Consider the following 142,731-nt stretch of genomic DNA (forward strand, 5'->3'; position numbering starts at 1 on the left):
GACTTCAGGGCTAAAACTCCAATAAGTCATTGGAAGACATGAGAGAAGGTTGCCAGATTAGGGCAAGGAAAGAGTATTAACGGTGAGTTGCACCAGTAACCGAATTGGTTTCCCCTCCAGTTGTTCCCCCAAATCCTGGTACTGTGAACTCCTTGGGCTGAGGATGTCACCCCCTTCCAGCACCACAGTGACCACCACAGAGCTGACCTCTGAGGGATTCCTGACCAGGCTGTGCAGTGACAGAGAAAGAAGCAGCTAGTGGCTGCATTGGAGACAGTGCCTCCCCTCCACCTCTGTCAGTACTGGTCCCGCAGAGGGGGCACCAGTAAGGGGGGAGGGCAAATGAGGAGGGGCTGTCTAGCGCTGTGTGAACTGAGGTAGAGGGAGGTGTTGTAGAGGAGGAGGCCAAGCAATTACAAAAAAGCCAAAGACAGGAACTTCATGTCAGCCACAGGGAGACAGCCAAGGGCCACTTTCTTCCCAAAAACTGTTGCTTGAATGATTTCCAGAGTCTATGTCCATTTTGAGAAATTGTGAACTTTTGTCACAACTCTGAGTTAGGATTTGATCTTATCATGAGTAAAATTTCCTCCACTACCGTTCCCATTCAAGGATGGTATAGAGAGTCAGTAAGCAGACAAGTTCACTTAGGTAACTCATGTAACTCAGCTTCGGCCAGCTGAACACATAGTGCAGCCATATTTTCCTGCTTCTGCAAATCTGAGACTTTCTTTACTCAGTACCTCTGTTACTCGCTAAGCCAGGAGTCGATTGCCACATGTAGTAGTTAAAGCTAATCTTTCAGGCCAGGTGACAAGTGATAAGTGGGACAGGGAAGCATGTGGGCTCAGAGCTAAGGTACTTAGATTCTATCCCAGCTCTGCCACTTACTTCAAATGAACTTGCTCTGTGCCTCTGTTTCCTCATCTGCAAAATGGGGATCATGATGAGGAGTATAGCCTCATGGGAGTTTTACTAATCTCTGAATGTTGCCTGGCACAGATAAATATCAGAGTTACAATCTAATTTATAAAACTTGAAGGTCATAATAATGCTCATGAAGGACAAACATGTTTGTAGGTTAGCAAACTTGCTGCAGTAACTAGGGCTGAAATCGGTCAGAATTATGAAAGAGGAGCACTTCTTTCACAGTGTACGAAATCCAGGACCCAACAGTCCTACTTGACCTCAGGTCGTCCCTTCTGCCTCAGGCAGACCTCAGGCCAGCACAGCCCACAGCCTCTGAAGATGGAGTGCCTGTGCTGCCCACTGTCTCTCCTGGTTTCTCACTGGGACATTTTTGGTGGCCCCACTTCCAGAAGGAACCAGGTGGGAGCAGCTATAATGGAGCATTGCCTGCATGAGTGGCCACAGCCTGAATAAAGTCCAGTGGACACCGGGTATTTGCCTACAGGGTTACCATGGGCACACTTGTCTACCAGAGTCTACCAGAGTCTCACCGGGCCCTGACCAGCCCCGTTCAGGCAGAGATGGAAGTCCCAAGAGGTTCTGGAGGGCCGTCAGATCAGTGGGGGTCAGGGTGAAAGAGGTGAAAGAGGAAGAGCCAAGCAGAGCACCGTTTAGCTCCATCAGGACCCCAGAGGAACTATTGACACTCCCCAGGAGCAGGAGTTTCTGGAAGCTTGAAGAGTAAGCAATCAGAAAGAATGCAGGCAACTGCTGAAACAGGATACTCTGGAGGCCTCTGCTAAACAGGCTTGAGGGGATCCTGGAGAATGAGGTAACATAACTTTGACATAAGAGGCTCTCACTAGGGGCACCTGCGTGGCTTAGTGGTTGAGAGTCTACCTTTGGCTCAGGTCGTGATCCCCGGGTCCTGGGATTCAGGCCCGCATCAGGCTGCCTGTAGGGACTGTCTCTCTCTGCCTGTGTCTCTGCCTCTCTCTCTGTTTGCTCAGGAATAAATAAATGACTCTTCATATATGGGCTCCCACTAGGGAGTCCCTGCACTGCATCCAAGGAGAAGGGTGGTCCCAGTGATGGAAATGACCTGGGAGCACAGAGTAGCCTCCTCAAGTGACTGGAGAACACTACTCAGTGTATGGACCAAGGATGTCTCCCACCTCCGCTCCCACTAGAACATAAGTTCTATGAATCTGGATCCCGATCAGAGCTAGCTCATCAGACTGTTCCAAACTCCTAACTGCTGCCAATATCCAGAACTCTCTCCATGGGGCCATCCTGTCCTCCACCACCACTCCCAGCTGTGGACCTAATGAGGAAGCAAGGTTGTATTGAGTTGTATTTCTTTGGTACAGTTCCAAACGGGTCTGGAGCTGCAAGAGCTGAAGAAAAGGACAGAGAAATACCGTTGCGCCAGTCCTCTTTGGCTATGGGGAAGCAGAGTTAGCCTCATAGTCTATGACCCAGACTACATGAAGATGATCCCGGGGCGATCAGGTGAGAGCTAAACTTTTCCTCATTTGGAGTGGCCCTTCCCTCTTAGATGCATTCCTGGTGCACTGTGACAGTCCAGGAGGGACTGTTGCCTCAATCCATCAATATCTGACCCTCTACCTGTGATCTTTCCAGCCTAAGAGCTAGGGCAGGGCCAAATACAATTAGTCAATTGGAATGCTCAAACATCTGTGATAATTACCACTTTCTTTCTCTCTCTTGTTTCTTTCTGTTCTTTCCTTTGCTCTTTCCCCTTATTCCTTCTTACCATTTTCTCTCCTATGTGTCTATCTTTATTCACCACAGTGGTGTGATCCTAGACTGAAGCTAAATTCCTATCCATGATGCCTGGGGTAGACCCCCAGGCCCAAGCCATTGCCTCAGCTGGGATATAGGAACTGAGCCCTGATTTTAAAAAATCACCATAATACTGGCATTCTATGTGCACTGAGGACAGAAGCTAAATTTCTTACTGATTCAAATTTATGCTCTGTATGGCTTTGCTATGGGACACTTATTCTTCGATTCTGTGTCCACAATGTCTATCAGGAAGAAAAAGAGTCAAGGTTAGGCGACAAGTGGGAGGTGGCTGGACACAAACTGCCAGCTGACAAGCATCGGCAAGGGATGGGGGTCAAAGGTCTATATCACAGCTGCCTTTGGGGCTAGCATGAATTCCTTGGTTACCTCCAGTTTGCTGTCATATCCTTCTTAATTTCAGACCCAAAATCTGAGGGTGCCTACAGATTCATGGCTCCCTGGATAGGTAAGTATATCTAACTAGGACTATGGTCCACCATCTGCTTAGGTTTGCTGCCAACTATACATTTGGCCCAGACTAACAAGATGAGACCAGCACCACAGTGACTCCACTCAACTCTGAATTGAGCCCCATTCTCTCCTTCTGATAAAAACTTCACCCTCTCTGAATGGTGGTGGAGCCCTCCTGTAGCTCAGCTTCTCCCACATTGCTTCTCAGCCCTCACCAACGAACTCAGCCGATTCTGACGGAAGTCCTTGTAGGACCCATCTCCTGCTCTGTTTCAACCTCCATCTCACAGCTGTCATAACCACTTCCTGGCCACAGGCTTTGGGAAGTCCCCTTCTTGACATGCCCTGGCCTTTCCTGCTTTGCCAAGGGTGCCCTTCTTCTGACACCCTGGGTTCCTCCCAAATTGTCCCTGGATAACTCGGGCAAGGCCCTTCCCACCCACCCCCCAAACACACTGTGGTCCACGGTATGGTTTGCTCCTGCTGAATGGAGAGATATGGTTCCAGCACCGGCGGATGCTGACCCCAGCCTTCCACTATGACATCCTGAAGCCCTACGTGAGACTCATGGTTGACTCTGTCCAAGTGATGCTGGTAAGTAGAACCATACCTCACCTGCACACTCACACCCACAGCACAGTTCACAAGGTCCATTTTCAACAGCTAGGGGCTTCAGAGATCCATTAGCGTGGCCTCTGGAATCACACACTTACACCCTGCAATGAGACACAGCCCCCGGAGGGTGGATAGGACAGGAAAGCACCTGGCACCCACTTCCATCCATTCTTTGCTCCCTGCCCACAGGAGAGAGAAACACGGTGGAGGCAGGGTCCCTTCTCCTCCCACTTGCATGTCTTTGGCTTGAATAGGAAGAGTAGTCAATACCACAGGAAAATAGGACAAGCTGCCCCTGGCTAGCCTGGGAAGTAGCAGCTTCAGTGGCAGGGGGGACAATGCAGGATGTCACTCAGATGTGCTCTGGTGTGGGATTGAAAGCATCTTTTATTTTAAGATTTATATATTTATTCAGGAGAGACACAGACTGAGAGCGAGAGAGGCAGAGACATAGGAAGAGGGAGAAGCAGGCTTGTCACAGGGAGCCTGATATGGGATTGGATCCTGGATCGCAGGATAATGACTTGATTTGAAGGCTGTCCCTCAACCATTGTGTGACCCAGCTGCCCCTGGATTGAAGGCTTCGGGTTGGATTTTAGCTGCTCCGTGGAGGGAAATGGAGACCAGGTCTCAACCCCCAGGACTGGGTCCTGCCAGAATTACACCTCTGAGCATGACCTTATTGCTGACTCACTGTACTCAGCTGACATTTGCTGAACAAGAGGAATTGGCGTCCCTGATATTCCTTTCTTAGGAACTCCTGTACTAGCCCCTTAACCTTTCTCTTGCCTTGACACTTGTTCCCTAAATTGGAACTTCATTTATTTCTCTGTGTAGGTCAGTCCCAGGGCAGAAAAGATTCCCCTTTATATTCTGAGAAACAGTGTTTATCTTCTATTTTTTCTTTCAATTTTTGGTCTGCTAAAAGGTGGTTATTGCCATAATTTATACTGAAGTCAGCCTCTAGAGATCATTCTTTTTTTAAAATTACTTTTATTGGAGTTAAATTTGCCAACATGTAGCATAACACCCAGTGCTCATCCCACCAGGTTCCCCCTCAGTATCCATCACCCAGTTACCCCAACCCCCCGCCCACCTCCCCTTCCACTACCCCTTGTTCATTTCCCAGAGTTAGGTGTCTCTCATGTTTTGTCACCTTCAATGATATTTTCACTCATTTTCTCTCCTTTCCTTTTATACCCTTTCACTAATTTTTATATTCCCCAAATGAATGAGATCATAGATCATTCTCAATAAAATAAAAACAGTTTCTGAGAAAATACTCAACATATCATAAATACTCAGCTCTATGGTCCTAAATCGATGAAACACAACTGCTTTAGAAAGTGAGGACATGTCATCAGAATATGTGGAGAAGCAGAGAGAGCCTAGCCTCGTCAGCCTGGGCCTTCCAGAGCTGTAGAGAAGGATCAATGTGTCCCCTCTACACAAGACAAGTGGGAGGAGCTCCTCAGCCAGAACTCACATCTGGAGATCTTTGAACACGTCTCCTTGATGACCTTGGACACTATTATGAAGTGTGCCTTCAGGTACCAGGGCAACCACTAGGCAGACAGGTCAGTGAAATGCTTAAGGCCAGGTCCTATTTCCTACCAACTGGTGTGGAATCATCTGGAGGCAGTTCCAGTAGTTGTGATGTTTACCAACCCAAAGAGTCACATTCTGCAGAGCCCCAGTCTGACATCCAAATTCACCCCACACCAAACCTACATTAGGCACAGACCCTGATCCCTGCCTCAGGGAGAAGCGCGGCTGCCCAAATCCCTCATAAATGGCTGGGAGTTTCCAGGGCATAAGACAGAAATGTCAGATGCCTAGGTCACCTGTACCAATGACTGAGGAAACCTCCACCCACAGCCCCATCCATTCCAGTTCAGATGCCTCCCTCCAACTCGACCCTTCTGCACCATCCTCCTTCAGGAACTTCCAGTCCTACATTCAGGCCATTAAAGATCTGAACTACCTGGTGTTTTCCCGGATGAGGAATGTTTTCTACCAGAAAGACATCTTCTACTGGCTGACCTCTGAAGGCCGCAGGAACCACAAGGCCTGCCAGCTTGCTCATGAACACACAGGTTGGACTCTGCCCTCTGGGCACCTCCCTTCCTTCATTAGGCACATCCCAAAGGGATAGGCCCTCACCCTAGGACAGAGGCCTGCCCCTCACTGCCCCTCCAGAACCTGGGACAAAGCCACTCTGGATTTCCCCCCGGTGCACCTGTTAGTGTGCCCAGTTCTTGCAGGAAGCTACATGTGTCACAACCTGGGTGAAGGTTGAATGAGCCCCCCTGCCAGCCACATTCAAGCAGAGCCTCCTTGGTCTGTGCTGTTGAGGGGATCGCTGACATGCAAATACCTGGTGCTAGAGCTCTCACCCTGGCATGCACACCCATTGCCAAACTCCTCCTGATCCCCCTGGCACCGTGGCTGTGGCACAGGGGGCAGGTGGGCTATGTGGCTGGCTATGTCTGGGCACTCAGAGCTCTCAACTCCACCTGGGAACACTGTTTGGGCAGACTGAGTGATCAAGCTGAGGAAGGCTCAGCTACAGGAGGAGGAAGAGCCTGAGAAGGTCAGGAACAAGAGGCACTTGGACTTCCTGGACATCCTCCTCTTAGCCAAAGTGAGTGTGGCAGGGGAGGCCTGAGTGTTTGCCCACAGGTGGGGAGTAAGGGTGAAGACTCAAAGTCTGCCCTCTCTCTGGGTCTTCCCAGATGGAGAATGGGAGAGGCTTGTCTGACAAGGACCTCCGTGCAGAAGTGGACACGTTCAAGTTTGAGGGGCATGACACCACAGCAAGCGGCATCTCCTGGATTCTCTATATTCTGGCCACACACCCCGAGCATCAGCAGAGGTGCCGGGAGGAGATCCAGAGCCTTCTGGGGGATGGTGCCTCCATCACCTGATGAGTGTTCATGAGATGGGAGGGCCCTGATAGGGTCCTGCCTCCTCAATTAGGGAATACACTGATTGCCAGGGCCTTGCTTGCCCTTCAAGATAGCTTTGTTTTAGGGAGCACCTGGACCAGATGCCCTACACCACCATGTGCATCAAGGAGGCATTGCGACTCTATCTACCAGTTCCAACTGTTGGCAGAGAGCTCAGCAAGCCCATCACCTTCCCTGATGGACGCTCCTTGCCCAGAGGTATGGCCTTCACAACTCTCACTCCGTAAGCAGTCCTGTGGGATGCATGGGAGGTCTGAATCCACATGTCCTGGGGCAGTTCTAATGTTTGATGACCCATTTTATCTGCAGTAAGTGGGGACAAGGTTGTAGTTTGGATGAGGTTATGGAATGCTTGTCACAGAGTCTGGCCACATTCAATGTATATAATAAATAGTCAAAGGGATTATAGAGGAATGGAAGGAAAACAAGAGTGAAGAATTAGAGAGGGAGACAAAACATAAGAGAGTCCTAACTCTGGGAAAGAAACAAGGGGTAGTAGAAGGGGAGGTGGGCACAGGGATGGGGTGACTGGGTGACGGGCACTGCAAGGGAACTTGATAGGAGGAGCAGAGAGTGTCATACTATATGTTGGCAAATGGAACTTCAATTAAAAGAGTAATTAAAAAATAAAATAAATGGGAGTTCCCCATCGTACCGAGAGAGAATATTCTCCACCTGCTCATTCTCCACATAACATGAAAATTGTGTCTAGATTTTTAGATGATGAAGGAATAGACTCCTAAGTCTCTTTTTTCTGGCTTTTTAAAAAAATAATAAATTTATTTTTTATTGGTGTTCAATTTGCCAACATACAGAACAACACCCAGTGCTCATCCCGTCAAGTGCCCCCTCAGTGCCCGTCACCCAGCCACTCCACCCCCAGCCCACCTCCCTTTCCACCACCCAAGTTCGATTCCAGAGTTAGGAGTCTCTCCTGTTCTGTCTCCCTTTCTGATATTTCCCACTCATGTTTTTCTTTCCCCTTTATTTTTTTTAAAAATATATTTTTTTTGGTGTTCAATTTGTAAACATATAGAGTAACACCCAGTGCTCATCTCATCAAGTGCCCACCTCAGTGCCCGTCACCCAGTCACCCCCACCCCCCTCCCACCTCCCCTTCTAGAACCCCTAGTTCGTATCCCAGAGTTAGGAGTCTTTAATGTTCTGTCTCCCTTTCTGATATTTCCCACTTATTTTTTCTCCTTTCCCCTTCATTCCCTTTCACTATTTTTTATATTCCCCAAATGAATGATACCATATAATGTTTGTCTTTCTCCGATTGACTGATTTCACTCAGCATAATACCCTCCAGTTCCATCCACGTCGAAGCATATGGTGGGTATTTGTCGTTTCTAATGGCTGAGGAATATTCCATTGTATACATAGACCACATCTTCTTTATCCATTCATCGTTCGATGGACACCAAGGCTCCCTCCACAGTTTGGCTATTGTGGACATTGCTGCTAGAAACATCGCAGTGCAGGTGTCCCAGCGTTTCATTGCATCTGTATCTTTGGGGTAAATCCCCAGCAGTGTAATTGCTGGATCGTAGGGTAGATCTATTTTTAACTCTTTGAGGAACCTCCACACAATTTTCCAGAGTGGCTGCACCAGTTCACATTCCCAACAGTGCAAGAGGGTTCCCCTTTCTCTGCATCCTCACCAACATTTGTGGTTTCCTGCCTTATTAATTTTCCACATTCTCACTGGTGTGAGGTGGGATCTCATTGTGGTTTTGATTTGTATTTCCCTGATGGCAAGTGATGCAGAGCATTTTCTCATGTGCTTGTTGGCCATGTCTATGTCTTCCTCTGTGAGATTTCTCTTCATGTCTTTTGCCCATTTCATGATTGGATTGTTTGTTTCTTTGCTGTTGAGTTTAACAAATTCTTTATAGATCTTGGATACTAGCCCTTTATCTGATACGTCATTTGCAAATATCTTCTCCCATTCTGTAGCTTGTCCCTTAATTTTGTTGACTGTTTCTTTTGCTGTGCAAAAGCTTCTTACCTTGTTGAAGTCCCAAAAGTTCATTTTTGCTTTTGTTTCTCTTCCTTTCATGGATGTATCTTGCAAGAAGTTACTTGGCCGAGTTCAAAAAGGGTGTTGCCTGTGTTCTCCTCTAGGATTTTGATGGAATCTTGTCTCACATTTAGATCTTTCATACATTTTGAGTTTAGTTTTGTGTCTGGTGTAAGAGAATGGTCTAGTTTCATTCTTCTGCATGTGGCTGTCCAATGTTCCCAGCACCGCACCATTTATTTATTTTTTTATACAATAAATTTATTTTTTATTGGTGTTCAATTTGCCAACATACAGAATAACACTCAGTGCTCATCCCGTCAAGTGCCTCCCTCAGTGCCTGTCACCAGTCACCCCGACCCTCCCGCCCTCCTCCCCTTCCACCACCCCTAGTTCGTTTCCCAGAGTTAGGAGTCTGTCTCCCTTTCTGATATTTCCCACACATTTCTTCTCCTTTCCCTTATATTCCCTTTCACTATTATTTATATTCCCCAAATGAATGAGAACATATAATGTTTGTCCTTCTCCGATTGACTTATTTCACTCAGCATAATACCCTCCAATTCGATCCACGTTGAAGCAAATGGTGGGTATTTATCATTTCTAATGCCAGCACCATTTATTGAAGAGACTGTCTTTTTTCCAGTGGAGAGTCTTTCCTCCTTTGTTGAATATTAGTTAATCATAAAGTTAAGGGTCCACTTCTGGATTCTCTATTCTGTTCCATTGATCTATGTGTCTGTTTTTGTGCCAGTGCCACACTGTCTTGATGACCACAACTTTGTAGTACAACCTGACATCTGGCATTGTGATGCCCCCAGCTCTGGTTTTCCTTTTCAATATTGCCCTGGCTATTCGGGATCTTCTCTGATTCCACACAAAACTTAAGATAATTTATTCCAACTCTCTGAAGAATGTCCATGGTATTTTGATAGGGATTGCATTAAATGTATAAATTGCCCAGGTAGCATTGACATTTTCACAATATTAATTCTTCCAATCCATGAGCATGGAATATTTCCATCTCTTTGTGTCTTCCTCAATTTCTTTCAGAAGTGTTCTGTAGTTCTGAGGGTATAGATCCTTTATCTCTTTGGTTAGGTTTATTCCTAGGTATCTTATGCTTTTGGGTGCAATTGTAAATAAGATTGACTCCTTAATTTCTCTTTCTTCAGTCTCATTGTTAGTGTATAGAAATGTGACTGACTTCTGGGCATTGATTTTGTATCCTGCCACACTGCCAAATTGCTGTATGAATTCTAGCAATCTTGAGGTGGAGTCTTTTGGGTTTTCTATGTAGATAATCATGTCATCTGTGAAGAGGGAGAGTTTGACTTCCTCTTTGCCAATTTGAATGCCTTTTATTTCTTTGTGTTGCCTGATTGCTGAGGCTAGGACTTCTAGTACTATGTTGAATAGCAGTGGTGAGAGTGGACATCCCTGTCTTGTTCCTGATCTTTGAGGAAAGGCTCCCAGTTTTCCCATTGAGAATAATATTCCTGTGGGCTTTTCGCAGATGGCTTTTAAGATGCTGAGGCATGTTCCCTCTATCCCTACACTCTGAAGAGTTTTGATCAGGAATGGATGCTATATTTTCTCAAATGCTTTCTCTGCATCTATTGAGAGGATCATACGGTTCTTGTTTTTTCTCTTGTTGATATGATCTATCACATTGATTGCTTTACGAGTGTTGAGCCAGCCTTGCATCCCAGGGATAATTCCCACTTGGTCAAGGTGAATAATCTTCTTAATGTACTGTTGGATCCTATTGGCTAGTATCTTGTTGAGAATTTTTGCATTCATGTTCATCATGGATATTGGTCTGTAATTCTCCTTTTTGGTGGGGCCTTGGTCTGGTTTTGGATTAAGGTGATGCTGGCCTCATAGAATGAGTTTGGAAGTATTCCATCTCTTTCTATCTTTCTGAACAGCTTTAGTAGAATAGGTATGGTTTCTTCTTTAAACGTTTGATAGAATTCCACAGGGAAGCCATCTGGCCCTGGACTTTTGTGTCTTGGGAGGTTTTTGAGGACTGCTTCAATTTGCACCCTGGTTATCGGTCTGTTCAGGTTTTCTATTTCTTCCTGTTCCAGTTTTGGTAGTTTGTGATTTCTCAGAAATGTGTCCATTTCTTCTGGATTGCCTAATTTATTGGCGTATAGCTGCTGATAATGTGTTTTTAAAATCGTTTGTATTTCCTTGGTGTTGGTTTTGATCTCTCCTTTCTCATTCATGATTTTATTTTATTTTATTTTATTTTAATTTTATTTATGATAGTCACAGAGAGAGAGAGAGAGAGAGAGGCAGAGACATAGGCAGAGGGAGAAGCAGGCTCCATGCACCGGGAGTCCGACGTGGGATTCGATCCCGGGTCTCCAGGATCGCGCCCTGGGCCAAAGGCAGGCGCTAAACTGCTGCGCCTTCCAGGGATCCCTCATTCATGATTTTATTAATTTGAGTCTTTCCTCTCTTCTTTTTAATAAGGTTGGCTAATGGTTTATCTACCTTATTATTTCCTTCAAAGGACCAACTCCTGGTTTTGTTGATCTGTTCCACAGTTCTTCTGGTCTCTATTTCATTGAGTTCTGCTCGAATCTTTATTAACTCTCTTCTTCTGCTGGGTGTAGGATCAATTTTCTGTTGTATCTCCAGCTCCTTTAAGCGCAAGGTTAGCTTTTGTATTTGAGTTCTTTCCAGTTTTTGGATGGATGTTTGTATTGTGATATATTTCCCCTTCAGGACTGCTTTTGCTGTATCCTAAGATTTTGAATTATTGTTTCTTCATTCTCATTAATTTCCATGAATCTTTTTAATTCTTCTCTAATTTCCTGGTTGACCCTTTCATCTTTTAGCAGGATGGTCTTTAACCTCCACGTGTTTCAAATCCTTCCAAACTTCTTCTTGTGATTTAGTTCTAATTTCAAAGCATGATGGTCTGATAATATGCAGGGGACGATCCCAATCTTTTGGTATCGGTTCAGACCTGATTTGTGACACAGTATGTGGTCTATTCTGGAGAAAGTTCCATGTGCACTTGAGAAGAATGTGTATTCAGTTGCGTGCGGATGTAAAGTTCTGTAAATATCTGTGAAATCCATCTGGTCCAGTGTATAATTTAAAGCTCTTGTTTCATTGGAGATGTTGTGCTTAAAACATCTGTCACTTGCAGAATGCGCCGTGTTGAAGTCTCCCAATACTAGTGTATTTTTATCTAAGTATGTCTTAACTTTGGTTATTAATTGATTGATATACTTGGCAGCTTCCACATTCAGGGCATAAATATTGATGATTGTTAGGTCCTCTGGTTGGATGGATCTTTTAAGTATGATATAATGTCCCTCTTCATCTCTCACTACAGTCTTCGGAGTAAATTTTAGTTTATCTGATATAAACTAGGATGGCTACCCCTGCTTTCTTTTGAGGACCATTTGAATGGTACATGATTCTCCAACCTTTTATTTTCAGGCTGTAGGTGTCCTTTTGTCTAAAATGAGTCTGTTGTAGACAGAAAATAGATGGGTCTTGCTTTTTTTTATCCAGTCTGAAACTCTGTGCCTTTTGATGGGGTCATTAAACCTGTTCACGTTCAGAGTTACTATTGAAAGATATGAATTTAGTGTCATCATGATACCTATTAAGTCCTGTTTTGTGGAATGTTCCCTTGGACTTCCTCTATTACTGAGTCCCCCTTAGCATTACTTACAGAGTTGGCTTCGTGGTCACATATTCTTTCAATTTCTGCCTATCTTGGAAGCTCTTTATCTCTCCTTCTATTCTGAATGAGATCCTTGCTGGATAAAGTATTCTTGGTTGCATGTTCTTCTCATTTAGGACCCTAAATATATCCTGCCAGACCTTTCTGTCCTTCCAGGTCTCTGTGGAGAGGTCTGCTGTTAATCTAATATTTCTCCCCATAAAAGTTAGAGATTTCTTGTCTCTTGCTGCTTTAAGGATCTTCTTTTTATCTTTGGAATTCGCAAGTTTCACTATTAAATGTCGAGGTGTTGAGCAGTTTTTATTGATTTAATGGGGTATCTCTCTATTTCCTGGATCTGAATGCCTGTTTCCCTCCCCAAATTAGGGAAGTTCTCAGCTATCATTCGTTTCATTACATATTCTGGCCCTCTGGCCCTTTCGGCGCCTTTGGGAACCCTAATTAAACGTAGATTTTTCCTTCTGAGGCTGTCATGTAGTTCCCTTAATCTATCCTCATGATCTTTTAATTGTTTTTCTCTTCTTTCCCCAGTTTCCCTCCTTGCCATCAATTTATCTTCTCTGTCACTCACTCATTCTTCTACTTCGTTAACCCTCATCGTTAGGACCTCTAGTTTGGATTGCATCTCATTTAATTATTTTTAATTTCTGCCTGATTTGATCTAAATTCTGCAGTCATGAAGTCTCTTGAATCCTTTACGCTTTTTTCTAGATCCACCAGTAGCTGTGTAGTTGTGCTTCTGAATTGGCTTTCTGATATTGAATTGTAATCCAAATTTTGAAACTCTGTGGGAGAGAGGACTGTTTCTGATTCTCTCTCTCTTTCTTTCTTTCTTTCTTTCTTTCTTTCTTTCTACTTTCTTTATTTTTATTTTTTTATTTTTTTAAATTTTTATTGGTGTTCATTTACTAACATACAGAATAACCCCCAGTGCCCGTCACCCATTCACTCCCACCCCCCGCCCTCCTCCCCTTCTACCACCCCTAGTTCGTTTCCCAGAGTTAGCAGTCTTTACGTTCTGTCTTCCTTTCTGATATTTCCCACACATTTCTTCTCCCTTCCCTTCTATTCCCTTTCACTATTATTTATATTCCCCAAATGAATGAGAACATATAATGTTTGTCCTTCTCCGACTGACTTACTTCACTCAGCATAATACCCTCCAGTTCCATCCACGTTGAAGCAAATGGTGGGTACTTGTCATTTCTAATAGTTGAGTAATATTCCATTGTATACATAAACCACATCTTCTTTATCCATTCATCTTTCGTTGGACACTGAGTCTCCTTCCACAGTTTGGCTATCGTGGCCATTGCTGCTATAAACATCGGGGTGCAGGTGTCCCAGCGTTTCATTGCATTTATATCTTTGGGGTAAATCCCCAACAGTGCAATTGCTGGGTTGTAGGGCAGGTATATTTTTAACTCTTTGAGGAACCTCCACACAGTTTTCCAGAGTGGCTGCACCAGTTCACATTCCCACCAACAGTGTAAGAGGGTTCCCTTTTCTCCGCATCCTCTCCAACATTTGTTGTTTCCTGCCTTGTTAATTTTCCCCATTCTCACTGGTGTGAGGTGGGATCTCATTGTGGTTTTGATTTGTATTTCCCTGAAGGCAAGTGATGTGGAGCATTTTCTCATATGCATGTTGGCCATGTCTATGTCTTCCTCTGTGAGATTTCTCTTTATGTCTTTTGCCCATTTCATGATTGGATTGTTTGCTTCTTTGGTGTTGAGTTTAATAAGTTCTTTATAGATCTTGGAAACTAGCCCTTTATCTGATATGTCATTTGCAAATATCTTCTCCCATTCTGTAGGTTGTCTTTGAGTTTTGTTGACTGTATCCTTTGCTGTGCAAAAGCTTCTTATCTTGATGAAGTCCCAATAGTTCATTTTTGCTTTTGTTTCTTTTGCCTTCGTGGATGTATCTTGCAAGAAGTTACTGTGGCCGAGTTCAAAAAGGGTGTTGCCTGTGTTCTCCTCTAGGATTTTGATGGAATCTTGTCTCACATTTAGATCTTTCATCCATTTTGAGTTTATCTTTGTGTATGGTGAAACAGAGTGGTCAAGTTTCATTCTTCTGCATGTGGATGTCCAATTTTCCCAGCACCATTTATTGAAGAGACTGTCTTTCTTCCAATGGATAGTCTTTCCTCCTTTATCGAATATTAGTTGACCATAAAGTTCAGGGTCCACTTCTGGGTTCTCTATTCTGTTCCACTGATCTATGTGTCTGTTTTTGTGCCAGTACCACACTGTCTTGATGACCACAGCTTTGTAGTACAACCTGAAATCTGGCATTGTGATGCCCCCGGATATGGTTTTCTTTTTTAAAATTCCCCTGGCTATTCAGGGTCTTTTCTGATTCCACAAAAATCTTAAAATAATTTGTTCTAACTCTCTGAAGAAAGTCCATGGTATTTTAATAGGGATTGCATTAAACGTGTATATTGCCCTGGGTAACATTGATATTTACACAATATTAATATTTCCAATCCATGAGCATGGAATATTTTTCCATCTCTTTGTGTCTTCCTCAATTTCTTTCAGAAGTGTTCTATAGTTCTGAGGGTATAGATCCTTTACATCTTTGGTTAGGTTTATTCCTAGGTATCTTATGCTTTTGGGTGCAATTGTAAATGGGATTGACTCCTTAATTTCTCCTTCTTCAGTCTCATTGTTAGTGTATAGAAATGCCACTGATTTCTGGGCATTGATTTTGTATCCTGCCACGCTACCGAATTGCCGTATGAGTTCTAGCAATCTTGGGGTGGAGGATTTTGGGTTTTCTATGTAGAGTATCATGTCATCTGTGAAGAGGGAGAGTTTGACTTCTTCTTTGCCAATTTGAATGCCTTTAATGTCTTTTTGTTGTCTGATTGCTGAGGCTAGGACTTCCAGTACTATGTTGAATAGCAGTGGTGAGAGTGGACATCCCTGTCTTGTTCCTGATCTTAGGGGAAAGGCTCCCAGTGCTTCCCCAATGAGAATGATATTTGCTGTGGACTTTTCATAGATGGCCTTTAAGATGTCAAGGAATGTTCCCTATATCCCTACACTCTGAAGAGTTTTGATCAGAAATGGATGCTGTATTTTATCAAATGCTTTCTCTGCATCTAATGAGAGGATCATATGTTTCTTGGTTTTTTTCTTGCTGATATGATGAATCACATTGATTGTTTTACGGGTGTTGAACCAGCCTTGTGTCCCGGGGATAAATCCTACTTGGTCATGGTAAATAATATTCTTAATGTACTGTTGGATCCTATTGGCCAGTATCTTGTTGAGAATTTTTGCATCCATGTTCATCAGGGATATTGGTCTGTAATTCTCCTTTTTGGTGGGGTCTTTGTCTGGTTTTGGAATTAAGGTGATAGAACGAATTTGGAAGTACTCCATCTCTTTCTATCTTTCCAAACAGCTTTAGGAGAATAGGTATGATTTCTTCTTTAAACGTTTGATAAAATTCCCCTGGGAAGCCATCTGGCCCTGGACTCTTGTGTCTTGGGAGGTTTTGGATGACTGTTTCAATTTCCTCCCTGGTTATTGGCCTGTTAAGTTTTTCTATTTCTTCCTGTTCCAGTTTTGGTAGTTTGTGGCTTTCCAGGAATGCGTCCATTTCTTCTAGATTGCCCTATTTATTGGCGTATAGCTGTTCATAATATGTTTTTAAAATCGTTTGTATTTCCTTGGTGTTGGTAGTGATCTCTCCTTTCTCATTCATGATTTTATTAATTTGAGTCTTCTCTCTCTTCTTTTTAATAAGGCTGGCTAATGGTTTATCTATCTTATTAATTCTTTCAAAGAACCAACTCCTGGTTCTGTTGATCTGTTCCACAGTTCTTCTGGTCTCAATTTCGTTGAGTTCTGCTCGAATCTTTATTAACTCCCTTCTTCTCTTGGGTGTAGGATCTATTTGCTGTTTTTTCTCTAGCTCCTTTATGTGTAAGGTTAGCTTTTGTACTTGAGTTCTTTCCAGTTTTTGAATGGATGCTTGTATTGCGATGTATTTCCCCCTTAGGACTGCTTTTGCTGCATCCCAAAGATTTTGAACGGTTGTATCTTCATTCTCATTAGTTTCCATGAATCTTTTTAATTCTTCCTTAATTTCCTGGTTGACCCTTTCATCTTTTAGCAGGATGGTCCTTAACCTCCACATGTTTGAGGTCCTTCCAAACTTCTTGTTGTGATTTAGTTCTAATTTCAAGGCATTATGGTCTGAGAATATGCAGGGGACGATCCCAATCTTTTGGTATCGGTTCAGACCCGATTTGTGACCCAATATGTGGTCTATTCTGGAGAAAGTTCCATGTGCACTTGAGAAGAATGTGTATTCAGTTGAGTTTGGATGTAAAGTTCTGTCGATATCTGTGAAATCCATCTGGTCCAGTGTATCATTTAAAGCTCTCATTTCTTTGGAGATGTTGTGCTTAGAAGACCTATCGAGTGTAGAAAGAGCTACATTGAAGTCACCAAGTATAAGTGTATTATTATCTAAGTATTTCTTCACTTTGGTTAATAATTGATTTATATATTTGGCAGCTCCCACATTCGGGTCATATATATTGAGGATTGTTAAGTCCTCTTGTTGAATAGATCCTTTAAGTATGATATAGTGTCCCTCTTCATCTCTCACTACAGTCTTCGGGGTAAATTTTAGTTTATCTGATATAAGGATGGCTACCCCTGCTTTCTTTTGAGGACCACTCGAATGGTAAATGGTTCTCCAACCTTTTATTTTCAGGCTGTAGGTGTCCTTCTGTCTAAAATGAGTCTCTTGTAGACAGCAAATACATGGGTCCTGCTTTTTTATCCAGTCTGAAACCCTGCGCCTTTTGATGGGGTCATTAAGCCCATTCACATTCAGAGTTACTATTGAGAGATATGAGTTTAGTGTCACCATGATATCTATTCAGGCCTTGTTTTTGTGGAATGTTCCACTGAACTTCTTCTTAAAGGGGAATTCAAGAGTCCCCCTTAAAATTTCTTGCAGAGCTGGTTTGGAGGTCACATATTCTTTCAGTTCCTGCCTGTCTTGGAAGCTCTTTATCTCTCCTTCCATTTTGAATGAGAGCCTTGCTGGATAAAGTATTCTTGGTTCATGTTCTTCTCATTTAGGACCCTGAATATATCCTGCCAGCCCTTTCTGGCCTGCCAGGTCTCTGTGGAGAGGTCTGCTGTTACCCTAATACTCCTCCCCATAAAAGTCAGGGATTTCTTGTCTCTTGCTGCTTTAAGGATCTTCTCTTTATCTTTGGAATTTGCAAGCTTCACTATTAAATGTCGAGGTGTTGAACAGTTTTTATTGATTTTAGAGGGGGATCTCTCTATTTCCTGGATCTGAATGCCTGTTTCCCTTCACAGATTAGGAAAGTTTTCAGATAGAATTTGTTCAAATACATATTCTGGCCCTCTGTCCCTTTTGGCGCCCTCGGGAACACCAATTAAACGTAAGTTTTTCTTCCTCAGGCTGTCGTTTATTTCCCTTAATCTATCTTCATGGTCTTTTAATTGTTTGTCTCTTTTTTCCTCAGTTTCCCTCTTTGCTATCAACTTGTCTTCTATGTCACTCACTCGTTCTTCCACCTCGTTAACCCTCGTCGTTAGGACTTCTAGTTTGGATTGCATCTCATTCAATTGATTTTTAATTTCTGCCTGATTAGCTCTAAATTCTGCAGTCATGAAATCTCTTGAGTCCTTTATGCTTTTTTCTAGAGCCACCGGTAGCTGTATAATAGTGCTTCTGAATTGGCTTTCTGACATTGAATTGTAATCCAGATTTTGTAACTCTGTGGGAGAGAGGACTGTTTCTGATTCTTTCTTTTGAGGTGAGGTTTTCCTTCTAGTCATTTTGCTCAGTGCAGAGTGGCCAAAAGCAAGTTGTATTGGGAAAAGGAGAAAAAGAGAGGAGAGAAAGAAGGAAAGAAAAGAGAAAGAGAAAAAAAGGAAGAAAAAAAAACGAAAAAAAAAGAAAAAGAGAAAGAAAAGGAAAGAAAGGAGAAAAAGAGGGGTGGGGGAAGGAAACAAATCAAAAAGCAAAACAAAACAAACAAACAAAAAAAAGAACCACGGGGGAGAGTATCTTCTGATTCTGTGTACTTTAAGTTTGGCTTCTCCTGGAAGTTGTCCGTCTAGCTGGTCTTCTGGGGGAGGGGCCTGTTGTGCTGATTTTCAGGTGTTAGCAGTTGGGGGAGCTGCTGTGCCCCTGCCTGGTGCAGGGCTCAGTGGGGGGTTGTTTACCCCGTGAGGCCCCAGGAGCAACAGCCCTAGTGGCGGGGCCAGCTCTGGAGCCCTGGATTCAGCTCCGGCAGGAACTCTGGAGGTCGTCTGCAGGGCCTGGAGGCTCTGGGGCGGGGCCGCTGATCTGCTCAGCTCGGGGCAGGAGCGTCCTTGCTGTCCTGGGCCCTCCCGGCCTCTGCCTGTCTCGGGGGAGGCTGGATCTTGGGTTGTGTCCCGGCGCCCTGTGCTCCGGGGCCTGCGCTGTTGGATTCGCGCTCCCCGGCCGCGCAACCCCCTCTGCGGAGCCGCCGCCTGAGCGCCCCCCGAGCTGCTCCTGGAACCACGCAGCCCCCTCCGCACGGAGCCTCTTCCTCTGCCCGAGCCCCTCCGAGCTGGTCCCGGAGCCGCGCAGCCCCCTCCGCGGAGCCGCCCCCGAGCCCCTCCGAGCTGCTCCGGGTCCCGCCGGGTCCCGCCGTGCGCGCTGCAGCCCTTAGGGAGCTCGGCGCACTCTCCTGGGGGCGCAGTTGCTCTGTTACTGTCCCAGGGAACCCGAGGCCATCCTCGCCTTTCTGGGTCCTGCTCCAAGTCCCTGCGAGCCCCTTTCCGCCCGGGAAGGTTGGTGCAGCTCCTGCGTCTCCGGGACGGGGCTCTCCTGTCCTGGGGACACTGGCCCCAGCCTCAGCCCGGCTCCTCGCGGGGCCCCTCCCCCTCGGATGCCTTTGTTTCTTTATTTCTTTTTTCCCGTCTTCCTACCTTGATAGAAGCGCAAACTCTTCTCACTGTAGCATTCCAGGTGTTCTCTCTTTAATTCTCAGGCCGAATTCATAGATTTTCAGAATAATTTGAAGGTTTTCTAGGTAATTTGGTGGAGACAGGTGATTTGGAGACCCTACTCTTCCACCATCTTGCCCCTCCTCCCTGATTCTTTCTTTTGAGGGGAGTTTTACCTTCTAGTCATTTTGCTCAGTGCAGAGTGGCCAAAAACAAATTGCATTGGGAAAAGGAGAAAAAGAGAGAAGAGAAAAAAGAAAAAAAAAAAGAAGAAAAAGGGAAAAGAAAAAAAATGGGGTTGGGGGAAGCTAACAGAAAACAAAAAAAAAACAAAGGGGAGTATAGTCTGTATACTGTAAATCCCTCGTCTTCCCCTGGAACTTTCCAGTGCTGCTTGGTAAATAACTTGCTTTTCCCCTGTCCTGTACTTCTAGCAGGTCTTCTGGGGGAGGGGCCTGCTGTGTTGATTCTCAGGTATGAGCACTTGGGGGAGCTGCTCAGCCCCCTGCCTGTTGCATGGCTCAGTGGGAGCTGTTTATCAGGTGAGGCCACTGTGAGGCTCAGTGGGGGTTGTTTATCCTGTGAGGCCCCAGGAGGAACAGCAACAGTGGCTGCGGCCAACTCTCCAGCCCTGGAGTCAGCTCTTACAGTAACTTCCAAAGCAGCTCTCAGGCCCCAGGGGCCTGGATGCTCCCGGGGTGGGGCAGCTGACCTGCACAGCTTGGGACCACCCGGTGGCAGGAGCGTCCTTGCTGTCCTGGGCCCTCCTGGCCTCTGCCTGTCCCGGCGGGAGTGCTGGGTCTTGAGCTGTGTCCCCCGGCACCCTGGGATCCTGGGCCTGCACTGCTGGAATCTGGCTCCCGGAGCCACGCAGCTCCCTCCGCGCAGAGCCACCTCCGAGCTGCTCCCAGCCCAGCCCTGCACAGCCTGCAGCCCTTTAGGGAGCTCGGCCGCGGGGTGTGGCGCGCTCTCCCCCGGGGCCCAGGTCCTGTGTTAGTGGCCCTGGGAGCCTGAGGGCATCCTCGCCCCTCCTGGATCCTGCTCCAACTCCCTGCGAACTCCTGCTTCTCCGGGGCGGGGCTTTCCTGTCCTGGGGGCACTCGCCACGTGGCCGTAGCCGCACTCCTCGCAGGGCCCCACCCCCTTGGATGCTTTTTATTTCTTCTTCTTCTTCTTCTTCTTTTTTTTTCCGTTTTCCTACCTTGATAGAAGCGCGAACTCTTCTCACTGTAGCATTCCAGCTGTTCTCTCTTTAAATCTCAGGCGGATGTTGAACCAGCCTTGTGTCCCAGGGATAAATCCTACTTGGTCATGGTGAATAATTTTCTTAATGTACTATTGGATCCTATTGGCCAGTATCTTGTTGAGAATTTTTGCATCCATGTTCATCAGGGATATTGGTCTGTAATTCTCCTTTTTGGTGGGGTCTTTGTCTGGCTTTGGAATTAAGGTGATGCTGGCTTCATAGAACGAATTTGGAAGTACTCCATCTCTTTCTATCTTTCCAAACAGCTTTAGGAGAATAGGTATGATTTCTTCTTTAAACGTTTGATAAAATTCCCCTGGGAAGCCATCTGGCCCTGGACTCTTGTGTCTTGGGAGGTTTTTGATGACTGCTTCAATTTCCTCCCTGGTTATTGGCCTGATCAGGTTTTCTATTTCTTCCTGTTCCAGTTTTGGTAGTTTGTGGCTTTCCAGGAATGCGTCCATTTCTTCTAGATTGCCTAATTTATTGGCGTATAGCTGTTCATAATATGTTTTTAAAATCGTTTGTATTTCCTTGGTGTTGGTAGTGATCTCTCCTTTCTCATTCATGATTTTATTAATTTGAGTCTTCTCTCTCTTCTTTTTAATAAGGCTGGCTAATGGCTTATCTATCTTATTAATTCTTTCAAAGAACCAACTCCTGGTTCTGTTGATCTGTTCCACAGTTCTTCTGGTCTCGATTTCGTTGAGTTCTGCTCGAATCTTTATTAACTCCCTTCTTCTCTTGGGTGTAGGATCTATTTGCTGTTTTTTCTCTAGCTCCTTTATGTGTAAGGTTAGCTTTTGTATTTGAGTTCTTTCCAGTTTTTGAATGGATGCTTGTATTGCGATGTATTTCCCCCTTAGGACTGCTTGGACATCCACATGCAGAAGAATGAAACTAGACCACTCTCTTTCACCATACACAAAGATAAACTCAAAATGGATGAAAGATCTAAATGTGAGACAAGATTCCATCAAAATCCTAGAGAAGAACACAGGCAACACCCTTTTTGAACTCGGCCATAGTAACTTCTTGCAAGATACATCCACGAAGGCAAAAGAAACAAAAGCAAAAATGAACTATTGGGACTTCATCAAGATAAGAAGCTTTTGCACAGCAAAGGATACAGTCAACAAAACTCAAAGACAACCTACAGAATGGGAGAAGATATTTGCAAATGACATATCAGATAAAGGGCTAGTTTCCAAGATCTATAAAGAACTTATTAAACTCAACACCAAAGAAACAAACAATCCAATCATGAAATGGGCAAAAGACATGAACAGAAATCTCACAGAAGAAGACATAGACATGGCCAACATGCATATGAGAAAATGTTCTGCATCACTTGCCATCAGGGAAATACAAATCAAAACTACAATGAGATCCCACCTCACACCAGTGAGAATGGGGCAAATTAACAAGGCAGGAAACAACAAATGTTGGAGAGGATGCGGAGAAAAGGGAACCCTCTTACACTGTTGGTGGGAATGTGAACTGGTGCAGCCACTCTGGAAAACTGTGTGGAGGTTCCTCAAACAGTTAAAAATAGACCTGCCCTACGACCCAGCAATTGCACTGTTGGGGATTTACCCCAAAGATACAATGCAATGAAACGCCGGGACACCTGCACCCCGATGTTTATAGCAGCAATGGCCACGATAGCCAAACTGTGGAAGGAGCCTCGGTGTCCAACGAAAGATGAATGGATAAAGAAGATGTGGTTTATGTATACAATGGAATATTACTCAGCTATTAGAAATGACAAATACCCACCATTTGCTTCAACGTGGATGGAACTGGAGGGTATTATGCTGAGTGAAGTAAGTCAGTTGGAGAAGGACAAACATTATATGTTCTCATTCATTTGGGGAATATAAATAATAGTGAAAGGGAATAGAAGGGAAGGGAGAAGAAATGTGTGGGAAATATCAGAAAGGGAGACAGAACGTAAAGACTGCTAACTCTGGGAAATGAACTAGGGGTGGTAGAAGGGGAGGAGGGCGGGGGGTGGGAGTGAATGGGTGACGGGCACTGGGGGTTATTCTGTATGTTAGTAAATTGAACACCAATAAAAAATAAATTTTAAAAAAAATAAAATAAATCTCAGGCGGAAATTGTAGGTTTTCAGGATGATTTGAAAGTTATCTAGGTAATCTGGTGGGGACAAGTGACTTGGGGTCCCTACTCTTCCGCCATCTTGCTGCCCCCCTCCCCCGAATCCTAAGTTTCTATCCTCATCCACGACATTCAAACCCCGAGGGTTACAACATTTCAGACGCTATATTATTCCCATCGATGGCACTGACATTTTGTGAGTTTAAGCTATGTATATCCTATTCCTGACTCCAACAACACAACTCCTGAAGGATTTCTGTCTTTATTGATACCCCTTTTGATATCATCCAGATTTGATGTAATGATAGGATAACTCCTTGATGACAAATACAAAAAACTATATACCTGCCAGTTAAAATAATGACTCAGGGGCCCTAAGTGGCTCAGCATTGGTGTGCATGTCTTGGCTTAGGTCATGATCCTGGGATCCTGGGATGGGGCTCCCTGCTCAGTGGGGAGTCTGCTTTTCCCTCTGACACTCCCCTGGTCAGGGTCTCTCTCACTCTCTCAAGTAAATACAGAAACATTTTATATAAAAATAATGATGACTCAGTACATTGCACCTTCTCTACAAGGAGATGTTGGCTTCAGGAAGGGGCTCAGAAATAGCATACAATTCTAACTCCCAAGATTTGATCACTAGAGAGGGAGAGCACTGGGGCAGGGAGAGTTCTTCTTCCACCCTTATGGGGTTGAGTGCATCAAGCATATCAGGAAACCCACTGTCATTCTTCAGATGGCCCATTCCCAGGGAGCCCTCAGATTGATGGAGAGAGCAGCTGGTGACCACATCTGAGGTCCCTGCCATGGTCTAGTCTACCTTTTAGCTCACCTCTGCTCTGAATCCCAGCCCTGCCACATCCCAGCTGGGTGGTCATAGGCAAGTTGCTCAGCCTCTCTGAGGCTTAGGTGCTCATGTGAACAATGGGCATTGGGCCTCCCTTGGAGGGTTGTTGTGAGATGGATTAGTCAATGCATATTCCCCAAGGGCTATTGGATGGTACTTGGTAAATGTGAGTCGTCCCTTGAGCTGCTCTCTAACATAAGCCTCCAGTTCTTTCTGCTTCTCACCCTGGTCTGGGTATCTACTAATCTGGGCACATGTGCTGTGCCATGTCTGCCCCACCTCTCCTGCTACACTATCATTCCCCTCAGAGTGATGAGAAGTGGCTCTCATAGTAGCTGCCAAGCTGTGTGGGCAAGCACCTGGCCCTGCAGGCAGGTATGACCATTCTTCTCTCTTCTGCCCCACAGGATTCTTAGTCTTGCTCTCCTTTTATGCCCTTCACCACAACTCGAATGTCTGGCCAAACCCAGAGGTATGATGGCCTTGGGAGGATGGTATGGGGGAATCTCTGCATGCCAATGCTTCCTCCAGTTTCATTTCTGGGTGTGTTCTGAGGTTGAGAGGAAGGAGGAGCTAGACTACACCTATCCTGGCCCTGGGGTTCCTCTGCAGGTGTTCGACCCTTCCCGCTTTGCACCAGATGCCTCTCGACACAGCCATGCTTTCCTGCCCTTCTCAGGGGGATTAAGGTGAGGCACTTGTACTGCGATGGGAGGAGGGGCTGTTTACTAGGGATATTCCTGATGTTTGTCACTTCCTACATTTCCATGGGTGTTGCAGATATGCCCTGACATGTTGGTGTGCTGGGAAAGAGGTGTGTGTCTCTATGCACTAAAGAAATTTGGTAATCACTGCAGGCTATGGAAACTTTGATTCATTGCTCATTCAGTTTCCAGCCACAATTCAGCATCAGTGATGATTCAATGGCTCAGGGATCCTTGAGATTTCTTCACTTTATGAGGATCAGTTTACAGAATTTGACATTGTCACATGTAGTTTTCAGGTGTTGTCAATGTCACATCAGGATGGAATAAAAAGGTTTCTTTTGCACACATTCTCAAACCAGCCCCTCTCCCCACTCAACCCCCACACTGCACCATTGCCTGGTGCATGTTTCCATCCTCAGCTGCCTGCACGTCTGAAATATTTAAGCCTACAAAGGAAAATATCCTGCGATCTCTTAAGGGCTTCAAAAGTATTCAACTTGTGAATACTTCAACTTGTGACTCTAGTATTTTTGCATCTATTCAAAAGAATTTTGGACTGCATGGAAATAATCGTGAACACTTGACAGTTTTCTCCATTGTCAAATCATTACATATGATCTACATACCTGAATATTACACTTGGAGTCCAATCCTCCAATGAGGAAGTATATAAATGAGGACATTAAGTGGCCTTTGAGAGAAAATCCACGGTTTTGTATATGTACATGAGAAGTGGCATTTGAAAGTTTCCTGGCATGTAAAATAGAAAGCACACTTGAAATGGCTGTTCAGCTGCATGACTATTCTCCTGAGTGAAATCCTCCTGGGCTGCTGAAATTGTCCTATAAATCATATATAGTAACTTCTGTAAACTTTTTAAGTAGTTATTAGAAAAATTCATTTTAGCAAATATATGAATCTTCAATCCTTCTAAACGAAGTGAATGCACTCTCGCAGAATAGGCTTTAAGCAAATTATTCTCCAGATATTGGCTCCAGGATTTGTTTCCTCCTGGGATTGATTCCTTCCTGGTAGACATTGGCAAGTCATGTGGCTGCCACAAGAGACAGGAGAGGGGTAGACAGCTCAATTCCTAGCTTAGAACTAATGGAGACTTCTGTTTATTCCTTTCTGCTTTCCTATTCAATTCAATAAACCTCATTCAATATCTAAGACTAATTATTAAGCCGGACTCCATGCCAAGCCTATGCTATGAGATGGGAAACTTCCCTTGTTTCAGGGAGTTCTGAATCAAGAACTGCATGCGTCTACTCAAAGGAGACATCAGGCATTCATTCTTTCTTGCCTTAAATCCTTTACTAATTGACCCCACAGTAGGAAGTTCCATGTTTCTGGCACTGACCTGTACTTGTAAGTGACATGTCCTTGATTAAAATACCATGTGATTCAGGGTCCAGGAATGAAAAGGCACAGCCAATGGTGGGTGGGTTGTGTGTGGGGGCTGAGGGCAGACTGGCATTGCCCTTAGCCTTGGTCATTTGGAGACAGAGGTGGAGGCAGGGCATGATCTTGGATCTCCTCAGCAGTTGCTGGGCTGGGAGACATAGCTGGATAGGTGCAGGTGAGTGTGCCAACAACCCAGAGAGGGCTTTGATGCCAGGCTGAGCCATGTGTACATGCTTACCTGTGGTGGAAGACGTGGGAGGTTCTGAGTATGGGAGGGCGGTGAATCAGGAGAGGGACCAGAGGCAAGAGACATAAAAGTCCAGGTGAAGTGGCAATGAGGGATGATAGGCAGGGACACTTCTGCTATAGAATTGGAATGGGATGGCAGCTAGTTGAATGAGGGGCCGAGGGGAAGGTAGGAGTCTGGACCCAAACTGGAAGGCAGATGGCACAGCAGCTGGAGCATCCCTATAGCTCTGCCCCTGCAGGAAGCTTCCCTGTTGGCCTCTTGACTCTTCCTTACCCAACTCCATCTTGTCATTTCTATGAGGTTCTGGGGCCCTGGTGCCCCCCAAAATACGGTTAGGACCTGAAATGTGGCCCAGCCCAACCCCTCTGGTGCCCTGGCCTGGACTCCACATTGTGAAACCAGAAATGGCTGGTGCAGAGAGCAAAGAACCTAATGATTAACTGTTGTAGTGATCACTTGACTTGGCTCTGAGGCTCAAAGTTTTGACCCTCCTGTAACAGGGTTTCAGGCTTGCTGAGAGCAGAGGTAAGAGGAGGAGCTAATCCTGAGGAGTGTAGACTTTTGTCGGAGGTCAAGGGGAGAGTGTTAACAAAGCAAGGCTTGGGGTAGAGATGTGCATGTGTCCTGAGGGAAAGGGATCAGGGCTGGGCCCATGCAGGCTGGCCCTGAAGGGACTGCTCCTGGCAGGGGCTTTGAGGCCTCTCTCGTTTCCTTTTCCCTCCCTGACCCAGGAACTGCATCGGGCAGCACTTTGCCATGAAGGAGATGAAGGTGGCGGTGGCCCTGACCCTGCTCCACTTTGAGCTGGCACCAGATCCCTTCAGGATCCCTGTCCCCACTCCAAAAATTGTGTTGATGTCCAAGAATGGGATCCACCTGCATCTCAGGAAGCTCCTCTAACCCTTGTGGGGACAAGGATGAACCCCGAGGGCCTCCTGCCTGCCATTCTGTCTTCCTGTCAGTCTCTCCTGTCTGCTGGTTTCTGCTCACTTCCTGCTTCCTGTCTGCCCACCTGCCAGCCTTCCTGCTCTCCTGCTCTTGCACATGAGACTGTCTGTGCTTCACTGTCTCACCCTTTTCCAAGATTCCTTCTTGTTTGTCTGTTGCCTTTCTCCTAATGAGCTGTCACTCTGACTGTCCACATAAATCACAATGGCTCTTGTTTTTCAGGCTGTGTGCCGTCTCCCTGTCGTTGTTTCTTGTTGCCTGCTTCTCTGTCCTTATAATGTTTTCTCTTGCTGCTTTACCATATTACACAGACTTAGTTCCTTCAAAGAGCACAAATTGATAATCTTGTGTTTTAGGAGATCAGGAATCTGAAATGAGTCTCACTGTGTCGCAACGAAGGCATGTAGATGCTCTAAGGCATAATCTCTTCTCTTGCATTTTCCACCTTCTCAGAATCTACTCTTAAGGCTATTCAATGAGGGGACTAGACCTCCTCATTTCTCATGGAAATATCCTTTTCTTCAGTTCAACTGAGTCAGGTGTTAACCATACCTGTCAAATTTTTAGTGCAACATCTAGACTTTTGTTTAATTAAACAAGGGTACTCCAGCCAATCCATGTGCACCTGTAAAGCTAGACATGTCAGTCCCCCTTTTGTCCACTTGGCATTCACACATTCCCTTACACCATACTTCGTCTCTAACTAAGTAAAATAAAGTCATGCTTCCACCATCAGCTCCGTATGATTGAAACTGTGTAGTCCCTTTTCCCTAAAAACAAAGCCTAAGTTTTTGGAAGGTTTTCTCTCTTCTCCCCAAAATGCTGTAACCTAAATGCTATGGCACACAGTTCACTATTAGTATTATGTGTTACATTTGACGTGCAGGTTTATAAGGAAGGAAGGAAAAATCTGACCCACATACCTACACATGCATAATCATACTCGTATCAAGTAAAGGGAAAATGCTAGAAAGCATTACACTCCTTATTTCTCTAGCTTGTGACATAGCCATCATTAACATTTATAACACACGTCTTCATTATCCATTTCAGAGTTTCTTTGCCCTCTGAAAGCACCTCAGCCAGTTTGGTTTGTTTTTGTTTTTGTTTTGTTTTGTTCTTTGTGTTGTGCCATGACCCAAACCTTTACTCTTGAAGGTTCTGGGTCATTACCAATCTTTCCTCATCTGGCCTGTGGCATTATTCTCTAAATGACACGGCATGTGCAGTGAAACGCCGGGACACCTGCACCCTGATGTTTATAGCAGCAATGTCCACAATAACAAACTTGGAAAGAGCCTTGGTGTCCATCAAAAGATGAATGGATAAAGAAGATGTGGTCTATGTATACAATGGAATTTACTCAGCCATTAGAAACGACAAATATCCACCATTTGCTTCGATGTGGATGGAACTGGAGGGTATTATGCTGAGTGAAGTAAGTCAATCGGAGAAGGACAAACATTATATCGTCTCATTCATTTGGGGAATATAAAAAATAGTGAAAGGGAATAAAGGGAAATGAGAAAAAATGAGTGGGAAATATCAGAAAGGGAGACAGAATATGAGAGACTCCTAACTCTGGGAAATGAAGTAGGGGTGGTAGAAAGGGAGGTGGGCAGGGGCTGGGGGGACTGGGTGATGGGCACTGAGGGGGGCACTTGATGGAATGAGCACTGGGTGTTATTATATATATTGGCAAATTGAACACCAATAAAAAATAAATTTATAAAAAATAAAAAATAAATTAATAATAAAAAAAAATTTTTTTTAAATGATGCGGCATTGTAGTTCTAAGAGATGCTCTATGTACTTCCTACACTGCAAGTAACTCTTGTTTTTCTTGCATTTGTTTCCTAGGAAACTGCCAATTTCCCCGTTGGTAATCATGATCAGTCTAGTATAGTAACTCCTGCTGAATCATACCCATGAGTAGCCCAATGCAGCCTGCAATTATATTCCTGTAGTCATTCTTGTGTCTCCTGATGGAAGCACTTCTGCCTTTGAAAGTAAGACCAGTAGCACTAAGGACCATAAGGTTGCAGTGAAAATTCCCTCAAGTTATGCTAATCTGATCACTAGGGATAATCATGAGTGTTGCCATTCCCATTTCCATCCCTGAATCCTGGATGGGTGAGTCCTGGCTATGGAAGAAACAGCACCATATATTGTACATTGATTTAAAGCATATACAGCATCCTGGAGAGCCTTCCTTCCACCCTGTAAGTTATTGCCACCTCGCTGCTGCTGTATACCCAAACCTACTCTGAGGTTATTTCTCTGGATCTGGAATGCATAACTGTAATGGATATACCATCCCCAACTGACTACAAAGACTCGGTAGCATAGAGAGGTTTGATGGCACTGGCTCCATGGGGATCTTCCCATATGTCCCTATTCCAATGGTCAGGCTCCCATTTTTCAGTGTCCTCATTGTAAAGGATGACAGGCTGTACCTTATAGAATTCACTTTCCTGATAGTACATACACAGGCAGGGTAATCCTGGGTTTCGTTTAATAAATCTGAGCCCTACCTAAAGCCTGTGGCTACATGTCAGGATGATCTTCAATGCAGACGTTGATGCTCAGGTCACTTATTGTCCTTTTTAAAGATTTTATTCATTTATTCATGAGAGATACTTACAGAAAGAGGCAGAGACATAGGCAGAGGGAGAGGAAAGCTTCTCACAGGGAGCTTGATGTGGGACGCCATACCTGAACTAGGATCACGACCTGAACCGAAAGTAGATTCCACCACTGAGCCACCTAGTCGTCCCTTGGGTCAGTTATTTCTTTTTTGGTCAGAGAATTTTAATCCTCCACATTACTCTTTCCTTTTCCCACTCTCTCCAGTACAACATGGATATCCAGTCAACCTTCTTTTTTTTTTTTTTAAAGATTTTATTTATTTATTCATGGAGACACAGCTAGCGAGAGAGACAGAGACACAGGCAGAGGGAGAAGCAGGCTCCATGCAGGGAGCCCGATGTGGGACTCGATCCCGGGGTCTCCAGGATCACACCCTGGGCTGCAGGCGGCGCCAAACCGCTGCGCCACTGGGGCTGCCCTCCAGTCAACCTTCTTATGCTCCTTAGTTTGGCTAAAATGCTTTAAGGCATCAAATACATACTGACCAGAACCTTCCCTTTAACAAGTCTCTGATTACCAGTATCACTGGTGATGTCCTGTGTATTGCAGCATCAGGCCCTGGGCTACCATTGTCCTCTTTACCTTTGGGAGTTGGAGTCATCAGTGTCTTTCCAACTAATCCTCTTGAAGCACCAATTCAAGAAATCCAGAGTCAATTCAGGTAAATCATTAGGATTCTGTTTCTCATAGAACCATTCCTGGTACCAATATTTATCTTAGTCAGAGTTCTACCAGAAAAAGAAAACTATTAGAAAAGAAGCTTCCCTGGGGTCAAGAAAAAAAAAAAAAAAAAAAGAAAGGAACAACCTGAGAGACCCAGAAGTGCAATGTATCTGAGCTCCAATTTCTGACCACCCAGTAGCTTTCTTATGTTCTCCCTGTGTTCTTACTGAGAAGCTGAAGTAAGAAAGGGGACTAGGGGACCAGGAATTGCCCATTCCAAGTTGATGGGATGCCTGACTGAGGGAGGTCACAGCAGAGTAGGAAAGGGCAGGGAAGGGTCATGTTCAGGCAGCACCAATGGTCTGGAAAGTGTTGGGCAAGGAAGGTCAGTGCCCACTCTGCAATCCATGGGAGGAAGAAATTAAACACACTTGGGGTCATGGGATTTGTACAGGAAAGATGATCAGGTCATGCACAGCCTGGGAAGTTCCCAGGGAGGCTTGCGGATAAATAGAACATGCATGGACCTCAGCTCCCCAAGCTCGACGCAAGCCCCAGTACTCCTTCCCACATGGTGCCTGAGCTCTTTGCTCTCAGGAAGCCCTACCCTCTCCTGGAATGCTGACACCCTCAGCTATACCAAACTTTAGAGAGGTCAGGCTCACAGATGTTTAGGAAGCCGAGGAAGGGTCCAAACCAGAGAGGGTGGGCATAAGGGAACTGGCGGCCCAGGACCCAACTTTGTCCAGGCTCCCTGTCTACTGCCTCAGAAATGTGAGTGAATGCCAGGCCCCTCCGCAGCCCACTGTACCAGCCAGGCCCTATGTCCCTGGGGGTGGGAGAGAAGGGGCTACCCAGGCAGATCCTCGGAAAGTCCTCCTGTCCTCTTCCAGCCCCCCTTAGACTGTCATGGTCTTAGTCCCCTCTCCTGTTCCAGCCCACTATTCACTCTTTCAGTACAGGCCTTAGCAAGTTTCCCTGTACTGCCTTAGTTTTCTGCCTTGACCTCCCAGAGCGTGACCTCAGGAAGCATTTGCTGAGTGTATCAGTGACTGAATGAATGAGCACTCCTGGGAGGAACTTGGCAAAGGAAACTTTACCCCCCTTATAGAAGGAGAATCTGAGGCACAGAGAGTGTGATTGCCTGGCTTCATATGTCCTGAGTGAGCCCTGAGGCTGGGCCTCCTGAGTGTGAGGCCAGTGCTCTGCCTGCCGGCACAGTCAGCCCAGGACACAAGTGAATGATGGACTGGACAAGTGTGGGGAACAGTGCAGAGGCAGCTGGGGCAGAGTGTATGGAGGCCCCCTGATTCTAATCTTAGTTGGCCCTCTCAAAGGCAATTTTCCTCTGGCCACATCATGTTAGCTCCCCGTAAGTGTTCTTTTCTCAGAAATGGGATAATCATCAACCCAAGCACACCTCCTGAACATTTGGTAAACTAGGCTGTACATTTTTTGCAGTCACGGTTCACGTCTGTTTTGCTGACCACTGTGGCCTGGCACGTAGCACTCTGTGGGGCACAAAGTAGGTGCTCCTGAAATAATTGATGAATAATGGGGAGAAGGGCAAAGGGGAATGTGCCTGGGCATTATCACTGTCTGTTCAGAAGGTTTCCTTCCTATGGATTGCTAAGGTGGATCCTCTCAGTTAATGAACTCTGGAATCCCAGTCTAAGCTCTGCCCTCACCCTTTGCTCCCCCTCCAGGTGGGCAGGGCCATCCTCCCCTGATTGGCTAGGCCAGGTGCTCAGGGGATTTTAGCAACACTCAGGGAGAGTCAGTGACCCAGCAGCCCCTGAACCATGAGTGTCTCTGTACTGAGCCTCACCAGACCCCTGGACACTGTGTCTGGGCTCCTGCAGCTGGCCTCCCTGCTAGGCCTGGCTCTGCTGCTGCTCAAGGCAGCACAACTCTACCAGCGCAGGCAGTGGCTGCTGAAAGCTGTCCAGCAGTTCCCGTCCCCTCCTTCCCACTGGTTCTTCGGGCACAAGCAGGAGGTAGGAATGGGCTGGACTGGGTAGAGGGGAGGGCAAGGCAGGCTGGAGTTCTGGGAGCATCATCCCATTCAGTAAATCCATCCCACAGAGGCTTCTTGTGTGACCAGGACATGGGATTCGGGAAAACCCAGCTTACCTGCCAGTTCTTGGCTCCTCACCCCAGTCCCGGAACTCCCCAACTTAAAAGTAGCCTGTGCTGGAGCCATCAAGCCAGTCTGACCCTCCTTCCTTAGGGAGATTTGCAGGATGTGGTGCAGCCCTGAGCCTTGAGGACAGTGGCTATTCCTTTCTGAGTCTTCCCCCTCCAGGCTGAGCAGCCTGAGCTCTTCTCTCAGACACACTTCCTGATGCTTCCCTACCCCAGCCATTCTATCCCATCCTCTCGACCTGGCCCTGGCCGGTCTGGGAACACACACAGCAGTACAATCATGGGCAAGGGAGAGAGTAAACAGGAATCAGGTGTGAGGTCACAGGAAAATAGGCTTACCTGCCAGACGGGGGGTGATGTCTGTCAGGTGCAGGGACCAACTGGTTAGGTTTCCCCAAGAATATGAGAAGTTCCAGATGGTGACTTCAGGGCTAAAACTTCAACAAGCAGATGGCACACATGAGAGGAGGGTGCCAGATTGAGGCAGGGAAAGAGTTTTGACAGTGAGTTGCACCATTAACAGAATCAGTTTCCATCCCAGTTCTTTCCCAAACCCTGGTACTGTGAACTCCTTGGGCTGAGGATGTCAACCCCCTTCCAGCACCACAATGACCACCACAGAGCTGATCCCCAAAGGATGCCTGACCAGGCGATGCAGTGAAGAGGAAGGAGCAGCTAGTGGTTGCATGGAGACAGTACCTACCTTCCAGCTTTGTCAGTACTGGTCCCGTAGAGGGGGCACCAGCAACGGGGAAGGGCACGTGAGGAGAGGCTGTCTAGTGATGTGTGGAATGAAGTAGCAGGAGGTTTTGCAGAGGCGGCGGCTAAGCAATTACAAAAAAGTAAAGCCAAAGACAGAAACTTCATGTCAGCCACTGGGAGACAGCCAAAAGCCACTTTCTTCCCAAAAACTGTTGCTTGAATGATTTCCAGAGTCTTTGTCCATTTGAGAAATTGTGAACTTTTGTCACAACTCTGAGCTAGGATTCAATTGAACAACCACTAAAATTTCCTCCACTGCCGTTCCCATTCAATGGATGGTATGGAGTCAGCAAGCAGACAAGTTCACTTAGGTAACTCATGTTACTCAGCTTCAGCCAGCTGGACACAGAGTGCAGCGAAATTTACCTGCTCTAGCAAATCTGAGACTTTCTGTACCTCTGTTATTGGCTAAGCCAGGAGTAGATTGCCACATGTAGTAGGTTAAAGCTAATCTTTCAGGCCAGATGACAAGTGATAAGTGGGACATGGAAGCATGTGGGCTCAGAACCAAGGTATCTAGATTCTATCCAGCTCTGCCACTTACTTCAAATGGACTTGCTCTGTGCCTGTTTCATCATCTGCAAAATGGGGATCATGATGAGGAGTATAGCCTCATGAGAGTTTTACTAATCTCTGAATGTTGCCTGGCACAGATAAAGATCACAGTTACACTGTAATTTATAAAACTTGAAGGTCATAGTAATGCTCATGAAGTAATGCTCATGAAACATGTTCATAAGTTAGCAAACTTGCTGCAGTAACTAGGGCTGAAATCGGTCAGAATTATGAAAGAGGAGCACTGCTTTCACAGTGTACGAAATCCAGGACCCAACAGTCCTTTCTGACCCTGGGTCGTCCCTTCTGCCTCAGGCAGACCCCAGGCCAGGACAGCCCATAGCCCCTGACAATGGAGTGCCTGCGCTTCCCCTTTATTTCTGTCCACTGTCTCTCCTGGTTTCTCTTTGGGGCATTTTTAGTGGCTCTACTTCCTGAAGGAGCCAGGTGGGAGCAGCTATAATGGAGCATTGCCTGCATGAGTGGCCACAGCCTGTATAAAGTCCAGTGGACACCGGGTATTTGCCTACAGGGTTACCATGGGCACACTTGTCTACCAGAGTCTCACCGGGCCCTGACCAGCCGCGTTCAGGCAGAGATGGAAGTCCCAAGAGGTTCTGGAGGGCCGTCAGATCAGTGGGGGTCAGGGTGACCCAGAAAGAGGAAGAGCCAATCAGAGCACCGTTTAGCTCCATCGGGACCCCAGAGGAGCTATTGACACTCCCCAGAAGCAGGAGTTTCTGGAAGCTTGAAGAGTAAGCAATCAGAAAGAAGGCAGGCAACTCTGCTGAAACAGGATCCCTCAGAGACTTCTACTAAACAGTCTTGAGAAAGGAGAAAAATAAGTGGGAAATATCAGAAAGGGAGACAGAACATGAAAGACTCCTAACTGTGGAAAATGAACTAGGGGTGGTATAAGGGGAGGTGGGCAGGCGGTGGTGGTGACTGGGTGGCGGGCACTGAGGTGGGCACTTGATGGGATTAGCACCGGATGTTATTCTATATGTTTACAAATTGAACACCAATAAAAAATAAATTTATTAAATAAAAAATAAAAAAATAAAAAATAATAAAAAAATTTTAAAAATTACCAAAGGATGAATATCAGCCCATCAAACATAAGAGCAAAATATATTATAAAAAAAAGAATGGACAGGGATTAAAAACAAACATGGAAAAAATAGTCTTGAGGAGATCCTGGAGGATGAGGTAACATAACTTTGACATAAGAGGCTCCCACTAGGGGCACCTGCTTGGCTCAGTGGTTGAGAATCTGCATTCGGCTCAGGTTGTGATCCCCAGGTCCTGGGATTCAGGCCCGCATCAGGCTGCCTATAGGGACTGTTTTTCTCTGCCTGTGTCTCTGCCTCTCTCTCTGTTTTCTCAGGAATAAATAAATGACTCTTTATATAAAGGCTCCCACTAGGGAGTCCCTGCACTGCATCCAAGGAGAAGGGTGGTCCCAGTGATGGAAATGACCTGGGAGCTCAGAGTAGCCTCCTCAAGTGACTGGAGGACAGTACTCAGTGTATGGGCCAAGGATGTCCCCCACCTCCGCTCCCACTAGAACATAAGTTCCGTGAATCTGGATCCTTATCAGAGCTAGCTCATCAAACAGTTCCAAACTCCTAATCACTGCCAATATGCAGAACTATCGCCATAGGGCCATCCTGCCTTCCATCACCACTCCAAGCTAGGGACCTAATGAGGAACCAAGGTTGTATTGGTTTGTCTTTCCTTTGGTACAGTTCCAAACGGGTCAGGAGCTGCAAGTGTTTCAGAAATGGACAGAGAAATACCCTTGTGCCAGTCCTCGTTGGCTATGGGGAAGCAGAGTTAGCCTCGTAGTCTATGACCCAGACTACATGAAGATGATCCTGGGGCGATCAGGTGAGAGTTAAACTTCTCCTCTGTTGGAGTAGCCCTTCCCTCTTGGTTACATTCCTAGGGGCACTGTGACATTCCAGCGGAGACTGCTGGCAAAGCCATCAATATTTGACCCTCGAGGTATCATCCTCCCAGCCTAAGCAAGCAGAGGACCAAATGCAGTTACTCAATTGGAATGCTTAAACATCTGTGAATAATTACCTATTTCTCATCTCTCTGATTTCTTTCTCAGTCCTCTACTTTTCTCTTCATTTCTTTCCACTTCCTTCCATCCTTCCTTCTTTCCTTCTTTTCTCCTCTGTTTCTTTCTCCTTTTTCTAAACAGGAATTTATTTATTGCCTAGGTATACACGAAATAAATCAATAAGTATTTATCCATTGTATTTTCAGTAAATGGACACATCTCCTATGTTTCTATCTTCCTAGCACAGTATTGTTATTCAGTTATTCCTAGAACTGAAGACAATTTCCTAACCATGATGGCTTGGGTAAACACCTCCGGACCCCCATTGCCTGAACTGGGTCATGGGAAGGCTGAGCCACCAGTAAAAAAAACAATTAGCTTCTGTTTTTTTATTGGCAGTGAAGAAAAAACCTAAATTTCATACAACTTCATACTCCATAGTGCTCTTCTGTGGGACACTGAGTCTGCCATCCTGAGTCCAAACTGATTATCAGGAAAGAAAAAGAGTCTGAGTTAGGAGAGAAGTGGGAGATGGCTTGACACAAACTGCCAGCTGAGGATTATCGACAAGGGTTGGAGGGTAAAGGTGTAAACAATGGCTGTCTCCTGGGGACAGACTGACTTTGTTGGTCACCTCCAGTTTGCTGTCATGCCTTTCCTCCTTTCAGACCCAAAAGCTGGTGGTTCCTACACATTCATCACTCCCTGGATAGGTAAGTGCCTTAAACTAGGACTGTGGTCCACCTTCTGCTTAGGTTTGCCACCAACCATCCATTTGGCCCAGAATAACAAGAGGAGACCAGCACCACAGTGACTACACTCAACTCTGAATTAAGCCCCATTTTCTTCTTCTTTTTTTTTTTGTATATCTTTTATTGGAGTTAGATTTGCCTACATATAGCATAACACCCAGTGCTTATCCCATCAAGTGCCCCCCTCAGTGCCCGTTACCCAGTCACCCCATCCCTCTGCCCACCTCCCTATCAACCACCCCTTGTTCATTTCCCAGAGTTAGGAGTCTCTCATGTTCTGTCTCCCTCACTGACATTTCCCATTCATTTTCTCTCCTTTCCCCTTTATTCCCTTTCACTAATTTTTAAATTCCCCAAATGAATGAGACCATATAATGTTTGTCGTTCTCTGATTGACTTACTTCACTCAGCATAATACCCTCCAGTTCCATCCACATCGAAGCAAATGGGGGGTGTCGTTTCTAATGGCTGAGTAATATTCCATTGTGTACATATACCACAACTTCTCTATCCATTCATCTATGATGGACACCGAGGCTCCCTCCACAGTTTGGCTATTGTGGACATTGCTGCTAGAGACATCGGGGTGCAGGTGTCCTGCCGTTTCACTGCATCTGTATCTTTGGGGTAAATCTGCAGTGCAGATTTGGTTTTACAGAGTGGCTGCACCAGTTCACATTCCCACCAACAATTCAAGAGTGTTCCCCTTTCTCCACATCCTCTCCAACATTTGTTGTTTCCTATCTTGTTAATATTCCCCATTCTTACTGGCGTGAGGTGGGATCTCATTGTGGTTTTGATTTGTATTTCCCTGATGGCAAGTGATGTGGAGCATTTTCTCATGTGCTGTTGGCGATCTCTATGTCTTCCTCTGTGAGATTTCTGTTCATGTCTTTTGCTCATTTCATGATTGGATTGTTTGTCTCTTTACTGTTGAGTTTAATAAGTTCTTTATAGATCTTGGATACTAGCCCTTTATCTGATATCTTGCAAATATCTTCTCCCATTCTGTAGGTTGTCTTTTAGTTTTGTTTACTGTATCCTTTGCTGTGCAGAAGCTTCTTCTCTTGATGAAGTCCCAATAGTTCATTTTTGCTTCTGTTTCCCTTGCCTTCGTGGATGTAACTTGCAAGAAGTTGCTGTGGCCAAGTTCAAAAAGGGTGTTGCCTGTGTTCTCTTCTAGGATTCTGATGGATTCTTATCTCACATTTAGATCTTTCATCCATTTTGAGTTTATCTTTGTGTCTGGTGTAAGAGAGTGGTCTAGTTTCATTCTTCTATATGTGGCTGACCAATGTGCCCAGCATCATTTATTGAAGAGACTGTCTTTTTCCAGTGGATAGTCTTTCCTGCTTTGTAAAATATAGTTGGCCATAGAGTTAAGAGCCAACTTCTGGATTCTCTATTCTATTCCATTGATCTATGTGTCTGTTTTTGTGCCAGTACCACACCATCTTGATGACCACAGCTTTGTAGCACAACCTGACATCTGGCATTGTGATGACCCCGGCTCTGGTTTTCTTTTTTAATATTCCCCTGGCTATTCAAGGTCTTTTCTGATTCCACACAAATCTTAAGATAATTTGTTCCAACTCTGTGAAGAAAGCCCATGGTATTTTGATAGGGATTGCATTAAATGTGTAAAGGGCCCTAGGTAGCATTGACATTTTCACAATATTAATTCTTCCAATCCGTGAGCATGGAATATTTTTCCATCTCTTTGTGGTTTCCTCAATCTCTTTCGGAAGTGTTCTGTAGTTTTTAGGGTATAGATCCTTTACCTCTTTGGTTAGGTTTATTCCTAGGTTTCTTATGCTTTTGGGTGCAATTGTAAATGGGATTGCCTCCTTACTTTCTCTTTCTTCAGTCTCATTGTTAGTGTATAGAAATGCCACAGATTTATGGGCATTTATTTTGTATCCTGCCACACTGCCGAATTGCTGTATGAGTTCTAGCAATCTTGGGGTGGAGTCTTTTGGGTTTTCTATGTACAGCATCATGTCATCTGCGAAGAGGGAGAGTTTTACTTCTTCTTTGCCAATTTGAATGCCTTTTATTTCTTTGTGTTGCCTGATTGCTGAGGCTAGGACTTCTAGTACTATGTTGAATAGCAGTGGTGAGAGTGGACATCCCTGTCTTGTTCCTGATTTTAGGTGAAAGGCTTCCAGTGTTTCCCCATTGAGAATGATATTTGCTGTGGGCTTTTCGTAGATGGCTTAAGATGCTGAGGAATGTTCCCTCTATCCCTACAGTCTGAAGAGTTTTGATCAGGAATGGATGCTGTATTTTGTCAAATGCTTTCTCTGCATCTATTGAGAGGATCATATGGTTCTTGTTTTTTCTCTTGTTGATATGATCTCTCACACTGATTGCTTTACAAGTGTTGAACCAGCCTTGCATCCCAGGGATAAATCCCACTTGGTCATGATGAATAATCTTCTTAATGTATTGTTGGATCCTATTGGCTAGTGTCCTCTTGAGAATTTTGGCATCCGTGTTCATCAGGATATTGGCGTATAGTTCTCCTTTTTGGTGGGGTCTTGGTCTGGTTTTGGAATTAAGGTGATGCTGGCCTCATAGAATGAGTTTGGAAGTATTCCATCCCTTTCTGTCTTTCGGAACAGCTTTAGTAGAATAGGTATGGTTTCTTCTTTAAACTTTTTATAGAATTCCACAGGGAAGCCATCTGTCCCTGGACTTTTGTGTCTTGGGAGGTTTTTGAGGACTGCTTCAATTTCCTCCCTGGTTATCGGCCTGTTCAGGTTTTCTATTTCTTCCTGTTCCAGTTTTGGTAGTTTGTGATTTTACAGAAATGGGTCCATTTCTTCTAGATTGCCTAATTTATTGGCGTATAGCTGCTGATAATGTGTTTTTAAAATCGTTTGTATTTCCTTGGTATTGCTGGTGATTCCCCCTTTTTTATTTGTGATTTTATTCATTTGAGTCTTTTCTCTTTGTTTTTAATAAGGCTGGCTGATGGTTTCTCTCTTCTTAATTCTTTCAAAGAACCAACTCCTGGTTTTGTTGATCTGTTCTGCAGTTCTTCTGGTCTCCATTTCATTGAGTTCTGCTCCAATCCTTATTAACTCTCTTCTGCTGCTTGGCTTAGGTTCTATTTGCTATTCTTTCTCCAGTTCCTTTAGATGCAAGGTTAGCTTGTGTATTTGAGTTTTTTCCAATTTTTGGAGGGATTCTGATACTCTGATGTATTTCCCTCTTGGGACTGCTTTTACTCTATCCCAAAGATTTTGAATGGTTGTATCTTCATTCTCATTATTTTCCATGAATCTTTTTAATTCTCTAATTTCCTGGTTGACCCTTTCATCTTGTATCAGGATGCTCTTTAACCCCACATGTTGAGTTTCTTCCAAATTTCTTCTTGTGATTTGAGTTCAAGTTTCAAAGCATTATGGCCTGAATATATGCAAGGGACAGTCCCAATCTTTTGGTATCGGTTGAGACCTGATTTGTAACCCAGTATATGGTCTATTCTGGAGAAAGTTCCATGTGCACTTGAGAAGAATGCGTATTCAGTTGCGTTTGGATGTAAAGTTCTGTAAATATATGTGAAATTCTGGAACAAAGTCCTTGAGAACGGCGTGTGGGTCAGCTGGCCAGACATGGGTCTAGTGGACCCAGGGAGTAATCCCATCGACCTTGAGAGTGGTGGGAGTGGTCAGGATCACGATGTAAGGTCCTTCCAAGGAAGGTGAAGTGTCTGGTGTTGGTATCACCGACGTACACCAGTCACCTGGCCGATATCGATGGGGGTCCAGGGGTGGCCCAGTCTCATAGAGGGCCTTCAGCTTAGGCCACACCTGCTCATGGGTTCATTGTAATATTTGGAGGGAAAAAAGAAGTTGGTGACCATCAAATTCAGCAAACACCTCGGGTTTTATATTGGGGATAATAGGTGGAGGAAGACTGAACATGATCTCTAGGGAGTCAGTCCCATCTTATATGGGGAGTTCCTCACCCTATATATGGCGAAGGGGAAGAGAGTCACCCAGTCCCCGCCAGTCTCCAGGGCTAATTTAGTTAAGGTCTCCTTTAATGTTCTGTTCATCCTCTCTGCCTGTCCTGAGCTCTGGGGCCTATATGCACAATGTAATTTCCAATCTGCCCCCGAGTACTAGTGCCACTCCCCGTGTTACCTTAGAAAGCCAACCAGACAAGGACAATCCCCTAAAGCTAAGACTGCGCCGTTCTCACTTATTTCCCACCTCCAAGACTCCCTAGTGTGAGGTTGTCCTTCAAAATAAACGGGGATTAGACTTAGTCTTCTTACAACAAAGGAGGGGGGTATGTGCTGCTTTAAAGCAGGATGTTGCTTCTTTGCTGGAATGTAAATGGGAGCGAGAACAGCAAAAAAGGTTGGTTAGAATCCTGGTTTAATCATTCCCCCTGGCTCACCCTGAGAGCAACCTGGACCCATGATTGGGTCCTTCCTTGGGTTCCTCTGAGAGGGGGGCATGTGGAGGCTGAGAAAATTAAGGCCATTCCACTTTAAGTTCAGCGTTAGCACAAGTACAGCCATCCCAGGCCCCTGTGAATAAGAGCTGAACTTTACCTTACTTCAGTTACAGGAAGAAAACAGCTTGCAGCTTAACATCCTAGAAAGCCCCATACTAGAATAAAAACAGAGCCCAAGCCAAGGGCAGGAAGCCCCTATTAGAATAAGAACAGAGCTCAACACCCTTGAAAGCCCCATATCAAAATGTAAACAGAACTTGAGGAATTGCTCCACCCCTTCTAGAGGTCCCCTAGACCAGCCCTTAAAACTAAGCTGAAACCCACCTCGGGGTCCAAGTCCCTGCTCCGCTGTGTTGGGTACACTTGGACCCAAGCTCGAGCTTGTAAATAAACCCTCTTGTGCATCGGAAAAAATAAATAAATAAATAAATAAATAAATAAATAAATAAATACATACATACATACATACATATCTGTGAAATCCATCTGGTCCAGTGTATCATTTAAAGCTGTTGTTTCTTTGGAGATGTTGTGCTTAGAAATCTGTCATTTGCAGAAAGCGCCATGTTGAAGCCTCCCAGTATTAGTGTATTATTATCTAAGTATGTTTTAACTTTGGTTATTAATTGATTGATGTACTTGGCAGCTCCCACATTAAGGGTATAAATAGTCATGATTGTTAGGTCCTCTTGTTGGATAAACCCTTTAAGTATGATATAGTGTCCCTCTTCATCTCTTACTACAGTCTTTGTGATAAACTTTAATTTATCTCATATAAGGATTGCTACCCCTGCTTTCTTTTGAGGATCATTTGAATGATAAATGGTTCTCCCTCCAATCTTTTGTTTTCAGGCTGTGGGTGTCCTTAGGTCTAAAATGAGTCTGTTGTAGACAGCAAATAGATGGGTCTTACTTTTTTATCCAGTTGAAACCCTGCGCCTTATGATGGGATCATTTAACCCATTCACATGTAGAGTTATTACTGAAACATATGAATTTAGTCTCATCATAATACCTAGTCAGTCCCTGTTTTGTAGATTGTTTCTTTGAGCTTCCTCTTTCTTTTACAGGGTCCCCCTTAATATTTCTTGCAAGACTGGCTTGGTGGTCACATATTCTTTCAGTTTCTGCCTATCTTGGAAGCTCTTTATCTCTCCTTCTATTCTGAATGAGAGCCTTGCTGGATAAAGTATTCTTGGCTGTATGTTCTTCTCATTTAGGACCCTGAATATATCCTGCCAGTCCTTTCTGGCCTGCCAGGCCTCTGTGAAGAGGTGTGCTGTTAATCTAATAATTCTCTCTATATAAGTTACGGATCTCTTGACTCTTGCTGCCTAAGGATTTTGTCTTTATCTTTGGAATTTGCAAGATTCACTATTAAATGTTGGGGTGTTGAATGGTTTTTATTGATTTTAGGGGAGGACCTCTCTATCTCCTGGATCTGAATGCCTATTTCCCTCCCCAAGTTAGGGAAGTTTTCATCTATGATTTGTTCAAATACACTTTCAGATCCTCTGTCCATTTTGGTGCCCTCTGGAACCCCAATTAAACATAGACTTTTCCTTCTGAGGCTGTCATTTATTTTCCCTTAACTTTCCTCAGGGTCTTTTATTGTTTTTCTTTTTTCTTCAGCTTCTTTCCTTGCCATCCACTTGTCTTCTATGTCATTCACTCATTCTTCTACCTCAGTAACCTTCCCCTTAGGACCTCCAGTTTGGATTGCATCTCACTTAATTGATTTTTAATTTCAGCCTCATTAGAATTAAATTCTGCAGTCACGAAGTCCCCTGAATCCTTTATGTTTTTTTCCAGAGCCACCAGTAGCTTTATAATAGTGCTTCTCAATTGGCTTTCTGATATTGAATTGTAATTCAAATTCTGTAACTCTGTGGCAGAGTACTGTTACTGATTCTTTCTTTTCTGGTGAGTTCTTCTTTCTAGTCATTTTCATCAGTACAGAGAGCCTAAAAATTAATTGTACGTGTTAGAAGCACGAACTCTTCTCTCTGTAGCATTCCATCTATTCTCTCTTTAAATCTCATGTCGAATTCATAGATTTCAGAATGATTTGAAGGTTATCTAGGTAGGTTGGTGGGGACAGGTGACTCGGGGATTCTACTCCACCGACATCTTGCCCTGCCCCCACTCGTTTTCTGATAAAACCCTCACCCTATCTAAATGGTGGTGGAGCCCTCTTGTAGCTCAGCTTCTCCCACATTACTTCTCAGGACTCACCAATGAACTCAGCCTGACTTTTTACTGAAATCCTTGTAAAACCCATCCCCTGCTCTGTTTCAACCTCCATCTCACAGTTGTCATAACCACTTCCTGGCCACAGGCTTTGGGAAGTCCCCTTCTTGACATGCACTGGCCATTCCTGTTTTGCCAAGGATGCCCTTCTTTTCACACCCTGGGTTCCTCCCAAATTGTCCCTGGATAACTCAAGGAAGGCCCCTTCCCACCCACCCCCCTAACACACTGTGGTCCAGGGTATGGTTTGCTCCTGCTGCATGGAGAGGCATGGTTCCAGCACCGGAGGATGCTGACCCCAGCCTTCCACTATGACATCCTGAAGCCTTACGTGAGACTCATGGCTGACTCTGTCCAAGTGATGCTGGTAAGTAGAACCCTACCTCACCTGCACACTCACACCCAGAGCACAGTTCACAAAGTCCATTCTCAGACAGCTGTGTTCTTCAGAAATCCATTAGCATGGCCTCTGGAATCAAACACTTACACCCTGCAATGAGACACAGCTCCTGGAAGGCAGAAGGCACAGGAAAACACCCAGGTACCCACTTTCATCCACTCTTTGTTCACTGCCCACAGGAGAAAGAAACAAGGTGGATACAGGGTTTCCTTTCCTCACACTTGCATGGCTTTGGCTGGAAAGGAAGAGTAGTCAATATCTATGGACAATAGGACAAGCTTCCCCTGCCTATCCTGGGAAATAGCAGCTTCAGTGGCAGCAGGGACATCCCAGGATGTCACTCAGTGGGTTCTGTGGTGGGATTGAAGGCTTCTGCATGGATCTTAGCCACTCCGTGGAGAGAAATGGAGACCAGGTCTCAACCCCCAGGGTTGGGTCCACCAGAACACCACCCCTGAGCATGACCCTATTGCTCACTCACTGTACTCAGCTGACATTTGCTGAACAAGAGGAATTGACATCCCAAATACTCCTTTCTTAGGAACCCGAGTACTGGCACCTTAATATTTTTTTGGCCAGGACACTTGTTCCCTAAATAGAGACCTTATATTTCTCTATGTAGGTCAGTCCCAGGTCAGAAAAGATTCCCCCTTTATCTCCTGAGCAACAATGTTTCCAGTTGGCTAAAAGATGATTTTTGCCATACCTTATGCTAAAGTCAGTCTCAAGATCATTCTTAATAAAATAACAACAGTTTCTGAGAAAATACTCAACATATCACAAATATTCGGCTCTATGGTTCGAAATCGATGAAACACAGCTGTTTTAGAAAGTGAGGACATGTCATCAGAATATGTGGAGCAGCAGAGAGAGAGCCTAGCCTCATCAGCATAGGCCTTCCAGAGGAGTAAAGAAGGATCAATGTGTCCCCTCTACACAGGACAAGTGGGAGGAACTCCTCACCCAGAACTCACATCTAGAGATCTTTGAACACGTCTCCTTGATGACCTTGGACACCATTATGAAGTGTGCCTTCAGCTACCAGGGCAACCACCAGGCAGACAGGTCAGTGAAATGCATAGCAGCAGGGTCCTATTTCCTGCCAACTGGTGTGGACTCATCGGGAGGCAGTTCGAGCAACCCAAAGAGCCACATTCTGCAGAGAGCCCCAGTCTGACACAGTCAAATTCAGCCCTACCAAACCTGCATTAGGCACTAACCCTGATCCCTGCATCAGGGAGAAGCCTGGCTGCCCAAGTCCCTCATAAATGCCTTGGTCTCTGGAGCATAAGACAGAAATGTCAGATGCTTAGGGTCACCTGCACCAATTCCTGAGGAAACCTCCACCCACAGCCCCACTCCACTCCAGTTCAGATGCCTCCCTCCACCTCGACTCTTCTGCCTCATCCCCCTTCAGGAACTCCCAGGCCTACATTCAGGCCATTCGAGATATGAACAACCTGGTGTTTGCCCGGGTGAGGAATGTTTTCTACCAGAAAGACATCTTCTACGGGCTGACCTCTGAAGGCCGCAGGAACCACAAGGCCCGCCAGATTGCCCATCAACACACAGGTTGGACTCTGCCCTCTGGGAACCTCCCCTCCTTCATTAGGTACTACCCAAAAGGATGGGCTCTGACCCCTCAGGCAGAGGCCTGCCCCTCAGTGCCCCTCCAGAAACTGGGACAAACCCACTTGGATTTTCCCCCGGTGCACCTGTTAGGGCACCCAGTATTTGCAAGAAGTTACATGCATTACAACATGGGTGAAGGTTGAATGAGACCCCGGCCAGCCACATACAGGCAGAGTCTCTTTGGGCTGTGCTGTTGAAGGGAGGGCTGACATGAAAATACCTGATGCTAGAGCTCTCACTCTGGCATACACACCCATTGCCAAACTCCTCCTGAACCCCCTCGCACCATGAATGGGGCACAGAGGGCAGGTGGGCTATGTGGCTGGCTATATGCCTGGGCACTCAGAGCTCTCAACTCCACCTGGGAACACTGGGCAGACCGAGTGATCAAGCTGAGGAAGGCACAGCTACAGGACGAGGGAGAGCTGGAGAAGGTCAGGAACAAGAGGCACTTGGACTTCCTGGACATCCTCCTCTTTGCCAAAGTGAGTGTGGCTGGGGAGGCCTGAGCATTTGCCCACAGGTGGGGAGCAAGGGTGCAAACTCAAAGTCTCCCCTGTCTCTGGGTCTTACCAGATGGAGAATGGGAAGGGCTTGTCTGACAAGGACCTCCGTGCAGAAGTGGACACATTCATGTTTGAGGGGCATGACACCACAGCGAGTGGCATCTCCTGGATCCTCTATGCTCTGGCCACACACCCCGAGCATCAGCAGAGATGCCGGGAGGAGATCCAGAGCCTTCTGGGAGATGGTGCCTCCATCACCTGGTGAGAGCTCATGAGAGAGGAGGGCCCTCCATCCTCAACTAGAGGACACCCTGGTTGCCAGGGCCTATCCCGCACTTCAAGGCAGCTTTCTTTAGGGAGCACCTGGACCAGATGCCCTACACCACCATGTGCATCAAGGAGGCATTGCGACTCTATCCACCAGTTCCAGGTGTTGGCAGAGAGCTCAGCAAGCCCATCACCTTCACTGATGGACGCTCCTTGCCCAAAGGTATGGCCTTCACTACGCTCACTCTGTTAGCACTCAGTGGGAGGTCTGAAATCCACATGTCCTGGGGCAGCTCTGAAGTTCTGTGGCCCCATTTTTTTCCATAGTAAGTGGGAACGAGGTTGTAGTTGGGATGGGGTTATAGGATGCTTGTCACAGAATCAGGCCACATTCAAAGTTATATAAGAAATAGTGAAAGAGATTATAGAGGAATGGAAGGAAAATGGGAGGGAAGAATTAGAAAGGGAGAGAAAATATGAGAGACTCATAACTGGGAAACAAACAAGGGGTAGTGGAAGGGGAGGTGGGCAGCTGGAAGGGGTGACTGGGTGAAGGGCACTGAGGAGGGCACTTGACAGGAGGAGCACTGAGTGTCATACTTTATGTTGGCAAATCGAACTTCAATGAAAAAAGTACTAAAAAATAAAATAAATGGGAGTTCCCCTTTGTACCGAGAGAGAATATGCTCTGTTTTTTTTCTGCACATAACATGAAAAGTGTGTCTCAATTCTTAGACATAGAAGGAATCGAATCCCAAGTTTCTATCCTCATCCACAACAAACATTCAATCTCCAAGGATTCCATCATTTTATGATGCTATATTATTCTCATCGATGGCACTGACATTTTGTGAGTTTAAGCTATATATATATCCTATTCCTGACTCCAGCAACACAACTCCTGAAGGATTTCTGTCTTCATTGATACCCCTTTTGGATATCATCCAGATTTGATGTAATTATAGGACAACTACTTGATTACAAATGCAAAAAACTATATACATGCCAGTTAAAATAATGACTCAGGGGCCCTAAGTGGCTCAGCATTGGTGTATATGTCTTGGCTTAGGTCATGATCCTGAGATCCTGGGATGGGGCTCCCTGCTCAGTGAGGAGTCTGCTTTTCCCTCTGACACACCCATGGTCATGCACTCTCTCACTCTCTCAAATAAATGCAGAAACATTTTGTATAAAAATAGTGATGACTCAGTACATTGCACCTTCTCTACAAGAGATGTTGGCTTCAGGAAGGGGCTTCAGAAATAGCATACAATTCTAACTCCCAAGATTTGATCACTAGAGAGGGAGAGCACTGGGGCAGGGAGAGTTCTTCTTCCACCCTTATGGGGTTGAGTGCATCAAGCATATCAGGAAACCGACTCTCATTCTTCAGATGGCCCATTCCCAGGGAGCCCTCAGATTGATGGAGAGAGCAGCTGGTGACCACATCTGAGGTCCCTGCCATGGTCTAGTCTACTTTTTATCTCACCTCTGCTCTGAATCCCAACCCTGCCACATCCAAGCTGGGTGGTCATAGGCAAGTTGCTCAGCCTCTCTGAGGCTTAGGTGCTCATGTGAACAATGGGCATTGGGCCTTCCTTGGAGGCTTGTTGTGAGATGGATTAGTCAATGCATATTCCCCAAGGGCTATTGGATGGTACTTGGTAAATGAGAGTTGTCCTTTGAGCTGCTCTCTAACATAAGCCTCCAGATCTTTCTGCTTCTCACCCTGGTCTGGGTATCTACTAATCTGGGCACACATGCTGTGTGTGCCATGTCTGCCCCACCTCTCCTGCTACACTATCATTCCCCTCAGAGTGATGAGAAGTGACTCTCATAGCAGCTGCCAAGCGGTGTGGGCAAGCACCTGGCCCCGCAAGCAGGTATGACCATTCTTCTCTCTTTTGCTCCACAGGATTCTTAGTCTCGCTCTCCTTTTATGCTCTTCACCACAACCCGAATGTGTGGCCAAACCCAGAGGTATGATGGCCTTGGGAGGACGGAATGGGGGAATCTCTGCACGTCAATCCCTCCTCCTATTCCATTTCTGGGTGTGTCCTGAGGTTGAGAGGAAGGAGAAGCTAGACCACACCTATCCTGGCCCTGGGGTTCCTCTGCAGGTGTTCGACCCTTCCCGCTTTGCACCAGATGCCTCTCGACACAGCCATGCTTTCCTGCCCTTCTCAGGAGGATCAAGGTGAGGCACTTGTACTGGGATGGGAGGAGAGGGTTGTTTACTAGGGACATTCCTAATGTTTGAGACTTCCTACATTTCCATGGGTGTTGCAGATATGCCCTGACATGTTGATGTGCTGGGAAAGAGGTGTGTGTCTCTGTGTATGAAAGAAAGTTGGTAATCACTGCATGCTATGGAAACTTTGACACATTTGTCTCACTCAGTCTCCAGCCACAATTCAGTGTCAGTGGCTGTTCAATGGCTCGAGGCATTCTTGTGATTTCTTCACTTTATGAGGATGACTTTACAGTATTGGACATTCTCACGTGTAGTTTTTAACTGTTGTCAATTAGACGTCAGGATGGTATCAAAAGATTTCTTTTGCACACTTTCTTAAACCAGCCCCTCTCCCCACTCAACCCTCACACTGCACCGATGCCTAGGGATGTGTGTTTCCACCTCAGCTGCCTGCACGTCTGAAATATTTAAGCCTACAGAGGAAAATTTCCTGCGATCTCTTAAGGGCCTCAGAAGTATTCAACTTGTGACTCTAGTATTTTTGCATCTATTCAAAAGAATTTTGGACTGCATGGAAATGATCATGAACGCTTCAAGTTTTCTCAGTTGTGAAATCATTACGTATGATCTGGGCTCTACATACCTGAATATTACACTTTGAGTCCAATCATCCAAAGAACAAGTATATAAAATGAAGACATTAAATGGCTTTTGAGAGAAAATCCACGGTTTTGTATATGTACATGAGAGGTGGCATTTGAAAGTTAATGGCATATGAAATAGAAAGCACACTTGAAATGGCTGTTCAGGTGCATGACTATTCTCCTGAGTGAAATCCTCCTGGGCTGCTGAAATTGTCCTACAAATAGCAACTTCTGTAAACTTTTTAAGTAGTTATTCGTAAAATGCATTTAAGCAAATACAAAAATCTTCAATCCTTCGAACTAAGTGAATCCACTCTCTAGAATGGGATTTAAGCAAACTATTCTCCAGATACTGGCTCCAGGATTTGGTAACTCCCTGGGATTGATTCCTTCCTGGTAGACATTGGTGCAAGTCATGTGGCTGCCAGTAGAGACAGGACAGGGGTAGACAGCTCAATTCCTAGCTCAGAACTAACGGGGACTTTTGTTTATTCCTTTCTGCTTTCCTATTCAATTCAATAAACCTCATGCAATGTCTAAGACTAATTATTAAGCCTGACTCTGTGCCAAGGCTATGCTATGAGATGGGACACTGTCCTTGCCTCAGGGAATCTGCAGTCAAGAAATGGATGCCTCTACTCAAAAGACACATCATCCATTCATTCTTTCTTTCCCTCACTCATTTACTAATTGACCCCACAGTACTAAGTTCCGTGTTTCTGGCACAGTACTCCTGTATCGGAAAGTGAGGTGTCCTTGAGTAAAATACCATGTGATTCAGGGTCCAGGACTGAAGAGGCACAGCCAGTGGGGAGGGTCGTAGGGGGGGCTGAGGGCAGACTGTCATTGCCCTTAGCCTTGGGCATTTGGAAGACAGAGGTGGAGGAAGGGCATTATCTGGGATAATCTCAGCAGTAAGTGAACTGGTATACCAGCTGGACAGGTGACAGGTGAGTGTGCAAACAACCCAGAGAGGGCTTTGCTGCTAGGATGAGCCATGTGGACATGCTTACCTGTGATGGAAGACGTGGGAGGTTCTGAGTATGGGAGGGTGGGGCATCAGGAGAGGGACCAGAGGGAGGAGACAGAGAAGTCCAGGTGAAGTGGCAGCTGAGGGATGATAGGCAGGGACACTTCTGCAATAGAATTAGAGATGACAGCAGCTGGTTGAATGAGGGTCCGAGGGAAAGGTAGGAATCTGGACCCAAACTGGGAGGCAGATGGTGCAGCAGCTTGAGCATCCGTAGGGCTCTGCCCCTGCAGGAAGCTTCCCTGTTGGCCATCCTGACTTCCTTACCCAACTCCATCTTGTCATTTCTATGAGGATCTGGATCCCTGTGTGCTCATGGGATATGGTTAGGACCTGAAGTGTGGCCCAGCCCACCCCCTCTGGTGCCCTGGTCTGGCTCCACATTGTGAAACTAGAAATGGCTGGTGTAGAGAGCAAAGAACCTAGTGATTAACTGTTGTAGTGATCACTTGATTTTGCTCTGAGGCTCAAAGTGTTGACCCTCCAGTAACAGGATTTAAGGCCTGCTGAGAGCAGAGGTAAGAGGAGGAGCTAATTCTGAAAGAGTGTAGGTTTTTGTCAGAGGCCAAGGGGAGAGTGTTAACAAAGCAAGGCTTGGGGTAGAGATGTGCATGTGTCCAGGGAAGGCAATCAGGGCTGGGCCCATGCAGGCTGGCTCTGAAGGGACTGTTCCTGGCAGGGGCTTTGAGGCCACTCCTCACTTCCTTTTCCCTCCCTGACCCAGGAACTGCATTGGGCAGCACTTTGCCATGAACGAGTTGAAGGTGGCGGTGGCCCTGACCCTGCTCCGCTTTGAGCTGGCACCAGATCCCTTCAAGATCCCTGTTCCAACTCCAAGAATTGTATTGATGTCCAAGAATGGGATCCACCTGCATCTCAGGAAGCTCCTCTAACCCTTGTGGGGACAAGGATGAGTCCCGAGGGCCTCCTGCCTCCCTTTCTGTCTTCCTGTCAGTCTCTCCTGTCTGCTGGCTTCTGCTCACTTCCTGCTTCCCCTCTGCCCACCTGCCAGCCTTCCTGCTCTCCTGCTCTCCTGTTCTTGCACTTGAGATTGTGCTTCTGTGTCTCACCCTTTTCCAAGATTCCTTCTTGTTTGTCTGTTACCAATCTCCTACCGAGGTGTCACTCTGACTGTTGATGCAAATTGTGATTTCTTGCCTGTCCTTCACGCTGTCTGTTGTTTCCCTGTCATGGTTCCTTGCTGCCTACTTGTCTGTTCCTATAATGTTTTCTCTTGCTGCTTTACCAAGTTACACAAACTTAGTTCCTTCAAAGAGCACAAATGGGTAATCTTGTGTTTTAGGAGATCAGAAATCCAAAATGAGTCTCACTGGGTAGCAATGAAGGCATGTAGATGCTCTAAGGGATAATGTCTTCTCTTGCATTTTCTGCCTTCTCAGAATCCACTCTTAGGGCTATCAATGAGGGGACTAAGCATCCTCATTTATCATGGAAATACACTTTTCTTCGCTTCAACTGAGTCAGATGTTAACCATAACTATCAAATTTTTAGCGTAATATCTAGACTTGTTTAATTAAACAAGGGTACTCCAGCCAATCCAAGTGCACCCGGAAACCAAGACATGTCAGTCCACGTTTGGTCTACTTGGCATTCACACATTCCCTTACACCATACTTCGTCCCTAACTAAGTAAAATAAAGTCATGCTTCTACCAACTCAGCTCCCTATGATTGAAACCGTGTAGTCCCTTTTCTTCAACAACAAAGGACAAGTTTTTGGAGGGTCTTCTCTCTTCTCCCCCAAATGCTGTAACCTAAATGCTATGACACAAATGTAACTACTAGTTTTACATGTTACGTTTTACTTGTAACACTTTTTACATGTGCAAGTTATAAGAAAAGGAAGGAAAAACCTGATGCACATATGTACACATGCATAATCATACTCATAACAAATAAGGGGAAAATGCTAGAAACCATTACACTCCTTATTTCTCTAACCTGTGACATAGCCATCATTAGCATTGAAAACACCCTTATTCCATTACCCATTTCAGAGTTTATTTTCCCTCTAAAAGCACCTCAGCCAGTTTTGGGGGTTTTTTGCCTTGTACAATGACCCAACCCTTCACTCTTGAAGGTTCTGGGTCATTACCAACCTTTCCTCAACTGGCCTGTGGCATTTTCCCCTTTAATGACAGGGCATGGTAGGTCTAAGAGATGCTGTAGTACTTTCTTCACTCCAAGTAACTCTTTTGTTTTTCTTGCCTTTGTTGCCTAGAAACTGCCACTTTCCCCATCGGTAATCATGATCAGTGTAGTGCAGTCATTCCTCCTGATTCAGACCCATGAGGAGCCCAATGTGGCCAGCAAGTTTATTCATGTAGTCATTCTTGTGTCTCCTCGTGGAAGCACTCCTGCCTTTGGAAGTAAGACCACTAGTACAATGTAGCATAAGTTTGCAGTAAAAATTCCCCCAAATTTTTGTAATCAGATTGATAGAGGTAATCATGAGTGGTGCCATTCCCATTTCCATCCCTGAATCCTGGATGGGTGAGCCCTGGTTATGGACGAAAAGCACCATATATTGTACATTGATTTAAAGCATATACAGCATCCTGGAGAGCCTTCCTTCAACCCTGTAAGTTATTGCCACCTCGCTGCTGCTGTTACCCAAACTTACTCTGAGGTTATTTCTCTGGATCTGGAATGCATAACTGTAATGGATATACCATCCCCAACTGACTACAAAGACTCGGTAGCATAGAGAGGTTTGATGGCACTGGCTCCATGGGGATCTTCCCATATGTCCCTATTCCAATGGTGAGGCTCCCATTTCTCAGTGTTCTCATTGTAAAGGATGACAGGCTGTAACTTATGGAATTCACTTTCCTTTTAGTTCATACATGGGCAGGATGATCCCTGGGTTTTGTTTCATAAATCTGAGCCCTACCTAAAGCCTGTGGCTATATGTCAGGATGATCTTCAATGCAGACATAAAAGCTTGAATCAGTGATTTCTTTCTTTGGTCAGAGACTTGGGAGTTTTTTCAGATTATTTTTATTTATTCATGAAAGACTCACAAAGAGAGAGGCAGAGACATAGACAGGGGAGAACCAGGCTCCATGCAGGGAGCCCGATGGGTGACTGGATCCTGGGACTCGAAGGTCACGCTCTGAGCTGAAGGCAGATGCTCACCCACTGAGCCACCCATGTATGACCCTCGGTCTGAGAATTTTAATCCTCCACATTACTCTTTCCTTTTCCCACTCTCCCCAGTACAACATGGATATCCAGTCACTCTTCTTACGCTCCTTAGTTTGACTAAAATATTTTAAGGCATCAAATACATACTGACCAGAACTTTCCCTTTAACAAGTCTCTGATTACCAGTATCACTGGTGATGTCCTGTGTATTGCAACATCAGGCTTAGTGTCCTAGGTATCCTAGGTTACCTGTGTCCTCTTTAACTTGGCAGTTAGACGCATCAGTGTCTTTCCAACTAATCCTCTTGAACCACCGATTCAAGAAACCCAGAGTCAATTCAGGGAACTCATTAACATTGTGCCTCTCTTAGAACCATTATTGGTATCAAAATTTATCTTAGTCAGAGTTCGACCAGAAAAAGAAAACAATTAGAAAAGAAGCTTCACCGGGGTCAGGAAAAAAAAAAAAAAAAAAAAAAAGAACAACGGGACAAACCCAGAAATAGAATGTATTTGAGCTCCAATTCTGACCACCCAGTAGATTTTTTATGTTTTCTCTGTGGTCTCACTGAGCAGCTTAAGTAAGAAAGGGGACAAGGGGACCAGGCAGTGCAGTTGATGGGATGCCTGACTGAGTGAGGTCAAGGGCTGGCAGCACCAATTGCCTGGGAAATGTCGGGCAAGGTAAGTCAGTACCCACTCAGCAATCCACAGGAGGAAGAAATTAAACACACTTGGGGTCATGGGATTTGTACAGGAAAGATGATCAGGTCATGCACAGCCTGGGAGGTTCCCAGAAGAGGCTGGCGGATAGATAGGACATGCATGGACCTCAGCTCCCCAAGCTCGAGTTGCAGGCCCCAGGACTCCTTCCCACATGGTGCCTGAGCTCCTTGCTCTCTGAAGCCCTACCCTCTCCTGGGAATGTTGACACCCTCAGCTGTACCAAAATTTAGAGAAGTCAGGCTCACAGATGTTCAGGAAGCCGAGGAACAGTCCAAACCAGAGTGGGTGGCATAATGGAACTGGTGGCCCAGGACCCAACTTTGTCCAGGCTCCCTGTCTACTGCCTCAGAAATGTGAGTGAATGCCAGGCCCCTCCGGAGCCCACTGTACCAGCCAGGCCCTAAGTCCCTGGTCCCGAGAGAGAAGGGGCTACCCAGGCAGATCCTTGGAAAGTCCTCCTGTCCTCTTCCAGCACCCCCTTAGACAGTCATGGTCTTAGTCTCCTGTCCAGTCCCAGAGCTACCACTCTAAGCCCAAGCCACCTTCTTCCTGCACCTACGTGAGCTCGATAACCTGCTTCCACAGGTTCCTGTCATCAACCCTCCATCTATCCTGCCCTCACAGAGATGTCTTTCTATCTTCTATCCTATAAAGCTGTTTTCCTGAGAGAGAGAGAGAGAGAGAGAGAGAACAACAGCTTGCTGTGCAATGTAGAAATATGCTCAGTTGGAACAGTTTCAGAAGAATAGGTGTTTCCTCTTCTTTACATGTTGGTAGAATTGCCCTGGGAAGCTCTCTCCATCCCAAGCTCTTCTTTATTGGAAGATTTTTGATTACTGGTTCATTTTCTTCACTGGTTATGGGTCTGTTCAAATAATCTGTTTCTTCCTGTTTTGGTTGTGGTAGTTTATATGTATATGTGTTAGTATGCTTCTAGGCATTTATCCATTTCTTCCACATTGTCCAAACTGCTGGCATACAGTTGCTCATAATCTTCCCTGATAAGTGTATTCCTGTGGTATTGGTTAGGATCCCTCTTCTTTCATTTGTGATTTTATTTATCCAGGTCCTTTCTCTTTTCTGTTTATTAGGTCTGGGTAGCAGTTCATCAGTTTTGTTAATTCTTTAAAAGAACCAGCTCCCAGTTTCATTGATCTGTTCCACTGTGTTTTTTTTAAAAAAATATTTCTGTATCATTTTTTTTCTGCTTTAATCTGTATCATTTCCCTTCTTCTGCTGGTTTTGGGCTTTATTTGCTGTTTATTCCCCCAACTCCTTTGGGTATAAGGTTAATTGTGTATTTGAGATACATTTTGTTTCTTAAGGAAGGCCTGGATTGCTATATACTTCCCCTCTTATGACCACCTTCGCTGCATCCCAAAGTTTTGGACTATCGTTGTTTTCATTTTCATTTGCTTCCATGCATATTTTTTCTTCTTTAATTTTGTGGTTAATCCATTCATTGTTATGTAGGATGTTCTTTAACCTCCATGTATCTGTGGTCCCTCCAAATGTTTTCCTTCTTTTTCATCACATCCTAGATTTATTACAACTGACCTGCTGGCAAAAGGAAAGAACTATTACATAAAGACTTCAATTCCATGTATGTATCTTGACTACGGGAGGAATTCAAAAAGAATACAGGGTAAAATATTCCAAAGCTCCAAGGAGCAGTTATGATACTGAGCTCCATCTTTACAGACAAATAAGGCTATATCCCTGCACATTAGCTTTTTGATAATTTTTATACATTTTTTTCTATGGCATAAGGGAAAAATAACCAAAGCTCACCATGTACAGTTCTTACATATTTTCTGATTTTGTGAACAGTATACTGCATCCTTCTGTTTCAATAGAAATACATTGTAATAAACTCCTTGCCCTTAAATCTATAGTCCCGAATTTTTCTTGTGCTCGACTTCAAGTTTCATAGCATTGGAAACTAGTGGCTGGAAAATATGCATGGTAACATCTCACTCCTTTTGTTTTGTTTTATTTGGTTTTTATAGATTTATTTTCTATTGGTGTTCAATTCGCCAACATAAAGAATAACACCCAGTGCTCATCCCATCAAGATCTCACTCCTTTTGTACAGGTTGAGGCCTGATTTGTGACCAACTGTGTAATCTATTCTGGAGAATGTTCCATGCTCACTCAAAAATAATCTGCATTCTGCTGCTTTAGGATGAAAAGGTCTGATGATAACTGGCCCAGTATGTCATTCAAAGCCATTGATTCCTTGTCGACGGTGTTTAGATGACCTGTCCGTTTCTGTGAGTGGGGTGTAAAAGTCTCCTACTTTTATTGTATCATTATCCTTGAGTTTCTTTAGTTTGTGGTTAATTGATGTATATATTTGGCTGCTCCCAAGTGGGGGACATAAATATTCACAAGTATCGGATTTTTTGTTGGATAGACGCCTTTATTATGATACAGTGCCCTTCTTCATCTCTTATTAAACCTCTTTGGTTTAAAATCTAGTTTGTCTGATATAAGTATGGCTACTCCTGCTTCTTTTTGATGTCCATTAGCATGGTAAATGGTTTTCCATTCCCTCACTTTTGATCTGGAGGTGTCTTTGAGTCTAAAATGAGTCTCTTGTAAGCAGCATATCCATGGATCTTGTCTCTTTTTTTATATATTCTGGTATCCTTCATCTTTTGACTGGAGCATTTAGTCCATTTACATTCAGAGTAATTATTGGTAAGTTTTAATTTAGTGCCATTATATTGCTTGTAAAGTCACTGTTCCTGTAGATCGCCAATTTCCTTTCCGCTTTTTTTTGGTTTTGGTCTCTCTTTGCTCCTCCAATGGTCCCCCTTAATGTTTCTTGTGGGGGTGGTATAGTCCATGAACTCCTTTTGTTTTGGCTTGGCTTGTAAACTCTTTATCTCTCCTTCTATTCTGAATGACAGCCTTGCGGGATAAAATATTCCTGGCTACTTACTCTCCCCCTTTGGCATGTTAAATATATCATACTATTCTCTTCTGGCCTGCCAAATTTCTGTGGATAGATCTGCTGCTAACCTTATGTGGTCTTCCCCTAGAGGTTAAGTACCCTTTGTCCCTAGCCGATTTCAGAATTGCCTCTTTATTTTGTATTTTCTAAGTTTCACTGTGATATGTGTTGGTGTTGACCTGTTTTTGTTGATTTTGAAGGTAGTTCCCTATGCTTCTTGGACTTGAATACCTGTTTCCTTCCCCAGATTAGGAAGTTCTCAGCTGTGAGCTGTTCAAATTATCCTCTGCCCCCTTTTCCTGCTCTTCTCTTCTGTGACTCCTATGATAAGAATATTATTGTGCTTTATGAAATCGCTGAGGACTTTCGGGAGAAGATGGCGGAAGAGTAGGGTCCCCAAGTCACCTGTCCCCACCAAATTACCTAGATAACCTTCAAATCATCCTGAAAATCTACGAATTCGGCCTGAGATTTAAAGAGAGAACAGCTAGAATGCTAGTGAGAAGAGTTCACGCTTCTATCAAGGTAGGAAGACGGGGGGGAAAAAGAAAAAAAGAAACAAAAGGCATCCAAGGGGGAAGGACGCCGCGAGGGGCTGGGCTAAGGCCGGGGTGAGTGCCCCCAGAACAGCAAAGCCCCGACCCGGAGAAGCAGGAGCTTCATGAAACTTTCCGGAGAGAATGGGGCTCACAGGGAGTTAGAGCAGGACCCCAGGAGGGCGAGGATGCCCTCAGGCTCCCTGGGACACTAACAGACACCTGCGCCCCGGGGAGAGTGCGCCGAGCTCCCTAAAGGGCTGCAGCGCACATACGGCTGGACCCGGAGCAGCTCGGAAGGGCTCGGGCGGCGGCTCCGCGGAGGGGGCGCTGCGCAGCGGTGAGCGCGAATCCAACAGCACAGGCCCGGGAGCACAGGGCACCGGGGACACAGCCCAGGATCCGGCCACCCCCGGGACAGGCAGAGGCCAGAAAGGCCCAGGACAGCAAGGACGCTCCTGCCCAAGCTGAGCAGATCAGCAGCGCCGCCCCCAGGGCATCCAGGCCCTGCAGACAGAGAGCTCCGGAGTTACTGCGGGGGCTGAATCCAGGGCTCCAGAGCTGGCCGCCGCCACTGTGGTTGTTCCTCCTGGGGCCTCACGGGGTAAACAGCCCCCACTGAGCCCTGCACCAGGCAGGGCTCAGAGAAGCTCCCCCAAGTGCTAACACCTGAAAATGAGCACAACAGGCCCCTCTCCCAGAAGACCACCTAGACGGAGAAGTTCCAGGGGAAGTCAAGGGACTTAATGTATACAGAATCAGAAGATACCCCCCCCCCGTGTTTTGTTTTTGTTTTTGTTTTTTATTTTTGATTTCTGTAACTCCCACAGAGTTACAAAATTTGGATTACAATTCAATGTCAGAAAGCCAATTCAGAAGCATTATTATAAAGCTACTGGTGGCTCTAGAAAAAAGCATAAACGACTCAAGCGACTTCATGACTGCAGAATTTAGATCTAATCAGGCAGAAATTAAAAATCAATTGATGAGATGCAATCCAAACTAGAAGTCCTAACAACGAGGGTTAACGAGGTGGAAGAACGACTGAGTGACAGAGAATACAAGTTGATGGCAAAGAGGGAAACTGAGGAAAAAAGAGACAAACAATTAAAAGACCATGAGGATAGATTAAGGGAAATAAATGACAGCCTGAGGAAGAAAAACCTACGTTTAATTGGGTTCCCGAGGGCGCCGAAAGGGCCAGAGGGCCAGAATATGTATTTGAATAAATCATAGCTGAAAACTTTCCTAATCTGGGAAGGGAAAAAGGCATTCGGATCCAGGAAAGAGAGAGATCCCCCCCCCTAAAATCAATAAAACCCGTTCAACACCTTGACATTTAATAGTGAAGCTTGCAAATTCCAAAGATAAAGAGAAGATCCTTAAAGCAGCAAGAGACAAGAAATCCCTGACTTTTATGGGGAGGAGTATTAGGGTAACAGCAGACCTCTCCACAGAGACCTGGCAGGCCAGAAAGGGCTGGCAGGATATATTCAGGGTCCTAAGTGAGAAGAACATGCAACCAAGAATACTTTATCCAGCAAGGCTCTCATTCAAAATGGAAGGAGAGATAAAGAGCTTCCAAGACAGGCAGGAACTGAAAGAATATGTGACCTCCAAACCAGCTCTGCAAGAAATTTTAAGGGGGGCTCTTAAAATTCCCCTTTAAGAAGAAGTTCAGTGGAACAGTCCACAAAAACAAGGACTGAATAGATATCATGATGACACTAAACTCATATCTCTCAATAGTAACTCTGAATGTGAATGGGCTTAATGACCCCATCAAAAGGCGCAGGGTTTCAGACTGGATAAAAAAGCAGGACCCATCTATTTGCTGTCTACAAGAGACTCATTTTAGACAGAAGGACACCTACAGCCTGAAAATAAAAGGTTGGAGAACCATTTACCATTCGAATGGTCCTCAAAAGAAAGCAGGGGTAGCCGTCCTTATATCAGATAAACTAAAATTTACCCCGAAGACTGTAGGGACAGATGAAGAGGGACACTATATCATACTTAAAGGATCTATCCAACAAGAGGACTTAACAATCCTCAATATATATGCCCCGAATGTGGGAGCTGCCAGATATTTAAATCAATTAATAACCAAAGTGAAGAAATACTTAGATAATAATACACTTATACTTGGTGACTTCAATGTAGCTCTTTCTACACTCGATAGGTCTTCTAAGCACAACATCTCCAAAGAAGCGAGAGCTTTAAATGATACACTGGACCAGATGGATTTCACAGATATCTATAGAACTTTACATCCAAACTCAACTGAATACACATTCTTCTAAGTGCACATGGAACTTTCTCCAGAATAGACCACATATTGGGTCACAAATCAGGTCTCAACCGATACCAAAAGATTGAGATCGTCCCCTGCGTATTCTCAGACCATAATGCCTTGAAATTAGAACTAAATCACAACAAGAAGTTTGGAAGAACTTCAAACACGTGGAGGTTAAGGACCATCCTGCTAAAAGATGAAAGAGTCAACGAGAAAATTAAGGAAGAATTAAAAAGATTCATGGAAACTAATGAGAATGAAGACAACCGTTCAAAATCTTTGCGATGCAGCAAAAGCAGTCTTGAGGGGGAAGTACACCGCAATACAAGCATCCACTCAAAAACTGGAAAGAACTCAAATACAAAAGCTAACCTTACACCTAAAGGAGCTAGAGAAAAACAGCAAATAGATCCTACACCCAGCAGAAGAAGAGACTTAATAAAGATTCGAGCAGAACTCAACGAAATCGAGACAACAAGAACTGTGGAACAGATCAACAAAACCAGGAGTTGGTTCTTTGAAAGAATTAATAAGATAGATAAAGCATAGCCAGCTTTATTGAAAAGAAGAGAGAGGAGACTCAAATTAATAAAATCATGAATGAGAATGGAGAGATCACTACCAACACCAAGGAAATACAAACGATTTTAAAAAATATTATGAACAGCTATACGCCAATAAATTAGGTGATCTAGAAGAAATGGACGTATTTCTGGAAAGCCACACACTACCAAAACTGGAACAGGAAGTAATAGAAAACCTTAACAGGCCAATAACCAGGGAGGAAATTGAAGCAGTCATCAAAAACCTCAAAGACACAAAAAAGTCCAGGGCCCGATGGCTTCCCAGGCGAATTCTATCAAGTGTTTAAAGAAGAAACCATACCTATTCTACTAGGGCTGTTTGGAAAGATAGAAAGAGATGGAGTACTTCCAAATTCGTTCTATGAGGCCAGCATCACCTTAATTCCAAAACCAGACAAAGACCCCACCAAAATCAAGAATTATACACCAATATCCCTGATGAACATGGATGCAAAAATTCTCAACAAGATACTAGCCAATAGGATCCAACAATACATTAAGAAAATTATTCACCATGACCAAGTAGGATTTATTCCCGGGACACAAGGCTGGTTCAACACTCGTAAAGCAATCAATGTGATTCATCATTCAACAAGAGAAAAACCAAGAACCATATGATCCTTTCAAAAGATGCAGAGAAAGCATTTGACAAAATACAGCATCCGTTCCTGATCAAAACTCTTCAGAGTGTAAGGATAGAGGGAACGTTCCTCAACATGTTAAAACCCATCAACGAAAAGCCCATGGCAAATATCATTCTCAATGGGGAAGCACTAGGAGCCTTTCCCCTAAAATCAGGAACAAGACAGGGATGTCCACTCTCACCACTGCTATTCAACATAGTACTAGAAGTCCTAGCCTCAGCAATCAGACAACAAAAAGACATTAAAGGCATTCAAATTGGCAAAGAAGAAGTCAAACTCTCCCTCTTCGCTGATGACATGATACTCTACATAGAAAACCCAAAAGTCTCCACCCCAAGATTGCTAGAACTCATACAGCAATTCAGTAGCATGGCAGGATACAAGATCAATGCCCAGAAATCAGTGGCATTTCTATACACTAACAATGAGACTGAAGAAAGAGAAATTAAGGAGTCAATCCCATTTACAATTGCACCCAAAAGCATAAGATACCTAGGAATAAACCTAACCAAAGATGTAAAGGATCTATACCCTCAAAACTATAGAACACTTCTGAAAGAAATTGAGGAAGACACAAAGAGATGGAAAAATATTCCATGCTCATGGATTGGCAGAATTAATATTGTGAAAATGTCAATGTTACCCAGGGCAATATACACATTTAATGCAATCCCTATCAAAATACCATGGACTTTCTTCAGAGAGTTAGAACAAATTATTTTAAGATTTGTGTGGAATCAGAAAAGACTCCGAATAGCCAGGGGAATTTTAAAAAAGAAAACCATATCTGGGGGCATCACAATGCCAGATTTCAGGTTGTACTACAAAGCTGTGGTCATCAAGACAGTGTGGTACTGGCACAAAAACAGACACATAGATCAGTGGAACAGAATAGAGAATCCAGAAGTGGACCCTGAACTTTATGGTCAACTAATATTCGATAAAGGAGGAAAGACTATCCATTGGAAGAAAGACAGTCTCTTCAATAAATGGTGCTGGGAAAATTGGACATCCACATGCAGAAGAATGAAACTAGACCACTCTCTTTCACCATACACAAAGATAAACTCAAAATGGATGAAAGATCTGAATGTGCCACAAGATTCCATCAAAATCCTAGAGGAGAACACAGGCAACACCCTTTCTTTTGGAACTCGGCCACAGTAACTTCTTGCAAGATACATCCACGAAGGCAAAAGAAACAAAAGCAAAAATGAAATATTGGGATTTCATCAAGATAGGAAGCTTTTGCACAGCAAAGGATACAGTCAACAAAACTAAAAGACAACCTACAGAATGGGAGAAGATATTTGCAAATGACGTATCAGATAAAGGGCTAGTTTCCAAGATCTATAAAGAACTTATTAAACTCAACACCAAAGAAACAAACAATCCAATCATGAAATGGGCAAAAGACATGAACAGAAATCTCACAGAGGAAGACATAGACATGGCCAACATGCATATGAGAAAATGTTCTGCATCACTTGCCATCAGGGAAATACAAATCAAAACCACAATGAGATACCACCTCACACCAGTGAGAATGGGGAAAATTAACAAGGCAGGAAACAACAAATGTTGGAGAGGATGCGGAGAAAAGGGAACCCTCTTACACTGTTGGTGGGAATGTGAACTGGTGCAGCCACTCTGGAAAACTGTGTGGAGGTTCCTCAAACAGTTAAAAATAGACCTGCCCTACGACCCAGCAATTGCACTGTTGGGGATTTACCCCAAAGATACAAATGCAATGAAATGCCGGGACACCTGCACCCCGATGTTTCTAGCAGCAATGGCCACGATAGCCAAACTGTGGAAGGAGCCTCGGTGTCCAACGAAAGATGAATGGATAAAGAAGATGTGGTTTATGTATACAATGGAATATTACTCAGCTATTAGAAATGACAAATACCCACCATTTGCTTCAACGTGGATGGAACTGGAGGGTATTATGCTGAGTGAAGTAAGTCAGTCGGAGAAGGACAAACATTATATGTTCTCATTCATTTGGGGAATATAAATAATAGTGAAAGGGAATAGAAGGGAAGGGAGAAGAAATGTGTGGGAAATATCAGAAAGGGAGACAGAACGTAAAGACTGCTAACTCTGGGAAATGAACTAGGGGTGGTAGAAGGGGAGGAGGGCGGGGGGTGGGAGTGAATGGGGGACGGGCTCTGGGTGTTATTCTGTATGTTAGTAAATTGAACACCAATAAAAAATAAATTAAAAAAAAAGATGTGGTTTATGTATACAATGGAATATTCCTCAGCCATTAGAAATGACAAATACCCACCATTTGCTTCAACGTGGATGGAACTGGAGGGTATTATGCTGAGTGAAATAAGTAAAAAGGAGAACGACAAACATTATATGTTCTCATTCATTTGGGGAATATAAATAATAGTGAAAGGGAATAGAAGGGAAGGGAGAAGAAATGGGTAGGAAGTATTAGAAAGGGAGACAGAACATGGAAGACTCCTAACTCTGGGAAATGAACTAGGGGTGGTGGAAGGGGAGGAGGGCGGGGGGTGGGGGTAAATGGGTAACGGGCACTGAGGGGGGCACTTGACGGGATGAGCACTGGGTGTTATTCTGTATGTTGGCAAATTGAACACCAATAAAAAATAAAAATATTATTTTAAAAAATCACTAGTTCCATAAGTCTACCTTCATGATCTAATAATTTGCTCTCTTCTCTCCAGCTTCATTCTTTTCCATAATTTATCTTCTATATTGCCCATTTGTTCCTCTGCTTCTTTCACCCTCATTTTGATTACATCCAGTCAGTTTTGCATATCAGTTATAGTATTTTTAGATTTCATCCTGACTAGTATTTAGGTCCTCTATCTCTGCAGCAAGGGTTTCCCTGGTGTCTTCTATGCTTCTTTCAAGACAAGATAGTATTCTCATGACTGTTGCTCTAAATTCTTCTTCAGTTATATTGCTTATAACTGTTTTGAGAAAATCCCTGGTTGTGATTTCTTCTTGACCTTTCCTTTGGGGGAGAATTCCAATTCGGCATGTTTTATCTTCCTATGAGTAATGCTATATTAAGAAGGTGTCATACACTGTTCACACTTCAGGAAGTGTTTCTGCTGTATGCTACGTGCACTCTGCTGTTACATTTTGGCTCCTCTTTCCCACAGGTCAGTCCTCTGCAGAGTGCCACCTTGTTTGCAGTGGGGAGTATTTGTACATTAACTAGATGTGCTTTGATTTGTTTCTTAAAATAAGCCTGGAAAAAAGAAACGGCAAAAAGCCTGATCCACAAAAAAAGAGAAAGGAGAAAGAATGAAAACAAACAAAACACTGTAATCCCAATTCCAAAGGAAACAACAACAACAACAAAAAAGATGAAAGAAAAAGAAAAGAAAGAAAACCTGATCCTATTTACACCAGAACTGAAGTTGATACTTTGGAGCCCTCTATGGTCAGTAGACATGTCACATGCAGGGGGCCTATGTTGGTCTTCTGAGGGAGAGGCCCACTGTGCAGGCTCACAGTCAGCTGCCCTAGGTAACACGACCCTTCAAGGTCCAGGAGGCAGTGTTGGGCGCAAGCGCCTCTGCCTCCATTGGAGGCACGGTATTTCTCTCTGAAGTCTGACCACGTTGGTGGGATGGGGGGTGGGGAGTTGAGGTGGGGAGGAGGGGAATAGTGATGTCACCCCACTCTCTGGTTTGGAGGAGGTGATATTGCACCCACCGCTGTTCAAGAAGCCCTCACAGAAAGCAAATAATAGTGTAAGGGAATATAAGGGAAGGGAGAAGAAATGTGTGGGAAATATCAGAAAGGGAGACAGAACGTAAAGACTGCTAACTCTGGGAAACGAACTAGGGGTGGTAGAAGGGGAGGAGGGCAGGGGGTGGGAGTGAATGGGTGACGGGCACTGGGGGTTATTCTGTATGTTAGTAAATTGAACACCAATAAAAAATAAATTAAAAAAAAAAAATAAAATAAAACACACACACACACACAAAAAAAAAAAAAAAAAAAAAAGAAAGAAAGCAAATAATCTCCCCTCCTGTGTCCCAGGTCTATATCAGATCCTTGCCCTCACTCCATCTGTGCTCAAGCTGTGGACACACCTGGTGCCAGAGCTGTCCATTTTATGTCAGACCCATGGCTGGAATTCAAATCTCCACATCATAAAAGACCTGGAACACCCTGAACCTACTCCCTTCCCAAAGAGGGGAGCCTCACCACCTTGAGAATTAAGATTTTTTAAAAAATCTGTTCTTAGTGTTGGTGTAGGAGAAAACATAGGGAGTTCCTTGCTCACTGTATAGAATATGATAACTGCTCACTAAATACCAGTTATGACCAGCATTATTTACTCAGTTCTATAGAGGAAACCAAGGACTCATGGAGGAAAACATGGAGTGACACTCAGAATTGTAACCGAGAGGATCCCACGTCCAACCTCTCTCCACAACTGCCCCCCCCCCCATGTGCTACATGCAGAGCTGGTGCTGGGCCATGTACAGGAAAGAGGATCCAGAGTCTCTGGTCTGAGGCCAGAGAGGGTGGGAAAGTATCCACGGAACTCAGGAAAGTTGAGAGGCATGGGTAAAGTGGTTACGTGTCCTGGGGTTTGGAGAAGAGCCAAGGATTAAGGGGAAAAAAGGAAAGAAATCTGACCACACAGGTTGTGTAATGCATCTCCTGTTGCAAGGTCAGCCACAGGAGGAGGGCATAGGAATAATAAGGTAGATAGTGAGAAACAGAGCAGAAGAGGGAGGCCCCTCAAATGCTGCCTTCCAAAGAACTCCTCATGAAAACATCTTGGTCTCCATTTTGAATTATGAGCTTGGAGTGGGTTTGGAGGGAGAAAATCAGGAACAAAGTAAGGCTGAGAAATTAAATTGTTCTCCTCAAAAAAAAATTGTCCTCCTTAGATGCATATTCACATGATCTCCATGAGCTGTAGCCCCCACCCATCTCCCAAGCACTCTTCACCTGGTGAACTCCTACTCACCCTTCAGGGTCCTATTCTTGTTTGTAGTTTTCTCCTTCCCTGGATGGGCCCAGTCCACTATTCATGGTTTCAGAACATGCCTTACCAAGTTTTCCTGTACTGCCTTAGTTTTCTGCTTTACCTCCCAAGCTGTGAGCTCAGGAAACATTTGTTGAGTGCATCAGTGACTGACTGAATGAGCATTCCTGGGAGGAATTCCCAGGAATTCCTTGGCAAAAGACACTTTACCCTCCTTATAGAAGGAGAATCTGAGGCACAGAGAGTGTGATTGCCTGGCTTCATATGTCCTGAGCGAGCCCTGAGGCTGGGCCTCCTGAGTGTGAGGCCAGTGCTCTGCCTGCCGGCAGTCAGCCCAGGACACAAGTGAATGGTGGACTGGGACAAGTGTGGGGAACAGTGCAGAGGAGGCTGGGGCAGACAGTATGGAGGCCCCCTGATTCTAATATCAGTTGGCCCTTCAAAGGCGATTTTCCTCTGGCCACATCACTTTAGCTCCCTGTTAGTGTTCTTTTCTCAGAAATGGGATAATCATTAACTCAAGCACACCCCCTGAACATTTGGTAAACTAGGCTGTAAATTTTTTGCAGTCACGGTTCATGTCTGTTTTGCTGGCCACTGTGGTCAGGCACGTAGCTCACTGCCAGGCACAAAATAGGTGCCCCTGAAATATTGATGAATAACGAGGAGAAGGGCAAGTAGGAAAGTACCTGGGCATTATCACTGTCTGCTGAGAAAGCTTTCTTCTTAATGATTCCTAAGATGGATCCTAAGATGGACTCAATGAACTCTGGAATCCCAGTCTAAGCTCTGCCCTCACCCTTTGCTCCCCCTCCAGGTGGGCAGGGCCATCCTCCCCTCATGGACTAGGCCAGGTGCTCAGAGGATTTCAGCAACAGTCAGGGAGAGTCAGCAAACCACTGGCCCCTGAACCATGAGTGTCTCTCTACTGAGCCTCACCAGACCCCTGGACACTGTGTCTGGGTTCCTGCAAGTCGCCTCCCTGCTAGGCCTGGCTCTGTTGCTGCTCAAGGCAGCACAGTTCTACTGGCACAGGCAGTGGCTGCTCAAAGCTATTCAGCAGTTCCCGTCCCCTCCTTCCCACTGGTTCTTCGGGCACAGGCAAGAGGTAGGAAGGGGCTGGACTGGGAGAGGGAGGGCAGGGCGGGATGGGGCTTTTGGAGCTTCATCCCAGTCAGTAGATCCATCCCGCAGAGTCTTTGTGGGAGACCTGCACAGGGTTCAGGGAAACATCCAGCTTATCTGCCAGTTCTTGGCTCCTCACCCCAATTCCAGGAGCTCCTCAAATTTAAGGTAGCCTGTGCTGGTGCCATCAAGTCTGTCTGATCCTCCTTGTTTAGGGAGATGTGCAGGCTGTGGTGTAGCCCTGAGCCTTGAGAAGAGTAGTTGTTCCTTCCTGAGTCTTCCCCCTCCAGGCTGAGCAGCCCCAGCTCTTCTCCCAGACACACTTCCTGATGCTTCCCTGCCCTAGCCACTGAATCCCATCCTCTCGTCCTGGTCCTGGCTGGCCTGGGAATATACAGCACTGCGGTCATGGCCAAGGGAGAACATAGACAATAATCAGGTGTCAGGTCACAGGAAAATAGGCTCACCTACTGGATGGGGGGGTGATGTCAGTCAGGTGCAGGGACCAACTGATTTGCTATGCCCGAGATTATGGGATGTTCCATACTAGTGACTTCAAGGCTAAAACCCCAACAAGTTGTTGGAACACATGAGAGGAAGTTTCCAGGTTGGGGCAGGGAAAGAGTACTGACAGTGAGTTGCACCAGTAACCGAAACGGTTTCCCTCCCAGTTCCTACCCCAAACCCTGGTACTGTGAACTCCTTGGGCTGCAGATGACACCCTCTTCCAGTTCCACAGTGACAACCACAGGGCTGATCCCTAAGAGATTCCTGAACAGGCTGTGCTGTGAAGAGGAATAAGCAGCTAGAGGCTGCATTGGAGACAGTGCCTACTCTCGACCTTTGTCAAAACCGGTCCCGCAGAGGGGGCACCAACAAGGGGGGAGAGCACGTGAGGAGGGAGGCTGTCTAGTGGTGTGTTGGAATGAAGTAGCCAGAGGTGTTGCAGAGGAGGAGGCCAAACAATTACAAAAAAAGTGAAGCCAAAGACAGAAACTTCATGTCAGCCACAGGGAGACAGCCAAAGGCCACTTTCTTCCCAAAAACTGTTGCTTGAATGATTTCCAGAGTCTTTGTCCATTTTGAGAAATTGTGACCTTTTGTCACAATTCTGAGCTAGGATTCAATTGAACAACCACTAAAATTTCCTCCACTGCTGTTCCCATTCAGTGGATGGTATGGAGAGTCAGTAAGCAGACAAGTTCATTTAGGTAACTCATGTTACTCCGCTTCGGCCAGCTGAACACAGAGTGCAGCCAAATTTTCTTGCTCTTGCAAATCTGAGACTTTCTTTACTCAGTACCTCTGTTATTGGCTAAGCCAGGAGTAGATTGCCACATGTAGTAGGTTAAAGCTAATCTTTCAGGCCAGGTGACAAGTGATAAGTGGGACAGGGAAGCATGTGGGCTCAGAGCCAAGGTACTTAGATTCTATCCCAGCTCTGCCACTTACTTCAAATGAACTTGCTCTGTGCCTCTGTTTCCTCATCTGCAAAATGGGGATCATGATGAGGAGTATAGCCTCATGGGAGATTTACTAATCTCTGAATGTTGCCTGGCACAGTTACACTCTAATTTATAAAACTTGAAGGTCATAGTAATGCTCATGAAGGACAAACATGTTCGTAGGTTAGCAAACTTGCTGCAGTAACTAGGGCTGAAATCGGTCAGAATTATGAAAGAGGAGCACTTCCTTCACAGTGTGCAAAATCCATGACCCAACAGTCCTCTCTGACCCCGGGTCGTCCCTTCCCCCTCAGGCACAGCCTATAGCACAGCCTACAGCACAGCCTACAGCCCCTGACGATGGAGTGCCTGTGCCGCCCCTTTATTTCTGTCCACTGTTTCTCCTGGTTTCTCATGGGGACATTTTTAGGGTGGCAACACACCCAGAAGGATCCAGGTGAGAACAGTTATAATGGAGCATTGCCTGCATGAGTGGCCACAGCCTGAATAAAGTCCAGTGTACACGGAGTATTTGCCTACAGGGCTACCATGAGCACATTGTCTACCAGAGTCTCACCGGGCCCTGGCCAGCCCCGTTCAGGCAGAGATGGAAGTCCCAAGAGGTTTTCTTGAGGGCCGTCAGATCAGTGGGGGTCAGAATGACCCAGAAAGAGGAAGAGCCAAGCAGAGCACTGTTTAGCTCCATCGGGACCCCAGAGGAACTATTGACACTCCCCAGGAGCAGGAGTTTCTGGAAGCTTGAAGAGTAAGCAATCAGACAGAAGGCAGGCAACTCTGCTGAAACAGGATCCCCCGGAAGCCTCTGCTAAACAATCTTGAGGGGATCCTGGAGGATGAGGTAACATAACTTTGACATAAGAGGCTCCCACTAGGGGCACCTGCTTGGCTCAGTGGTTGAGAGTCAACCTTTGACTCAAGTCGTGATCCCCGGGTCCTGGGATTCAGGCCCGCATCAGGCTGCCTGTAGGGACTGTCTCTCTCTGCCTGTGTCTCTGCCTCTCTCTCTGTTTGCTCAGTAATAAATAAATAACTCTTTATATATAGGCTCCCACTAGGGAGTCCCTGCACTGCATCCAAGGAGAAGGGTGGTCCCAGTGATGGAAATGACCTGGGAGCTCAGAGTAGCCTCCTCAAGTAACTGGAGGACACTACTCAGTGTATGGACCAAGGATGTCCCCCACCTCCACTCCCACTAGAACATAAGTTCCATGAATCTGGATCCTGATCAGAGCTAGCTCATCAGACAGTTCCAAACTCCTAATCACTGCCAATATCCAGAACTATTTCCATAGGGCCATCCTGCCCTCTACCACCACTCCAAGCAGTGGACATAATGAGAAAGTAAGGTTTTGTTGATTTGTCTCTCCTTTGGTACAGTTCCAAAAGGGTCGGGAGCTGCAAGAGCTGAAGAAAAGGACAGAGAAATACCCTTGCGCCAGTCCTCGTTGGCTATGGGGAAGCAGAGTTAGCCTCGTAGTCTATGACCCAGACTACATGAGGATGATCCTGGGGCGATCAGGTGAGAGCTAAACTTCTCTTCAGTTGGAGTGGCCTTTCCCTCTTAGATGCATTCCTGGTGCACTGTGACAGTCCAGGAGGGACCGCTGCCTCAGTCCATCAATATTTGAACCTCTACCTGTGATCCTTCCAGCCTAAGAGCCAGCGGCGGGCCAAATAGTCAATTGGAATGCTCAAACATCTGTGAGAATTACACTTGACGGGATGAGCACTGGGTGTTATTCTGTATGTTGGTAAGTTGAACACCAATAAAAATTATTTTATTTTTTTTTAATTTATTTTTTATTGGTGTTCAATTTACTAACATACAGAATAACCCCCAGTGCCCGTCACCCATTCACTCCCACCCCCCGCCCTCCTCCCCTTCTACCACCCCTAGTTCATTTCCCAGAGTTAGCAGTCTTTACGTTCTGTCTCCCTTTCTGATATTTCCCACACATTTCTTCTCCCTTCCCTTCTATTCCCTTTCACTATTATTTATATTCCCCAAATGAATGAGAACATATAATGTTTGTCCTTCTCCAACTGACTTACTTCACTCAGCATAATACCCTCCAGTTCCATCCACGTTGAAGCAAATGGTGGGTATTTGTCATTTCTAATAGCTGAGTAATATTCCATTGTATACATAAACCACATCTTCTTTATCCATTCATCTTTCGTTGGACACCGAGGCTCCTTCCACAGTTTGGCTATCGTGGCCATTGCTGCTAGAAACATCGGGGTGCAGGTGTCCCGGCGTTTCATTGCATTTGTATCTTTGGGGTAAATCCCCAACAGTGCAATTGCTGGGTCGTAGGGCAGGTATATTTTTAACTGTTTGAGGAACCTCCACACAGTTTTCCAGAGTGGCTGCACCAGTTCACATTCCCACCAACAGTGTAAGAGGGTTCCCTTTTCTCCGCATCCTCTCCAACATTTGTTGTTTCCTGCCTTGTTAATTTTTCCCATTCTCACTGGTGTGAGGTGGTATCTCATTGTGGTTTTGATTTGTATTTCCCTGATGGCAAGTGATGCAGAGCATTTTCTCATATGCATGTTGGCCATGTCTATGTCTTCCTCTGTGAGATTTCTGTTCATGTCTTTTGCCCATTTCATGATTGGATTGTTTGTTTCTTTGGTGTTGAGTTTAATAAGTTCTTTATAGATCTTGGAAACTAGCCCTTTATCTGATATGTCATTTGCAAATATCTTCTCCCATTCTGTAGGTTGTCTTTGAGTTTTGTTGACTGTATCCTTTGCTGTGCAAAAGCTTCTTATCTTGATGAAGTCCCAATAGTTTATTTTTGCTTTTGTTTCTTTTGCCTTCGTGGATGTATCTTGCAAGAAGTTACTATGGCTGAGTTCAAAAAGGGTGTTGCCTGTGTTCTTCTCTAGGATTTTGATGGAATCTTGTCTCACATTTAGATCTTTCGTCCATTTTGAGTTTATCTTTGTGTATGGTGAAAGAGAGTGGTCTAGTTTCATTCTTCTGCATGTGGATGTCCAATTTTCCCAGCACCATTTATTGAAGAGACTGTCTTTCTTCCAATGGATAGTCTTTCCTCCTTTATCGAATATTAGTTGACCATAAAGTTCAGGGTCCACTTCTGGATTCTCTATTCTGTTCCACTGATCTATGTGTCTGTTTTTGTGCCAGTACCACACTGTCTTGATGACAACAGCTTTGTAGTACAACCTGAAATCTGGCATTGTGATGCCCCCAGATATGGTTTTCTTTTTTAAAATTCCCCTGGCTATTCGGGGTCTTTTCTGATTCCACACAAATCTTAAAATAATTTGTTCTAACTCTCTGAAGAAAGTCCATGGTATTTTGATAGGGATTGCATTAAACGTGTATATTGCCCTGGGTAACATTGACATTTTCACAATATTAATTCTGCCAATCCATGAGCATGGAATATTTTTCCATCTCTTTGTGTCTTCCTCAATTTCTTTCAGAAGTGTTCTATAGTTTTGAGGGTATAGATCCTTTACATCTTTGGTTAGGTTTATTCCTAGGTATCTTATGCTTTTGGGTGCAATTGTAAATGGGATTGACTCCTTAATTTCCCTTTCTTCAGTCTCATTGTTAGTGTATAGAAATGCCACTGATTTCTGGGCATTGATTTTGTATCCTGCCACGCTACCGAATTGCTGTATGAGTTCTAACAATCTTGGGGTGGAGGCTTTTAGGTTTTCTATGTATAGTATCATGTCATCGGCGAAGAGGGAGAGTTTGACTTCTTCTTTGCCAATTTGAATGCCTTTAATGTCTTTTTGTTGTCTGATTGCTGAGGCTAGGACTTCCAGTACTATGTTGAACAGCAGTGGTGAGAGTGGACATCCCTGTCTTGTTCCTGATCTTAGGGGAAAGGCTCCCAGTGCTTCCCCATTGAGAATGATATTTGCTGTGGGCTTTTCGTAGATGGCTTTTAAAATGTCGAGGAATGTTCCCTCTATCCCTACAGTCTGAAGAGTTTTGATCAGGAATGGATGCTGTATTTTGTCAAATGCTTTCTCTGCATCCAATGATAGATTCATATGGTTCTTGGTTTTTCTCTTGTTGAATGATGAATCACATTGATTGTTTTACGGGTGTTGAACCAGCCTTGTGTCCCAGGGATAAATCCTACTTGGTCATGGTGAATAATTTTCTTAATGTATTGTTGGATCCTATTGGCCAGTATCTTGTTGAGAATTTTTGCATCCATGTTCATCAGGGATATTGGTCTGTAATTCTCCTTTTTGGTGGGGTCTTTGTCTGGTTTTGGAATTAAGGTGATGCTGGCCTCATAGAACGAATTTGGAAGTACTCCATCTCTTTCTATCTTTCCAAACAGCTTTAGGAGAATAGGTATGGTTTCTTCTTTAAACGTTTGATAAAATTCCCCTGGGAAGCCATCTGGCCCTGGACTCTTGTGTCTTGGGAGGTTTTTGATGACTGCTTCAATTTTCTCCCTGGTTATTGGCCTGTTCATGTTTTCTATTTCTTCCTGTTCCAGTTTTGGTAGTTTGTGGCTTTCCAGGAATGCGTCCATTTCTTCTAGATTGCCCTATTTATTGGCGTATAGCTGTTCATAATATGTTTTTAAAATCGTTTGTATTTCCTTGGTGTTGGTAGTGATCTCTCCTTTCTCATTCATGATTTTATTAATTTGAGTCTTCTCTCTCTTCTTTTTAATGAGGCTGGCTAATGGTTTATCTATCTTATTAATTCTTTCAAAGAACCAACTCCTGGTTCTGTTGATCTGTTCCACAGTTCTTCTGGTCTCGATTTCGTTGTGTTCTGCTTGAATCTTTATTAACTCCCTTCTTCTCCTGGGTGTAGGATCTATTTGCTGTTTTTTCTCTAGCTCCTTTATGTGTAAGGTTAGCTTTTGTATTTGAGTTCTTTCCAGTTTTTGAATGGATGCTTGTATTGCGATGTATTTCCCCCTTAGGACTGCTTTTGCTGCATCCCAAAGATTTTGAACGGTTGTATCTTCATTCTCATTAGTTTCCATGAATCTTTTTAATTCTTCCTTAATTTCCTGGTTGACCCTTTTATCTTTTAGCAGGATGGTCCTTAACCTCCACGTGTTTGAGGTCCTTCCAAACTTCTTGTTGTGATTTAGTTCTAATTTCAAGGCATTATGGTCTGAGAATATGCAGGGGACAATCCCAATCTTTTGGTATCGGTTTAGACCCGATTTGTGACCCAATATGTGGTCTATTCTGGAGAAAGTTCCATGTGCGCTTGAGAAGAATGTGTATTCAGTTGAGTTTGGATGTAAAGTTCTATAGATATCTGTGAAATCCATCTGGTCCAGTGTATCATTTAAAGCTCTCGTTTCTTTGGAGATGTTGTGCTTAGAAGACCTATCGTGTATAGAAAGAGCTAGATTGAAGTCACCAAGTATAAGTGTATTATTATCTAAGTATTTCTTCACTTTGGTTAATAATTGATTTATATATTTGGCAGCTCCCACATTCGGGGCATATATATTGAGGATTGTTAAGTCCTCTTGTTGAATAGATCCTTTAAGTATGATATAGTGTCCCTCTTCATCTTTCACTACAGTCTTTGGGGTAAATTTTAGTTTATCTGATATAAGGATGGCTACCCCTGCTTTCTTTTGAGGACCATTCGAATGGTAAATGGTTCTCCAACCTTTTATTCTCCTGTAGGTGTCCTTCTGTCTAAAATGAGTCTCTTGTAGATAGCAAATAGATGGGTCCTGCTTTTTTATCCAGTCTGAAACCCTGCGCCTTTTGATGGGGTCATTAAGCCCATTCACATTCAGAGTTACTATTGAGAGATATGAGTTTAGTGTCATCATGATATCTATTCAGTCCTTGTTTTTGTGGACTGTTCCACTGAACTTCTTCTTAAAGGGGAATTTTAAGAGTCCCCCTTAAAATTTCTTGCAGAGCTGGTTTGGAGGTCACATATTCTTTTAGTTGCTGCCTGTCTTGGAAGCTCTTTATCTCTCCTTCCATTTTGAATGAGAGCCTTGCTGGATAAAGTATTCTTGGTTGCATGTTCTTTTCATTTAGGACCCTGAATATATCCTGCCAGCCCTTTCTGGCCTGCCAGGTCTCTGTGGAGAGGTCTGCTGTTACCCTAATACTCCTCCCCATAAAAGTCAGGGATTTCTTGTCTCTTGCTGCTTTAAGGATCTTCTCTTTATCTTTGGAATTTGCAAGCTTCACTATTAAATGTCAAGGTGTTGAACGGGTTTTATTGATTTTAGGGCGGGATCTCTCTATTTCCTGGATCTGAATGCCTGTTTCCCTTCCCAGATTAGGAAAGTTTTCAGCTAGAATTTGTTCAAATACATATTCTGGCCCTCTGTCCCTTTCGGCGCCCTCGGGAACCCCAATTAAACGTAGGTTTTTCTTTCTCAGGCTGTCGTTTATTTCCCTTAATCTATCTTCATGGTCTTTTAATTGTTTGTCTCTTTTTTCCTCAGTTTCCCTCTTTGCTATCAACTTGTCTTCTATGTCACTCACTCGTTCTTCCATCTCGTTAACCCTCGTCGTTAGGACTTCTAGTTTGGATTGCATCTCATTCAATTGATTTTTAATTTCTGCCTGATTAGCTCTAAATTCTGCAGTCATGAAGTCTCTTGAGTCCTTTATACTTTTTTCTAGAGCCACCAGTAGCTGTATAATAGTGCTTCTGAATTGGCTTTCTGACATTGAATTGTAATCCAGATTTTGTAACTCTGTGGGAGAGAGGACTGTTTCTGATTCTTTCTTTTGAGGTGAGGTTTTCCTTCTAGTCATTTTGCTCAGTGCAGCGTGGCCAAAAGCAAGTTGTATTGGGAAAAAGAGAAAAAGAGAGGAGAGAAAGAAGGAAAGAAAAGAGAAAGAGAAAAAAGGAAGAAAAAAAAAGAAGAAAAAGAGAAAGAAAAAGAAAGGAGGAAAAAAAGGGGGTGGGGAAGGAAACAAATCAAAAAGCAAAAAAAAAAAAAAAAAAAAAAGAACCACGGGGGAGTATCTTCTGATTCTGTGTACTTTAAGTCTTTAAGTCCCTTGGCTTCTCCTGGAAGTTGTCAGTCTAGCTGGTGTTCTGGGGGAGGGGCCTGTTGTGCTGATTTTCAGGTGTTAGCAGTTGGGGGAGCTGCTGTGCCCCCTGCCTGGTGCAGGGCTCAGTGGGGGTTGTTTACCCCGTGAGGCCGCAGGAGAACAGCCCCAGTGGCGGGGCCAGCTCTGGAAACCTGGATTCAGCTCCGGCAGGAACTCCGGAGCTCTCCGTCTGCAGGGCCTGGAGGCTCCGGGGGGGGGGGGGCCGCTGATCTGCTCAGCTCGGGGCAGGAGCGTCCTTGCTGTCCTGGGCCCTCCCGGCCTCTGCCTGTCCTGGGGGGAGGCGGGATCCTGGGCTGTGTCCCGGCGCCCTGTGCTCCGGAGCCTGCGCTGGTGGATTCGCGTTCCCGGGCCGCGCAACCCCCTCCGCGGAGCTGCCGCGCGAGCCCCTCCGAGCTGCTCCTGGAACCGCGCAGCCCCCTCTGCACGGAGCCTCTTCCTCTGCCCGAGCCCCCCGAGCTGCTCCCGGGGCCGCGCAGCCCCCTCCGCGGAGCCGCCCCCGAGCCCCCCGAGCTGTTCCCGCCCCGCAGCCCCCTCCGCGGAGCCGCCGCCGGAGCCCCTCCGAGCTGCTCCGTGCGCGCTGCAGCCCTTAGGGAGCTGAGCGCACTCTCCTGGCGCGCAGTTGCTCTGTTACTGTCTCAGGGAACCCGAGGGCATCCCCGCCCTCCTGGGTCCTGCTCCAACTCCCTGCGAGCCCCTTTCCCCCCGGAAGGTCGGAAGGTCGGTGCAGCTCCTGCTCCTCCGGGACGGGGCTCTCCTGTCCTGGGGACCCTCGCCCCGGCCTCAGCCCGGCTCCTCGCTGGGCCCCTCCCCCTTGGAGGCCTTTGTTTCTTTCTTTTTCCCCGTCTTCCTACCTTGATAGAAGCGCGAACTCTTCTCACTGTAGCATTCCAGCTGGTCTCTATTTAAATCTCAGGCCGAATTGATAGATTTTCAGGATAATTTGAAGGTTTTCTAGGTAATTTGGTGGAGACAGGTGATTTGGAGACCCTACTCTTCCGCCATCTTGCTCCTCCCCCCGAAATTATTTTATTAAAAAAAAGAATTACCATATTCTTTCTCTCTCATTTCTTTCTGTCGTTCTTTCTTTTGCTTTTTCCCCTTATTCCTTCTTACCGTTTTCTCTCCTATGCCTCTATCTTTATTCACCACAGTGGTGTGATCCTAGACTGAAGGAAAATTCCTATCCATGATGCCTGGGGTGGACCCGCACACCCGAGCCATTGCCTCAGCTGGGATATAGGAACTGAACCATCATTTTAAAAAAATCACCATAATACTACCATTCTTTTTGCACCGAGGACAGAAGATAACTTTCTCACAGATTCAAATTTCTGCTCCACGTGGCTTTGCTATGGGACACTTAGTCTTCCATCGTGTGCCCAAAATGACTATCAGGAGAGAAATAGAGTCCAGGTTGAGAGGCAAGAGGGAAGTGGCTTGACACAAGCTGCCAGCTGACAATCATCAACAAGGAATGGAGGCCAAAGATCTAGACCACAGCTGCCTTTGGGGCCAGCCTGAATTCCTTGGTCACCACCAGTTTGCTGTCATGTCCTTCTTAATTTTCAGACCCAAAATCTGATGGCTCCTACAGACTCATGGCTCCCTGGATAGGTAAGTGCGTTTAGCCAGGACAATGGTCCACCGTGTGCGTAGAATTGCCACCCACTATCCATTTGGCCCAGACTAACAAGAGGACACCAGCACCACAGTGACTCCACTCAACTCGGAATTGAGCCCCATTCTCTCCTTATAAAACCCTCACCCCCTCCAAATGGTGCTGGAGCCCTCTGTAGCTCAGCTTCTCCCAGGCTGAGAGAAAATCAGCCGGACTTCTGACTGAAGACCTTGTATGATCCATCTCCCTGCTCTGTTTCAACCTCCATGTCACAGCTGCCATAACCACTTCCTGGCCTCAGGCTTTGGGAAGTCCCCTTCTTAACATGCACTGGCCCTTCCTGCTTTGCAAAAGATGCCCTTCTTCTGACACCCTGGGTTCCTCCCAAATTATCCCTGGATAACTCGGGCAAGGTCCCTTCCCAACCACCCCCAAACACACTGTGGTCCAGGGTATGGTTTGCTCCTGCTGAATGGAGAGATATGGTTCCAGCACCGGCGGATGCTGACCCCAGCCTTCCACTATGACATCCTGAAGCCCTACGTGAGACTCATGGCTGACTCTGTCCAAGTGATGCTGGTAAGTCAGTCGAACACTACCTCACCTGCACACTCACACCCACAGCACAGTTCACAAAGTCCATTCTCAGACAGCTGTATCCTTCATAAATGCATTAGCGTGGCCCCTGGAATCACTCATTACACCCTGCAATGAGACAGAGCCCCCGGAGGGCGGATGGGACAGGAAAGCACCCTGGCACCCACTTTCATCCACTCTTTGCTCCCTGCCCACAGGAGAGAGAAACACGGTGGAGGCAGGGTCCCTTCTCCTCCCACTTGCATGTCTTTGGCTTGGATAGGAAGAGTATTCAGTACCCCCAGAGAATAGGACAAGCCGCCCCTGGCTGGCCTGGGCAGTAGCAGCTTCAGTGGCAGCAGGGACATCCCAGGATGTCACTCAGGTGGTCTCCTGGGTGAGATTGAAGGCTTATTTTTTTAAGATTTATTTATTTATTCTTGAGACACACAGACTGAGAGAGAGAGGCCGAGGCATAGGCAGAGGGAGAAGTAGGCTCATGACAGGGAGCACGATGTGGGATTCGATCCTGGATCCCAGGATCACGACCTGAGCTGAAGGCAGATGCTCAACCACTGAGCCGCCGAGGCGTACCCTGGACTGATGGATTCTACATGGATTTTAGCTACTCCCTGGAGGGAAATGCAGATCAGGTCTCAACCCCCAGGGCTGGGTCCTGCCAGAACATCACCTCTGAGCATGACCCTATTGCTCATTCACTGTACTCAGCTGACTTTTCCTGAACAAGAGGAATTGTCATCCTTGATACTCCTCTCTTAGGAACCCCTGTACTGGCCCCTTAACCTTTCTCTTGCCTTGACACTTGTTCCCTAAATTTGGACCTTATCCATTTTTCTGTGTAGGTCATTCCTAGGGCAGAAAAGATTCCCCCTTTATCTCCTGAGAGACAATGTCTACAGTCTGCTAAAAAGTGGTTATTGCCATAACTTATACTGAAGTCAGCCTCAAGAGATCATTCTTAATAAAATAACAACAGTTTCTGAGAAAATACTCGACATATCACAAATATTCGGCTCTCTGGTTCGAAATCGATGAAACACAGCTGTTTTAGAAAGTGAGGACATGTCATCAGAATATGTGGAGCAGCAGAGAGAGAGCCTAGCCTCATCAGCATAGGCCTTCCAGAGGAGTAAAGAAGGATCAATGTGTCCCCTCTACACAGGACAAGTGGGAGGAACTCCTCACCCAGAACTCACATCTAGAGATCTTTGAACACGTCTCCTTGATGACCTTGGACACCATTATGAAGTGTGCCTTCAGCTACCAGGGCAACCACCAGGCAGACAGGTCAGTGAAATGCATAGCGGCAGGGTCCTATTTCCTACCAACTGGTGTGGACTCATCTGGAGGCGGTTCCAATAGTTGGGATGTTTACCAACCCAAAGAGCCACATTCTGCAGAGAGCCCCGGTCTGACACAGTCAAATTCAGCCCACGCCAAACCTGCATTAGGCACAGACCCTGACCCCTGCTTTAGGGAGAAGCCTGGCTGCCCAAGTCCCTCATAAATGGCTGAGGGTCTCTGGGGCATAAGACAGAAATATCAGATGCCTAGGATCACCTGCACCAATGACTGAGGAAACCTCCACCCACAGCCCCACTCCACTCCAGTTCAGATGCCTCCCTCCACCTCGACTCTTCTGCCTCATCTCCCTTCAGGAACTCCCAGGCCTACATTCAGGCCATTCGAGATCTGAACAACCTGGTGTTTGCCCGGGTGAGGAACGTTTTCTACCAGAAAGACATCTTCTACGGGCTGACCTCTGAAGGCCGCAGGAACCACAAGGCCTGCCAGCTTGCCCATGAACACACAGGTTGGACTCTGCCCTCTGGGCACCTCTCCTCCTTCATCAAGCAAAGGGATGGGCCCTGACGCCTCAGGCAGAGGCCTGCCCCTCACTGCCCCTCCAGAACCTGGGACAAACCCATTCTGGATTCCCACCTAGTGTACCTGTTAGGGTGCCAGATGCAATGCAGGAAGCAATTGCATCACAACATGGGTGAAGGTTGAACGAGCGCCCCTGCCAGCCACATTCAAGCAGAGCCTTCTTGGGCTGTGCTGCTGAGGGGAGGGCTTACATGCAAATACCTGGTGCTAGAGCTCTCACCCTGGCATGCACACCCATTGCCAAACTCCTCCTGACTCTGGTGACACTGTAACTGGGGCCCCAGGGGCAGGTGAGCTTTATGGCTCGCTATGTCTGGGCACCCAGAGCTCTCAACTCCACCTGGGAACACTGTTTGGGCAGACCGAGTGATCAAGCTGAGGAAGGCTCAGCTACAGGACGAGGGAGAGCTGGAGAAGATCAGGAACAAGAGGCACTTGGACTTCCTGGACATCCTCCTCTTTGCCAAAGTGAGTATGGCAGGGGAGGTCTGAGCATTTGCCCACAGGAGCAGAACAAGGGTGCCATCTCAAAGTCTGCCCTCTCTCTGGGTCTTCCCAGATGGAGAACGGGAGGGGCTTGTCTGACAAGGACCTGCGTGCAGAAGTGGACACATTCATGTTTGAGGGGCATGACACCACAGCGAGTGGCATCTCCTGGATCCTCTATGCTCTGGCCACACACCCTGAGCATCAGCAGAGGTGCCGGGAGGAGATCCAGAGCCTTCTGGGGGATGGTGCTTCCATCACATGGTGAGTGATCATGAGATAAAGGGCCCTGCCCCCTCGACTAGGGAATACACTGGGTGCCAGGGCCTTACCTGCCCTTCAAGATAGCTTGGTTTAGGGAGCACCTGGACCAGATGCCCTACACCACCATGTGCATCAAGGAGGCACTGCGACTCTATCCACCAGTTCCAGGTGTTGGCAGAGAGCTCAGCAAGCCCATCACCTTCCCTGATGGACGCTCCTTGCCCAGAGGTATGGCCTCATAACTCTCACTCCATAAGCACTCCTGGGGGACTCATGGGATGTCTGAAATCCACATGTCCTGGGTCAGTTCTGAAGCTCTGTGGCCCCTTTATTTTCCGCAGTAAGTGGGGACAAGGTTATAGTTGGGATGAGGTTGTAGAATACTTGACACAGCGTTGGGCCACATTCAAAGTTATATATGAAATAGTGAAAGGGATTATAGAAGATGGAAGGAAAACAAGAGTGAAGAATTAGAGAGGGAGACAAAACATAAGAGATTCGTAACTCTGGGAACGAAACAAGGGGTAGAGGAAGGGGAGGTGGACAGGGGGATGGGGTGACTGGGTGAAGGGTACTGAAGAGGGCACTTGACAGGAGGAGCACTGGGTGTCATACTATATGTTGGCAAATCGAACTCCAATGAGAAAGAACTAAAAAAATAAAATAAGTGAAAGTTCCCCTTCATACCTAGAGAGAATATTCTCTATCTGTTCATTCTCGAAATAACATGAAAAATGTGTCTTGATTCTTAGATGTCGAAGGTTAAAATCCTAACTTTCTATCCTTCTTCACGACAAACATTCAAGCCCCGAGAGTTCCATCATTTTATGACACTATATTCCTCCCATTGATGACACTGATATTTTGTGAGTTTAAGCTGTATATATCCTATTCCTGACTCCAGGAACACAACTCCTGAAGGATTTCTGTCTTCATTGATACCCCTTTTGGATATCATACAGATTTGATGTAGTAATAGGATAACTCCTTGATGACAACTGCAAAATCTATATACCTGGCAGTTAAAATAATGACTCAGGGGCCCTGAGTGGCTCAGATGTTGTGTGTATGTCTTGGCTTAGGTCATGATCCTGGGATCCTGGGATGGGACTCCCTGCTGAATGAGGAGTCAGCTTTTACTTCTGACATTCCCCTGGTCATGCTCTCTCTACTCTCTCATGTAAATACAGAAACATTTTGTATAAAAATAATGATGACTCAGTACATTGCACCTTCTCTACCAGGAGATGTTGGCTTCAGGAAGGGGCTTCAGAAATAGCATACAATTCTAATTCTCATGATTTGAGCGCCAGAGAGGGAAAGCACTGGGGCAAGGAGAGTTCTTCCTCCACTCTTACGGAGTTGAGTGCATTAAACATATCAGGAAATCCACTCTCATTCTTCAGATGGCCCATTCCCAGGGAGCCCTCAGGTTGATGGAGAGAGCAGCTGGTGACCACATCTGAAGTCCCTGCCATGGTCTAGTCTACCTTTTAGCTCACCTCTGCTCTGAATCCCAGCCCTGCCACATCCAAGCTGGGTGGTCATAGGCAAGTTGCTCAGCCTCTCTGAGGCTTAGGTGCTCATGTGAACAATGAGCATTGGGCCTTCCTTGGAGGGTTGTTGTGAGATGGGTTAGTCAATGCATATTCCCCTAGAGCTCATGGACGGTACTTGGTAAATGTGAGTTGTCCCTTGAGCTGCTCTCTAACATAAGCCTCCAGTTCTTTCTGCTTCTCACCCTGGTCTGGATATCTACTAATCTGGGCACACGTGCTGTGCCATGTCTGCCCCACCTCTCCTGCTACACTATCATTCCCCTGAGAGTGATGAGAAGCAACTCTCATAGTAGCTGCCAAGCTGTGTGAGCAAGCACCTGGCCCCGCAGGCAGGTATAACCATTCTTCTCTCTTCTGCCCCACAGGATTCTTAGTCTTGCTCTCCTTTTATGCCCTTCACCACAACCCGAATGTGTGGCCAAACCCAGAGGTACAATGGCCTTGGGAGGATGGGATGGGGGAATCTCTGCACACCAATCCTTCCTCCTGTTCCATTTCTGGGTGTGTCCTGAGGTTGAGAGGAAGAAGGAGCTGGCCCCACGTATCCTGATACTGGGGTTGCTATACAGGTGTTTGACCCTTCCCGCTTTGCACCAGATGCCTCTCGACACAGCCATGCTTTCCTGCCCTTCTCAGGAGGATCAAGGTGAGGCACTTGTACTGGGATGGGAGGAGAGGGCTGTTTACTAGGAACATTCCTGTTGTTTGTCACTTCCTACATTTCCATGGGTGTTGCAGATATGCTCTGACATGTTGGTGTGCTGGCAAAGAGGTGTGTCTCTCTATGTATGAAAGAAAGTTGGTAATCACTGCATGCTATGGAAACTTTGACCCATTGCTCTCAGTCTCCAGCCACAATTCAGTCAGTGGCTATTCAATGGCTCGAGGCATTCTTGTGATTTCTTCACTTTATGAGGATGACTTTACTGAATTGGACATTCTCACATGCAGTTTTCAAGTGTTGTCAATGTCAAGTCAGGATGGAATCAAAGATTTCTTTTGCACACATTCTGAAACCAGACCTTCTCCCCACTCAACCCCTATACTGCACCATTGCCTAGGTGCGTGTGTTTCCATCCTCAGTTGCCTGCATGTCTGAAATATTTAAGCCTACAGAGGAAAATATCCTGCAATCTCTTAAGGGCCTCAGAAGTATTCAACTTGTGACTACAGTATTTTTGCATGTATTCAACAGAATTTTGGACTACATAGAAATGATAATGAACACTTGACAGTTTTCTCAGTCGTGAAATCATTGCATATGATCTGTGCTCTACATACCTGAATTTTACACTTTGAGTCCAAAAGATGGGTAGAGAGTCTCAGGAGAGGAGTAGACACCTCATATCCTAGCTTAGAACTAATGGAGATTTTGTTTATTCCTTTCTGCTTTCCTATTCAATTCAGTAAACATCATTCAATATCTAAGACTAATCATTAAGCCTGACTCTGTGCCAAGCCTATGCTATGAGATGTGATACTGCCCTTGCCTCAGGGAATGCTCAGTCAAAAAATGAATGACTCTACTCAAAAAAGTCATCATCTATTGATTCTTTCTTTCCCTCACTCATTTACTAATTGACCGCACAGTAGGAAGTTCCTCTTCTGGCACTCTCCTGGTCTGGATAATGACATGTCCTTGAGTAAAATACCGTGTGATTCAGGGTCCACGAGTGAAGAGGCATAGCACACAGGGGTGGATGTGTGTGTGGGGGGTGTTCATGAGGACATACTGGCCTTATCTTAGACTTGAGAATGCAGCAGACAGAAGTGGAGGGAGAGCATTCTCCTGGATCTCCTCAGCAGGAGCTGAGCTGGGAGACAGCTGGACAAGTGACAGGTGACTGTGTGAACAACCCTGAGAGGGCTTTGATGCCAGGCTGAACCTTGTGAACATGCCTACCTGTGATGGAAGACGTGGGAGGCTAAGAGCATGGGAGGGTGGGGCATCAGGAGAGGGATAAGAGGTGGAGACAGAAAAGTTCAGGTGAGGCGGTAGCTGAACGACTCACTTCTGGAGTAGAAGTGGTTGACTGAGGGGCCAATGGGAAGGTAAGAGTCTGGACCCAAACTGGAAGGCAAATGGCACAGCAGCTTGAGCATCCCTAAGGCTCTGCCCCTACAGGAAGCTTCCCTGTTGACTTCCTTACCCAACTCCATCCTGTCATTTCTATGAGGATCTGGATCCCTGTGTGCTCATGGGATATGGTTAGGACCTGAAGTGTGGCCCAGCCCACCTCCTCTGGTGTCTGGCCTGGCTCCACATTGTGAAACCAGATATGGCTGGTGCAGAGAGCAAAGAACCTAATGATTAACTGTTGTAGTGATCACTTGACTTGGCTCTGAGGCTCAAAGTGTTGACCCTCCTGTAACAGGGTTTCAGGCCTGCTGAGAGCAGAGGTAAGAGGAGGAGCTGATCCTGGAAGAGAGTAGGCTTTTGTCAGAGGTCAAAGGGAGAGTGTTAACAAAGCAAGGCTTGGGGTAGAGATGTGCATGTGTCCAGGGAAGGGGATCAGGGCTGGGCCCATGCAGGCTGGTCCTGAACAGACTGTTCCTGGCAGGGGCTTTGAGGCCACTCCTCACTTCCTTTTCCCTCCCTGACCCAGGAACTGCATCGGGCAGCACTTTGCCATGAACGAGTTGAAGGTGGCGGTGGCCCTGACCCTGCTCCGCTTTGAGCTGGCACCAGATCCCTTCAGGATCCCTGTTCCAACTCCAAGAATTGTGTTGATGTCCAAGAATGGGATCCACCTGCATCTCAGGAAGCTCCTCTAACCCTTGTGGGGACAAGGATGAGCCCTGAGGGCCTCCTGCCTGCCATTCTGTCTTCCTGTCAGTCTCTCCTGTCTGCTGGTTTCTGCTCACTTCCTGCTTCCCCTCTGCCCACCTGCCAGCCTTCCTGCTCTCCTGCTCTTGCACATGAGATTGTCTGCACTTCTCTATCTCACCCTTTTCCAAGATTCCTTCTGTTAGTCCGTTATCATACTCCGCCGAGCTGTCGCTCTGATTGTCCACGTAAATTGGCATTAGCTACCTGCCCCTCAGGCTGTGTGCCCTCTCCCTGTCATTGTTTCTTGTTGCCTGCTTGTCTGTCCCTATAATGTTTTCTCTTGCTGCTTTACCATATTACACAAACTTAGCTCCTTCAAAGAGCACAAATTGATAATCTTGTGTTTTAGGAGATCAGATATCTAAAATGAGTCTCACTGGGTCGCAACAAAGGCACGTAGATGCTCTAAGGCATAATCTCTTCTCTTGCATTTTCCATCTTCTCAGAATCTACTCTCAAGGCTATTCAATGAGGGGACTAAGCCTCCTCATTTATCATGGAAATACACTTTTCTTCAATTCAACTGAGTCAGATGTTAACGATACCTGTCAAATTTTTAGTGCAACAACTAGACTTTTGTTTAATTGAACAGAGGTATGCCAGCCAATCTAAGTGCACCCATAAAGCTAGACATGTCAGTCCACCTTTGGTCCACTTGGCATTCACACATTCCCTTACATCATACTTCGTCCCTAACTAAGTAAAATAAAGTCATGCTTCTACCAACTCAGCTGCCTATGATTGAAACTGTGTAGTCCCTTTTCCCCAACAACAAAGCCCAAGTTTTTGGAGAGTCTTCTCTCTTCTCCCCAAAAAGCTGTAACATAAATGCTATGATGCAAAGTTAACTGTTAGTATTTGTGTTACATTTGACATGTTATAAGACAAGGAAGGAAAAATCTGACCCACATACCTACACATGCATAATCATACTCGTAACAAATAAGGGGAAAATGCTAGAAACCACTACACTCCTTATTCTATAACCCGTGACATAGCCACCGTTAGCATTAAACACCCTTATTCCATTAACCATTTCAGAGTTTATTTGCCCTCTGAAAGCACCTCAGCCAGTTTTGATTTTGTTTTGTTTTTTGTTTTTGTTTTTATTTTTTTCCTTGTACAATGACCCAAACCTTCACTCTTGAAGGTTCTGGGTCATTCCCAATCTAACCTCAACTGCCCTGTGACATTTTCCCCTTTAATGACAGGACTTGGTAGTTCTAAAAGATGCTCTATGTACTTCCTCCACTCCAAGTAACTCTTGTTTTTCTTGCCTTTGTTGCCTTTCTTGCCTTTGTTGCCTTTGTTGAAATTGGAAACTGCCAATTTCCCCGTTGGTAATCAGGATCAGTCTAGCATAGTAACTCCTGAAATCAGACCCATGAGGAGCCCAATGTGGCCAGCAAGTGTATTCATGTAGTCATTCTTGTGTCTCCTGGTGGAAGCACTTCTGCCTTTGAAAGTAAGACCACTAGGGCCATGGAGCATATGGTTGGAGTGAAAATTCCCTCAAGTGTTGCTAATCCGATCGCTAGGCATAATCATGAGTGGTGCTGTTCCAATTTCCTTCCCTGAATCCTCGATGAGTGAAACCTGTCTATGGAAGAAACAGCACCATATATTGTACATTGATTTAAAGCATATACAGCATCCTGGAGAGCCTTCCTTCAACCCTTTAAGTTATTGCCACCTCGCTGCCGCTGTATACCCAAACCTACTCTGAGGTTATTTATCTGGTTCTGGAATGCAGAACTATAATGGATATACCATCCCCAACTGGCTAAAAAGACTCGGTAGCATAGAGGGTTTTGATGGCACCGGCTCCATGGGCATATTCCCATACGTCCCTATTCCAATGGTCAGTCTCCCATTTTTCAGTGTTCTCATTGTAAAGGATGACAGGCTGTAACTTATGGAATTCACTTTCCTTTTACTTCATACACACGCAGGCTGATCTCCGGGTTTTGTTTCATAAATCTGAGCCCTACCTAAAGCCTGTGGCTACATGTCAGGATGATCTTCAAGGCAGACATAGAAGCTTGGATCAGTTATCTTCTAATTCAGAGAATTGCTTTTTTTTTTAAAGATTTTATTTATTCATGAGCGACTCACAAAAAGACAGGCAGGGACATAGGCAGAGGGAGAACCAGGTTCTATGCAGGGAACCCAATGTGGGACAGGATCTTGGACTCTGGGATCATGCCCTGGGCCGAAGCCAGATGCTCGGGCACCAAGTGGCCCTCGGTCTGAGAATTTTAATCCTCCACATTACTCTTTCCTTTCCCCACTCTCTCCAGTACAACATGAATATCCAGTCACTCTTCTTATGCTCCTTAGTTTGACTAAAATGTTTCAAGCCATCAAATATATACTGACCAGAACCTTCCCTTTAACAAGTCTGTGATTAGCAGTATCACTGGTGATGTCCTGTGTATTGCAACATCACACTCTGAGCGACGAGTGTCCTCTTTACCTTTGGCAGTTGGAGTCATCAGTGTCTTTCCAACTAATCCTCTTGAAGCACCAATTCAAGAAATCCAGAGTCAATTCAGAGAAATCATTAGGATTCTGTTTCTCGTAGAACCATTCCTGGTACCAAAATTTACCTTAGTCAGAGTTCTACCAGAAAAAGAAAACCATTAGAAAAGAAGCTTCCCCAGGGACAGGAAAAAGAAAAAAAAAAGAAAGGAACAACCCGACAGACCCAGAAGTACAATGTATCTGAGCTCCAATTTCTGACCACCCAGTAGCTTTCTTATGTTCTCCCTGTGTTCTTACTGAGCAGCTTAAGTAAGAAAGGGGAGTAGGGGACGAGGCAGTGTTCATTCCAAGTTGATGGGATGCCTGACTGAGTGAGGACACAGCAGGAAAGAAAAGGGCAGGGAAGGGTCATGTTCAGGCAGCACCAATGGTCTGGGAAGTGTCGGGCAAGGAAGGTTGGTGCCCACTCTGCAATCCTCGGGAGGAAGAAATTAAACACACTTGGGGTCATGGGATTTGTAGAGGAAAGATGATCAGGTCATGCACAGCCTGGGAGGTTCCCAGAGGAGGCTGGCAGATAAAAGGAACATGCATGGACCTCAGCTCCCCAAGCTCGAGATGCAGGCCCCAGGACTCCTTCCCACATGGTGCCTGAGCTCTTTCTCTCAGGAAGCCCTACCCTCTCCTGGAATGCTGACACCCTCAGCTATACCAAAATTTAGAGAAGTCAGGCTCACAGATGTACAGGAAGCCGAGGAACAGTCCAAACCAGAGTGGGTGGCATAAGGGAACTGGCGGCCCAGGACACAACTTTGTCCAGGTTCCCTGTCTACTGCCTCAGAAATGTGAGAGAATGCCAGGCCCCTCCAGAGCCCACTGTACCAACCAGGCCCTAAGTCCCTGGTCCCGAGAGAGAAGGGGCTACCCAGGCAGATCCTTGGAAAGTCCTCCTGTCCTCTTCCAGCCCCCCTTAGACAGTCATGGTCTTAGTCCCCTCTCCAGTCCCAGAGCTACCACTCTAAGCCCAAGCCACCCTCTTCCTGCACCTACGTGAGCTCAATAACCTGCTTCTACAGGTTCCTGTCATCAACCCTCCATCTATCCTGCTCTCACAGATGTCTTTCTATGCTGTAAAGCTGTTGTCCTGAGACAGAGAGAGAGAGAGAGAGAGAGAGAGAGAGAAGCACCAGCTTGCCGTGCAATGTAGAAATCTGCTCAGTTGGGCCCCTGTTATGTCGTTGGACTCAGTTTTGAGGACCTACTATGAGGAGGACATGGTCCAGATGTCTCAGGGCATGAGACAGACCTGCTCCTACCCTTTATTCTATGGGGCAGACAGATGCAACTAAACAATGAAGGAACATGAACACACAGAGCAGGAAGTTCTAGGCAGGAAGCAAGCATGGCGTCAGGAGAGAGACTTCAGGGGAGGCTGATTAGAGAGGGAGATGGAGGATGCCTTCTGGTGGGAGAGGACATTTGAGGTGAAAGATGGAGGCTGACAAGGAGCTGGCAGTGCAAAGAGCAAGGGAGAGCCTTACGGGTAGAGCAAACAGCAAGTCAAATCCTGGGGCAGGACAAAGTGTGGAGCATCCAGGAGCTGCCACTTGGTGGGACGGTGGCCTGAGAAGATGCTGGAGAGGCAATCCAGAGGATGGTGTGTGCTCTAAGATAAGGCGCTTTAAAAATGTAGGTAGACAATATATGAAAGCATGGGCATCACCATGTCAACACAAGTAACCATTCTACACAATAAATGATAGTCAGGCATGAGGAAAACTGAAGTAGAAACTTGAGGTCCTGGTCCTACCTGTGGCATTTACATTCTTTGTGACCTTGGGAACTTCAGCTAACTCCCTGGGCCTTAGTTTTCTTGTCTAGCAATTAAGGTTAATAAATTGTACAGTAGATATGAGTGCTCCCTTGCAAATCTTGAGGAGACATTTTTGAGGCGATACCAAGCAGGGTACTCGGTCAGGAACCTCACTTTCTCAGAATCACTTATATCTCATTCCAAGTAGAGAGTTGTGCTACACAATGTGTCCGTCCAAAACAAACAGGGTAGTTCTGTGCCTTCACTTGAATGGGAAAAGCAACCAAATATTTAAGAATCAGAAGCTGTTGCCTGGGATGTGCACTTCTTATAGAGGTGTAAAAGTCAACACGATGTGATGCATTGCATCAGCATCCAACGCAATGTTATCAGTCCCAGAAACAGGTATGCCTGGTGTTCTCTACCTGCAGGAGTCATCTCTTCAAGCTTCCACTTTCGGGACTGACCGTGCCCACTCCTCTGCCTTCTTGTGGCCTGTTAATGGAACCAAGAAGCATCCAGGAATAAAAATACTCTTTTCCCTTTAAAATGTGGCAACTCTATGAAGTCATCAAGCTAAAAGGATATACCAACTGGGGTATTGGATTAAGTGTGGCTGATCTCATTGAATCCATTTGAAAAATCTCTCCAGGATTCATCCAGTGTCAACAGTGGTGAAGGGCATGTATGGTATTGAGAACGACGTCTTCCTGAGTCTTCCGTGTATCCTGAACACTCGGGGTTTAACCAGTGTGATCAATCAGAAACTGAAGGATGATGAGGTTGTCCAGCTCAAGAAAAGTGCAGATACCTTGTGGGACATCCAGAAAGACCTAAAAGATCTGTGAGCTTCTAGGCTGTAGAAATTTAAAACCATGATGTGATTAACTGTGAGCCTTTAGTTTTTCATCCATATACGTGGATCACAGTTTGCTTTTATCTTCCTAAATATGTGAATCTGTGCTCACAGAATCAAAGCCCGTGCTTGGTTTAATGCTTGCAATATGAGCCTTGAACAAATAAAATTAACTATTGTAGTGTGAAAAAAATAAAATGTGGCAACTCAAACTGAATCTAGTCTCTTTGAGACTGTGACCAATGGGTCCAATGTGATCCTATTTTCCTCTGTTTATTCGTCAATCAGTAAGACTTCACTGAGCATCACCACCAGGCACAGCCCTGTGACCCATTCTTTAGAAGCATAGGGACACAGGTCGCTCTGTTACAACCTTCAAAGGCTCCTTGGTTGGTCTGTCTGGATACCAGATAAATGGGAAAGATATTGACTGGTGGATCAATGTTGACCATGCCAGCACAACTTACTCAGACTTAAGATCAGGCTCTTATTCTTTTTTTTTTTCCTAAGCTCAGACTCTTAAATTGTCCTCCTCAGATGCATATTCACAGGATCTCCATGAGCTGTAGCTCCCACCCATCTCCTGGGGACTCTCTATCTGGTGAACTCTTACTCACCCTTCAGGGTCCCATTCTTGTTTGTAGTTTTCTCCTTCCCTGGATGGGCCCAGCCCACTATTCACTCTTTCAGTACAGGCCTTAGCAAGTTTCCCTGTACTGCCTTAGTTTTCTGCCTTGACCTCCCAGAGCGTGAGCTCAGGAAGCATTTGCTGAGTGCATCAGTGACTGAATGAATGAGCATTCCTGGGAGGAACTTGGCAAAGGAATGTTTACCCCCGTTACAGAAGGAGAATCTGAGGCACAGAGAGTGTGATTGCCTGGCTTCACATGTCCTGAGCGAGCCCTGAGGCTGGGCCTCCTGAGTGTGAGGCCAGTGCTCTGCCTGCCGGCACAGTCAGCCCAGGACACAAGTGAATGGTGGACTGGGACAAGTGTGGGGAACAGTGCAGAGGAGGCTGGGGCAGACAGTATGGAGGCCCCCTGATTCTAATCTCATTTGACTCTCTCAAAGGCGACTTTCCTCTGGCCACATCACGTTAGCTCCCCATAAGTGTTCTTTTCTCAGAAATGGGATAACCATTAACCCAAGCACACCTCCTGGACATTTGGTAAACTAGGCTGTACATTTTTTGCAGTCACGGTTCATGTCTGTTTTGCTGGCCACTGTGGCCTGGCGCGTAGCTCACCCCCAGGCACAAAGTAGGTGCTCCTGAAATAATTGATGAATAACAGGGAGAAGGGCAAAGGGGAATGTGCCATGGTTTTAAATTATCACTGTCTGTTCAGAAGGTTTCCTTCCTATGGATTGCTAAGGTGGATCCTCTCAGTTAATGAACTCTGGAATCCCAGTCTAAGCTCTGCCCTTGTGCTTTGCTCCCCCTCCAGGTGGGCAGGGCCATCCTCCCCTGATTGGCTAGGCCAGGTGCTCAGGGGATTTCAGCAACACTCAGGGAGAGTCAGTGACCCAGCAGCCCCTGAACCATGAGTGTCTCTGTACTGAGCCTCACCAGACCCCTGGACACTGTGTCTGGGCTCCTGCAGCTGGCCTCCCTGCTAGGCCTGGCTCTGCTGCTGCTCAAGGCAGCACAGCTCTACCAGCGCAGGCAGTGGCTGCTCAAAGCTGTCCAGCAGTTCCCGTCCCCTCCTTCCCACTGGCTCTTCGGGCACAAGCGGGAGGTAGGAAGGGGCTGGACTGGGGAGAGGGAGGGCTGGGCAGGCTGGGGAAGGCAGCAACTACCTACCCAACATCTGTTTGGTGCCAGCACTAGCTGTGTGGGAGGGGTGCCCAGGGCAAGGAGAAGCCCACCTATAGAGGGGCTCACCAATGGTTTATGGATTCAACAAGTAGTAGGAGTCAACTGGGGAGTTGTAGTCAACTGACTCAAGGAACCCAAGGACATCTTGGTAAATGATGATTTGATGGATGAACAAAGCATGAGAAAGGGCTTCTAATGTCCAATCTGGAGTTCCCAAATCTTCCGCCAAGACTTGGGCTTCCCTCCATCAGAGCATTAGTATCCTCTACTGTCAGGGCCTCTTAAATCAGTCAGTTAGCAAAATAAAATATATAAATTTAAATTTTAAAATGTAATCCATTTTATGCTCCAAATAAGTAAAATTATATGGCAAAACTTCTTACCAAGTGATAAAAGTTGTCATAAATTTTTTATGCAAATGTTGCACTAATGACTTCCTGAAGTTTTGTACACCATGGAGTCAATCCCTGATAAGTTTCTGTAGGCAGTTGTTGATTGTGAAGGCTGCTAATTCTACTCAACAATGGGGTAGAATCTGACCTCTGGACAAACCTTGGACAGCCCAGAAAGTCTGTATAGAGGCAACGTCATAAGAAACGTTCTGAATACTTAGTTCTTCTGGTAGATCAAGAACTCTCCCCCTATGCACATCCTGCCCTTTCCCCTGGCACTAGTCCTGGAACCAGAAGGTTCTATTGATTTATCTTTCTTTTGGTGACAGTTGCAAAAAGGAGACGAGCTGCAGCTGCTACTGAAATGGATAGAGGACTTCCCATGTGCATTTTCTCGCTGGATATGGGGCACAGAGGCAGAGATCATGATCTATGACCCTGACTACATGAAACTGATCCTGGGGCGATCTGGTGAGAGGACACCCTCATACTTGTTGAAGCAGCTCTTTCCTCTTGGACACATGCCCAGGGGTCTGTGAAATTGCAGAAACCATGAGAGGCTCAGCCCTCAATACCTGACCCTCTATTAACCATTCCCCCCCACACCCCATCCCACATGCCAGATGAAAGCCAGATAATTCTTTAACTGAATGCTGAAAGAGCTGTGTTGGGCTGCTTTTTTCTTTTCTTTTCCTTTCCTTTCCTTTCTTTTTTCCCTGGCTTCTTTTCTCTTTTCTAATCTTTCCTGTTGTATTCTGTTCCTTTCTTTTCTGTAATTTTCTTCTTCCTTCCTTCCTGCCTGCCAGCCTTCTTTCCTTCCTTTCTTAACCAAACTGAGATGATTGCAGAACTGAAAGACAGTTTCTCATACAAGAGAGCTTGGATTTGACACTTCTAACTATTGCCTGTGCTGGGTAATGGGATGCCTGAGACTCAACAACTTACAGAAAAGAACTCAGAAATTCTGTCTTTTCTTTGACACTAAAAGAACGCCTTTGTTTCTGTCCAATCCACCTACCTGGTCCAGTGGGGCTCTGCTGTGGGACACTGAGTCTGCCTTCTTGAACCAACATTCACTATCAGGAAAGAAAAAGAGTACGGGTTCAGAGGCAAGTGGGAAGTGGCTTGACACAAAATGCCAGCTGACAAGCTTCAGCAAGGGATGGGGGCCAAAGATCTAGACCGCAGCTGCCTTTGGGACCAGCTGAATTCCTTGGTCACCACCAGTTTGCTGTCATGTCCTTCTTACTTTCAGACCCAAAACCAGATGGCTCCTACAAACTCATGGCTCCCTGGATAGGTAAGTATGTTTAACTAGGACTATGGTCCACCGTCTGCTTAGGTTTGCCAGCAACTGTCCATTTGGCCCAGACTAACAGGAAGAGACCAGCACCACAGTGACTCCACTCAACTCTGAATTGAGCCCCCTTCTCTCCTTCTTATAAAACCCTCACCCCCACCGAAAGGTGGTGGAGCCCTCTGTACCTCAGGCTCTCCCACACTGCTTCTCAGCCCTCACCTCGAACTCAGCCTGATTTTTCACTAACGTCCTTGTACGACCCATCCCTGCTCTGTTTCAACCTCCATGTCACAGCTGCCATAACCACTTCCTGGCCTCAGGCTTTGGGAAGTCCCCTTCTTAACATGCACTGGCCTTTCCTGCTTTGCCAAGGATGCCCTTCTTCTGACACTCTGGGTTCCTCCCATATTGTCCCTGGATAACTCGAGAAAGGTCCCTTCCCACCCACCCCCCAAACACACTGTGGTCCAGGGTATGGTTTGCTCCTGCTGAATGGAGAGACATGGTCCCAGCACCGGCGGATGCTGACCCCGGCCTTCCACTATGACATCCTGAAACCCTACGTGAGACTCATGGCTGACTCTGTCCAAGTGATGCTGGTAAGTCGAACCCTACCTCACCTGCACACTCACACCCACAGCACAGTTCACAAAGTCCATTATCAGACAGCTGTATCCTTCAGAAATCCATTAGCATGGTCCCTGGAATCACTCATTACACCCTGCAATGTGACACAGCCCCCGGAAGGTGGATGGGACGGGAAAGCACCCACTTTCATCCACTCTTTGCTCCCTGCCCACAGGAGAGAGAAACATGGTGGAGACAGGGTCCATTCTCCTCCCACTTGCATGTCTTTGGCTTGGATGGGAAGAGTAGTCAATACCCTTGGAGAATAGGACAAGCTGCCCCTGGCTGGCCTGGGTAGTAGCAGCTTCAGTGGCAGTGGGGACATTGGGGACGTCCCAGATGTCACTCAGGTGGGCTCTGGGGTGGGACTGAAGAAGTCTGCATGGATCTTAGCCACTCCATGGAGAGAAATGCAAACCAGGTCTCAAACCCCAGAGCTGAGTCCTGCCAGTACATCATCTCTGAGCTTGACCCTATTGCTCACTCACTGTACTCAGCTGACATTTGCTGAACAAGAGGATTGACGTCCCAAATACTCCTTTCTCAGGACCTCCTAAAATTGGCCCCTTGACCTTTATCTTGCCTTGACACTTGTTCCCTAAACTGGGACTTCATCTATTGCTCTGTGTAGGTCAGTCCCAGGGCAGAAAAGATTCCCCCTTTATCTCCTGAGTAATGACGTTTCCAGTCTACTAAAAGGTGGTTATAGCCATAACGTATCCCTAAGTCAGCCTCAAGAGATCATTCTTAATAAAATAACAACAGTTTCTGAGAAAATACTCGACATATCACAAATATTCAGCTCTATGAACAAACATTATATGTTCTCATTCATTTGGGGAATATAAATAATAGTGAAAGGGAATAGAAGGGTTAGGGAAAGGAAATGGGTGGGAAATATCAGAGAGGGAGACAGAACATAAAGACTCCTAACTCTGGGAAACAAACTAGGGGTGGTGGAAGGGGAAGAGGGCAGGGGGTGGGGGTGACTGAGTGACGGGCACTGAGGGGGGTACTTGACGGGATGAACGCTGGGTGTTATTCTATATGTTGGCAAGTTGAACACCAATAAAAAATAAATTTATTATTTAAAAAAAACAAATATTCAGCTCTATGGTCCTAAATCGATGAAACACAACTGCTTTAGAAAGTGAGGACATGTCATCAGAATATGTGGAGCAGCAGAGAGAGAGCCTAGCCTTGTCAGCATGGGCCTTCCAGAGGAGTAGAGAAGGATCAATGTGTCCCCTCTACACAGGACAAGTGGGAGGAACTCCTCAGTCAGAACTCACATCTGGAGATCTTTGACCATGTCTCCTTGATGACCTTGGACACCATTATGAAGTGTGCCTTCAGCTACCAGGGCAACCACCAGGCAGACAGGTTAGTGAAATGCATAGCGGCAGCGTCCTATTTCCTACCAACTGATGTGGACTCATCTGGAGGCAGTTCCAGTAGCTGGGATGTTTACCAACCCAAAGAGCCACATTCTGCAGAGAGCTCCAGTCTGACACAGTCAATTTCAGCCCTACCAAACCTGCATTAGGCACAGACTCTGACCCCTGCCTCAGGGAGAAGCCTGGCTGCCCAAGTCCCTCATAAATGGCTGAGGGTCTCTGGGGCATAAGACAGAAATGTAAGATGCCTAGGATCACCTGCACCAATGACTGAGGAAACCTCCACCCACAGCCCCACTCCACTCCAGTTCAGATGCCTCCCTCCACCTCGACTCTTCTGCCTCATCCCCCTTCAGGAACTCCCAGGCCTACATTCAGGCCATTCGAGATCTGAACAACCTGGTGTTTGCCCGGATGAGGAACGTTTTCTACCAGAAAGACATCTTCTACGGGCTGACCTCTGAAGGCCGCAGGAACCACAAGGCCTGCCAGCTTGCCCATCAACACACAGGTTGGACTCTGCCCTCTGATCTTCTCCCCTCCTTCATCAGGCACATCCCAAAGGCATGGGCCCTGATGCCTCAGGCAGAGGCTTTCCCCTCAGTGCCCCCCAGAACCTGGGACAAACCCACTCTGGATCCCCACCTGGTGCACCTGTTAGGGTGCCAGGTAAAATGCAGGAAGCTACATGCATCACAACATGGGTGAAGGTTGAATGAGCTCCCCTGCCAGCCACATACAAGCAGAGCCTCCTTGGGCTGTGCTGTTGAGGGGAGCACTGACATGCAAATACCTGGTGCTAGGGCTCTCACCCTGGCATGCACACCCATTGCTACACTCCTTTTGACCCCCCTGACACCCTGACTGGGGCACAGGGGGCAGGTGGGCTATGTGGCTGGCTATATGCCTGGGCACCCAGAGCTCTCAACTCCGCCTGGGAACACTGTTTGGGCAGACCGAGTGATCAAGCTGAGGAAGGCTCAGCTACAGGACAAGGGAGAGCTGGAGAAGGTCAGGAACAAGAGGCACTTGGACTTCCTGGACATCCTCCTCTTTGCCAAAGTGAGTGTGGCAGGGGAGGTCTGAGCATTTGCCCACAGGTGGGGAGCAAGGGTGCAAACTCAAACTCTGCCCTCTCTCTGGGTCTTCCTTCCTAGGTGGAGAATGGGAGGGGCTTGTCTGACAAGGACCTCCGTGCAGAAGTGGACACATTCATGTTTGAGGGGCATGACACCACAGCGAGTGGCATCTCCTGGATCCTCTATGCTCTGGCCACACATCCCGAGCATCAGCAGAGGTGCCGGGAGGAGATCCAGAGCCTTCTGGGGGATGGTGCCTCCATCACCTGGTGAGTCTCATGAGATGGGTGGGCTTTGGGAGGGTCCTGCCCCCTCAACTAGAGGATAACCTGGTTGGCAGGGCCTTGCCCGCCTTTCAAGAGAGCTTTGTTTTAGGGAGCACCTGGACCAGATGCCCTACACCACCATGTGCATCAAGGAGGCATTGCGACTCTATCCACCAGTTCCAGGTGTTGGCAGAGAGCTCAGCAAGCCCATCACCTTCCCTGATGGACGCTCTTTGCCCAAAGGTATGGCCTTCACCACTCTCACTCCACAAGCACTCCTGGGGGACGCATGGGAGATCTGAAATCCACATGTCCTGGGGCGGTTTTTGAATGTCTTTAAGACTCATTTCTGGGCAACCCGGGTGGCTCAGCAGTTTAGCGCCACCTTCAGCCCAGGTCATGATCCTGGAATCCAGGGATCGAGTCCCACGTTAGGCTACCTGCATGGAACTTGCTTCTCTTTCTGCCTAACTCTCTCTCTCTCTCTCTCTCATGTCTCTCATGAATAAATAAATAAAATCTTTTTAAAAAATAAGACTCTTTCCCCCTCAAGTAAATCAATATTTACTTTGTTGTTTGGGTGAGGTATATAATGCGCTTTGCACAGAGCTTAAATCCAGCTAAAGCTCAATAAATAAAGACATGAGGGCCTCTCAGTGTAGCTTTCAGTTTGCTCTAATATTCTAATTCCCTGAGATATGAGTGCTCAGAGACAATCAGAATGGGCAAGGGGAGATGTGGTCTTTCCTTATAGTGTCTAGGCTAATGAGAGAGATTAGAGAATTTTCTGTCATGGCTCAGATGGTGCAGTCTCTCAAGTAAATACAGAAACATTTTATATAAAAATAATGATGACTCAGTACATTGCACCTTCTCTACAAGGAGATGTTGGCTTCAGGAAGGGGCTCAGAAATAGCATACAATTCTAACTCCCAAGATTTGATCACTAGAGAGGGAGAGCACTGGGGCAGGGAGAGTTCTTCTTCCACCCTTATGGGGTTGAGTGCATCGAGCATATCAGGAAACCGACTCTCATTCTTCAGATGGCCCATTCCCAGGGAGCCCTCAGGTTGATGGAGAGAGCAGCTGGTGACCACATCTGAAGTCCCTGCCATGGTCTAGTCTACCTTTTAGCTCACCTCTGCTCTGAATCCCAGCCCTGCCACATCCCAGCTGGGTGGTCATAGGCAAGTTGCTCAGCCTCTCTGAGGCTTAGGTGCTCACGTGAACAATGGACATTTATTGGGCCTTCCTTGGAGGGTTGTTGTGAGATGGATTAGTCAATGCATATTCCCCAAGGGCTCATGGGTGATACCTGGTAAACGTGAGTTGTCCCTTGAGCTGCTCTCTAACATATGCCTCCAGTTCTTTCTGCTTCTCACCCTGGTCTGGGTATCTACTAATCTGGGCACATGTGCTGTGCCATGTCTGCCCCACCTCTCCTGCTACACTATCATTCCCCTCAGAGTGATGAGAAGCGACTCTCATAGCAGCTGCCAAGTGGTGTGGGCAAGCACCTGGCCCCGCAGGCAGGGATGACCATTCTTTTCTCTTCTGCTCCACAGGATTCTTAGTCTTGCTCTCCTTTTATGCCCTTCACCACAACCCAAATGTGTGGCCAAACCCAGAGGTACGATGGCCTTGGGAGAAGGGAATGGGAGGATCTCTACAAACCAATCCCTCCTCCTGTTTCATTTCTGGGTGTGTCCTGAGGTTGGGAGGAAGGAGGAGATAGACCACACCTACCCTGACCCTGGGGCTTTTCTGCAGGTGTTTGACCCTTCCCGGTTTGCACCAGGTGTCTCTCGACACAGCCATGCTTTCCTGCCCTTCTCAGGAGGATCAAGGTGAGGCAATTTTCCTTGGGTGGGTGAGTGTCACTGGATGCATATCTGATGTTTGCATTGTCCTGTGTCCATCTGTGGTGTCTGCAGTTACTAGCCTTGTGTGATTATGTGCTGAGAAAGAGGTGTGTGTCTCTGTGTTCAAAAGGAAGGTGGCAATCACAACCTGCCATGGAAACTTTGACCCATTGCTCTCCCCAATGGTCAACCATAAGTCAGTGTCATGGTGCTCCAAAGTTCAGTGTATTCTAGTATTTTCCTCAATTTAGGAGGATGACTTCTCAGAATTTCAGTATTTTAGATGTTTGCTCTTCTTAATACCAGTAATGCCAAAAGATGTTTTCTCTCTTCCCATATTGTCAGTCCAGTTCATTGCCTTTTGTACCTTATTCACTGATCTGTCATTCATGATATCAGTGATGTTTGCTTGTGTTTGGATTTCCTATGGAATCTTGTAAGCACTCCAGTCGTGTATAAGAATGGTTTGAGCAAAGTCCCACACCAATGCCTTTCTTCTCTATTTTTGCAATCTGATACAACAAAATGTTTACTGCTCATTAGTATTCTCATAACCATGACAAATTTTCCAGTTGGCAAAATTCTTTACATGAATGGGATTTACCTATCATAGTCCCAGAGTCTACATACTGTACGTTGGCAAGAAGCATAAAATTGAGGACAATCAACTGCTTTTGAGAGAAAAACCCACTATTCTATATACGAAAAACTTGAGAAGTCTCCCTGATGTATAAAATATAAAGCACACTTGATGTGTTTCAATTGAATGACTATTCACCAGAGCGGCTACTGTGAAATCCTCCCGTGCTGCTGAGTGTCCTATAAATGGTAACTGCAATGAACCTTGTAAGTAGTTACTAGAAACAACTTTTTTTCTGAATACATCAATCTGTGAGTTCTTCAAATAGTGAATCCACTCTTACAGAATAGGCTTTAGGCAAACTCTTCTTCCAGACACTGGCTCCAGGATTTGGATTCTCCCTGGGATTGACTCCTTCCTGCTAGACATCGGTGCAAGTCATGTGCCTGCCAGTAGAGACAGGAGAAAAGTAGACAGCTCAATTCCTAGCTCAGAACTAGTGGCGGCTTTTGTTTATTCCTTTCCGGGCTTGTTGTTGTTGTTGTTCAATAAACATCATTATAAGATTGCTTATTAAGCCCGACTCTGTGCCAAGCCTATGCTATGAGATGGGAAACTGCCCTGGCCTCCAGGAGTTCTCAGTCAAGAAATAAATGCCTCTACTCAAAAGAGATATTATCCATTCATTCTTTCTTGCCCTCACTCATTTACTAATTGACCCCACAGTAGGAAGTTCCATGTTTCTGGCACTGTCCTATACTGGAAAGTGACGTGTCCTTGAGTAAAATAGTTTGTGATTCAGGATACAGGAATGAAGTGGCACAGCCAATAGGGGGTGGGTGTGAGGCTGAGGGCAGACTGGCATTGCCCTTAGCCTTGGGCATTTGGCAGGCAGAGGTGGAGGGAGGGCATTCTCTGGGATCTCCTCAGCAGTTGCTGAGATGGGAGACAGAGGTAGATAGGTGACAGGTGAGTGTGCCAACAACCCAGAGAGGGCTTTGATGCCAGCTGAGCCATATGGAGATGTTTCCCTGTGATGGAGGACATGGGAGGCTCTGAGTGTAGGAGGGTGTGGCATCAGGAGAGGGACCAGAGGTAGGAGACAGAAAAGTCGAGGTGAGGCGGCAGCTGAGGAATGATAGGCAGGGACACTTCTGCTGTAGAATTGGAAGGCAACAGCAGCTGGTTGAATGAGGGACTGAGGAAGAGGTAGGCATCTGGATCCAAACTGGAAGGCAGATAGCACAGCAGCTTGAGCATCCCTAAGGCTCTGCCCCTGCAGGGAGCTTCCCTGTTGGCATCCTGACTTCCTTACCCAACTCCATCTTGTCATTTCTATGAGGATCTGGGGCCCTGTGTACCTCCTGGATATGGTTAGAACCTGAAATGTGGCCCAGCCCACCCCCTCTGGTGCCCTGGCCTGGCCTCCACATTGTGAAACCAGAAATGGCTGGTGCAGAGAGCAAAGAACCTAATGATTAACTGTTATAGTGATCACTTGACTTGGCTCTGAGGCTCAAAGTGTTGACCCTCCTGTAACAGGGTTTCAGGCCTGCTGAGAGCAGAGGTAAGAGGAGGAGCTGATTCCGGAGGAGTGTAGGCTTTTGTCAGAGGTCAAGGGGAGAGTGTTAACAAAGCAAGGCTTGGGGTAGAGATGTGCATGTGTCCAGGGAAGGCAATCAGGGCTGGGCCCATGCAGGCTGGCCCTGAAGGGACTGTTCCTGGCAGGGACTTCGAGGCCACTCCTCATTTCCTTTTCCCTCCCTGACCCAGGAACTGCATCGGGCAGCACTTTGCCATGAACGAGATGAAGGTGGCGGTGGCCCTGACCCTGCTCCGCTTTGAGCTGGCACCAGATCCCTTCAGGATCCCTGTCCCCACTCCAAAAATTGTGTTGATGTCCAAGAATGGGATCCACCTGCATCTCAGGAAGCTCCTCTAACCCTTGTGGGGACAAGGATGAACCCCGAGGGCCTCCTGCCTGCCATTCTGTCTTCCTGTCAGTCTCTCCTGTCTGCTGGTTTCTGCTCACTTCCTGCTTCCTGTCTGCCCACCTGCCAGCCTTCCTGCTCTCCTGCTCTCCTGCTCCTGCGCATCAGACTGTCTGTGCTTCTGTCTCACCCTTTTCCAAGATTCCTTCTTATTTGCTTATTACAATCTCCCACCCAGCTGTCCCTCTGACTGCCCACTTGATGCTGTCTGTTCCCCCAACCTGCCTGTCCTCTGCATGTCTTTCCCCTTTTGCGCCTATTTGGTTGTCCCTATATTATTTTCCTCTGTCTGCTATGCCAACTTACTCCAGTCTCAGTGACTTAGAACAACACAAACTTGTTCTCTTACATTCTGGAGCTCAAAGTCTAAAATGGATTTTGTTGGACCACAGCCAAGATATTGGCCTGGTCCCACTAACTCTAGGCCCTAAGGGAGAATCCCTCTCTGCCTTGTCCAGCATCAAGCTGCATTCTTTCCAATCTTTAGCTCCTGGAGCCTCCTCTTTTCAAATGCAATAGCATCTTTCAATGTCTTTCTGCTTCTGTCTTCAGATCCCCTTGTCTTCCATAAGGAGTTTTGTGATTAGACAGGTACGCTTAGAGAGAACAGACATACTTCAGCTTCGAGACATATCCCTCCTGCTATTCATGTTTTCCCTATTAGAAGCCCACAGACCTGGAAGGTTGGCTCCTTGGGGAGCCAAAATTCAGCCTGCTTAGTCCTTTTGTGACTCCTATTGGTCCTTGCTTCTAGCTTTCTCCTGTGTGTTACCTGTGTACCCATTTGATATTCACATACCCTCTTCTTTCCTCCTCCCACAAATAAAGTTTTAATGTTATATGGAGTGTGTGTTTTCCCTTTGAGGTAGATAAATGGAAGAGAAGAGAGAGAAAGGAAGCAAAGACAAAGGAGACAAAGAAGGGAGGTAGTATCTGCTCTGTGATGCCGGGACCCCAGGAAGGCCAGATGTGTCCCATTGCCTCAGGCCATGGAGTGGGCTTTCCAGGACACACTAGGAGGAGCCCATGCAGGCAAATGGATTGGCCAGTGGAAAAGGATGTCAGACTCCAATCAGCAAACTACTGGTGGCACCTCTCCCACAGGAAAGCCCCTTGGCAGTCCTTTGAATCTCTGGCCAGCCACCTTGAGTAGGAAGGGGATTCTTCAACCCTGCCCCATTATGTGACTGCCTGGGTGCTAGTCCTCCTGGCCCTGGGCCCTGTTCCCAGGCCTTCGTTGCCCTCCTCCATCAGCCCCTCTCAATCCAGCCACTATTCTGTGGGTTCTAAATACAGATCTTCCTTCTGTCCTACTCGCTGCCATTCCTACCTAGCCCAGACCCTGGATATCATAGACAGACCTCCCTACCTGCAGCCTTTTGCCTGTGGTGTAATGCCACATTCTGCCTCCCTGAAGGGACTTCTCCCCCAGCTGGTGCTTGCATCCAGGACCTCCCTTTCAGTCCCATGGCTTCCTGGGTCACTGGGCTAGTTCAGCCCTGCTTTAAGAAAGGGCAGGGTGGATGCTTACTGTTTGACTAGGGATTGGGGCAAAAAAGTAAGCTGGGAAAGTGGTAGGCATGAAGTTGGACAGATTCCCTGGCATCTGGTGGTACAGAAGGGCAGAGGCTAGCCAGACTCAGAGAGTTCAAGACAATAGGAACTTGGAATTCTGGGTGGCCAGCCATGGACACGTGCTCTAACCACAGGATTATGTTGAAGGTAAAGAATCTGACCAAGAAGTGACCCTGCTAGCTTGAGGCAAAGGAAAAAAATCCTGGGGTGAGTTCACATTCATATTCACAACCCCTAAGACACATATTTGCATAGCCACACCTGTGTGTACCCCCTCACACCCTCTACACTCTACCCATACAGGTGCACAAAAATGCCTGGGGTCCTAGGAGGCAATGGGGTGTGTTTGGAGGGCTGGAAGGATTAAGTGGAATTCATCTTTGGTGCCCACTAGTCTGTAGCCTTGGTCCTCCCCTCCCACGTGGAGCCTCCCTCTTCTGTCAGGTTCTGGTGTTCTCAGCTCCACTTCCAACCAACACGAGCTTTCAGAGAGACAGTTAATATGCCTGTGAAGTCTTGGTCAAAAGAGGCCAAAGTCAGAAGGCTTTAGTTCAAGCTGTTTTCTTTTTTTTTTTTTTTCCCAAGCTGTTTTCTGATGAGCATCTTGGCAGTTTCCTTCCTCTGACATTGAAGTAGGGTAAATCCTGCCTCATAAGCCTCCTGATAATCCAGAGGTAACGAAAGTAGGTAAGTCTTAGACTTGAGTACCACCCATTGGCCACAGTTGGTTATGACCTCTGGGTTCTGCTCGCAGGTGATAACTACTGCCACATTCCTCTGCTGGCATGGAGAAAGATCTGTCCAGGGGCAGGACAGAGAGGGAAGTTGGTGGCATGGGTGACACCCTGGCTGAGGTCTCTGTAACCCAGCCTCAGGTGGGCAAGAAGGTCTGGGTCCTGACGGGGCTTTGCAGGAGTGAGCAGGTGGCCCATAGCCAACCTTCCAAGGCTGTGGCCTTCTTCTAAGAGGGAAAGCATGAGTAGCAGGAAGGATGTGTCTCCAGATGGTACATCCCCAGGGCAACAGAGATATCCCCAAGTCCCAGAGCTAGAATTCCTCTCTCTGATCCTTCCCCTTAGTCTCCAGTGTCCTCCCTTCCACTGTTGTCTAATTCCTGGATTAGAACCCACTAGTGGTCTTAGATCTTGAACTCTAGAGGTACATGTGACCCCAGTCATCAGCCATGCTGCAGGGACTACAGTGAAGAATCTCTAATCTGTCATGTGGCCCCAGCCCAAAGCCCTCCCCTAAAGTCATTCTCGGCACCTTTAGACCTCAAGGTTTGATTCAAGCACTATCTCTTCCAGGAAACCCCCCTTGAATGCCACTCTGCCACCTTCCTCAACAAAAGCCTGAGCGCTCAGATCACTGAGTGTCTGTGGCATGGATGCTGACGGCAGTAGGAGAACTACAGAGACCTGTCTCAGGAGGGGTAGAAGATTCACCTGAAAAAACATATTCCAAATTCCTTGATTTCACTGGTGGTTACCTGGAAATTTACTTTAGAAATTCATTGTCCTGTATATTTTTGTTTGTTTACTTAAATGTTTTATTTATTTGACAGAGAGAGAGAACAAGCAGGGGGAGCAGCAGAGGGAGAGGGAGAAGCAGGCTCCCCACTGAGCAGGGAGCCTGATACAGGGCTCCATCCCAGGGCCCTGGGATCAGGACCTGAGCCAAAGGCTTAGCCAAGGGAGCCACCCAGGTGCCCCTGTACCATTTTGTTTACCCAATTTGTCCTTATGTCTGTTATATTACACACATGCACAAACACAGTCAAGCAGAGACATATATCTCAGTGAAGGGGAAAGCCCAAAAGCCATCCCTCTTTCATAGGGAGTACATGAGAGACTGATCATAATCATGAAGCCCAAGACACAGCTTCCATTGTATTCATTGTGTCACCACAACTGGCATATAAGTTTCTGCTATATTCTAGAAATATTGCCAATTATAGGAGATAAAGGAAGATTCCAGAAACAAGTAGGTGTTCACCATATGTTTGCTGAATGAATGAATAAGCTCTAGAATACATATATACTAAGCATTTCTGGACACATATGCCTGCATGGCACTGCCCTCCGGGAGATTGTTTATGTGGGTGCTTGCTTCCCTTCTAAACTACAAGCCTCCCAAGACAGAGAGCCACAGCTATTCTACAGTCCAGCCTGAGGAGGGTAGGGTCCAGGGAGAGCCACAGTCTAGGCTGCCTGGGACCCTGCTCTCAGCAGAGCTACTTCCCAGAGCCCAGACGTAGCGACTTCAGGTGGAGGTGGATGCCATTCTTGGAGCGCAGGATCAGCTGGGGCATCTTGACGGGAAGCTGCAGGGGGTCCAGGGCGAACTCAAAGCGGAGCAAGCAGAGAGCTGTGACCACCTTCATCTCATTCATGGCAAACTGCTGCCCAATGCAGTTCCTGTTGTAAGCAGCACAAGGTGGCATCAGGTTATGGGGTGTCCAGAGTGAGCAAATTCAGGGCTCTTAGTGGCCAAAAAAAAAACAATAACTATTTGTGGATGAATAATTGGCTGATTGGTTGATTGACTTGGGCTTAGGAAACAGATCTTGGGAGCACAGTGAGAGTCCCCAACTGAGTAGATTCACATTGGGAATTCCGGTTGGGGGACCTTTCTTGGAATGACTCAGCCAGCCCACCAACTGCCAGGGACATGAATATGCTAATGGCAAGAAGAGGGTCCCTGGAACTTACCCTACCTTAGGATCATCAAAAACCCAGAGACGGCTCCCTTATCACAGAGTTCCCAAAATGATGCTTTCCCCACAACATCCTCCATTCTTCCCTCCCCAGTCCTGGGGGCCTGGGGATGTTGGTCCTCCCCTTACCTGGGCCCAGCAGAGAAGGGCATGAAGGCAAAGGGGTGGCGTCTGGCCACATTCTCAGAGGAAAAACGCAGAGGGTCAAAGACCTGAGGGGACAAGACTTGCTTAAATACCTACCAGGTCCTGGGGAGGGTGACCACCATAACCTCCCACCCCATCTGACCTCCAGGTCCAGGTGTGTGGTACCTCAGGGTCAGGCCACACTGCACTGTTCCTATGGAGGGCATAGATGTGCAGAGAGATCAGGCTGCCTGTGGACAGAGCAGAGGCCTGGTAGTTAGGTGGTCCTGGGATAGCCACACCACGTCTTCACAGTGTCAGGATCTCCTAGTGTCCTTCTAACTGGGCACCAGCTCCTGCCTGACCCCTGCCAGTTATGGAGGATTCATGACCACCATCAAGACATCAAAGTGCTGTCGATCATCATCATATCTACGCCCTCTAGCCCCAGCACTGGACACAGCACCTAACACAGACATTTATAGAATGGGGAGAGAAGAAGAAGGACTGGAGGTATGAAAAACAAGGCCTATTACACTTTCTGTTTTCAAATAATTGGAGGAAAGTTACTATTCATGACATCATTCATTGGGTGCATTCCCAATGCACCATTGGACCATTCATTGGGTGCATGTTGTGCGCCAGATAGAGTTTAACACTCCTTACAAAGCTACCACATACAGTTGTATAGCTTGGGCACTGTACATCACCATAGTCTATGTGAATGGTGCCTTCTGAAGTTGCTCAGGGCACAACCTACATGGTGGTATAAGACAGCCCTGGCAAATATTGTCTCTTTCATCCTGACAACAACACTGTCAGGTAAATACTCTTATTGCTCCCATTTTATACAAGAGGAAATAGAGGCTTGAGGTAGAGGGATTTACACTCTACCATACATTGTAGAACCGGGATTTGGACCCAGGCCAACCACAAAGCCTGAGCTCTTCCCCACTTGTGCAAAGATTCACCAAAGGCACAGAGAGTGTCAGAGAAGCATCCACAAGGACTCCAGTTCCACCCTCAGATCCACTCCAACTCACCTGCAGGTAGGGATCGGCCATCCACAAAGTTGACAGGCTTGCTGAGCTGGCGGTATACCTGGGGCACGGGTGGGTAGAGGCGGAAGCTTTCCTTGATGCACATGGTCAAGTAGGTCATCTTCACCAGATCATCCCTGCCAGCAATACAACCAGACCTTTCTGGGCATGGGAAGCAAGGGAATTCCACAGGAAGACAGGGTCCAACTCCATCTTTCCCCCTTAACCACCATGGCACATCCAATGGTGAGACGGACATAGGTGTTCCAAGTGCACAGACCAGATTGGATATGGGGTAGCCACTCTGACCCAAGGGATCTGGCTCCAATTTTCCTTTTTCCCTCCTGTTCTTCTTTTTCTCTGGCTCCTTTTTTCTCCACCTCTCCATCCTCACTGCTAGGAAGGGAAGACACAGGACCCTAGAGCTGTATGTGAACCCAGCAATCAAGAAAATGCCACTCCTGAGTCTCTTAAGGCCCCCACAGAAGCCCCACAAGGGACAATTCTTTAGGTTCCACCTGGTTTCCCATGTGGAACAAGATGGAAAAAAACAGGGGCTGATATATATTGGTTGAATGCAGTAACAAGCTCAGGTAAAAAACAAAACTTATGTTTCCCCTTTGCCACTAGGAAGCTCAGTCCCAAATGTGGTTCAATCATGACTATTGCACAGCACTTTATTACAGAGCCCCAAGCCCTAGGGCTTTTCCACTCAGTCCTCAATTTTTTTTTTAAGATATACTTGACTTTATTAAAACAGGGAACTTATATTCATCCAAAGATACCTTAGGGGAGATGAAATGGCATTTTACAAACTAGGAGAAGAGATTTTTCAACTAGAATTCACAAAGTATTACATACCGTTACTCATTTTCCCTTTGTGCCTTTTTTATAGTATTGAATAAGTGTTCTTGAAGTTGCTTCAAGTTCTAGATGAAGTGAGAATAAGTATTTTTACTCTCTGCCTCTAGGTGGCGTTCGTGTTGTTACCAACCGGGAAGGCCTATTTGTCTCTTCCTTTGCTTATCTGAGTTTCACCTCTCCTAGGAAAGCCAACTCAAGGGCCACCCCTTCTGATTCTTCTGCTCTCAACGTGAGGCCTCTCAGCCTTACTCCATTTGGTGGTTTTGTCTAGATTTTGGGTTATGTGAGTTTGTTTTTCTAAAAAAAATCCAGGGATTCCCGGGTGGCTCAGCGGTTTAGCGCCTGCCTTTGGCCCAGGGCGTGATCCTGGAGTCCCGGGATCGGGTCCCACGTCAGGCTCCCCGGCATGGAGCCTGCTTCTCCCTCCTCCTGTGTCTCTGCCTTTCTCTCTCTCTCTGTCTATCATAAATAAATAAATAAAAATAAATAAATCTTAAAAAAATAATAATAAAAATATCCAAAGGGCAGCAACTTGGCTCCTTCTCCTCCTCTCCCCACCTGGTACCCCCAGAAGCACTGGCACGTGGCTGGACACCCTGGGAGGTTTCCAACACCTGCCAATAAAAGTGGATGGTGGAGACACCAAATCTCAGATCCTGAAACTATAGGTTAGTCTCCCTCAGGTGAATCTAAAGTCTCTCCCATGGACTGAGCATTTTCTGTGCTGTGTTGTGTACCTAACTCCACGTGGGAGGTAGCACAGATGACATATGTGACAGGAGGCCAAGCATATGGCGATCCAAAGGCAGGTGTGCAGAAGGAGGATGGGTGGCAGGGAGGAGGATGGGTGGCAGGTCAGCTCCCCAGCTATCCCAGCTGTATTCATCCCCAACTCCCTCCTCTGTTTCTCTCTCCTTCTCTTTCTCTTTCTCTCTCTCTTTCTTTCTCCCAGTGCCCCATTGTTCCATCTAGCAATCCAGAAGGGCAGTCAGGTTCTGCCCACAGGAGTAAGTGCACAAAAAAGTCACCGGTCACTTGGGCAGAGGGATCAGGGAAGGTTTCCTGGTGTAGGAGGCATCCAAGCTGTGCCTGGGAGGACAGATAGGAATCTGGGAGAAGGTCTCCCAGATTCCTATCTGTGAATTGTCAACAGTCCTGTTTAAAAGGGTCCACTATGAGAGAATGAGCTCAGGCATGTATCCTCAGAGCTCCCCCACAGAAGCCACAGCTGGTGAGAGCAGGAAACTGCCACCATCCTCCCCTGGTTTCCAGGATGGCCATGCATCATCTGAAGATGACCCCGGGTAGCATAAGCCCAGCACATCCCTGGGACAGAGACACAGGACAGCCTGGGATCACCCACAGCCTCACTCACCACTGGAAGGAATCCCGGTCCCCAAGGATTTCGCAGACCTCCTCCCGACAACGATGCTGGTGCTGGGGGTAGAGAGCCATGCAGTAGAGAAACCAGGAAATGCCACTGGTGGTGGTGTCATGGCCTTCAAACATGAATGTGTCTACCTCAGCCCGGAGGTCTGCGTCTGACAACTTGATCCCATTTTCATCCTGGGTTAGGGAAGGCATAATGGGACAGCCCAAGACATTTGAGATAGGTACCAACAGGACCTCATAACAGTTCTCAAGTGAAGGTCTGAGGGAAGGGAGGAAAGCTCCTTTTCAGACTGAGGGTTGAGACCTTCTCCCAGATTCCTAATCCTCCCAGGCACAGGAGCTTGGATGCCTCCTACTCCAGGAAACCTTCCCTGATCCCTCTGCCCAAGTGATCTGTGACCTTACCCAGCCCTAACTGTCAATTCTGCTCAGAATGCCACCTGGCAGAGGAGAGATCTTTGTCAACATCTACCTCCTATCTCCTGCACTAGACTGTAAATGTCTGGGGGACAAGGCCAGGTCTTTCTCCTCTTCTACATGGGAACTAACCCAGAGTAGGGGTTAGTGAGTTTGGAGAGTAGATGAATAAAGGGATGAATGAATAAATGATGAATGAATGAATGAATGAATGGCATCCAAGATTCTAAGATTCTTCGGTCTTAGAAGTCTAGAATTGGTGGGCACTTAGGTGGTTCAGTCAGTTAAGCATCCAACTCTTGATTTCGGCTCAGGTCATGATCTCAGGGTGGTGATATCTAGCCATGCATCTGGTTCCATGCTAGGCTTGGAGCCTGCTTAGGATTCTCTCTCTCCCTCTGCCCCTCCCTGCCCCACCCCTCCACCCTTCTCTCTCTCTCTCAGACAAAAAAGAAAGAAGTCTAGAATTGGTCTTTAGGGCTCTAGCATGTGACCCATCTCCCTGCTACTATGTCTCTCCCCAATGCCACAGCCGCCACATCCTGCACCTTGCCATCTCTGAGCCTTTGCTGATGTGTTCATAAGACAAGGAGCAGGCCATATTTGCTGGAGGAAAAGGAGGAAAATGCTTAACAGCCTCAGCCACTGTCCAGCAAACCCTGTCCCAGAAAAATGGCCTCAAGACCGCTCTGAGAGAAGTTCTCGGTGGGGGTGGCCAACTGTGCACTCACTCACCCGAGCCCCCAGGAGAATGTCCAAGAAGTCCAGGTGCCTCCGGTTCTGGATCTTCTCCTGCTCTTTCTCATCCTGCAGGGCTGCCTTTCGTTCCCTGATGACCTGGTCTGGGCCAGGAGCACAGAGAGTCATTGCCAGGGGGACCCATCCTCTACCCGTAGGGGGACAGAGATCCTGTAATGGCAGGGGACCCAGAGGGGCCTGAAGGAGCTAGACTGGACCCTTCCTGTGGGGTGGGCTCTGTGGGAAAGGCCCACCTGTGTGGTCGTGGGCTGCCTGGCAGGCCCGCAGGAAGCGGCGGCCGTGTGGGGTGAGCCAGTAGATGAAGTCGTTATGGTACTGGAAGGACTCGATGCGCTGCTGCATCAGCAGAGTGAGATCGCGGACAGCCGAGTAGTAGCTACTGTCCCTACACAGGAGAAGAGCAGGGAGGAGCTTTCAGACCCTGACCCCCAGTGGAACCTGGGGCGTTGCACTCCAGCATCTGGGCCCAACCACAGGGCTCCCTGCCCTCCTCTCTCTGCCGCTTTAGCTTCCCTGCTAAAGGCAGAATCTGTCTCCCCACCATGGGGAAGGCCTTCCTACCCCCGCCCAAGCTGGGACTCCCTAGGGCAGGACCCCATGTCCTCTCAGACCAGGGCCCCAGGGGTCCTGCTGACTCCCATCTGAGCTGGCCTGGGTAGAGACTGTGGTCAGCCCCCGAGTAGCCCCTGACCTGTGGCCCAGACTGCTGTCTCCTTTGCCAAAGGTGCACTTCATGAGGGAGTCCAGTGCCATGTAGCCCACGTCACAGAAGATGTCAAAGCTCTTATCTTCACGAGCCTTTTCCTCCCACTTGTCCTGGAGCCCAGAGATGGAGGGTAATGTCAGGAGGTCAGCTGGGCACCCAGCCTCTTCCCTCAAGGACCCACACACACCTGTCCTCTCCCCCATGCACCAAGTCCCTTGCCTGGCCTCCAGCCCACTGGAATGCAGAGGTAAGGACTTCAGGCTAGGGTGGCACCACGAGGCAGGCCTGAGCAGCACAACCAGACACTGAGCCAGGCAGCTCACATAAGGGAAGAGGAAAGCTGAGAGGTGGGGATCTCCCCAGCACAGCCTGTGTATAATCAGGCCTGCCATGATGCTGGGGAGGAGTTTTCTGCAAGGGGAAAGACTAGCCTGGGTAACTTCTAGGGAATATCCAGCCCTGAGACTCAGAGCCTGACCCCTGACCTTGGGCATCCCTTTCAGAGATGAGTTGCTAATGATATTATTTTAGGCAATTGTGGTAGGCAGAGAATGAGGAGGAGGCACTTTCCAGATGTGAAAGACCTTTCTAGCATTATCAAATATAGGCATCCATCTAGTCTGCTACAAGAGGAGACTTACCTGGGCCTCATAGAGGCCTTTGACCTCTATTGAAGAAGGGGGCCTGGCTCTCCCAGTGGACATGAGGGCCATGGCTGCCCAGCCACTCGGAGCCTCAGCACCTGGTCAACACCCAGTATGCAGTAGGTGTCAGGAACAACGCAGCTTGGCACTGCTACTGCCGGCAGAATGAGGTCTCAGGGACTTGGTGAATCTCCTCATCGCCCTCCCCCAGGGAAAACTGGAGCTGGAGAGAGGCTGGCCCAGCAGCCACAGCCTCCAGGAGCCTGGTACTGGGAGCTCACCAGCATAGCGTGCGTGGAGTTGGTGAACACAGCCACGTAGGATTTCAGCACATCATAGTGGAAGCCAGGTGTAAGCAGCTTGCGGTGCTGATACCACTTGGGCCCCTGGAGGACCAGGAGGCCTTTCCCTGGGGAAGAGATGACAGAGGGAAAGCTGATCAGTCCACACAATCCTGCCCCATCCGTGGCAGCCCGGGGGTGCCACCCCAGTCCTTCTTGCCCAGCCGCATGTCCCAGCCCAGCTCCACCTTCCAGCCACCCAGCCTTGCAGCCGCTCCTCTCCTCAGGCTTTTGTCTGGCCAACACCACCCACAAAATCTCCTGGGATCATACTCCAGTGCCACCTCCTCCAGGAAGCTGTTCCTCATACTCACATATTTTCCAGAGCCCTTGCTCAGCCTTCCCAAGGAAGAGGACGTGCCCAGAAGGAGAAGGTACCTGAGCCCCACTTTCCCCAGCCAGCTGGACGTTCTCTTGTCTCTTTCCCTGTCTCCCCACTGAGCAGCTAATCTTAGGAGGGGCATTTGGGGGCCAGGCGGTCCCATGTGAGAAAACAGACTCAGTGGGCATGGGCAGAGAGGGATGGGACTGGGAAGGATCCTGGTAACCCAGCATCAAGGGCGGGGAAGGCAGGCGCCCACTCACCAATCCACTGCAGAAAGAAGTCATACACATCTGCAGCCTTCGGATCTGCAGGAGAAAGAGAAGACGGGTCATGCAGAAACTAGCAGGTACCCAGAGGAGGCTTACTGATCAATGGGACCTTAGCTGCCCAGACTTAAGATGCAGAGCCCAGGACTCCTCCCCACTTGGAGCCCTGAGCCCTTTGCTCTCAGGAAGCCACCTCCTCTCCCGGGAGTCCTCACCCCCTCGGCTGTACACAGCTTTGGCATAGTCCGGCTCATAGATGTTCAGGAAGCCAAGGAACGGTCCAAGCCAGAGTGGGTGGGCATAATCGTACTGGTGGGCCCAGGTCACCACCTTGTCCAGGCTCCCCGTCTGCTGGATCTGAAATAGTGACAGAAGGCTGGGATACTCAGGAACCCACTGTCAGCAGCCAGGCCCTAAGTCTTTGGGGAAGGAAGAGGAGAGGCTGCCCAGACAGACACTGGGAACATCCTTGCCTCACCCTGCACCCCTCTCCCAGCTAGTCACAGTCTTAATTTCTCTGGGCTCAGTCCCTTCTCCAGCCCAGGATCCACCACTCTAAGCCCAAGCCACCCTCTTCCTGTACCTGGGTGAGGTCAACAACCCCAAACTGACCAACCTGCTTCTATCTGGTTCCTGTCATCAACCCCTCCATCTATCCTACTCTCACGAGAGATTTCTTTCTCTGTTGTTAACTGTTTTCATGAGAGAGAGAGAGAACACCAGCTTGCCGTGCAATGCAGAAATCTGCTCAATTCCGACACTGTTATGTTATTGGGCTCATTTTTTGAGGACCTGCTATGTGCGGGGCACTGTCTAGACATCTCAGGGCATGGGACAGACCTGCTCCTACCCTTTATTCTATGGGGCAGACCGATGCAACTAAACAATGAAGGAACGTGAACACACAGAGCGGGAAGTGCTAGGCAGGGAGCAAGCATGGCGTCAAGAGAGAGACTTCAGGGGAAGCTGCTTAGGGAGATGGAGGCTGGCTTCTGGTGGGAGAGGACATTTGAGGTGAAAGCTGGAGGATGACAAGGAGCTGGCAGTGCAAAGAGCAAGGAGAGCCTTCCAGGAAGAGCAAACAGCAAGCACAAATGCTCTGGCACAGGACAAAGTGGGGTGTCTTCCAGGAGCTGCTACTTGGTGGGACGGTGGCCTGAGGCTGGAGAGGCCATCCAGAGGATGGTGTGTGCTCTTTGGGGGGTTTTCTAGCCACATTTACTCACCCAGAGGTGTTTTCTGTAAATGGAGTATACAATAAGCACTTTTCAGAAACCCGCTTTTTTCATTTACTGTGTCTTGTCCTTCTTTTCAAACTAGTGTATTTAACTGTCCTTCAAAATGTTTAACTCTTTTCATTGCATGGTGTTCCATTATAGGGATGTACCCTAATCAAAGGGAGTCTTTCAGAGATCTGCTTAAAACTCGTCCGTCCCCTGCCCATGGGCCTCAGAATAAAGTCTGAGCTCTGGAATTTGTGAGGAGGAGGAGTAATGGCTGATCAGGGAGCTGGGATGTGAACCCAGGAAGCCAAGGAACACAGCCTGCAATCTTTGGACCTTGGAAGGTCTACATTTAAATATTGATTTCCCCTATTTTTTAGATGAGTGAACTTGGGCAAGATCTTTAGGCTCTCTGCATCTTACTCTCCTCATCTATAAAATGGGGATGATAACTTACTTTATAGGATTATTTTGACATTAATTAAATCATGCAGGCCCTGTGTTATTAGTTGGGGTCACAGGGCATTTAAAGCCCTTCACTGATATATTGTGGGAAGAGCTTAGCACTGGATCCTGCACAAGGTAAGCCCTTGACTTGTACTTCCCTCCCCTTCAAGTCTACCTTTCCCCAACATCTGCCTCCTCCCTGCATCTCCTGCCACAACCTACTCCCAAATGCCCCCAAACCATGCTAAAGAATTCACTCTGCACATGCTCTAAGATTCTTCCACTCATGGAAAAAGGATTCACCTAACCTTGTCTCAGGTCACGTGGGAAGCTGAGCTGGGTTACCCCCTCCATTTCCATTCCCTTGGAAACCTGGTTACTGCATGTGGTCTTCTCTGTTACTGTCCATCTGCTTTTTGGGGCCACCCAGGCTCCCACAGACCAGGGAAGTACTGGGATTGCCCAGATCTGCTCTCCTCCCCGATGGACATCCTTAGGTGCCTGTGGGTGCTCTAGTCTCAGTCCTCCCTCACCCCACCTTGAGGACACTGCCCATCCCCACAAGACGGGGCTGCACTCAGCGTGTGCATCAGCCCCAACCAGTGTCAAAGACAGTAAAGTTGTGTATTCAAAGCTAAACAGTTAGGAGCAACTACCAAGAAGGACCAACAACAATTGAGATGAGGCAGCATGTCTGAAATAACCATAAAAAAATGGACTCAGTTTACACAAACTCTATGGAGTTAAGTAGAGAGCCATTGGGAGCCTAGAGGGAGGGGATCTAATGTGTACTGCTCCCATGGGTAGACAAGTCATCTCCCCCCAACCCTGGCGACAAATAGGCAACTTCATTCTCCATCCTCCCTTTCAGATACAAGTGTACTACTACAAATGTACATGTGAACAGGTGTGAACATAACTCAGAAGAGACCCCTGGATCAAGAGAAGGAGCAGAGGAACTTTGAGTGAGACTGACATGGGTCACCATGTCTCTCCTAGACACCACATGTTGGCTAAGAAGTGATGGTGGGCCGTGCCCAAAGTCACACAACTCTCAAGTCCAGGTCTTTCCATCCCAAAGCCTATGCTATACCCCCAACACCTCTCTGACTTCAGCACCGAGGATGAGCTCCAGCCCCAAGAATGACTAGATTGAGGGTGGGGGAAGCACAGGGAAGCATCCAGACACCTAAGAAGGCAGGAGGGCATGGGCCCAAGAAGTGCCCAAGTCCATGGGGATGCAGACATTAGTCCTCACCTCATATGAGTGGTTTTGCTGCCCTGAGTTGGATCCCCCAGGGATTCATTCATGCATTCAGCAAGTGGGCATGGAGTACCCACTCTCAGTGCCAGACATGATGCTGGCTCCTGGGGGAAGAGTAATGAGCCAGACAAAGCCCTGCCCTCCCCAAGCTCACATTCCAGGTGGGGGAAAGGAAATAAACAGATAACAAAATACATCAGCAATACAATTTCAGGTAGTAATAACTCTAGGAAGAAAAATAAAGAAAGGTAAGGGGCAGGGCTGCTACTGTAGACAGGGAGTTGAGAGGGTTGGGGAAGGCCTCTTTTAGGGAACATTTGAGCAGAGATCAGCAGAAATACCTTCTAGAAAGTCCCATAGCATTGACCATTGTCTGCTTCTCAAAAGCTGTTCTTTCCCCAACTGTCCCCTCTACCCCTCTACTCCTTGCTCCCAGCAAATTAACCTTGCTCTACTTCACGGACAAAACAGAAGCCATCAGATAAGAGGTCCCTAAAAGTCAACTGCCAGACTTGAAGAACTACCTGCCCTGGACCTAGCCTCCCCACTTTCCTTCCTGTTCCAGTAGAGGAAGTGCCCAGGGTCTGTCCAAGGCCAGTCCCTTTGGATTCCAACCCCTCCCCTCAGGCACTTCACCCATCAATCAGCCCCTTTCTCTCCCACATCATAGACCCATCCTCATTATTGGCTCCTTCCCATCTGCATTTAAAACATGCTCAAGTCTCCCTTACTTACTAAACAACAACAACAAAAAACTTCCCTTGGTTTTGTCTCCTCCTCCCCATTTCCTTCTCCTTTCATAACTTCTCAAAAGAATTGTCTCACTGTTTCACTTCCTCCCTCCTCAGCCCCTAACTCTCCAAAATTGGTCTTGCTATTGTGACCAATGCCCTCCTGGGGAGGGGGGGTGAGCCCAGAGGCTTTGCAGCTGCTGTGACACAGTCGAGTGCCCTCTCTTTCTTTTTTTTTTAATTAATTAATTTATTTATTTTTAAATTTTATTTATTTATTCATGAGAGACACAGAGAGAGAGGCAGAGACACAGGCAGAGGGAGAAGCAGGCTCCATGCAGGGAGCCCGACGTGGGACTCGATTCCGGGACCCGGGGATCATGCCCTGAGCTGAAGGCGGATGCTCAAGCGCTGAGCCACTCAGGTGTCCCACCCCCTCTCTTTCTTGAATTCTGTCCTAGATGTCTTCCCACCTCTCTTGATACAGCAGCTCTATACCCATTATTTGTAAATCAAAGACTGAGGCTCCCCCAGTTTCAGACTTGGGCTTCTTCTTAGGTTGCACCTTCTCCCTGGAGGCTCTCACCTACTCCCATGGCTTCCTTTGCCATCTACCTGAGACTATTTCCAAAATTGACAGCACGTCCCAGTTTATCTTTCTCCTGAGCTCCGGAAACACGACACAGCCATCCTCTGGACATCTCTGAATGACACCCTCCAGGCTCCTCAGACCCAGCATTTTCAAACATGAACACAGTACATCTTCCTTCCAATTCTACCCCTCCTCACATACCTAAGAATGGAATTGCCATCCACTCTGACACCAGCCAGAAACATGGAATGGGGCTTTCTTCATTATTTATAGCAGCACCAGAGGGGATGTCCTACAGAGGCTGTCTCTCTCCTCTGCAAATCCATCAAACCCTAAAATCAACTAACCAGAACTAAGAGAGCCAGATGTAGCAGTTCCTGGGAAACCCTTCAAATCCAGAATCCAACGGTCCTGTGCCTAGACACACAAGTGCTGCCAGCTCTGAGCCTTCTTGGGTCTCATATCGCCACATGTTTACACTTAGACCTAGAAATTCATTCCTCCTCGTTACCATCCAGTCTTGTGGCTCGACAAGTCCTTTTCTCTCTTTTGGTGACTTTCCCACATTCAGTTCTGATCCATCTATTTTGATACCACAGTTTAACAAAGCTCCCAGGGCTCTCCTACCCCCTCCCCATTCCTAGTGCATGTGGGGGACCTCATTGACACCCTTACATCTGGCTATGGTAAAGGGCTTACCCCTCTCCCATACCCATGATACCAGGACAGCCTGCCTTACCTTCTGTTCCTCCCCATTTCACTATTCACTCTACTAACATCTGCTTGGATGGCCTCCTCGGCCCTGTCCTACTCCTATTTGGCCTCTGCTTGCCTCCTATTTGGCCTCTGTCAATCTATCCACCATCCCAACCAAGGTGATCTTTCTACCACACAGTTCTGAGCTCATCACTCCCCTGGCTTGAATCCTTTCAAGGTTCCCTGTTGCACTCAGAATAAAGCCTTTCAACATGGCCTACAAGGTCCTATGTGATCTGCCCCACCTTCTTCCAGCTTCGTCCTCTCCATCATGTTCTCCCTCTCACCACTCCAGAAGTATAGAAAAATGAGCACAGGCACATAATAGACCTTGAGAAACAAATATTTGTTGAACATATTAAGTTCCTATACACTCGATGCTCTTTCCAGCCTCTGTACCTCTGCACAGGTAGTGTTCTTCACCCTTCCATCCTTCCTTCCCTCCATGGACTGCCACATTCAGATCTTTCCGGGCTCACCCTAGCATACCTTGCCTGCACCCATGGATCTGGAACACCATGTTGTGTTATCCATCTCTCATACAAACTAGATCACTCTAGGGCCAGCTTTAGTCTTATTACTTCATCCTCTGTCCTCAGCAGAGGTCCAGACCCAGAGTTCTTAATCATCTAGTTGTTTGAGAAAAGACAAACCGATAATGGCTCCCAAAGACTGGGTTAGTTTTAGAGGAAGGAAGAGGATGAAGGAAGCAAATACCTCACAGTGTTTTGCAGCAAGAATCCCTCTACAAGGATTTAACACTTGATATCTCTCCAGGAATTTGCAGAGTACCTATCTATACATTATCTTTTTCGATTCTCTTCTAACCCAACAAGGTAAAAATGTTTATCTCCATATTGTTGACAAGGAAAGGGAAGCGCAGAGCAGAAACATAGTGAAGATCCATCAATGTCTACTGAATATAAATGAGCCAGAGCCCCCGACCCTCAGACTCTACAGCACAAGATCAAGGGAACTATCTCAGTAGTAAGCAGGGTCAGGGAAGAGGCCTATGCAGTCTCAGGGGATCACCTTTCCTGAGCTCAGAGCTGGCATTCTCTCCTCCTCTCCTGACAACGGTCCAGATTCTTGGGCCTCTCCCAACCTCACACCAACAACATGGCTGGACACCTACTATGTGCAAAGTCCTCTCTGGGCCCCAGAGTAGGAGAAGGGGGACCCTGGAAGAATATGACCCCACCTCAAAGGGACACAATCTGAGAATTGAGAAGGCTGTTGCTTCCAGGGCCTGTAAACTGCAACCAGAGAAAAGAAAGAAGTTAATCCTGATGGACAGTTCTGACCCACCCACCTTCTTTTCCTACTCCCACCATCACTAGGCTAGGAATCAAACTTGCAGTTACTTTGTACAGACAGATCATGTCCTGCATGAAAAGCCACAAGTCTTACACCCAGCCTTGACTCAATTCCTGAACTACTATATATGGACATAAGTGAGTATCTTGCCTTTTCTGAACCTCATCTTTGTTCTGAAAAACAACCCCTACTCCTATCTCTACATTTCTCAGTCTCGGATGTGGATCTGACCCAGCAGAAGTAACAAAGCCTGGAGGAAGGCAAAGGTGTCAGGCCTGCCATGGTTCCCCAGGAAACCTTTGTAGGCCGAAGAGCAAACTCCCGTCTTACCTTTGCCTATTCTTCCTGGTAATGAGTCTCTCCAGATTCTTGTGTTAGAGCCAAGAAGCCAGAGCCAGTCTGTTCCAGGCCCTCTATACACTCTCAAGGTGAGGAGCCGGGGGAGTATTTGGGGGAGGAGAGAAGGCAGCTCTGAGATGGGGTAGGGGAGCAAGGTCCCTGTCCTAGGAAAGCTCGTGGGCTGAGGGCAAGCCTAGCTTTGGTGGAGGCAAGTAGTAATGGAGGGATGTAAAAGGTAAGGAATCAAAGGTCTCCCTAAATGCCCCTCACATCCCCATAGGGTCAGACCTCAACCTTCCCACACCCCTTTCCGTGCTTAGCAAACCTCTCCTGAACCCCACCTGATCTTTCCACTTGTCTTCTTCATCACTGCCTCCTCTATCAAAGCCCCTCCCCACTCCCCAATGCTCTCTGTTTGTTCATTCAGTGATGCCCACTCTGTGCCAGGCTTGGTGCTAAACCCTGAGGGTACAGGGATGAATCAGAATGGATCTCCATCTTCCAGAGGTCATGGTCTAGTGGGCAGGATGAACAAGTAAACAGAAGATGACAATCCAACGAGGTAAATACTGAGATACAGAACATGTGGCTGTTGTAAAATCTTGGTTAGGCATCTCACTCAACCTGGAGCAAGAAAGGCCTTGGTGTCTGTTTTTCCCTCTAGACAGTAGGCTTCTTGAGAGCACCACCCGAGTCTGATTCAGCTCCCTAACTCATCTTTTCCTTTCCTGGGTTTCTCCAGGATGCAGCTAGGTTATTAAGCCATCCTGAGAAGGAGATTATTTGTAAGAGCAAGATTAAGCCTGAGCAGTCCTCTCCTGGAGGTCAAGCTCATTCTCAGCATCAGTCATGGAGGAGAGAGAGTCCCCTAGACAGTGAAAGGAGAAAAGTATTTGGGAATGCCTTAGTCTCTGGCGTTTATACCTGGGTTTCCAAAACTAGATGCACAGCAAAATGCTTGAAGAGGTTTTTATTTTTTTTAAGATTTTATTTATTCATGAGATACACAGAGAGAGAGAGGCAGAGACACAAGCAGAGAGAGAAGCAGGCTCCATGCAGGGAGCCCGATGCAGGACTCAATCCCGGGACCCCAGGATCACGGTGCCCTGAGCCGAAGGCAGATGCTCAACCTCAACTGCTGAGCCACCGAAGCTTCTTTTGGAGAGGTTTTTAAATGCAGATTCCTATCCTAATTATATAAAGAACCCCTACAACTCAACAACTACAGTAACAAAAACAAAACAAACAGAAAACAATCCAATTTTCAAATGGGCAGAGGACCTGAACAGACATTTTCCCAAAGACATACAGAAAGCCAACAGGCACATAAAAATATGCTCAACATCACTCATCATCAGGGAAATACAAATCAAAATCACAATAAGAAATCATCTCACACCTGTCAGGATGGTTATTACTAAAAGAGAGGAAATAATTTGTCGTGGTGAGGATATACAGAAAAGGAAATCCTCATGCACTGTTGGTGGGAATGTATGTTAGTACAGACACTATGGAAAACAGTATAGAGTTTTCTCAAAAAATGAAAAATAGGAGTACCGTACAATTTAGTAATACCACTTCTGAATATTTATCCAGGGAAAATGAAGACACTAGTTCAAAAAGATATATGAGGGCAGCCTGGGTGGCTCAGTGGTTTAGTGCTGCCTTCAGTCCAGGGTGTGATTCTGGAGACCCGGGATCTAGTCCCACATCGGGGTCCCTGAATGGAGCCTGCTTCTCCCTCTGCCTGTGTCTCTGCCTCTCTCTGTGTGTCTCTCATGAATAAATAAATAAAATCTTTAAAAAAAAAAGATATGACCCCATTGTTTATTGCAGCATTATTTACAATAACTAAGATATAGAGGTAACCCAAGCGTCCATCAATAGATGAATGGATAAAGAAGATGTGGTATATATACAGTGGAATCTTACTGAGCCTTAAAAAAGAATGAAATACTGCCACTTGTGACAACATGGATGGACCTAGAGGATACTATACTAAATGAAATGGGAGAGAAAAATACCATGATTTCACCATGACCTCATCATATAAATCTAAAAAATAAAACAAACAACAACAACAAAAAAAGAGAAACTGACTCCTAGAGAACAAACTAATTGTTTCCAGAGGGGAAATGGAGTGGAGAGATGGGCAAAAGAGGCAAGGGGTATTAAGAGGTACAAACTTCCAGTTACAAAATAAATCCGTCATGGGGATGCAAAGTTACAGCACAGGGAATATACTCAGTAATATTGTAATAACTTTGTATGGTGACAGATGGTAGCTATGTTTAGTTTTTTTTTATTTAATAAAAGAAATTCTGCCAATGCAAATAACATGGATAAACCTGGAGGAAAAAAATGTTTCACTAAAACAAATACATTCAGATCACTAGTTCCAATATGTTAATTAGAATCTCCTGGGACTGGGGGCCAAGGAATCTGCTTCTCCCAGTTGATTCCAATGCAGATGCCCCTTGGTCTGTGTTCAGGAAACTCTTGTCTAGATCTCATAGAGGCAGGGAGCTAGAGGTGCTCCTGACAACAGGTGCTAAGGTGATCCCAGCACCCTGAGATAATGAGAGGATAAGCCAGGATCTGAATCCAGGAAGATGCCATGGTTTTGAGCCAGCCCAGAGTCATGGCAGAGAGAACCTCGCCTTTGGGGGTACCAACCACTTAGATGTTCCAGGAGGGCTCTCAGGTAACAGCACTCATCTCTGCTTTGACTTTTATTTTCTTAAAATGGAAAACTTTACACCACACAGAACGAAGAGGATGGTGCCTAAGCTCTAAACAAGATAGTCATGTTCTACTGGACTGTCTGGGGGTTTTCTCCCATACTATCACTGAAGCTTTGTATGAATTCTGAGCCCGAGAAGGATCCGGAGAAGGAGTCGAAGGAGTCTCGAGTTGGTCTACTTGGGCTCCAACTTTGATGTGCTCCCACTCTCAGGGCCAGGTCAGAAGGCAGGAGTGAAGGGGAGACCTGCTGGGAAAGCTGAATGGAAACTGGTTCTGAGGCCACCATCCCCCTACCTAAGCATAGGGACCCCCTCCACGGCCCCTGGGGAATTAGGCTAGATTCTCTGCAGGAAAGGAAGCTGTTTTCTTTCTTCAACCCCTTCTCCCCACATACCTCCTGGGCATGTCCGAAGAGCCAGTGGGTGGGGGGCCCTGGGAAACTGTCCATAGCCCTGGCCAGCATCTGTCTCCGCAACAGCAGACGGATGAGCTTGAGGAAGCCTAAGACCAAGATCAATCCAGTAGCCCACAAGACCAGATGGGAGACACTCAAGGAGAGCAAGGTAGAAACCATGGTTGGAGTTGCAGCCACCAAGGCTCTGGCCTGCTTCCTCCCATCCTGGGTTCCCTTATACTGCAGACCCTGGAACCCTGCCAGCCCCTACCTCCAGCCACACCCTGTACCCAGCAGCAACTCAGGCTGGGCTGAGCTCCAAAGTGTAGAGACAGCATCCCCAAAGTCACAAGACAACAGAGAGACAGCCTAGCTGACTCCTCCCAGAACTCGGCTGAAGAGAAACCCAATAGTGGGCTTCAAAGAAACCAGGCAATGGGTCTGCCTCCTTGGTTCTTTGATGGAGAAAACAAAAGGCAATTCTGCGTATAATCATTAGCGTAATAATATCTGCCTTTCCACACAAGCACTTGATATGTCTTAGGAATTTCCTATCCACTATCTTGTTTAACCCAAACAGGGAGGTCATAGCTACTCACTTTTTAACCCATTTTCCACATAATGAAACTGAGCCTCAGCTTGCTTATGCTTTCTTACAAGAAAGCTTCCCCTGTCCTCTTCAGTATAGACCTCTGGGAGGGCTTGCATTTGGGCCAGGCTCATAGTGCTTTAAGTCTTTATTTGGGAAGCATCTTCAGGGAGGAGGTTCTAGCCCCAGAAGAGAGATCCTAGATCAGAAAAAGGTCAACTCCATCCCCCAGATCTTAGTACAAACTTGATACTTAGGAACACAGAATGTTACTTTCAGGGCAATGAGGAGACAGCGTCAAATCTAATCACTCCTAGGTGAATGAAGCAAATCACTTGGGACCAGAGAGGGGCAGGGAATTGTCCAAGATCTCATGGTAAGGAATGGCAGCTCTCAATTCCCCAGGCCTGAGTTCTGTTGAAGAACAAGCTTGGGGATGCCTGGGTGGCTCAGCGGTTGAGCATCTGTCTTTGGCTCTGGGCATGATCCTGGGATTCCGGGATTCTGGGATCAGGTCCTGCATCGGGCTCCCTGGGAGGAGCCTGCTTCTCCCTCCGCCTATGTCTCTGCCTCTCTCTGTCTCTCACGAATGAATAAATAAAATCTTTAAGAAGAAGAAGAACAAGCTTGTCCCAGGCCCCAGACTTGCCTGGAGAGTCTGCTGTCTCTCCCCCTGTGCTAAATGTCTCAGATGAAGAGACTTGCATGCAGAGGGAAAGGCAGGGAATTAAACAAGGTATGAAGTGACAGCCAGAGACTAGCAACAGTGGCTGGAAAAAAACATTCCTGAGGCTGAACGAAGGGGAAGAAATAGCATTGCTGGAGCCTAGCGGAGATAGCTATTGAAGGAGGCTTCAGCAGGAAAAAGTATGGTCAGAGGTGTGCCCCAGGAAGATCTCCCCCTCTGTGCATGTGCGGTGGCTCCGAGCTGGCCTGGGGTAGAAGGGTCCAGAGTCTGGGTTGGCTATCAAAAACAGGAAGTCAGAGGGAAGACTAGCAGGATGGAGAGAGGTCCTACATACCTTGTCCTGCCACAAACATGGTGCAGCACTCTTGGCCTTTTTTTTTTTTTTTTAAGATTTTATTTATTTATTCATGATAGAGAGAGAGAGAGGCAGAGACACAGGCAGAGGAAGAAGCAGGCTCTGTGCTGGGAGCCTGATGCGGGACTCGATTCCGGGACTCCAGGATCAGGCCCCGGGCCAAGGGCAGGTGCTAAACCGCTGAGTCACCCAGGGATCCCCCACTCTCGGCCTTTTTATCACATACGTTGTTCTCTACTCCCTGGCTGAAATCTAGCAGGTATCCACACTTCTAGAGCCAACAGGTCACCATGTGGCCTGAATCAGAGACTGGGCAGTACCAACTCCTGGCCCTACCAGCTACAGCTATGATGGAGGCATTATGATTCCCGGAAGCCAAAACGTGCCTCCTTGGAGCTTCCACCCACTGGTCTTAGTTCTCCCCCAAGGGCCTAGAAGAAAACTCTAGCTGTAAAGAACAACTTGGTGAGAACCCCCAATCCAGGAGCATACATATTGAGGAACTGGAGACAATGAGACTCTGCCTGTATCCGCATGCTTCCCGGTAGCCCTCCCTACCCCAATACCCTCCCTCCACCTCAGAAACACCAGCTACAGCCAGTCTTCTAAAACTGCCAACCTAACCTGCAGCTCTTCTCCATTTCTTTACTTTCTCCCCAGCAGCAGCTGAGTGCTTGACTTCTAAGATCTTTCCATTCTGCTGCAAGCCTGCAGACTGAGCTGGTCTCTCCCCTCACTTTGCTTGGCTGAGCCAGAACAGACAAGACACAAAACACTCAGGTGAGCCCATGATAGGGCATGTGAATGAAAGAACAGACTACCCTGGGTTGAGAGAACATTGGCAATGTGCACGCACCTCACTGCCCTGCCCCCACCCACTTCATAAACATTCAGGGGAGACTCTGTGTCAGGCTCCTCTCTGCTTCCCCAGGACCAGCACAAAGGACATTTAATAAATACTGTCTGTATAATGGATGCTGAAGTAATTGGCTGCTATCACAGGGGATGTGGGGAGAAGGTAGAAAAGGTTGCCTGGCCAATGCAAAATATGTGGGAAATGCCCTACTGCTGCCCCTCTGGATGATGCCATTGAGACCACTTGTGGATGGATCCCAGCTGCTACTGTTTGGTAGGGAGACCAAAACTTACCACCGTCCTCAACCTGACCCCCACCTCAATTTCCCAGGGATGTCAGGCCAGTTGAGGGAGTGGTGAGTATGAAACTCTTGGTAGGGAGAGGCGAGATGAAATTACATTCGGGAAAAGAGTTGTGTCATTCTCCGTCTTGGCTGCACATTGGAATCACCTGAGGAGCTTTAGAAAAATCCAATGCTCTCGACACATTGCCATCCTCTATGCTTGTCCACATCTGTCTCTCCTGGTTACATGGCCATCTACACAGAGTTGGAGTGAGGACCCTGAGAGCATGGCAATTCTCTGTGCCCAGTGTAGGTTCAGTACACAGGTCAAGATGGTTTTCATTGCTACTGCAATGCCCAAAGCTAGTGGGGAGAAGCAAGGAAGATGGCTGTCTTCCCTGGCATCTGGGACTCCCTGACTTTTGTGATCTGCCCAGCTCCTTCCACCTAGGCTATATTTGCCCATGAGCAATCCCACTCTGCATTGGCTGAGTATTGAGCTGAGCACTGGCTGAGTTAAAAAGAAAACCACAGGACTATAATAGAGCCACTTAAGTTAGGGCCCCATGTCAGTAAACTAAGATTTAATACCTAACCTAACTGTAATTTTCAACCCCTTCAGAAATGTAACCTTCAATCAGTCAAACTGGGATTTCCTAGAGACAACCCCCTCAGAGACCGTTTCCCCCTTAGGAAGGCTACCTTGCCTAAACAATGCATTCCTTGCTCACAATTTTTTTATGCCTTCTCTCTGCCTTAGAAACCTTTCCTTTCCTGCAGCTCAGTTGAGCTCCCCTCTGCTTGCTGGATGGGACACTGACTGATTCACGAATCATTTAATAAAACAAATTAGATCTTCAAATTGGCTCAGTTGAATTTTGTTTATTAACAATACATTGTTCCTGAAAACATGGGATTTAGGGGAGGGGGGTATGGAGAGTATAAATGGGGAAGGCAGGAGGGTCAGGAAGGAATATGAAGCAGCTGGGCCAAGCAGAAGTTGGTTTCTCTGCAGCCTCTGTCCTGAGCTGAGACTCTAAAGAGGATAGGGCTCTCCTTCCAAGGTGTTCTGATTACCACAAGGGGAGTTTTGCCACAAGGATGGCTAACCAAGGACATAGCATGATGGGAGAGAATGTGTCTCAGAATCCCTGACCTTCTAGGGACACCGGATCCTAACCCTTCTACCTAGAATGGTGTGATACTTAGGTGCCAAGTAAAATGGTGAGCTGTGTAACTTCTGATGGAAGTTAGTAAGAAATGGGTCCCTGGGAAGGATGGGTACAGTCTTGGCAGATGGAAGAAGAAAGGGAGATAAGGGAACAGAGCAGACAAAACCCAGCAGACCTAAGTGATAGTAAGTGAACAAAGACACATCAGTGCTCATGAAGATACACATCAAAGTGGAGATTACCTTATTCTGCAGAAAAGGGGAGAGGAGCCAGGAGTGGCACCATGTTTCTCCCATCAGTCCTCAAATTCATTCATTCATTTATCAACACATATGTATTGAGTATCTACCATAAGCCAGTGTTGTGTTGGATACTTGAAATAAAATGGTAAACAAAACAGACAAGGAGTTCACATTCTAACATTGTTCTGCCAAAAACAGACTTCTCCCTGCATTCCCAGGAGCTTGGGTCCAGAACACCAGCATTCCCCTGCCTGCCAGGTGACCCATTCCCTGAGAAGATCACTGCTATATAAGCCCAGGAAAATTAAGACATTGGGTGAGGAGACCCAGGAAATGCAGATTTTGGTTTCTAGTCTTGTGGCCCACTAGGTGACCTCAGATGAAACCCTGCTGCTCTCAGCTCCCAGTGGCTCAGTCTGTCCCACATCAGTGGATCAGATGATGTCTAGGGGTCAACAGGGTTGTGGTGAGGATCCTGAGAACATCAAAATGCTCTATGCTCTCCAGCATACAGACTACGGTACATCTGCTCTGGCAGCATTTTTGTCCTATCTTACATCCTCTCTACCCACATTTTTATTCCAACCATTCCTGCAATAGCCAACTGCATGCAGGTGTAGCCTGTAGCACGTCACGTTACTTCACGTCTCTTGTTTTCTGCCCTTGGACTTCTCTGCTGCTACAGGTACTATACCTGGTAGGGCCTGAGAGTTGACACCCTTGAGGCAAGTTTTGACCAATGAAGAACAGGAACTAGTGGATCCTCTCCTCTCCCATGCCCTGGGCAAATGATTGTGAGGTGCATTCTACACAGTTCCCCGGAGGGTCTCCTTAGCTGGACTGAGCTGGTTGCCTCCAGTAGTAACCAGTTCAATAGCACACCTTGGAGCAGCGTTGCCTCCTCCCTTGTTCACTTGTCCCAGGCAGGCCCCTCCTATGTTCTGGGATCAACTACCTGCAAATGAGCCTTTCCCAACAAGCTCTGCACTTTGGGGAAACCCAAGCTAAGACATATGGCTATGTGACTTGTGGTGATACAACTCTGTGTGGGTGGAGGGTGCTGGAGCAACAGTGGTCAGAAGTGAGGGTGGGGTTTACATGTGGATGTTACATGTATGTGCTAATCCCATTTTATTGTACTTATTAGTACAGTAGACCCTGAGTCCAAGGACAGCTCTAACAATCTGGTCCTGAGGAATCGTAAAGCTTAGAAACCCCCTTGTAGATACACAGGGAAAAAAGGTTATATTGACTCCTACAAATATAATTGTAAAGTGAATTTTTGCTCAAGTGTCGTTGAGAGTATACCCTGAAAATAAGGGGAATCAGTGAGCAAATCCGCCTATAATAGCAAATACTGCTCCCACTGAGAGTACATAGTGGAAGTGGGCTACAACATAATATATATCATGAAGAACAATGTCTAGGGATGAGTTAGCTAAGACAATGCCTGTTAATCCACCTACTGTGAACAGGAAGATAAACCCTAGAGCCCATAGTATAGTGGGAGATCATTTGATATTTCCTCCATGAAGTGTTGCTAATCAGCTAAATACTTTAACTCCTGTTGGGATAGCAATAATTATAGTAGCGGATGTAAAATATGCTCTTGTGTCTACATCCATCCCTACAGTAAATATATGGTGAGCCCATACAATAAAGCCTAGGAACCCAATAGATATCATTGCTCAAACCATTCCTATGGGGATCCCTGGGTGGCGCAGTGGTTTGGCGCCTGCCTTTGGCCCAGGGTGCGATCCTGGAGACCCAGGATCGAATCCCACGTCAGGCTCCCGGTGCATGGAGCCTGCTTCTCCCTCTGCCTGTGTCTCTGCCTCTCTCTCTCTCTCACTGTGTGCCTATCATAAATTAAAAAAAAAAAAAACTCAAACCATTCCTATGTAGCCGAAGGGCTCTTTTTCCCCCAAATAATATGTAACAAAATATGAGAAATTATTCCAAACCCAGGCAAAATTAAAATATAGACTCCAGGGTGCCCAAAAAATCAAAATAAGTGCTGGTATAGAATGGGGTCTCCCCCTCCAGCAGGATCGAAAAATGTTGTATTCAGGTTTCGGTCCGTTAGAAGTATTGTAATTCCGGCAGCTAGTACAGGTAATGACAAGAGCAATAGGACTGCTGTGATTAGCACAGATCATACAAATAAAGGGGTTTGATACTGAGACATAGCTGGGGGTTTTATATTAATAAGAGTAGTAATAAAATTGATTGCCCCTAGAATAGAGGAAACTCGGCTAGATGTAACGAAGAAGATATTGTTAGATCTACTGATGCTCCTGTGTGGGCTAGGTTGCCGCCTAGTGGGGGGTATACAGTTCATCCTGTTCCTGCACCTGCTTCTACCATTGAGGATGCTAGCAATAGGAGAAAAGATGGAGGGAGCAGTCAGAAACTTATGTTATTTATTCGGGGGAATGCCATTTCTGGGGTGCCAATTATTAGTGGAACTAGTCAATTTCCGAATCCTCCAATTATAATGGGTATAACCATAAAGAAAATTATTATGAAAGCATGGGCAGTTACGATTACATTATAAATCTGGTCATCTCCTAATAGGGTACCAGGTTGACCTAGTTCGGCTCGAATTAGGAGGCTTAAGGCAGTGCCTACTATACCGGCTCATGCTCCAAACAGTAAATATAAAGTACCAATGTCTTTGTGGTTAGTGGAAAATAATCATCGGTTAATGAACATAGGTAAAATGGCTGATAAAAGCATTAGACTGTAAATCTAAAGATAGAGGTTTAAGTCCTCTTTTTGCCAAGTCCTGTGGTGAACTATTCATATTGAATTGCAAATTCAAAGAAGCAGCCTAGACGCTGCCTGCCGGGTCTTTTTTTTTTTACGCCGGGAGAAGGTAGATTGAAGCCAGTTGCTAGGGTATTTAGCTGTTAACTAAAATTTCGTGGGGTGGAAGCCCACCAATCTAGTAAGGACTTAGCTTAATTAAAGTGTTTGATTTGCATTCAATTGATGTACGATAGATTCTTGCAGTCCTTAGTGTTGTTAGTCAGGAGTTAAGTGGATAACACTTGCTTAGAGCTTTGAAGGCTCTTGGTCTGATTTAACCTAAACTCCTAGTCCAAGACAGATAGTATGGGTCTTAGTGGGAGTAATATAGTAGAGATGATAATTAGTGGTGGTAAAAGGGTTATCTTTTTTGTACGTTCAAATTGTCATTTTATTTTTATATTGTTTGTGGATGGAAACATGGTGAGTGCTGTGCTATATGTGAGTCATATGTAGAAGTATAGGTTGAGTAAGGCGGTGATGGCTATTAGTGTTGGGAGAATAATTATATTGTTTTTTGTTACTTCTTGAATAATTATTCATTTGGGAATAAAGCCAGATAGTGGAGGAAGTCCTCCTAAAGATAATATTAAAGTTAAGATTATAGAAGTGATTAGGGGGAATTTATTTCATGTACGGGAAAGGGATAGGGTTGTGGTAGATGAGTTTAGTATGAATAGTATAAACGTTGATAGGGTTATTAGGATGTATAGGGCTAAGTTTAGGATTATTATTGTAGGGTTGTAAACAATAATTGTGGTTATTCATCCTATGTGAACGATAGAGGAGTATGCTATAATTTTTCGCAGTTGAGTTTGGTTTAGTCCGCCTCAGCCTCCTACTAAGACAGATGTAAGGGCTATTAGTGTTAAGAGATTGATATTAATGGATGGTGAAATCTGATAGAGAACGGATATGGGTGCAATTTTTTGTCATGTTAATAGGATTATGCCTGATGTGAGGGAAAATCCTTGTGTTACTTCGGGGACTCAGAAGTGGAATGGGGATAGGCCTAGTTTTATTGTTAAGGCAATGGTTATTATAATAGATGCGGCACGGTTTGAGATTTTTGAGATTATTCATTGGCCAGAGTAAAGGTTGATGGTGACTCCTATTATTAATAGCATTGAGGCGGTGGCTTGTGTGAGGAAGCATTTTGTGGATGCCTCTATGGCTTGTGGGTTAAATTTTTTTATGAGAATGGGGATAACAGCTAGTATACTTATCTCAAATCCAATTCAGATTAATAATCAATGTGAGTTTAATATGACGATTATAGTCCCGGTTATAACAGTTGTTAAGATGGCAATGAGAATAGGGGGCTTTATTAGTATGGGAAGGATATAAACTAACATTTTTGGGGTGTCGGCCCAATAGCTTAATTTAGCTTACTGTAGAATATGGTGTAAGTTTGGTAGCACGAAGATCTTTGAATTCTTAGGATTAGGTTCAAAGCCTATTATTCTAGAAATAAGAGGACTTAAACCTCTATTATTTACTCTATCAAAGTAACTCTTTTGTCAGACATATTTCTTATGTTTGGGGTGGAATGCTTGCAGTGATAATGGGTAGGGCGGCATGTCATATACACAGGGCTAGGGTTAATGGTAGAAAGTTTTTTCATAGGAGGTGTATTAGTTGGTCGTAGCAGAATCGAGGGTATGATGCTCAGATTCATAGGAAAGAAATGGTTAGGAGTGTTTTAATGATGAAGTTGATAGAGTAGAGCTCTGGTATGAGTGGGTTGTGAAATGTGCTGAAAAATAAGATTGTTGTAAGAATATTTATTATAATAATGTTTGCGTACTCTGCTAGAAAAAATAGGGCAAATGGGCCTGCTGCATATTCTACATTAAACCCAGAAACTAGCTCAGATTCCCCTTCGGTTAGGTTGAAGGGGGCTCGGTTTGTTTCTGCTAAGGTAGAGATAAATCATATTATGGCCAGGGGTCAGGCAGGGAAAATTAGTCATATGTGTTCTTGAGTAATGATAAGTATGGATAGTGTGAAGGATCCATTTATTAGTAACACGGAAAGGAGGATAATTGCTAGTGTGACTTCATATGAAATTGTCTGGGCAACAGCTTGGAGGGCTCTGATTAGGGCGTATTTGGAGTTTGAAGCTCATCCTAATCAAAGAATGGAGTATACGGCGAGGCTTGACATTGCTAGCATAAATAGTACTCCTAGGTTTATATTAATAAGTGGATAAGGTATGGGAAGGGGGATTCATATGGTTAGGGCTAGTGATAGGGGAAGGATGGGTGCCAGGATAAATATAGATATAGAGGATGTGAGGGGTCATAGGGGTTCCTTTGTGAAAAGTTTTACTGCATCGGCGATGGGTTGAAGAAGACCATATGGGCCTACAATATTGGGGCCTTTTCGGAGTTGTATATAGCCTAGGACTTTTCGTTCAACAAGGGTAAGAATGGCTACGGTGAGAATTGGAACAATTAATGAGATAATATTGATAAAGAACATGATGTTAGGGAGAGGAGTTGAACCTCTGGGGATAAAGGTTTAAGTTTTACGCAATTACCGGGCTCTGCCACCCTAACAAAGCCCTCCTTTCTTGGGCTTATGGGGAGATAAACTGGTTGGATTGAGCTTAATTTCATCTATTAGTTTTAAGGCACTTTTGTAAGGTGGGCCTTATTTCTCTTGTCCTTTCATACTGGGAGAAATTGTTAAATAAATAGAAACTGACCTGGATTACTCTGGTCTGAACTCAGATCACGTAGGACTTTAATCGTTGAACAAACGAACCCTTAATAGCTACTGCACCATTAGGATGTCCTGATCCAACATCAAGGTCGTAAACCCTATTGTCGATATGGACTCTTGAATAGGATTGTGCTGTTATCCCTAGGGTAACTTGTTCCATTGATCAAAAACTATTGGATCAATAAATGATATTATATTTTGACTGGTAAGTCTAAATTTTAATCACTCGGAAGTTTTTTTATATTCCGAGGTCACCCCAACCTAAATTGTTAACCCATAATAATGGTGAAATGTTTGTCTAGTAGGTAAATATTACCCATGAATTTGGGTTAATTAATTAAAGTTCCATAGGGTCTTCTCGTCTTATTATGTTATTCCCGCCTCTTCGCGGGAAGGTCAATTTCACTGATTGGAAGTAAGAGACAAAAATAATAATAATAATAATAATAATAATAATAATGAAGTAAGAGACAGTCAACCCCTCGTGTAGCCATTCATACAAGTCCTTATTTAGAGAACAAATGATTATGCTACCTTTGCACGGTCAGGATACCACGGCCGTTGAACAAATGTCACTGGGCAGGCAGTGCCTCCAATACTGGGGATGCTGGAGGTGATGTTTTTGGTAAACAGGCGGGGTTTATGTTTGCCGAGTTCCTTTTACTTCTTTAATCTTTTCTTGGGTGCATACCTGTGTTGGGTTAGCAATAGAATTGATAAGTATTTTATTTTTGGGTTAATTTTATCAGGTTGTTAACTATCAGTGGTTTATCCGTTTCTGATATAAGCTTATGCAGGGAGAAATAATTCTTGTTACTCATACTAGCATTATTGCTTCTATATTTAAATAGAATAACCCAGTGGCATATTAGGAGTTGATTAAATACGGTTGGAATTAAGTCATGTTGTTTGTTGAGCTTGAACGCTTTCTCAATTGATGGCTGCTTTTAGGCCAACTATGGTGATATTAACATGTACTCTCTAATGAAGGTTGTATCCTTATTCTAAAAAGCTGTACCTTTTTAGATTATATTTTAAATTTACATTAGAATTTTAATTTTTTTAGGTAAATTTAAAGTTGAACTAAAATTCTGTTTATGGGTAACCAGCTATCACCAGGCTCGTTAGGCTTTTTACCGCTACCTATAAATCTTCTCACTATTTTGCTACATAGATGAGTTGATCCTTCTAGATTGTTCATAGGTAGCTCGTCTGGTTTCAGGGGACTTAGCTTAAGTTCTCTTTGTTAAGTTATTTCTGGCTAATTCATTATGCAAAAGGTAAAAGGGGTAATCTTTGCTGTTTTGTACTTTTAAAATGTCTTTCATCATTCCCTTACGGTACTATCTCTATAGCTCCAATTATAATTTCTATCTCCTATACTTTTATGGTTTAACTGAATGTTTTATTTTGTAAAGTTATGGTACTTTGGTTTAGGGTTAGTTGGGCTAGCTTTTGTTCAAAGTGGTCATGGAGTATGAAATCTTCTGGGTGTAAGCCAGATGCTTTAATTAAGCTACACTTTGGTTAATCCAAGCACACCTTCCATTATGCTTACCTTGTTACAACTTGTCTCCTCTTGTGTTTTAGTATGGCTAATATGATTATGGGTTTAGTTTTTACTTGAGGAGGGGGATGGGCGGTGTGTGCGTGCTTCATGGCCCTATTCAATTAAGCTCTCTATTCTTAATTAACTACTAAATCCTCATTCTGTTTTTAGTTTCATAAAAACTTTCGTGAGATATCCTTGGAATAGAAAATGTAGCCCATTTCTTTCAATCTCATAAGTTACACCTTGACCTAACTTTTTTATGCGAAATGATTGTGCTTACTATTCTTCCTTTTAAGGGTTTGCTGAAGATGGCGGTATATACACTGTATTAGCAAGAGATGGTGAGGTTTACCGGGGTTTATCGATTATAGAACAGGCTCCTCTAGAGGGATATAAAGCACCACCAAGTCCTTTGAGTTTTAAGCTGTTGCTAATAGTTCTCTGGCGAATTATTTTGTTGTAGAATGATTTATGTTTACGGCTAAGCATAGTGGGGTATTTAATCCCAGTTTGGATCTTAGCTATTGTGTAAACAGAAAATTTTAAAGTCACTTTCGTAGCATATTTTATGGTAACTGTAGCTTTTTACGGCTTAGTTAAGTTTTAACTTTAGTATTGTATTATCTTAAACACACTTTACGCCGTGGGCTTATTAGTTTGGGTCAATCGTATGACTGCGGTGGCTGGCACGAAATTTACCAGCCCTTTTTAGGATACCTTAGTCGAACTTTCGTCCATGGCTTAATTTTTATCACTGCTGTATCCCGTGAGGCTGTGGCTTAGCAAGGTGTTATGAGCTACCTAAGAGTGTGCTTGATACCAGCTCCTTTAGATCGTTAGTGATTTTAAGGGCATTCTCACTGGGGCGCGGAGGCTTGCATGTGTAAGCTTACTAAGGACTAATAGGAAGGCTAGGACCAAACCTTTGTGTTTATGGAGTCTTATGACTCATCTTGGCATTTTCAGTGCCTTGCTTTACTAATTAAGCTACATTAACAAATGTTTATGGCATTGTATGCTATATTAGTGAGTGTGTGGGTATGGGTTGTGTAATAAACAGAAGGGGTAAAGTTAAGGAAAACCTATCTATAGATAGACTGTGAGATAGGCATATAAAGTCGTTTTGTTGAATTAACTGGGGTTGTGATGTATAAAATTTAGATGAGGCTTATGGATGTTGAGTAGACTTAGTCCTGTTTTTGGGGTTTGGTGGGACATAGATAAGTATATAGTAAATGACATGAGTTTATGGGGAGTAAGGGGGTTTGGATTAATTTAATGTCTCGGGTGTGTGTGCGTACATGTGTACGTGTACGTGTGTACGTGTATACGCGTATAAAATATGTATTTCCTGAAACCATTGACTGAATAGCACCTTGAATTGTGCACAGAGTTGATAAATGATAATGAATAAGTTCAGCTACAAGTTATCTGACTGCGTCAGGGCCGCGACGGGCATATTCCCTGAGTGCAGATATATATTAGAGTTAGTGCCGTTGCGGTCATAGTTGAGTGATAGCAAGCTCCCCCCCCCCCCCGAAAAATAAAAGATACCAAATGCATAACACCACAGTTACGTGTGATCATGGGCTGATTAGTCATTAGTCCATCGAGATGTCCCATTTGAGAGAATTAGTAAGATTGGAGTGAATGAAAGTATGGCCCTGAAGTAAGAACCAGATGCCAGATATAGTTTCAGTATAGAAACCCCCACATGAATATGGGCCCGAGCAAGAAGAGGGATATTTCATGCAAGGATTGATGGTTTCTCAAGGCATGGTGATTAAGCCCTTACTGGACTAAGTGACGTGTAGTCGAACATATCCTGATAGGAAATATGTGCTAGGTGTGGTAGACAATACATGTCTTTATGTAAAGGTATAATAATATGTACATGCTTATATGCATGGGGCAAAACAGTAATGTATGATGTACATAGGGGAGGGGTATAAAGGAAATTTTGGACATACTGACATAGCACAGTAGAGTTGTTGCAATATATGAATAGAGGAGGGTTTGTTATCAGGGAATAGTTTAAGAAGAATTTCAGCTTTGGGTGCTGATGGTGGAGCTGGTGCTTCTTCCTTGAGTCTTAGGGAGGGTAATTAGTCTCCATTTTTGGCTTACAAGACCAAGGTAATAAATATACTACAAAGACTCTTCATTTTAGGAGATTGTTTTCGATGATACTGATAGTTGGTAGTAGGACTAAGAGGATAGTAAAGTATAGAATGGAGGTGATTTGGCCAATAATGATGAAGGGGTGCTCTACTGGTTGCCCTCCGATTCATGTTAATGTGAGTAGATCGGCTGTTAGCAATCAGAATAAACATTGACTGAGGGGTCGGAATATTATTCCACGTTGTTTGGATGTGTGAAGTAAGGGGATAATTGCTAGAATTAGGATGGAGAATACTAGGGCGAGAACTCCTCCTAGTTTATTGGGGATGGATCGTAGGATGGCATAGGCGAATAGGAAGTATCACTCAGGCTTAATGTGTGGGGGAGTGTTGAGGGGATTTGCAGGAGTATAATTATCTGGGTCTCCTAGTAGGTCTGGTGAAAATAAAACTAGTGACATCAGTACTAGAAATAGAAGTAGAACTCCTAAGATGTCTTTGATTGTGTAATAGGGATGGAATAGAAAAAAGGTTGGGGGGAAAAAGGGGAAAAAATACCCCATTTCCTAAGTTCCAAGAGAAAAAGGTATGGGTATTTCTCAATTGCTTTAGAACCCACAGGGGAAAGGTGTGTGTTTGGCATAGCAGAGGAAACTCTGACATTCTAAAAGGACCTATTTGCTTGTCTCTCCCCCTCCCCTTCACTTCTTCCCTCTTTTTCTCTTCCCTCTTGCTAAAAGATAAACTTTGAGACATATGAAAAATTCTAAGAGTTTATTTGAGCAAAAACTGATTCAAATGGGGCTGCTAACCATCTAGCAGATGGCAAGAATCCCCAAGTATCTATACAAAATGGAAGACTTGTATAAGTAGGAGGGGACAGGACAAGGAAGATAGGGACAAAGAGTGGGTTGTTTATGGCAAGGTCACTTTCCTTAGGGGACAGTAGGGATATCTCAGGCAGATTACCTCATCAGTGCTGGCCAGTTGATTCCAAATTGACTTGTCTAAGATTCCATTCCTGGGAGAGATTGAAACTGATTTAAGTTAGGCATTAAATCTCAGTTTGGTGATGTTGGCTCAGCACAAATGACTCCATTTTGAGCCTGTTGCCCCTTTTTTTAACACTCTCCCGCTAGGGATGATGACTCAGCACTTTCTCTGATTGGCTCCCCCTGGGGGATGGCTAGGCCAGTTGGCAGTGTAAGCTCAGGCAAACAGGGTTTCTGTTCACCTCTGGAGGAACCCAGGTGGAAGGGTGTGTTTCCCCATAGGCAATGGTCTCCAGTATGTGGATTCTTACATCCCTCCCTTCGTGCCCTGTTCAACTCTGCCCCACTTGGTATTTCCCAAACATAAACTTCCAATAGTTTCTGCCCTCAAGGGCCTGGCTAGGGCAGCCAGGGAAAGGCCAAACCCTTACCCTGGCATTCAGGCCACTCACCATCTAAGCCATGCCTGGCCCCTCTACCTCCTCATCAGACACACAAGCTGGCCAGGAGTTCTGTCATCTAGGGTTTCTGAGTGGCCTGAGGCACATATCCAGCCCTAAGAGAGTTCCTTAGCCTCTCTAGCTCTCTGGTTGCTAATCTGTAGAACAGAGGTTACAATAGTATCTATCTCATTAGATTATTTCTAAATGAGATAAAGTGTATAATACACCCAGCTCCCACACTGAGTGCTCAGTAAATCCAAGCTTTATGTTCTTACAGTTTTTGGATGGATATAACCAATGAAAGGAGAATGGGTGGGACAACCTCTAGGCTTTGTCTTCAGAATGGCTTGTCCCACTGAGATAGATGTGCTTCCAAGTAATCCCAGCTGCCTTGGCTGGTGTTTAGGCCCAGGTAGGTACAAGCCCAGGGAGGCAGTTCAAAAGCTATGGAATGTGGGCAGGGCAGGATCAGGAGGCCTGGCAGCCTGCCATGTTCCATTGGGGCACTACCCATAAGAGAAGCCAGGATTCTGCCTCTGGAGTGGCCTGAAGGCCTTTGGTTGAGAATATAGGATCAGGTGCCTAGAATCATTGATTTGGAGTGCACTGGGCACCCTTTTGGGCTAGGAAGCTGAATTCCAGGTCAATCTCTGCCATGGAATTATTGTGTAATCCTGAGCAAGTAAGTTTCCTCTTAGGTACTCAATCGGTCCATGTGTTCAATGAGAGGGTTGGACAAAGTCCCACCTTCCTCTACAACATCACAACTGAAAGACCCTGACACCTGAAAAAGAAAAGAGAGTTAGCCCCCAAGTCATGGGTGAGTCTGGAGGCAGCTGGGAGAATTCTAGAATTAGAAGAAAGAGCACGGAGGAAAAACCACTTGAGTAAGTAATAAGTGGGAATTTTCAGAACTAATGAAAGACAATCCTTAGGAACAAGAATTTTAATAAATTCTAAGTGGGATAAATGAAGAGGAAATCCACATCTCAACACATCACAGTGAGTCTGAAAATAGTATTCTCCATCTTCTGTGCTTTATTGTTGCTGTTGAAAAGAAAGTCTTGGGACGCCTGGGTGGCTCAGTGGTTGAGTACCTGCCTTCCACCCACAGTGTGATCCCGGGGGTCCTGGGATCGAGTCCCACACTGGGCTCCCTGCAAGGAACCTGCTTCTCTCTCTGCCTGTCTCTGCCTCTGTGTGTGTGTGTGTGTGTGTGTGTGTGTGTGTGTGTGTGATGAATAAATAAATAAAATATATTTTTTAAGAAAAGAAAGTCTTTAGGGGCGCCAGGTGGCTCAGTGGTTAAGCATCTGCCTTCGACTCAGAGCCTGATCCCAGGGTCCTGGGATTGAGTTCCACATGGGGCTATCTGAGGGGATCCTGTATCTCCCTCTGCCTGTGTCTCTGCCTCTCTCTCTCTCATGAATAAATAAAATCTTTTAAAATTAAAAAAAAAGAAAGTCTTTAGTCTAATTTCCTTCCTTCATTGGTAACCACCTTCTATCTCTGCTGTTCCACAAAGTATAGGAGAAAATAACCATCAACCTAGATTTGAATACCTAGAGAAATTATCTTTCAAGAATGAAGAGGAAATAAAGATATTTTCAGATAAACAAGAAAATATACTTCAAAACTAAGGAAAGTTGATCCCAGACAAAAAGTCTGAGTTGCAGTAGTGAGTAGAGGAAGTTTACACTTACATGGGTAAAAGTAGATAAATATGGACTGTATAAAACAACAATAGTGTCTCACAGAATGTTTTAAAAAAAAGATATTGCCAAATAAACTGATAGTAATAACATTAGTGGAGGGGAGGGTAAGAGTAAAGTGTTAAAAGGTCCTTTGATTATTCAGGAGGAGATAAAGTATTAATTTTACTTTAACTTTAAACTGATGTGTAAAGGGTATATGTTAAAATTTCTAGATTACCACTTAGGAATATATTTTGACAAATTCTAAGCATGGTAGAAAATGAAAGGAAAGAAAATGTTCAATCAGTCCAAAAGAAAGCAGAGATAAAGAAATACTAAAAAGGCAGGGAAGGCCATTTTTTATAGAAATAGAAAATAGCACAAAATAAAATGGAAATAAGATGCTAGAACCCCCATGGGGGAGGGCTGAGGATGGGGCAGTGTTGCACCTGGCTTAGAGAGGGAGCCTAGGGAAGTCTGCAGATGCTTACTGAGAGCACTTTCCTGCCTTTGGCCCCCTGACCCCCAGGAATCCAGGTGTCCTTCAGAAATACAATGGAAGTAAAAGCAAAGCACTTGTTATGTAAATGCAGAAAACTGGTGCTCTAAGTATTCTCTACTCCTCCCCCAGACACTTAACACCTATTCCAACTGAGTGTTCTGTGCACATTGAGGCTAAGGTTTAATTTGCAAGTGCAAAGAAGATGCTCCAGTCAATTTAGTGGACCTTTCCTTGGGTTTCTCCTGAGCTACAGGACAGTGCTGAGCCAAACATAGGAGCTCATCAAAAATATAAGAGGCTTGGAGGCACCTGGCTGGCTCAGTCATTGGAGCATGCGACTCTTGATCTCAGGGTTGTGAGTTCGAACCCCACACTGAGTAGAGATTGCTTAAAAATAAAATCTTAAAAAATATATATGAGGCTTGGTATCAGATCCAATAGGGAAAAACTCTTGGACATGCAATGCAGCCTAGAGATAGGAAAAGAGAACAGGAGCTCACTGTTACTGAACTCTTACCTTTCTAGGCCCATTATACAACCAGGCACCTTTGAGCTTTGAGATGGTAAGCATCCCAAAGCTGGAAGTGAGCCAACAGAGTTGGGATCACAGTTGGTGAGGGAGAGGAAGAAGGGCCGAGTCAGTGCCCTCAGAAGCTCCTTCCTCTCCAGCCGGGAGAACAGGACTCCACTTTAGCGAAGCAGTCCTGTTAGTGGCCCATTCTCTGGCAGGGACAACACACAGGCTGTGGCAGGTGCAGGTCAGGGCAAGTGATCAAGTTATCAGGTTCAGGTTGCATGCAGCCCCACCCTCCTGTGGGGCCTGCCCTGTGGCAGCTCAGGTAGTTAGGCAGTGCTTAGGGCTAAGACAGCTTCCAAAAACTCTGCAAGCTTGCTGAGTACCTTTGTCTCCTTGTGTGGTCTCCAGCCCTGCCCTGGGAATGGCTGGCTCCCTTGTCTGTGGTCAACAAACATTGCCTGACCCTCAGGCCTGCTGAGGAGAAACCCAACAGGTTTAGAAAAAGGGCTGGGCTCAGAGAAAGATCCTGTGGTCAAGTGGGAACAAGGTAGGGTTGTGCCCTGGTGACCTGGGCCAGAGCCATGTCAGGGGAAAAACACTAGGGCCAGAGTCAGAACACTGCAGATGGAGGAGTGAGTGGGGAGGGAAGAATGTGGACAGTGAGGGGCAAGGCTCAACTGAGCATGGCTGGGAAGAGGCAAGGAGAACCGAAGGGTGTTTTTCTTTTAAGGTGGAGACACTAGAGCATTTTTTTTAATGGGGGAGGGAGGATGCTGGAAGAGAAGAAGCTTGAGAATGCAGGGCAGGGGCTAAGAGATGGACCCACGGGCCGAGAAGGCAGGAGGACACGGGTCCTACAGTACAGAATTGGCCACGCCAGGTGGAGAAGGTGCAAAAGAGTGGGTGGGGTGAAGGGGGGACCAAATGGATGCTAGGTCCTTCTCAAGGCAGCAGCCATGTTTCAGGCAGAGGGGAGGCTAGCCTGAGTAGAAGAAATGAAAAGGAAATAGTGGCCACCCAGAGAAGCTCGGGAACAGTCACAAAGGAAGGACACAGAGCAGAGCATGAGCTGGGGTCCAGCATACTGAGGGCAGCTGAAGGAGAAAGGAATCTGCCTAGAGTAGGGGTGCAGAGTCTGTGGAGGCTACAGCCCCCACCCCACCACCCAGATAGAAAGCTCAGTCCTGTGGTTAGAACTGATGGACTATGAGGACCGACCCACACTACCCTGACTGGCTCCTCTTCAGGAGCCATCCTTCAAGCCTCAGCCTGGGAAGCCTTCCCCAGTCCACGGGCACCCAGGCAGAGTGAACCCCTCCCTCCTGAGAGTCCCTGCAAGCCTCTCCCAAGGATTGCAACTTCTGCGGTAATGCCTGGAGTGCTCAGTTCTTTAGATGTGTTGATTTTCTTTTTCTTTTTTTAAGATTTTATTTATTCATGAGAGACACAGAGAGAGAGAGGCAGAGACACAGGCAGAGGGAGAAGCAGGCTCCCTGCGGGAAGCCGGATGCAGGACTCAATCCCAAGACCCCACGATCACGACCTGAGCCAAAGGCAGACGCTCAACCACTGAGCCACCCAGGTGTCCCCTGCTTTTATTTTCATTTAACCTCATAACACACCGCCTATCCGCAGGAATTACTGTCCTCATTTCACCTAAGGGAGAACAGAGGCTAAGAGAGATCAGGACAGTTGCCAGAGGTAACTCAGCCAGGACTCTGACTTGTTCATTCTGGCCACAAAGCCTATCCTTTCCACTTAGCCAGAACTCTGCCATGACTCTGCCCTGCTCTGACTTGTGGGCTCTATGAGGAAAAGAATAGGGGCAGCAGAGCCAGCATGGTGCTCAGTAATATTTGTTGAGAAGACCCCAGAAACAGATGGTCTAGCATGATCCTTTCAGACTGATAAGGAAACTGAGGTCAGGAGAGGGAGAGGGACTCACCAGGCTCGCCCAGCAAATCGTTACTCGTGCTAAGTTAGGACACAGAAAATAAAAATAAAAATAATAAAAATAAAAAAGTTAGGACTCAGATATGCTGACTCTGAGGCCAGAGCTAGGCCCACAGAACCCAGAATTAGATTTGGTTCCTTTTCCTGGGGCCACAATCTCACTTGTAACTAATTATTTGCCCACTAATCCTATTATATACTAGGTCAGAAACAGACTCCAGAACCTGGGAAGGCTGCCTACCATACCTCCCTTCTCCTTCTACCCAAGGAAGCCATGCCAGGAAGCAAAGCAGCCACCCTGCCCAGGAAATCTGGGCTGGGAGCTGAGCCCACAGGCCAAAGTTTAGGCTGGGGCTCCCTTGGGGACACTAGAGAAGTCACAGTTCAGAAACATTTAAGTAAAGGGGCCCAGACATGATTTAGAGAAGTAGCAACATTGTCAAGACCTTAAGGATATGGAAGAGATAGCCAAACACAGAGGGGTGAAAAGTGGAAAGAATATCACAGGTTCAGGGCGGCTGCAACGAAGTTGCCTCCAAGGACATAGTGTTCCCGAGTAAGTGGAGAGGATAGAGTGTACAAGGCTGAGGGAGGCCAGAAATGCTTCTTGAGCAAAGAAAAGAATGGCACTGGGGCCCCCAGGTAGGGAGAACGGAATGAGCAAATGCCACAAGAGGGAACAGAGAAGCTGTTTCAATTACAGCACTGCTCAGTCTAGAAGCTACCAATGGGATCATACCACTCGCCCTCAGGATGGAAACCAAATTCTTTCCCACTCAGGCCTGGCACAAGTGGATTCCTGCAGGTCACCTGGCGTCCCCCCCTCTCCTCCTGCTCCTCACAACTAGGACAAACTCCGCAGCTCTGCTCATGTGGTTGCCTCTGCCTGGAATGCTCTCCTAGTTCAAATGTCACTTCCTCCAGGAAGTGACAACTGCAACCTGATTTTCCCCGATCTCTGC

At 46.1% G+C, this 142,731-nt stretch overlaps 4 protein-coding genes, 1 long non-coding RNA gene and 1 pseudogene across 6 annotated transcripts; 4 read left to right on the plus strand and 2 right to left on the minus strand.

Moving 5' to 3' along the window:
• Nucleotides 1-5,386: 5,386 nt before the first annotated feature.
• Nucleotides 5,387-27,492, plus strand: LOC119877006 (annotated as a pseudogene).
• A 2,230-nt stretch (nucleotides 27,493-29,722) lies between these two features.
• On the minus strand, nucleotides 29,723-33,946 carry LOC119877016. Its single transcript, XR_005370263.1, has 3 exons — nucleotides 33,187-33,946; nucleotides 30,105-32,920; nucleotides 29,723-29,902 (listed from the first exon to the last, which is right to left on the minus strand). It is a non-coding gene; the product is annotated as an uncharacterized LOC119877016 (long non-coding RNA).
• Nucleotides 32,098-51,696, plus strand: CYP4A37 (cytochrome P450 4A37). Its single transcript, NM_001048025.1, has 12 exons — nucleotides 32,098-32,335; nucleotides 35,549-35,690; nucleotides 36,540-36,584; nucleotides 43,586-43,713; nucleotides 44,687-44,811; nucleotides 45,164-45,318; nucleotides 45,757-45,863; nucleotides 45,955-46,145; nucleotides 46,241-46,374; nucleotides 48,067-48,131; nucleotides 48,272-48,348; nucleotides 50,744-51,696. Exons 1-12 carry the CDS (start codon nucleotides 32,141-32,143, stop codon nucleotides 50,910-50,912), a joined length of 1,533 nt encoding a protein of 510 aa, NP_001041490.1. The 5' UTR covers nucleotides 32,098-32,140; the 3' UTR covers nucleotides 50,913-51,696.
• Nucleotides 51,697-66,788: 15,092 nt separating this feature from the next.
• Nucleotides 66,789-85,557, plus strand: CYP4A38 (cytochrome P450 4A38). The gene is given in 12 exon segments (NM_001048017.1): nucleotides 66,789-67,036; nucleotides 69,897-70,038; nucleotides 77,160-77,204; nucleotides 77,660-77,787; nucleotides 78,968-79,092; nucleotides 79,464-79,618; nucleotides 80,054-80,160; nucleotides 80,252-80,442; nucleotides 80,537-80,670; nucleotides 82,367-82,431; nucleotides 82,571-82,647; nucleotides 84,608-85,557. Coding segments are annotated over 12 exon segments (1,533 nt in total). The 5' UTR covers nucleotides 66,789-66,841; the 3' UTR covers nucleotides 84,777-85,557.
• Nucleotides 85,558-91,485: 5,928 nt separating this feature from the next.
• CYP4A11 (cytochrome P450, family 4, subfamily A, polypeptide 11) lies at nucleotides 91,486-102,130 on the plus strand. Its single transcript, NM_001048034.1, is given in 12 exon segments — nucleotides 91,486-91,720; nucleotides 92,522-92,663; nucleotides 93,448-93,492; nucleotides 93,964-94,091; nucleotides 95,378-95,502; nucleotides 95,873-96,027; nucleotides 96,472-96,578; nucleotides 96,674-96,864; nucleotides 96,971-97,104; nucleotides 98,427-98,491; nucleotides 98,632-98,708; nucleotides 101,077-102,130. Coding segments are annotated over 12 exon segments (1,533 nt in total). The 5' UTR covers nucleotides 91,486-91,525; the 3' UTR covers nucleotides 101,246-102,130.
• A 2,515-nt stretch (nucleotides 102,131-104,645) lies between these two features.
• CYP4B1 (cytochrome P450 family 4 subfamily B member 1) lies at nucleotides 104,646-122,509 on the minus strand. Of its 2 annotated transcripts, none has more exons than XM_038558134.1 (12): nucleotides 122,274-122,507; nucleotides 112,681-112,822; nucleotides 112,460-112,504; nucleotides 111,815-111,942; nucleotides 110,875-110,999; nucleotides 110,417-110,568; nucleotides 110,160-110,266; nucleotides 108,991-109,181; nucleotides 106,755-106,888; nucleotides 105,898-105,962; nucleotides 105,715-105,797; nucleotides 104,646-105,286 (listed from the first exon to the last, which is right to left on the minus strand). In XM_038558134.1, exons 1-12 carry the CDS (start codon nucleotides 122,451-122,453, stop codon nucleotides 105,103-105,105), a joined length of 1,536 nt encoding a protein of 511 aa, XP_038414062.1. In that variant the 5' UTR covers nucleotides 122,454-122,507; the 3' UTR covers nucleotides 104,646-105,102. The 2 variants fall into 2 exon arrangements, with proteins under 2 accessions (XP_038414062.1, XP_038414063.1); XM_038558135.1 differs by having other exon boundaries at nucleotides 105,122-105,286; nucleotides 105,875-105,962; nucleotides 122,274-122,509.
• Nucleotides 122,510-142,731: the final 20,222 nt, after the last annotated feature.

Source organism: Canis lupus, chromosome 15 (assembly GCF_011100685.1).
Source record: "Canis lupus familiaris isolate Mischka breed German Shepherd chromosome 15, alternate assembly UU_Cfam_GSD_1.0, whole genome shotgun sequence".
Classification (NCBI taxonomy): domain Eukaryota; kingdom Metazoa; phylum Chordata; class Mammalia; order Carnivora; family Canidae; genus Canis; species Canis lupus.

Excerpts from the sequence above, each read along its gene's own strand:
- CYP4B1 (XM_038558134.1), bottom strand. The coding sequence starts at position 122,453 with ATGGTTTCTACCTTGCTCTCCTTGAGTGTCTCCCATCTGGTCTTGTGG. Across the intron at positions 105,798-105,897 it reads CAGTGTGGCCTGACCCTGAG|GTCTTTGACCCTCTGCGTTT; the intron begins GTACCACACACC and ends TTGTCCCCTCAG. Across the intron at positions 105,287-105,714 it reads CCCTTCTCTGCTGGGCCCAG|GAACTGCATTGGGCAGCAGT; the intron begins GTAAGGGGAGGA and ends TGCTTACAACAG.
- CYP4A37 (NM_001048025.1), top strand. The coding sequence starts at position 32,141 with ATGAGTGTCTCTGTACTGAGCCTCACCAGACCCCTGGACACTGTGTCT. Across the intron at positions 44,812-45,163 it reads GGCAACCACCAGGCAGACAG|GAACTCCCAGGCCTACATTC; the intron begins GTCAGTGAAATG and ends ATCCCCCTTCAG. Across the intron at positions 46,146-46,240 it reads GATGGTGCCTCCATCACCTG|GGAGCACCTGGACCAGATGC; the intron begins GTGAGAGCTCAT and ends AGCTTTCTTTAG.